This window comes from Ammodytes marinus (genome assembly GCF_949987685.1).
Source record: "Ammodytes marinus genome assembly, chromosome: 20".
NCBI classification, from domain to species: domain Eukaryota; kingdom Metazoa; phylum Chordata; class Actinopteri; order Uranoscopiformes; family Ammodytidae; genus Ammodytes; species Ammodytes marinus.
This window is the reverse complement of record NC_137224.1, coordinates 13703560-13846467: the sequence shown is the minus strand read 5'-3', so window position 1 is coordinate 13846467 and position 142908 is coordinate 13703560. Positions and strand designations below refer to the sequence as shown.

Genomic DNA, 142908 nt, shown 5'->3' with positions numbered 1-142908 from the left:
TTTCAAAATGATTATGGTTTATGAGAACACATTTCAACCTGTCCCACTTCCAAGTACAAGGTTTATAGTTTTAGTATCCATAATACAAGTTGCATTAGTTATTTCACACTCCTTCTCATCTTGCTCTATTTAAACATCATGACTCAAAATCCAATTGGCCCTCACTGAAGGGTCCTCATGTCTTTTGACATGCTGGGTAAGTGAAGAGCTGGCTTCACAGCAGATCCACTTCTGTTACATGGCATTTCCTTTGCTTATCTCTTTCACAATTTAAAGAAGGTTGGCAGTGGAGACAAACAAAGTCATCACCCACCAGATGTGTGTTTTATAAAATGCGGAGGGATGTCAGATTTCAGGTCTCCCAATAGGGAAAGCTATCACGTTAATTTCCAGCATGTCCCCATTTGTACATGCTGTGAGGATGCAAAGACTTACTCACACCTTTCCATGGTGCTCCATACAAGTACATAGTAGATTTCTCCTCTGTGCCCTGTATTACATATTCATTGCAATTACATACTGGAACCAAAGCTTACAAGAATATTACCAGATTCTCACAATTGAGAACATAAACACATACTCACAAAGCATGTGTAAAAATGTAAGTTTTGAATTAATGCGTAATAAGTCACTATAGCTTTCAAGTTATTTTTCCAGTGAGACAAAATAAAACCTAGTACTGGATGTTAAACCTTAGGGTCGATGATTTTTACCCATGGGAACTGGACTCGGGCCCTCTGGGTGCACACATCTTTTATCACCTAGCCACATTCGTTCTGTGTCTGCCTCTCTGATTTGAGCCCCAAGGACCTAAATCCCGAGTGTCCTACTGTTTGCCACACACTCAGACTAATTCCGTCCTCACTCACACTCGTTCAGGTGTAGGTTCTCCTGATCTAGTGCCAGATTTCATCATGAACTACTTTACTTAAAAATTGTCCCTTTGAGGTCTAAAGCCAAGAAAACATATTGTTGCTTAGTGTTATTTTTGTAGACATCCAAATGCTATTTTTATTTTTGAAAATATCAAACAGAGCACAGCTGTTTATATTTAAAATGTTAATTCTACCACAACTCTGAAATAAATAAACCTGTAAATATGTTTATTAATTGTACATCACTTGATTTGTAAACAGACAGTTTATATACACAGGTTGGTGCCTTATACACCCTGCTTGGTGTCTACTCACATGACCTGAGCAGCCCTACACGGTAGAAAGTCACCATATCTACTGTAGTCGTAAAGTGTCAGGTGTCTAGTGAATTGGTCAAATGAAAGTAAAACCCTCCTTGCGTCCTTAGAGTCATTAGATAAGTTCATTAGGAAAGCTCTTTCAATCACACTGTCCCTCTGAGAGGTGGTGCATGAAGGTTTGAGTGTACATGGTGCTTAAAGATTAATCAATGTCACCAGCTCTTTGACTTGGATTTGACAGTAGTCTTAACCATGCCAACAGGTTTGACAATAGATTAAACTGCTAGTGAGTAGCTATAAGTATTACATTCCTTAATTAAAATTAATTAAAAGGTAAAGAGGCAATGAGTAGTTATTTTGCTATATTAATTATGTGTATATTCACTTATTGCTACTTGATGAAAAAAATAACCTTGTTCTGCTTAAAGGAATACTTCACTTTATGTTAATATTGGTATCACAGATTGGGCCTTTTAACACTTATTTATTCTAAGAGCTCTACCATGCAAATATTATACTACAGGCAGCATGAAATGGAGAAGGACTTTAGGAATGGAATGTTGTATTTATAATGTGACCTTGTTTGCAGTTGAAACACTTTGAATTTAGAATAAATCGGTAATCAAAGAACATGCATCTTTGATTCTTAAGGCAGGACATAGAGAGTGATTTGCAATATACAGTAACTGATAACTTTGTGAATAACCTTTTATGACCTAGTCTGCTGTGTGTGTGTGTGTGTGTGTGTGTGTGTGTGTGTGTGTGTGTGTGTGTGTGTGTGTGTGTGTGTGTGTGTGTGTGTGTGTGTGTGTGTGTGTGTGTGTGTGTGTGTGTGTGTGTGTGTTCTTGGGGAGTTGAGAGGAATGCCATAGGGAGATAATAATGTTGCGATTGATTACAATGAATAGAATGAATAATTGGATGTGCAAAATAATGGAATGTACAGTATTGAGAGGAGCAATGAGGTGGAGTGGGATAGGGTACTTCATCTCAAGACAAGCCTACAAGAAACTGAGCTCAACCACTACGAGTCCTGGCCCACCTCCCAAGGCCATTGTGAAGGAAGAGCAAAGGCTCAGGTGTCATTGTATTTTCCTATAGCTCACCACACTGAACTCATCTCATCTCAAGTGACCTACAGGTATATTCCTTTACAAAGTAACACCACTTTACCAGGCAGAGATGCTGTCTGATTAATAGCAGTAAAACTAGTTCCTTTTGTTGTTTTTATCAAATGTAATGCAATGATGAGTGACACTGTCATTTTAAACGCTGATAAATATTTAAGGAATTTCACCAATATAATTTTTTTATACAATGTTTAGGTGACAACTGAGACATAGACAAAAAGAGTCACTTAAATAAAGTCATCATATGTTATTTGGTCTGCAAATCATTTCCAATCAATGACTAGTTTAGTCTAATTTGAAAGCAATATATACATATTAAGTAGTGTTTCTAAACAACTGCAAAATATATATATCATTTTATATTTATGAATTCATAAGCTTGGATGTCTGATTTCTGAATTTCAACACTGATAACAATGCTCCAAGGGCAATTTTTAAGAGTAGACATTTCCATCTTGTTCCACTTTTATAAAACTGCACACAAGTGAAATCTGCCAATTATTGATGTAACATTTACCCCACAAGTTTGAGGTGAAGTTTTCGGTCCTTCTCTCTTACCTTTATTTCTGCCTGTCCTCCCCCTAGGCTGCAGAAGCAAAAGGTAGTATCTTCTCTGCCAGTGTCCCTGTTAACCAAACGGAGGCATTCTCTGCATCTGCCAACACAGCTGCTGCTCCTTTGTGTGCTACTCTAATACTGGAGAAATCCACTCCATCATCTTCAGCACAAGGCACAGACTCCATTTGAATTTCTTCATCCTTGATTGATCTCTGGGTCTCTTGTCTTTTCAGGTGCAGTTGAGAGCGCAGATGAAACGCAGTTCTGACCAAACTGAGTCAAACCAAATCCTTGGGCCAAGCAGCTTTTAGCTCAGTCAGTGCTGGTCGCGCAAAACAGGTATGTGTGGTGAGGATTATCCCAGTGTCAATTCAGGTTTTTGTATCTCCATCTTTAGAGGCTATTTCTTCAGGTGGTCTCATGCTCATCCTTCATCTTTACTAACATGAAGTTTACCCTTCACATTTCCCGTAAAACTGCATTACTCCGTCACTGCTTATTAACTGGACAGCTCTCTCTATCAATCATTTGCAATCTGATCTAGTTGGATTGCTGCTCTCTCTCTCTCTGTCTCTGTCTCTCTCTCTCCCTCTTTGCCACTCTTACACTCTCTCTCCCTCTGACTATTTCTTCGCTTTTTCCCTCCCTCTCTCCTCTCCCCCTCCCATGGTGTCACAGAAACTGCCATGTGCAGCCTCCCTCCCTCTCTCCCTCTTTTTTTCACCCCTCCTCCCTTTCTCTCCCTTTTGTTTTCTCTCTCCGTCCCTCCCACAACATGGCACTACCAGTTGACAGCCACTTGATGCACAGACGTATCATTCAGAAAACTGCAGCAGTCAATCTACCATTGTATTTGATCAGATGTTAATCAAAAGTACATTTATGCAACATAATGAAGATGAAAGGCTTTCACAATAACTCCCCACATAGAATTAGCAGACCAGAGTTTGCTTTCTTTTTTGAGCCCATTTGCTCTGCTTTGCTTTCACTCTGAGATAAGTCTTCCTGTTTTCCGACCATTTTACCTTCATGGAAAAGAGCTGATAAATGGTTAAAGGTTATTCGATGCGACTAAAGGGAATACACCTGGCATTTGCAGCATCAGGTCAGACTATTGACCGTTGCACAGCTGGGAGATAAGCCATGCAAATTTGTATCTTCCTAAACTGCTATACTTGGTAGCAGTAATGAAAGATCCTGTGTGTACTGTGCAGTGCATAGTGTATCAATATATCATGCTGTGTCTCAGTGCAGTGATGCCTTTCACATCTGTCACCAACCACTAATCAACAGCATTTCACCCTAGGATGTATGTGTGCTACACACTAGGACTCCCGTGTCACAGGTATCAAAACTGAAGTGCCAATCACCATTAGTCAGCTGCGTTCACAATACACATTGTTGCTACATTTAAATTATTCTAGAAAAACATGTTTTACTCCCAAGAAAGAGCTTTTTTAGGACTATTGTCTTGATGCTGTCACCATGCCAGTATCTATGAAACATTATTGTGTCCCTGTTTTATTGTCTTTGTTTGTTTGTGCGAGCAAGCTGTAGCTTTTGACTACATTACCGTAACCCTTGACACCTTCAAAGTCTGAAATTATCCTCAGAGCTGCAGTGCCTGCGCCGCTTTCCTCACATTTTTTCAGAGAGCCAGTCATCAGTCAGATGCTAAAAGAGATGACAATTAGTAGAGGAGGGGTTTGAGAGAGTGAGAAGTTTCTATATATACAGCCGTACTGGCTTAGCCCCAGCTTTATCACTAATGATTCATCAGTGTAGGAACCCTCTCTCTCTTTCCTTTTTTCTCTCTGTGCTCCTTTTTCCCTCACCCTTCGCAGCCTCTGATTTCAGACTTCTGAGGGTGATTTGCAATAGACTGTGTGTGATCATCAACAGGCTATTGTGTTTGGTTGAGGACACCAACTAATGGAGCTCAAAGCATCCTTTTAAATCGCCTCTCGGTCTGTGCCGGCAACAGGTACTGTAACGGTTCCTGCATAATGTAAAGCTTCAACACTGCAAGCCTGGAGAACAGTAGATCACAAGGTTCACACATTCAGACTGTAAACCTTGTTATGTAAGTGCACCATAATCACAGGTGGCAGTTCACATATCCTGTGCATGTGTGTGTCTAAAGGAGAGGGTTTTGCCTCACAGGGAGATAACTAAGTGGGATTCATTGCCGCTTCCATGGCTACGGGAGAGACAGATAAAATGGGTATAGAGGGAAATGACATGCAGAGAACGACACAGGCAGGTTTCGAACCTGCGTCTGCTGTGCCGAGGACTGAGCCTCATTGGGGGGATGCTCTAACCCCTCAATTACCTTTAAGAAAATCCATCTAATCCTGCCATTTTACATTTGCCCCCATACATTGATAATATTACTTGACTTTACTTCTGTCAACACTCCTGCCACAACCACTCCATTGTGATTGGTTACCTTCCAGAAGACCTGCGAAGGGAGCGGGCCTGAGCGTGTAGCAGTATTACCATGAATGGAAAATCAGCTTTTTTCAATGTCACGCGATCCAGGAAATTTGAACAAATCAATTGCGACCGGCCTCCCTAGTTTTGAGCACTATACACTGCCACCCTAGATGGTTGGCAGGGAATACGTCTAAATGCATATACGTTATTATTTGACACTTTAGTATCGTTTTACATGACTATAAAACATTATAATAACATTTATTGGTCTGAAAAGATGAATAAGCATAATAGGTGCTCTTTAAATTGAAAATATATATATATATTATTTTGCTTGACATCCAGGAACAACAAGGAAATCACAAAACTTTAAGCTAATGTGTTGTGAATAAAAAAGAATAATCCCAAACAGATTTATATGAAGTGGTTGAAACATGTAAAAATGTAAAAATAAATTACACAACAGCTGAGCATAGTGAATAAAAAGGAGAGTTGGAGATAGGGAGATACGTATCTCTGCTCCTGTTATATGCAGCAAGGTGTAATTTGCATTAATCAAAGTCCCTAATAATAAACTTTTCACATTCCTTCTGGTGATAGTGATCCTACGGCAGACACTGGAGCTCCTTTGACTTATTGCTGCTGACAGCTTAGTCTCTTTCCATCATGATCAAGAAATATCGGTTTTGACACACAAAAGCAAAATACATTTAAAAGATGTGCCATGTTAATTATTATTATTTGATTCTCAAGGTTAAGGAAATGAGCATTTGTATTTTCCTCATTTAAATAACGATTAATTAAGGGTGCTATTGGAAGTGATTGATTAACCTAGAAAATATGATTTGACATTACAGAGTGTACAAAACTCCTACATATGTCTCACTCATGCGCTGAACCTTATTAAACATGGTATAATTAATTCATAATTAATTATTGAATAAATTAACACTACCCTCTGTTATTTTGATACTCAAACACCACAGCTACATATTGTCACTGAACCTTGGTCTGCTGTTTTACCTCTCATCTTGATAAATTAATTTGTTCCACACTAATGTTTCTTCATAATGCGTGGAAGCCTGGTAGAGCTCTGAACTTTTCCCCTCCCTCCCTTCCTTCCTCGTCACTAAGCACCCCAATTACATTATTCTCCGAGACTCCTGTCGGATGCAGCTAATTCAGGCTTCAAAGCCATTCCTGTTAATTTAATTTTTGCAACTTAATTTCTTGTCAGCAGGGTTTAGTAATATGATATTACTTTGTCACGCAGGCTGGAATAGCTGTTAAAATGCCTTCTTTTTCTTGGGCCAAGCCTGTTGTTTATTAGTGTGGTGGTGGTGGTGGTGGTGGTGGTGGTGGCGGCGGTGGTGGTGGTGGTGGTGGCGGTGGTGGTGAAGTGTGCATTTGTCTTGATGGAACACAAACTTAGAAATTGCCTAGGGTATGAGCATAAAGCCTTGATATGGGTTTGTTAACGTAGACCATAATGCTTATAGTGGCTAGTTACTTGTAGTATTGTCCCTAGCATACCTGTTTTTAAATAATCACAACATGTATTTTTCTGCATGTTACCAATGTACATGTTCACAAAATGCTAAAGAAATATTCCCTGGAAATCGAGACTTGTCGGAAATTCCGATTCACCAATAAAATCGTACTATCTGATATGGAGACAGGCATCACCGGATGACGACAGTGCTGCCCCTGCGCCCCCAAAGTCATGATAGTAAACAACAAGTATGGCTGCGGATACGTACTTGTGTTTGCGAAGGCTTTGAAATCGACACTTTTTCTTAAAAAAAAATTCTGAAGGCACTCAAATCTTTCATTAACAAGAAAGATGTATTTGCTGTTTTGCCAACCGGATACGGCAATAGTTTAATTTACCAGTAAGCCACACAATTGGGCCGAATATGTCACCTTGTTCATTGCATCGAATTGCGTGCAGTGATATTTTGGAATGCATGCATTGGTGCCGACCCTTGAGTTCGGAATTGGTCGTTGCCAGACCCTTCATCCTTGTAGATGGGGGTCTGGATTTCCAGGCTAAAAGAAATGTGCAAAAACCACTGAATGCTCAACTCCGTGAATATCACTTGACACTCAAAACAAGCAATTGGATTGCATCTTCCTGTCTGTTTGTCAGACCCATAGTTGTTTTCCAGACAGTTTTGTTGCTGTCAAACCTTTGTTGAAAAGGTGTCAAGAAATTATTTAAAAAATCCCCCAAAGTAGGACCAGGCACGGCCTTAATGATCTTGGGGCCCGTTTCAAGACCTAGTGTGGGGCCCCCCACTTATTTATTTATTTTCTTTCTTTATTTCTTTTTAATAAATAATGCTTGTGCATACTCCCCGCAAAAAGAAAAAAGATTGTAGAATCCAGTTGGTTCATATACGGTTTTTGAGATGATGGGGCCACATGGTGCAGACTCTCAAAGGGCCCCCCACACCTCCCTATCCAGTCAGCTACACTGACTTTTCCGCACAGATACATACAATGAATGGTAAAAACATTAAGTAAGTCAGTGTTTCCCACAGGATTTTGGGATACTGGGGAGGGACCCTGGTCATTGTTGGGGGGTCCAGGGGCACCCCCTCCCCCCCTCAGATTATTTTCCTTAAGCAGGCAGCACTCTTTACTTTGCAACTGCAAAAACTGTACAGTAGATTGGTCTGCAGACCCATGTTACATGATGGAGAGACCCATTCCAACAGATAAAGGTTGGATAGCTACTTTTTATGAAAAGTATAGCATTTACACATAGAAAGCTTATTCCTGTATGTGTATGGGGGCTTTAGGTCGCACTCACTCTAGGGACGCTGTTCCGTGCCCGAGCTCATTTGCATACTAAAGTCTAGAACGTTTGGCTAGTGTGACCACGCCATCTGTATTCCAGCACGGAAAACCCCCTTTGCCACGGCACACTTGGGAGAGGTGTGCCAGAGAGAACGGCACAGATGCTAATGAGATGACACGCGCACACGCTCGGATACGCAACCTGAGCTGGATGACGTAGTCCATGTGCGACCCTTCTTCCCACAATAATTGTAAACAATGGCAGCAAGAGGTCCACGAGTGGGTTCCGGTGCGATCGCGAAGTGGAGAGTTTGCTAGAAATTTGGGCCGGCGACAGTATTCAGTCGCAGCCATGGTCGCAGCGGGATAAGACCCACAAAAATGTGGGGTTGTTTGGGGCAATCCGCTACTACTATTGTTCTCCATTGTTGTTCTACTAATTCCGGCAGCGAGTACGCTTGGTGATGACGTATGTATAGTATTACGACGTGATGACGTTTGTATGATGGAGCAATCGTGCCCGGGCCACGGCCTTTGGGAGCATTGTGAGCACGGGCCAGCGGGGGAGTGGGGAGGCTCTTGCTGGCTCCATGGCTGGCTCTGGTCGGTGTGAAACCAACCGGTTCCTAACTGGTATTAGGCTGTAACCAGTTTTGAACTGGCCCCAGCACCAGCCCGGAGCTGGCTCTTGGTTCCTGTTGGTGTGAAAGGGGTATTAGACAGAGCTACTAATGCTGTTGTTTTTAACATGCTTTTGTATTTCTCCTCTATGATAGGGCCAAAGATGATTTCTTTCCTAATATTTAGGCTATTCCTTTTTGGATCCTGTTATTGACATGAGTGACTGAGCTCTTTGACAATGCGACATGAAAAGTTAGGGCGGGGCCCGTTTAAATTGAAACGGGTGAAACATAGCTAAGGCCGCTACTGAGTAGGACCTTCCACAACACCTTCTACACCATCATTACATTCACAGGAGCCATGACGGCATGTGAGGACAGAGACCATTTGCGCTTTTACATAATGACTCCTACAGCCGTACTTAACATTTCTTATAACATAACTTTCTCTCCGCCTCACTCTGGGTGGCTGGTGCTACTTTGAGTCCAGGAAATGGACAATGATGGAGGTTTGTTCTGATGGCCATTCAAACTACTTTTGAACAACGTCACTTTTTATTTTACACTTGCATTAACCATCCACTGCGAACACTTTTTGGATCTGTCCTAGAAATGACCTAGGTAACTAAGGAATAACAAGCAATATTTCTGACTGGCTCGCAGGTGTACATTCAAATTGTACCTCAGAACTCGCCAAATATTTATTTAAAAAATAATCAAAAGTCAATTTAACCGCTGGTTTAAATTAGTGTTCAAATTAGTGTGCACAGCAGGATCCAAAACAATATTTTTTCTAAAATATTGTTTATATATTTTTTACTTGTGGAAAACTCAAATATACCTTTTGACACATAATTCAAATATTACTTGTGTATAATCACTTCCTTGGAATGAGAGGCTCGTAGGTCATCTGTATCTTAAAACCCTTGTTCCCATGACCCATGTTTCATAGTCTGTTGTCCCAACTGCTTACCTAATATTTACCATATTGTTTATTGTGCTGATGGTAATCTGTGGGGGATAGTAGCAATCAAGTAAAAGTTGTTCATACATACAGTATCTCACAAAAGTGAGTACACCCCTCACATTTCTCCAAATATTTAGTAGTCAATGTCCATCTTGTATAACTGCAAATTTACTGTACCCTCAAAATAACTCGACACACGGCCATTAATGTCTAAACTGCTGGCAACAAAAGTGAGTGCTCCCCTAGGTGAAAATGTCCATATTGAGCCCAAAGTGTCAATATTGTGTGGCCACCATTATTTTCCAGCACTGTCTTAACCCTCTTGGGCATGGAGTTCACCAGAGCTTCACAGGTTGCCTCTGAATTCCACTCATTTATGATGACATCACAGAGCCGGTGGATATTAGAGACCTTACGCTCCTCCACCTTCCGTTTGAGGATGCCCCACAGATGTTCAATAGGGTTTAGGTCTTGAGACATGCTTGGCCAGTCCATCACATTTACCCTCAGCTTCTTTAGCAAGGCAGTGGTCGTCTTGGAGGTGTGTTTGGGGTTGTTATCATGTTGCAATACTGCCCTGCAGCCCAGTTTACGAAGGTTGAGTGCACGTGCTCAGCGTCATATCCAGAGGTTGGCTTTGGAAAGTACAGTAAATTTACACTGTTATACGAGCTGTACATTGACTACTTTATATTGTATCAAAGTGTCATTTCTTCAGTGTTGTCCCATGAAAAGATATAATGAAATATTTGAAGAAATGTGAGGGGTGTACTCACTTTTGTGAGATAATGTAGTAAAACTGTCACATGACAAATTGTTGAGCACAACCTTTATATCTCTTAAAAATAGTAGCTCTTTAAGCCTCATTATACAATAGCAATTTGATCAATTCATTGGCTATAGTTTATTAAACAGGATGACTCTGAGCTTTCTTTCTCCAATGGTGCTGGTGTGTGTCCATGGTGAGTGACAGCAACACAAGCACACTAAACTTTTGTCTGTCTCTCACTTTGATCATTTGCATTTTTAAATCACCTGATGAATGTCAGGAAGGAAGATGTTTCCATTCATGCTGAAGTCCTTTATACGGTTTTTAACTTGGCCCGAACTTGTATCCATAGCTTTTCAGGAGAGTTTCATTACCTAATGTGCTGTGCGGTGCGATGCTGGGGGTGGCAGACAGTTGTCTATGGTTCACCATGTCCTCACCTTGACAGCACGCTGAGAAAAGCTCCTGTCTGCCTTTCCACCGATACCCCGGGGCCGAAAAAATTAATCGGCTCAGGATGCAGTGTCCCCACCACCACCTCTCTCTCTCTCTCTCTCTCTGCTGACCCTGACCTCTGCCTCTGCCCAAACCACAGACCATCCCTGTAGTGATCAAACGCTCTCACCTCCCTGCAGCACTGGTGGAGGTGCATATACTCAAGTACTGCTCTTCAGTTTTGAGGCTTTAGTACCATCATATACGATAGAGAATTTCCTTTCTGCTACTTTTTAGATGGAAATAATATTTGCTGTAGTAAGAAACAAATGCGACACATGATGCTGACAACTGCTTCCATCTCCTCAGGATGTATTAAGTACCAATCCAGATTGTTTGATCATTGATACCTTTTATAATTTGAAGCATTCAGCCACTTTTGAAAAAAGGGTGAATAGAAGTTCAAAAAGGACATGTAGTCCTCATTAAAGTTCTGAAAACCAATTCTTGCAAACTAGCTCACTTCAAATGACAGAACCAGGACAGGGAGAGCAGTTAAGAGTCAGCAGGCAGTTCATGACTTCATCAGAGCTACTGTATGTGTTACCTCATTTCTCTGTTTAGCTGACCTTGATAACTGAAATGCAGTGTGATGAGACAGTTTATTTCCCATAAAGGGGAATGCTCAGGACGTTAGACAAAACCAACTGAAAGCAGGCCAAACACCAGACCAGAGCTCGTCATGTAGTACTCTTTAATTGAGTATGTGTCTCATTGTCCACTGCATAAGACAAAGGTTGATTAAAAGCTTATAGCTATGTGTTGTCTTTTTATTTTTTTATTCTGTCTGTGTGTACATCTGTGTTGGAAATTGCCTTCTTATTCAGAGCTTCTTTCATGGTCTCATGTATGTGAGGACAAGAGAGTGTGTGCACACAGAGCTATTTGTAGCTGGTCTGGCTCCCTGGGAACTCATCCTCCATCTGTCCATTCCAGACAGCCGAGCTCCAGCGAAGCCCAGATTTTTACCCCAAATTTACCAGCAGCTGACCCTTTTTTCTCAGTGGCATCGTAGACCCCATTATTTCGAAGCATGGCTATGTACTTTTGCTCTCTCACTCACACCGTCTGCTTTACTCTCACCCTTTCTCACAAAGACATATTTTTTCTCTCCGTACTCTTTTTCACACACTCAGACACAGTCACTTTCACACGTACATGCTCTCTTCTGTAATGTCACTAAAATAGACACAAGAGAGGAGCAGCACATTTATACTAATTGGCAAAGACATTTTTTGAAGAGCAGAGATGCCATCACCTTATTCAAATTTCATGCATGTTGAACAAATGTTCAGAAGTGTGTTTGTGGTATCATTGGTGTGTTGACATGCTGAAAAATAGGCCTGTTGACTTGGAAAAATCAATTAACCAGTGGGGCATATGGTGGTTTTGTGTAGACATATGGTGGGATGCCACTTTCCCATTTAGCTTGGGGGTCTTTTGGAGAGAGCTGCAAGATACCATTCATAAGACTAGGCTGATTAGCTCTCCTTTACACATGAGAGTTGGAGTAAGAGGACATGCCAGGACCATATTTCTGGACTGTATTTAGGACTATGCCAGGCTCAAGGAGCTTTGATGTTGGAGCCTTTTTCCATTTACCAACCAGAGCAATTTTCAAAATTATACATCTGCTCTGTAGTTAATGGACTAAAAACTGTATTGTTTTTGCAAATAAATGGCAATTTGACATATACATGTATTCAGTGTTCTTGATTGTAAATTAAATGAGGAAAGCTCTAAAGCACAACCTGTAGCATCTGCACGTCTATATAAAATATACCCAGTTGTCCGCAACATTGGAGTTTTCCAGGTTGAGCCCAGTGTTGGGTGCCAGGAGCTGATAGCAAGGCCATAGCCGTGCAGTTGTGTCAGCTTAATTCTCCAGCTGAGGCTTTACACTAATTCACCGCATCCGATCACGCACCAAGGCGCTCAATGGCCCAGCTGACCGGCTCCAAAGGCCAAACATTTCTCCCATTGTTCCCTCGAGAGAGGATGGATTTAAAGGGGTGGCAGTGGAAGGGGATGATGTTCAGCAATTTGTTTGGTGGGGGCCGGTACTGTTTACAAGGGTTATCAATAGTCAGTGAAATTCTCATAGCGAAGTGCATGTATTTATATGTATGTGTCTTTGTTTGGGGGTGTCATTGACCCAACGTAACCCAGCAGGACTCACTTAAACTCAGTGTGAGATTAGGCTTTTTGAGTGTCCGTCCCTCTTTAACAGCTCTCACTGTGGGCGTGTGGATGAGAAGTGAGAAATAGACTGGGGTTGTATGAAAGCATTTAATGTCATCCCTCTTTAGTAGTTGTGTGTCTCGCAACATGTTGCCGGAGATCACTTACTGTGCCTTTAATCCACATCAGCCAATCATCATTGAGCTACTGCTCTCTGTCATACTGTCCTATTTTATATCCTATTTTACTTTTTGAATATGCTTTTTAAATATGATATTAGATAAATCAGAAAAGTAATTGATAATATATGATATTTTGAATTAAGCCTGCAGTCGGCATTTTGAAGATATTGCTAAGTGCTCTCTCTGATCATACTGGAGTGGGCGATCCACAGCTTCACGGCATTTCAAAAAATGTATTTCCTTTCAGTAACAGGTTATTTTTATGCCTTTAGCTTTCTTATAGATTGTATGACCATGTGTATAACTCAGTTTTGGAACAAACAGCAAACTTTCTATATCCCCAAAAAATATGAAGAGTTGTGTATATGACCCATACATATGTACGTAGATAATAATATTAAAGCCCTGTTCGGGTGCTTCTTTAGAAACAGTATTATGAAGTACTTTCAGCAACCAAAGTAAAGAATAACATATGTAAGAAAATATAAGCTATGGCAGCTATCTGACAGACATTTAGAAAATGATTAACCATAAACCAAGTCTTTACATTCAAATGATGGATTCATGTTTGATTGATGTTGTAGTAGAATAGATATAATATAATCTGAACCTATTTTGTTACTTTTGAAAACCAATTGGTTTGAGAACTTGTTCTTGTGCTCGATGAACGGAGATTTCAGGAATGGACTCAAACTTATGTAACATTTAGCATTAGTGCATCTGGCATTAAAGCCTCAAGCTGTGCGCACATAACACTATCCAACTCATGAGACACTGGGATAGGGCGCTCTCATTACAGCAATGAGCGTCCTGGGTGAGCCCTCATGTCACCATGAGGTTCGGACCCACAGTGCAGTGAAAGGAGAGGTGCAAACTGACAGTCACCACTCTTCTCTATTACCCTGATGTGGAAAGGCTCTTATCAACGCTACAATACACACGTCAGTAAGACCAGAAACCAAAAGCACCCTCTGAGGTTTTGTCTAACCTGTAACTCCATCTCACCCCTACTGAGCTCTGTCATCGTATTGCATATCTAACAAATTGAAGGGTTTTCGTTTTTAATTTGATCAATTACTGGGCTAAGATCAGTCTTTAAGTCATGCATTATTTCTCTCCTCACAATGTCCCGGCAGAATTTAACGTAAAAGGCCCCGTCATGAGTTATTCAGTTGGATTATGCATATTTTTTTTACTGTTAATGTCACTATTTGCCTGCAACAGTATTGTTAAATGTAAGCTTTTGTGTAGGGAACTTTTTTTAAAGTCACACCTGTACAATGATTAGTTTTCACGTTTTATGAAAAATTTAGCAGGATATGTAATTTCTTATTGGGAAGGGAATCAATGATAACAAATAAATAAGTCCAAAAGTTGATTTCTGATGCAAATATCAGCTCAATTAAATCAGCCATGTGTGGTCATCATAAAATTCCACACAACATGAAATCATTAAACAATATATTTTTAAGTGACTTTTTGTTAGTTCGATCTTTTATTTGTTTGATATGACTTGTAAACTGTAAAGTGCTATTAGACAGCTGTTATGTCAACAAGACAGCATTACCAAGCATACAGTATGATAAGTGAATATTGATATATTGTAAATAGACTGATGAACATGAGCAATCAAATATGAATGTCAGAATGACTGTAGGAGCACATGTAGTCTTTGCAACAGGTCATAGTGTAAAGCAATGAGAAAAGCTATCATCGGCTGCACAGCAAAACCTCAGTTTTAGTGTACTAACCACTATACACTGTGTTTCATCAGAGCTTCACAAAGCAATAGCCGTAGAGGACAGGAAAATCCCAGGTAGAGAGGCTTCATGCTTCCATTTTGGAGGACTTATCATATTTTTGGCTCGTTCGTCACTCACAGGAGCACTAGCTGCTGTGCCAATAGCACTGTACAGTAACCTCAGTGGCCTGGCCATTAATGCATGACGGATAGCGCTTGCTCTGCCATGAAGTGTGTTATTTTGGTTAAGAAAGTAGATCACTATTTATTACAATGACGTGTTACATAAAGGGAATTAAACCAATGATTTCCCAAAAACATATTTAACTTATTTACTATTCTGAGACACAAGAGTGATTCAGCCTACAGTTAGTTTATGGAAAGGTTTTCTCAGCTACAAAGTAACGGATTCATTCGATCTTTCCAGCAGCAATGGATATCATTGGCAATTGGCAATTTTCCTCATACCCTGAAGGAAAAGTGACAAGTTAGCATAAGTAGTTATAGTAATTTTGTCTTGATGGGCAAATGAAAAAGTGCAGACTAAAATTCTCTTAGTTAAACATCTGCAATTTGTCAAGTGATCTTAGGGAATTGTCATGAAGAAACTCTTAACCAGACATTCACATAATATACAAATAGTTTTTATATATTTAATATCATAAGACAAATATGACATTGACACACTGTGGATGTTTTGTAATTGTCATAGCTTTTATAAACGGTTTCATAACGATTTCACTTTCCATGTTAATACTGCAACATGTCTACCAAGAGCTATCTGAGCAGTCAGGAAATTAAGCGTTTAATCTTTCATCAACTGGAAACGATCCTCTAATTACTGTAATTGGCCGGTGAAGAAGCGGGTGTTGTGATGGCATGGAAAAGCCACGGTGGCACCCGGATCACCGGCCACTCACTGTCCTCGAATCGTCATCACCTCGGCTGCTTTATCACCTGCGACCACTCTATCCTCCTGGATTGTGTTTCACCAGTTGGCTCTACACCTCCCCAAAGACCCCACAGAGAGAGCTCATGTATTTCTGTATGAGCACAAGATCTGCAGTTTTTATTGGAAGCTATTCCTGCAGGCATTGTTGTAATAGATTAAATATTGAACCTAGTTTTTTAAGGGGACTCTAGTCTGACCCCAATTATTTGGAAGCTAGAGTTAAAATCTCGTTGTTGATTGATTTTTTCAATGTGGGAATTGGAAGCGATCGATACCAAATCCAACCAATTAATCAATCACTTAATCAATACGAAATAATGTCCCAACGGTCTCCCCTTGGTGTCTTGTGGGCTTTGTTGTCATTTATACAGATTAATACCAGAAGGGGCTTTACAGAATGGTTTAAATAGTCAAAACAGTAGTAGTTGTAAAACACCTACAGGGTTCAACGTAAATTTGTTTCCCTACTGGCCCGCTTGGCCAATAGATACGCTTTTTACTGGCCCCATGTATATTTTTACTGGCCCGAGAGCCAAAAAATATAAAATGTTCTGAATTTTCGTGATTAATTATTAAGTCCAGATTTGAATTAGCCTTCAAATGTGGTTCTTTTGATATATATTACAAATTATATACAGTAAATCACATTGTATTTTACACAAACGCACAAAACTGAACAGCTGTCAGATGGCCTGGGCGGGCCAGTGACTGGCCAATCATCTTGCCCTGCATATCATACTGGCCCCGGGCCAGTGGGCCATCGGTTATCTTGAACCCTGACATACTTCTATCAGCTCTAATCCTCAATAATTTATTCTAATAGTCTTATAATTGTTTCATGAACTGACTGATATGCTAACGTCTATCTTACCGAAGCGATCTTCATATTAGGTTGCATTGTGTTCCAACTCTTTCCACTGTCACAAGGGAACCGAAGATGAAGAAAACAACTTCAAGGAATATGGCAAAGCTCCATGCTAAAGGTTCTAACAAGACATAGCTTAACTCAAGCCTATCTTTCAACTAAATATCTTTTTTTGTTAATTTTTAAATCTAAGACATGGCAGTTTTGGAAGTAACTGATGTCTGTAGGAATACGAAGCTGAGCCGACAGTGTACGGTGCTGTCAGTGCGGTTTAGTGTCGTAGCCTGTGCCAGCCATGCTGAGATGGTGTCATGGTGAGTCTCCAAGGCAGGGCACCTGCAGAGCAGTGACACTCCCAGGACATGCAACCTTTTCCCAAAAGTCACCCCGGACTGCTCTCTCCACTAGCCATGTACATCTTATTAACAATATTTTTTTGTACATCAGCTTCAAAATGTGTACAAGGCAATCAAGAACAGTGTCATGCTGTTGTTTAATCAAAATGAGCCATTGTGTTATTTAGCTCATCTGTTTACTTAATCATAAATTCAAATCTTAAAATTCCATGATTTATTTTAATGATCCTTCCTTGTAATTTATTTATCCTTGATGTCCCCACTTTTCCTCAACCTTGTTTACTTTATCTCCAATCACTGTTTTCCTACATTTCCCAGTGTCTCTCAGAAACCGCTGGTGACTTGATGTTAACTCACTTAATTTAGCTGATGTGTGTACAGAGGGTGGGAGGACTATTGAATGTACCAGATTTCCAGCTGAGAAAAGCTGAAAGTAGCACCTCCTTACATGTCTTAAATATATTTTCAATGTGTTGCATCATGGTCTCTTGAGGCGTCTGTCTTTAAATAGTTTGGTTGCTTTAACACTCCTGTGATGGATTTCCCTCTGCATGGGTGTTGAATTTAGCAAAACCTTCTTCACTAGAGGACAGACTCTCTCAGTTCATTCCTTCTGAGATACTCTATGGATCTGTCTGTCTGTTGGTCCACACTAAAATATCTCAATAACTATTGTACGTATAATTATAAAAGAAGGTAAACATTATACTGTCCAAATATCAGCATTGTTCCATTGTCATTGTGAGCATGCTAGCCAACTGTAGTGCTTCGTACCTTTGGGCACAATGGAAACTGGCATGTCCATAGGGAGTTGGAAACAATAATAAGATGCTGTACAGGTTCTCACTGTTTCACCTTATAACCTTTAAAATAATATAAACCTTAATAATAATGTAAAAGGTTTGTGTTCTGTCCTTTCACTTTTGAATATCTAGCTTGATATGGGAATTATCATGTAATGTATCTGAGAATACTTTTTATGGTCAAGTGTTCGCCATAATTTTCCCTATTGCATAAATAAATATAAATTAATTATATATTTTAAAAAACTGTATAATAAAACAGTATAATAAGTGCAAGTTTCATGCGGCTTATTTGTGGAGGAAAAACTGCAAACATTATCCTTCATATTACCTGGTTTGTGTCCATGTTTTGCCAAAGTCTTGGTGATCAAAAACAGTGAACAGCTTGTCACAGTCAGCTGCTGAGCTTCTTGAATTTGTTTAACATTATCCCCAAGCTGCGTGTCTTTTGAACAATTGACCAATTGCACTTTACTCTGTGTCAGAGAGATGCCATTTCCTTCCTCGTTTTTTTCTTCATTCTTTTTAAATGGGCTGTCACTTTGTGTATGTGTGTTCTCCCTGAGGAGTGATAAAGTGCTCTGTACTTTTATAGACCTCAGCATTTCTGAGTGTGCGGCTGTCCCGCAAAATATCCACAGCACTGTCAAAGAACTGAGAGTCCCAAAGTGCAACAGGACTTAGCAGGGTCAGTGTGGAGTGCCTTCTTCTCCAGCCACACTGGTGTTTAATCAAATCAGGGTCAAATTCTATCAGACTACAAGAATGAGTGTTATGCTTAACTTTAGTGTCAGGTAAACATTCACAGTTCTTTCTTGTTGTGTTTTTGGTTTCAGATTGCCCACATTTGCCATCTGCTTTCTTGGCACCTGTCTTTTTATGGACACTTGTTACCTCAGCCAACAGTTAAAAGCGGTCTCAAGCAGGCATCATCCGAATGCATGTAAAGCTGGGTACCATCGCTAATGTTTTTCCTTCTGCCAAGTTAAAAAAAAGGGACGTTTTCACTGGGACAATTTCAGCTTAGAACCTGAATTCTTATCTAAAAGATCTGTATAGCACTGAGGAAAGTCAGGACTTGCAAAGGCTGATACGTCTGCATTGTACTTGTATTGTTACCATGGTACATTTATTGAAATAGTAAAATAGTAATTATTTACAGTTGTGCAATAATATGAACTTATTCTCTTTATGAATGAGTCAAAACTCCATTAATGCTGTGTTTAGATCTATGGTTCGGCTCACAGCTGCTTAGGATTAGTCCTCCTTTATTCCACCTCCTGTCCATTTCTTTCCAGTCAAACTATCTAATCTTATTACTTCACTAATTAATTGCAGACGTCGTTATTTTTAGCCTCTAGGTCAAGCTGGCATCCCCATGACCTGTGTGGACTGGTAGGATTTGTGTGGTCAGATACTACCTCTAAGTAATAATCTGTGACATTATGTTAAAACTGCCCCAACCCTGTCTAATGATGATTGATCTATCTCACTAGTTATTCAATCTATTTTGAGTTCATAATAGCATTGCAAAGAAATCCTTTTATAGGCAGGAATGGACTGTGAGAAGTGTTCTTTTTGGGGGGATGCTGTGATGTTGTGAAAAAGCACTACAGCAAAGAGTAGTCAAATTAAGAAAAATCACCAGAAATCACATTGATTCAAACTTGGATTGTGAGGAATACTTTAGTTATTCTAAAGTCAATGTTCTAAGTCAATGTTTTACTACCTTTTAAACAAAGTACATGACCTTCAAGAGGACATGTCTTTTCAGACAGCTAGAAGGCAGTCTTAAGAGTGATGTGAAGCGACAGGAAGGATCACCACTGACCTGCCAACACACAAACATCCAGTCCAAAAACTTTCATCTGAGAAATTGTACCAGCCTATTAAAGCCACAATAAAAGGAAAATAATTCGTGTCTACTAACAAACTACAATCTATCCATCAATATGTACAATACTGGGCGTGCACTACCATAATAAGTCAGTTCATGACAGGAAGTTTTATAATTGTTGATGGTTGCATCCTGATGATTGGAATAAGTGTGTTTTCAAGAGTTCATGAGCATGGAGTGCCAATCATTCAGTAGACTTCACTGCCTTTATTTGTTGTTGTCAGCCTTACAACTTGTACAGTTACAAATATATCTTTTGGACGCTGTTTCTATTTCTGCTGTGCAGCCAGCAAATCATTTCCATGCATTTCCATTTTCGTTGCCCCTTTTTGTATTAAACATTACTCATCGCGTTAGTGGTCATTCACTTCTATTTCCTTGACAGGCGAATGAATGGAAAGGTGGCTTGAATACATAGTGCTTTTTAACACTGAGTATGAATGAATGTGTTGAGTTCTATATTTATTCTCCTGTCTATAACACGTCTTAAACTGCCCCTTTGCACTGTGTTTAAAGCCCTATTTTTGTTCCATATGTTTATCACACTGTAAAACATTGACCTTGCTTCACACCTCAAGCACTGTGATGAATTAATTATACAACTTCAACAATATGTTATAATGTTAAAGATTTCAATTCTAAATTATATTATATAAAATATATTACTTAGCTGTTCAGAACGTTTATCCACACAATACAACATGGGTACCAGGAAAACTAATCTGATTCTGGTTTAAGGGCTCAGCTGTGGACTGTTGGTCTTCCTACTCATGGTGAGTGATTTCTCAACCACGTTCACTCTGTCTACTCTCAGTGCTGTGCAATCACACTCAAAATGAATCATCGGCCACTCACAGCGTGCATTGTTTCTGACCAGGTTAACCTGCTGCACCCGTACCGGTTCAGTACAGACCCAAACCATGGCTAAACCTCATCTCTGCTCACCGTCATTCTCTAAATCTGCACACGTTGCCTCTTTATTTGTTTAAAATGGATCCCCCCCACAGGTGAAAAACTAAAAATTAGGTTTCTCTCTGAACAGACACAAATACTGCAAAAGACAAAGATGTCCAGACAAATTTAATTTTCCCTTCAGTAGTCAGTCTGGGGCCTGCGGTGTATTCATGGGTTCCTGCTCGAACAGATTTTTGCCGGTCCAATCAGCGAACAGAAGGAGTGGCTGAGAACGATGACGTCGAGGTTGTGTGCCAGTATCAGTTGTAGTCACAGGAAGACAGTGGATAAGGATACGAGAGAAGCTATTCAGTCTGTTGTGGCAAAGCTGCCGAATATCGATAAATTAAAGCTGGAGCAGGAACAAGCTTTGCTGAGTTTTGTTTGTTTCCGGCCATTCCCGGCGCAAGACATACGCCAGATCCAATCATTTTAAACCTCAACAGACACCCGCCTCCAAGTGAGTGAATGTGTGTCAATTGAGCAGTTACAGACCTTCTGTACAAATGAAATGAAGTAAGATGGTCTGGTAGAACCAGGCTAATGGAGAATGATTTTGTTGAGAAGAATGACTAATGAATATGTGCTGCTACCTCCAAACTTGGATCCAGTTTAAAGTATTGTTCATCAGGTAATACAAAGTCTTTTAAGATGTATGGCAAATGGTATCATTTAATATTTTTATATTTTCTCTCCACAAATGGGTTACCATTATCATTTGCCATCCACTCCCAACCCCCTAAAATCTAAACTCTAAGTTCAGTCAGTGGAAATGGTAATGTGACCGATGATTTACCAACAGCTGTTTAGATTTGTTCTAAAATTAGAGGAGCACTTCATTGCCTTGTCCCCCATAACAAGGCACGCACACATGTTAAAAAAGTGCAGAAGATCACACTTGAAACCTGTGATTTTTTCACTTCCATACTGTCTTCTGACACCTTTGACACTGAGGAAGCATGACTGGTTAAGAGGAACCTTTGCATGGCTGATATGACTTTGGTGTATGTGCATGTTTGTCTGTATTTAGGAATGCATGCATTCACTGGTCTAAATGTTCATGTACCTGTTTGTATGCCTGATTGTATAACAGTCTCTGCATCTGCATTTTTGCACGTCTTGCACCACTGCATGACATCTCAGACTGATCCTGATAGAGCTGAGACTCTTTGTTATCTGAAGGAGATTCCAGCTCTGGTTACCACACTGACCACAGAACACTGGTCACCTGAAACCCAGCACCTACAGCCACCTACAACAGGTCGGCTTCATTTGTCACTTTCACCACACAGCTGTGCGCGTAGCTTTCCTACATTCTATCACATATCTTCTGTCTAATATACAGTATTATGATATAAAATAGATGTAGTTATTATTTATATAGCCCATATCACAAATTGCTATTTTCCTCAGTGGGCTTTCACAGTCTGTACACAATATGACACCCTCTGCCCGAAGACCTTAAGTTTGAAAAACTCCCAGCAAAAATATAGGGAATTAGATTTTTCAGCATACACAATATCAGAATCAGAATAGAAATTATCTTTGCACATAAAAAAGCATATGCATAATCAGGCAGCCCATCACATTGCATAGAGCAATTTCCACCCACTGTTTTTTTTTTCAACAACTACAATGAGCAAGGTTTTGTTTCCTTTTTTCCATTTTTGCCTGATGAAGCTGGTGCTGGCTGGTCCTTTCAGTGAAGCCATCTAATCACTTTCACTGCGTGATGCTGAGGCCCTCTGGCTCTCTGCCCTGTCGACCTCTTCCTCCTCCTCCTGCCACCAACAGCACCAACAACCCCCGCCCCCCCCCCCCTCGAGGAGCCACAACAGCACACCATCCAGCGAAGATGTAAACTAAGCTAGCACAACACCCAACACACCCTGCTCCATTATTCATCCGTCCTCTTTAATGAATTTTCCATCCACCTTCATGCATCTACCACAATTAAAAGAGATACTCATTGTGTTGGATCACAATAGTTTGATTTCATTAAAGAATTACATTGCAGTAATGCATCATGGTGCATTAGGTGCCTCTCTTTGTGTAAGGCAGAACAATTAGGAAAGAGGAGCTAAACAATGGATCAGAAAATGAAAAATGAAGGTACATTTTTTTTTCAGATAGAATGCCCTAAAAAAACAACAGCAACGCCCAGAACACAAGGTTGAAACTGATTTCTTTCACAGTCCCATTAATCACTGAAACAAACTATTTACAGTCAACAGCTCACGGAAACCCTTAAAGTGTGCCTGCAGAAATGCAACATTCCCAGTATTGGGATCAAATCTTGCGAGAAATAAGTCGACAATTAATCCTCCTCTGTGTTTATTTGACTCTGAAGAGTTGTCTAGGCTTTCGCTGTCGTAGCAGGGCCAAAAGATTAAGTGTCAATCACACAGATAATGTTTGTTTACATACCATGATCATGAAAAGGAGGCCAGCTAAATATTTGATGGCTTCTTTGAGTTACACAGGAACAACCACCCCTTGACCCAACACTAGAGTTGGACCTCGACACATCCAGTCATTGTTAAACACCTCTACAGAGCACTGGTTCACATTTGTGGGCACATGACTCAGGTTGGCAAACAATATAAAGTGCTTGGTGTTCTATATGAGGGGTATACTACGAAGCGAGATTAAGGGCTGAGCGAGGTCTGTTGAGTCTAAAGCCTTAGTTTTCAGTATCACGAAAGGTGGCTCTCTTTCTACCTGGCTAGATCACCGAGGCTGCACGGCTAACCTGCCCAGACCAGTTTTTGTTCCAGAGTTTGAGCTTAAATTCGGCTCTTAGAGCGCTGCCCTTTAAAGGTCACATATTATGCTAAACGCACTTTTTAAATGTGTTCTAACATATCCATGGGTCCACGGTGTGCCTAGAGACTGCCAAAATATTAAAGAAAATAACAATCTCTCCTTTTCTCACTATCCCCCTTTCTGAAACCCCCACCCCTCCCCCCAATATACTCCAGTCAGAATTCTCCTCGTTTCTGACCTCACAAACTGGAAAGCCAGAAGCTTCCACTGTGCAGCCCACACCCCTATTTCTTATTGGTCCACGGCCCCGACAGACAGAGGGCGAGGCGTATCTGGCTTCGCTTCCGGACAGGGGGCGGGGGGAGCTCAAAGATTGTATATTTACGAGGGGAGCTGCAGCTCTTTTTAAAAAATAGTCCATTGTGAGATTAGCTGAACATCAGCATAGTATAATAAATTATCTGAAAGTTTTTTTCAGCAAACAATTAAAGAAAAACGTATTAGGGACCACTAAGACCATATAATATGGTGTATAATAGTACCGAAAAGTGTATAATATGGGAGCTTTAAGGAAACTACACATTTTGAAATCCCGCGGACCTGACTATAATGTCTGAGTGATACTTTTCACTGAGTAAACTAGTTAAATCAGTAAACTTATTGATCAGCAAGTTAATGAACGAAACGAAGCCGTGACATAAGGCTTACATTAGAGTGAACTGTAACATCGCGCTGCGGCTTTTTGCCACATGCATAGTTATTGATGCAGAAAATGTAAAATAGCCTAGGCCCTAGACCTACTGTATGCAGCGCCACTCTATGCTCTCACCTCAAATGATTTTACCTGGCGATCTACACACACTGGCTCTTAATGAAGCGTTCTATAAAATCACAGGTTGCAACATTATTTCACTGTGGGTTTCTTTCTTTTCATCAGTAGCGATTACAGTTGGGACGTGACAGGTGACATATTTGTCCGGAAAATACAGACTACAGGTTTTGTATCTAGGCTATTTATTTTAATGGTATTTATAAGATGCAAATAAAGGGCTATTAGCCTAAATCTAAATTGTATTAATTTTGATGTGGACAGTGGCCCAAAACTAAAGTGATTTTCCACATAGGCTATGCTATTCATTAGGGGAAGGGGACAGTGTCAGATTTAAATCAGATTCTTAAGTGTAGGATTATCAACTAGGCTAAATGGTGTACTGTTTAAATCCGAGTTCAACCTTTAATTGCTTTATAATGTCGCCTTACGCACTGCGAGAACGATCTGTAAAATAAATTAATCAATTCAGTAGCCCAATTTTCTGACAACATCCCACTCTCCTTATTTGCAGTAAGAGTTTTTTTCGGCTCTCTGTTTTCTGCTGTTCTGTGATCATTCAGACTGACAAACTCTTCCTCTTGAGTGAAGTTAGCGACGCAATCTTTTTATTTTTTACTCAGCTGCTCGCAATCAGTCCGTTTGTGTAAAGTTAGCGCCACAAGATCAGTCCAGTCTGTGCGGAAGCTGAGTCAAATGACGGGTCAAACGCCCCCTTTCATGGGGACACGCACAGAGCCTGAAGCCGAAAACCCTCGTTCAACATAAGAGGTTGATAACTTCCTTCGTGATACCGGTTAGTTCTGAGCGAGGGTATGTGTTATGTTGAACCAGATCAAAAAAAGAGAGCCGGGCTCTGTTGAGTTTGTTTCGTAGTATACCCCTCTGCTCTCTGTTTTGTTTTAACCTATTCAGTTGATATTCTGCTCTAATGAGAAGAAGTGATGATAACTAACATTAAAGGCATACTATTATGTGGGATATTCCTTAAAAAACAAACTATAGTCATACAAAAATAATTCCTTAATTATTACTTAAGCCCCACTAGGATGTGTGGTTGTGTGTTTATCTGCACAGTACCCCCCCACCCCCTTGCAGTATTTTGCATATGTAGCATTTGTTGGTTGTGTTTTCAGATTCAGAGTTAGATCCACCACATTTCCTCCCCGCGACTTCGCAATACCACGATCACAAAAAAATGAAGAATAAGTTTGATGTTTTGCATTTTCTCAGTCTTGTTCATTTTAAGTAAATCCTCATACCGTCGACCCTGACCTGTCTTTGACTCTGCCACATACTTGCATACACTTTACACATTTTCTGTGCATTGTCCCAGAGGACGTAGTTTAACCGGGCACGCATCAGGACTCGTCCGTGCTCTACATACTGCAGGCATTCAGCAATACTCGCTACACTATTCCAGTCAAACCACACTCATCTTACACCCTCAGAGTAGCTCCTCTGTGAGCTGAGACAATGTGAAACGTATAGTCCCAAACAAAAGCCGTCAGAAAGACAAAGAGTGAGTGGGAAGGGAGTGAGCAAAAGAGAGTTGAAGATGAGACAAATGTCTGCGGCTACACAAAAGGGCAATATAGCGCTAAGTCATGAAAGAAAGAATATATTGACAGTGGGAGTGCTGTAGGTGCGGTATTTTTGGATCTGAGCAAAGCATTTGATACTGTTAATCATAGCGTTCTGCTCTCAAAAGTGTCCAATTTTAATTTGTCTGTGGAAACAATTAAATGGATGGAGTCCTATCTCACTGGAAGAAAACAGGGCACCAAAGTTGGGGATAGGACTTCATCTTTCATTGGCTGCTCTGTTGGTGTCCCTCAGGGCTCAATTTTAGGACATTTGTTGTTTAGCTTATATGTAAATGATCTGCCACTTGTATGTCCAGAAGTGGACGTACAAATGTATGCAGATGACACGGATGTGAGGTGGCCGCCAAATTAACAGTAGCAATGGCCAAAATTTCTGATTGGCTCTCAAAGTCCTGCCTGACACTCAACATCAGTAAAACAGCATGCATGTACTTTTATAATAGGAAAAATGGAAATCAGCCTGATATCATTGTTAATGGAGAAAGGATCCAGACTGTTTCACATTTTAAATATTTAGGAATAACTGTGGACTCACAGCTCTCATTTAAGAAACATGTGAAGCAGGTGTGTAATAGAGTCAAATTCAATTTAAGGAATTTTAGGTACATCAGGAACCAGCTCCCTCTAGATGCAGCAACACTTTACATGCACTCCATGATCTTTTCACACATCTCATACTGTATTACAAGCTGGTCACAAACTGGAAAAACAACACTTGCTCCACTGCAAACACTTTTCAAACAAACACTCAAGGTACTGGACAAAAAGCCATTACGATATCACCACTGTAACATAATTCAAAGACATAATCTCATGACTTTTGATAGTTTTGTGTTTCTTGCGGATGTATGTTTAGTTTATAAAATAATGAATGATTTGGCCGCTCCTCCATTAAATGAGTTTGTGTCACTGCGCTCAGACAATGGAAGGAGAACTAGAACGTCTAACAGAGGGGACTGTGTAGTACAGCACAGATCCACTGAGTTTGGCACATCCGTTTTTTCAGTTAGAGCCACCAAGTCTTGGAACTTAGTACCAAGCGAGATAAGAGAGTGGAACACCTTTGCTGGTTTTAAATGTAAGATGAAGTCATGGCTGAAATCAACCCAAGCATGTACCCCTCATGCATAGATTGTTTTCTTAATGTTGTGATGTCCTGTTTTCTTGGTGTCTTACTGTTGTGATGTTGTTGTTGTTGTGGTGTCCTAAATGTTGTGATTTTATTGTTCGTATTGTGTTGTTGTGTTTTACTGTTGTGAAATTGTGTGTTATTGTTTTTATACTTCAGTGTGAGGTTTCCCATCTTGACAGAGATCTAATACTCTGTTTCCTGCCCAGGGACTACAGATGAAAATTAGTTTATAGCTAAATCTGGTACTGCTTATGTGCTGTACATTGTCCCTGTTCAATAAACAAATAAATAAACAAAAAATAAATATCATCCTTTTATGGTTTATATTTGTAAATTACTGCATACCTCCAAGGTAACATAAATAACACATTCTACATTTACTGAAAATTGTTTTGTAATAATACATCAAATTAATATGCTATGATAAACGTGACACAAGCTGTTGCTACACTTGCTAGGTATTTGTGCAGAAATCCATTCACCTCCTATGTCTTTAATGGTGGAAACTACATGCATAGCAGAAGACCAATTAGACACGTATGTTGTATTTAGGACGAGTGACTCATATTAACAGCTAAGATGTCATGAGATATAATAGACATGTTTCAATGACGAAAAATCCCACAAGCCCACAGAGATGTATTAAAATCCTTGAGGCTTCAGAAAATGCTTGATAGCCTGAATACATACCATGACTCTGATGAGGATGATTGCTCATAATCACTGGAGCACTGATCTAATCAAGAACTAAGTATTATTCAAAATTAAATGTGCAATATGAAGCTGCAATTGTCCTTTTTACATTAGAAAGAGTGAGAGGCTGTAAATGTTGTGGCTGCGGTAAGGCAATGACAGCTGAAACATTATGGCTATAGCATGAAAGTTTAAATTAATTTATTGCAGTAAAATAGAAAATATACTGACAAAGGTTAAGGTCATTAAAGTTTTTCTTCTAAACCTCACAAAAGATGACATGCTATTACGGAAGCACTATTATTGGCCTTATCCAGTGTGTTTTGACTGCATTTTAAAGTGAAAACACCCTTGATATCTATTTAATGATAGTTAAACTGTTCTCAGGACAGGCAATAATGTGATCTGCACCAAAGCATTGAGGCCAATTGACCAGGTAAGATGAGGAGATGGGTCTCCCCGTTAACAAGCATCTAATTACCTCACCGTACCTCTTTTGGTAAAACATTAGATATCTAACTCCTGCATTATTCTTTACCCTATCCTTTTACTTTTTCCTGCTCCTACTGTTTCTTGCACCATATTTCCCCCGGGGTCTCTCCAGAACCCCTAAATAATGCACAGGGAGTGAAGGGCTTAAAGGGGCTGTATGATGGATCACTCTCCCCCTTCTGGAGCTGTTGCATTCTTCCCGTAGTGAAGCTTATTTATCATGACTGTAATGACAATGCTCTCAGGTGAATCTCCAAATATCTATATTTACACCAGACTTCCTTTAAAAAAGACCCTTTTTTTTCTTCATGATCCAGTTTATACTTTGTGACATCACAGAGAAAGTGGGTCAAGTTCCTGCTGTGAGACTTTAATTTAACAAGGAAAAGTTTAAATCAGAGATACATTTACAGCATAATGTGAGAATATATTTAAAGAAAGACATCAAAACTGCGCTACTGTTTAGTTTTTAAATAATGTCAGTTTTGGGGGAGATAACATCAATCAATGATTTTAAGAATGCAAATGCAATGAGGTATAAAAATTCCACAATTCCCAACAAACTTTAAGAAGTATGTTTTTCACCCCCTTATGAGAGTTTATTGATTGTTTTAAAGAACTTTTTGTCCTAGGAAAGGAGAGAAAATGCCCCTGAGAGGAAACTCTCATAGCATGAATCATTTCTGATACAGCGTACGTCTACATAAGGTCTACTCTTAGGATAAAATAATGTGTGAATGATCCCTGTGGGAGAAATGTGTGCTTATTGCATCAGTATAGGGAACAAAATACAGTATGAACAGAACAAATAACTGGAAATTGATTATATACGGTTTAGGAAGTGAACTCCCACATGCTTGCGACTTTTCTCTGAAGCATTTGAACAAGACACAGTGTGACCATTTTGTCTTTTCACACATTTACCACAGTCCCTTGAGGTACATCCTCCTAGCTAGATTAAAACGGCCACCTTCTCACGGCGAAATATGTGCAGCAGATTGGAGGTTCGTAAGCACTTGTTGCTGTCACTTACATATGTTCCTAATGCAGCTTCAAACTTGCTTCATTCACGTTTGTATCATAATAATGAACAGTAGGATCACAGTTCACAAGCTGGCACATTTTACAATTAAATAATCAGTACAGGCTTCCACACTATTTTCAACAACGACTCCACCATCTTTGCTAGAGATTAATAAACTTGCAACAGAATTTTGTTAAAGTGTGTGGAGATAACCGAATGCTCAAAGGTGTCCGTTTCATAGAGTAAGGTTCTTGGGGAAATGATGTTAGGTATATTAATATGTACTGTATATGTAGACTCGAGTCTACAGCCACGCTGGCAGCTCTGTGAGACTGTACTTTAATACTCTTCCATGCTTATGTTTATTAAGAGACACGGTACATAGCAGGTATAGTGCTATATGACCTCAAACAGCTTCTAAATGACCCTACACTTTATTTTTCAGTAAGTAGTAAAGTAAATCGATTACAGATAGTTTTTTAGAAAAGGTTTCCAAATGCTTCTTTTAATTATGCAGTCATGTAACATCCCAGCATTCAAATGAATGAAATATCCACGCAAGAATGGCTTTGGAAAAAAAGAATAGTCATTGTTTAACATTAATGCTGAATTGTAACTCACTCCATGCGTTCATATATAAATGCATTGGAGTGAGTCACTACTCAGCATTAATGTTAAAACAGTCTGCTGCTGCTCTCCCATCAGTGGTCCACTCTAGTGAGGACAGTCACTTATCACTGGGTTAATGCTGTCTCCAATGAGAGACAGAGAAAGCAGCAACCAACCACCCCCACACTTAAACCAAGCGTGCTCACCATGCATCAGACAATTATTAAGTCTGAAGTGGTAATGATTGTAAATGTTAGGCTGTCCTGATAGAACCAAACAGAGGACCGAGATGGCTTTTTGCAGAGAGGAGGAAATGAATGGATATTATTATAGCTAAGTTATGGTTGAAATAATCAAGAGGCACCTTTTGTGTAATACTGAGCATCAGGTTTGTGACATATTTAAAAAGACCCAAAAGATTTGGTCACAGCAACGCCTGCTGTCCAGTCATAATGGTCAAGTTTGGTCATGATTCTGAAGTGGCGAACTCACTGAACTATGTAGGCTTCGTTGCTTAGTATCGTGTGACCCCTGCTGGCTGGCGTGTGTAAAGGACGAGTGAAAACATATATCTACTTGTTCTCTCCGTCCCTAGCAGTGTGAGGACAAACTGCCATATACGTTTGTAGGACATAACAATATAATTAATTTTTTTTACCAGAACACTGTTCACTTCAGTTTGGTGTGACGTCACCCAATAAAACACGTTCCTTCGCTCTGCCTGCACTGGGCTCCATCATGTGGCTGCATGCGGGCCAATGTGGTGCTGGAGGACAAAAGGAAAAACGACCTTAAGAAGTCCTAGAAGAGAGGAGACTCTGGCTGTCAAGGTGACTAGGCCCAGAGTGTGAAATGAAAAGGATCTGATAAAGTCTACATTATGGTGTGGGAGGGGCGGGGGGGATTACAGCTCAGTGATATACAAACACTACTGTATCACCACCAGAGAACACTACTGAACTGTAAAGGCGTGTGTTAACAGAATTTAATTTGCTTTATTGTATAATATTTTAATGCACAATACATGCTTTCTGGCTGTTGAACTTTGTCCCAAAGAACTCCAAAGTGTTTTGCTACAAGTTTGTTGTTTAGCCTTGAAGCCTAATAAGATTTTGGCCCATACAGAGGTATGATGCATTCATGGGCACAGTAGTTTCACTCCCCATATTCTGTTATCAGACATTATATGAAGGATAACACCAGCTGAGATGAATTTCTGGGAATATCTGCCAATTAAAAACATTTCTGCTTTCGCCAGCAAAACAAGGGCTGGACACACCAAACTTAGTATGTGTTTGCGCACACACCAACTTCTCTTGCATATAATCTCTGTACACTGTTCATTCGATGTATTCAATCATGTAAGCCCATTTGTGGTACATTGTTGTTTGACCCTTGCTGCTGTTTGCAAGTAAATTCACCTGCTTCCAAGAAGGCCTGACTCAGTTTCAATTATTCAAATACTTGGGTAGTTTGATGAAATAATTCTAGTAACAAATGGTCCTTCGAGATTGCCGGATCCAACATCTTCTTCTCTGGACAAGAAGAGCCTGCACCGTGAACGGGGGAGTCCAAGATCTCTCGACAAAAGACCTCCAGTAAACAGAGCTACAAAAGAGGCTGTCTGCAGACTCGACTTGGACGGAGAGGGGTGACGGAATCCAGAGCCTGAGCGAGTCGAGGCTTTCTTGAAATCAGGTGAATATAAACAGCTGATTTTGTTTTATATTTGTTCTTACTTAGAGACGAGTAAGGTAACTACTGGCTTACATAGAGACGAGTAAGGTAACTACTGGCTTACATAGAGACGAGTAAGGTAACTACTGGCTTACATAGAGTGGTTTGAACAGGGTTCAAGTCCCTGTTCGGGCCCCACGTTGGGGTCTCAACCTGTAGTGTTTGGGGAGATGCACTAGAGACAAACCTATCTCAGCCTTTGGTGTTTGAGAATTTACACTGTCAAAAACAAAAGTCTCACGTACGTAATTAGATGATCATTAGTGTGGGGTCGAGGGTGGTCCCTTTATTCTGACAGATATAGTTTGTTCCATTAAACTGAGAGTTCTTTGTAATTCGGGAAGGTTTTGTGGAAACAAATTGATATCTGGCTGCTTGTTGTTACTTAGCCTGGGGATATAGTACTGCTCCAGGGAGTTAGTCTATGACAGGTTGTTTATTTGTTTTGTTTTGTTATGTTTGTCAATAGTCTACATCTGCAGAGTAGACTTATTTGTTTTATTTAGAATACATCACATAGGGTGTTCTAGTTTTAAATTGGTGAATTTTGTTAATCAATTGGAGGGAATAGGGGTGTTCACCCTGTTAAATTGATTAGATTTTACATTAAAAAAAAATTAAATTACTTGTAAGCAACTGCCCCTCTTACATATGATCAAATATCTGACTTTACCAATCCAAGCCCCATAGTGAACCTTAAAGATTAAAGGTGCAGTCAATCATTTGAAGTCCCAGCATAAACTTAAAAAAAGCGTCCTTTTGTGTTCTTTTTATGAAAATGTTCACTAAAAAGAATTGTTCAATGCTTTTGATTTGAATTACAAGTTAAAGGGGATTTGTGTGCTGAACAATGTGATCATAATGTGTTATTTGAAGAACAAACTATAACACCATGTCAGATTTGGAGAAGTAGAGAGCTTCTCAGGAATGTGGTGTGTGTGTGATTCAGTCCCATGCAGAAAAGGGAGGGCCTGTCTCACTGACTGCCTGTGTGTGCTTGAATGCTGCCCAAACACAGACAACCATGTGGAAGAATGAAATCAAACCTATCCTAAAATGTTGTTGTGCGTTAATTGTGACATCTAGAGCAAGCAAAATGGATAGGATGATATTTTAGAAACAACCCTGGCAGAATGATGAGCATTTCTTTTGAGAACATGTTACTGCTCAAATTCATTCTGTTTCAGATGCAAGGAGAAGACAAAGCTGACCATTCTTCAATAAGGACAATTGGACACTGAGGAACAATCTGAATCGGTTATGGTAATATCCTACATAACCATTCCCCCAGTGACTGTGATATGAAGGACACTTTGCGTCAGAATGCCACAAAAGGACTTGTTGACCATCAAGACGATCTTGGTTCCTGTTCCCTGGCTTCTACAAAGACTGTCCTCTCTGAAACTGTACATAGACTGTTGCACCAGTACACACACTTGCATTTTCACAACTGTGATGTTGATGTACTTGATATTATTCTGCTTGACTGAAATATATTTACTCATATGCTTTGCCCTTTTGCTTTGAAGTGTTGCAGAAAGTTGCATTAAATATTATAAAAAGGGTGGAATGTTAACAGAATTTAATTTGCTTTATTGTATAATATTTTAATGCACAATACATGCTTTCTGGCTGTTGAACTTTGTCCCAAAGAACTCCAAAGTGTTTTGCTACAAGTTTGTTGTTTAGCCTTGAAGCCTAATAAGATTTTGGCCCATACAGAGGTATGATGCATTCATGGGCACAGTAGTTTCACTCCCCATATTCTGTTATCAGACATTATATGAAGGATAACACCAGCTGAGATGAATTTCTGGGAATATCTGCCAATTAAAAACATTTCTGCTTTCGCCAGCAAAACAAGGGCTGGACACACCAAACTTAGTATGTGTTTGCGCACACACCAACTTCTCTTGCATATAATCTCTGTACACTGTTCATTCGATGTATTCAATCATGTAAGCCCATTTGTGGTACATTGTTGTTTGACCCTTGCTGCTGTTTGCAAGTAAATTCACCTGCTTCCAAGAAGGCCTGACTCAGTTTCAATTATTCAAATACTTGGGTAGTTTGATGAAATAATTCTAGTAACAGCGTGCCCCACTGAGATTATCAGAAGTCATGTTTGCTGATCCACAATTATGATTTCCAACTCTTTGGAAAGTGGAGCAGAACATAAAATATACTTCAGTCCCCACAGTATGTATCAGCAGAGGGCTTTTCAAGTACATTTGTGCTGCGGCCAACTCACTGCAATGAACCACAATTTAAAGCCAAAGCGTGTAACTTTTTTTTATCAATGAATGTTTAAAATCAATGCACTATCACTGAAGGCTCACAGTTATGTAGATGTGCCGACAATATTGTTGTAATTACTCAGAATAATTCATGGGGAAGACAGAAATTGTGCACTTTAAATGGAGGACTATTATTCATGCAAGTTGGTTTAACCGTACTAGAAACATTTTAATTATTAATGCTCTTTTACAATAACGGCCATTGGTTCCCCCTAAATTAACAAAAATAAAATAAACTGAAGAAGACATAAGGAATATCAAAGCAAACTAAATATTCCATAATTTTCTTTTTTCCTTTCTCTAATGCCACACCTGTTAAACCTGATGTGCAGTATTAATTGCTAATGTTCATGGATCTACTAGGACAGAATAACTATGTGAATATTTAATCACACTACTGCGTGGCCTCCTCTCAGGTGAACGTCCACGGCTGGCGCTTTCTTACAGTAGCTGAGCTTGACAACATCATCAATATATGATGATGGCAAAACAAATATGCAAGCCCAATTTCTGTCAGAAACAAAGTCAAGGCAAACTGTGTTTCCTAGATGCTACTGGAAATATGCACAAAATGCCAATAATAGCTTTAATGACAGTCTCCTCAGAGCCTAATGAAGAGGTTTTTTTTCTTTTAAGATTTTTTTAGCATTTCACTTTATTAGACAGATTTATAGACAGAATTGAAACGGGGCAAAGAGGGGAAGACATGCAGAGAACTGAACACGAGTCGAATTATGGAAAACATAAGATATCACATCTCCTTTAGCAGAGCTGTTTTGCTTGATCAAAAAATTTATGCATTTAGAGGTAACACTTTACAATAAGGTACACAAAAGTGTAGTACCTACTACATAGATATGTGTTACCTACTACATAGGTTGTTTTTTTGTTACCTACTACATAGGGTTTTTTTTGTGCTACCTAACACATAGGGTTTTCTTTTGGTGTGTTACCTACTACACAAGTTTTTTTTTGTGCTACCTAACACATAGGGTTTTTGTGCTACTAAACACATAGGGTTTTTTTTTGTGTGTTACCTACTACATAAGTTATTTTTTGTGCTACATAGGTTTTTTTTTGGATGTGTTACCTACTACATAGGTTTTTTTTTGTGCTACCTAACACACAAGTTTTTTTTTGTGCTACCAAACACTTAGGTTTTTTTTTGTGCTACGTAACACAGGTTTTTTTTTGGTGTTACCTACTACACAAGTTTTTTTTTGTGCTACCAAACACTTAGGTTTTTTTTTGTGCTACTTAACACATAGGGTTTTTTTTGTTGTGTTACCTACTACATAAGTTTTTTTTGTGCTAACTAACAGGTTTTTTTTGTGTGCTACCTAACACATTGTTTTTTTTTTGTGTTACCTACTACACAGGTTTTTTTTTGTGTGCTACCTAACACATAGGGTTTTTTTTGTGCTACCTAACACAGGGTTTTTTTTGGTGTGTTACCTACGACACAAGTTTTTTTTCTGTGCTACCAAACACTTAGGTTTTTTTTTTGTGCTACCTAACACATAGGGGTTTTGTGCTACCAAACACATAGGTTTTTTTTTGGTGTGTTACCTACTACATAGGTTTTTTTTTGTGTGCTACCTAACATAAGATTCACCATCCTGACTTATCTTAGGCTGCAGTTTAGAGAATGAACCTATGTGTTTGGTAGCACAAAAAAAACCCTATGTGTTAGGTAGCACAAAAAAAAAACTATGTGTTAGCTCGCACAAAAAAAATCTATGTAGGGGAGAGTGGCTTAAGTTGTGCAACTTTTCACTCAAAGTGACTTTAAAGTAAGGCCTTGACAGTAAAGTCTCCAACTCAAATATGTACATATATTTCAGGGTGTTGTGCATCCCTGGCAATAAAAACTTTGGATCTGGAATAAACTGTTGAAGAAATATAGCTTTCGGAAAAAAAGTTGTCTTGTTGCACAACTTGCCCCCGGTGTGGTGTAAGTTGTGCGGTTGGAGAGAATACCATGGGGTAAATTGTGCCATTGCTATATATCTCATAAACTGTATTGCAAGACAAATCCATAAGACAATCACTTATTTAAGGTGTATTTAAAGTAAATAAAGTAAATAGTTGACAAAGATTGAAGGACAATTTTCTTAAACAAGGCCTAGCAGATATAATGGTTTTACCTGCAAAGCTCACAATGACAAAGTCACCGTCATCATCTTTCTGGCCATCTGAACTCTCATCAGTGGTGTCGTTAAGTGGAATTGAGATGCCACTCTCTTCTGAGCTACTGTAGACAATCACTTTCTTTTGGTGACCAGCGTATACAGCCATGCCACTGGCACAACTCTCAGAAATGTACTTTGCACTAGTTGCTCTGTGCTTGTGGAACCAACTGCCACCTGACAGATGTGATTCCCCCTACATTTCTGCCTTTAAATCAAGGCTCAAAACCCATATGTACACCCTGGTGTTTCCTCCCCATTAACTATCTTACCTCTGCACTACTATCTGTGTTTATGTGGATGTATGGGCTTTACGTCTTTTATTTTGGTTATTGTTATTTTACCTTCATTGTTTATCTACTGAATGCACTATGTACAGCACTTTGGACGGTGCAAACTGTCATAAAAGTGCTTTTATAAATACATTTTACTTACTTACTTACTTACTTATAACTCACCTAGGCCCTTTGGCACAAATCACCCCAATCCCAGAAATTTGGATAATAAGCATGATGCAGCAATTTAGGGCTGACATCGTGCTAACTGTATAGACTCAAAATGTGGCATACCAAAGCACTAAAACATGTCAAATGTTTTCAAACTTGTCTATAATTGTTCAGACACAATAATCAAAAAACCTTGATCATTGAAATTTTACTTTGAAAGGCAAAACACAGTTTTTTGAGCTTAAATGTGCTTATATCTTATTCCTTGTGTCTCCCTTCTTTACAGGATGAGTCAAATGGATGGCTCTTCTTAAATATGTGGTCACATTTCCAATTTCTTCCACAGTTTTCTAGAAACAAGGGGTGGCACAACTTCCAAAATGCACAACTTAGGCCACTCTCCCCTAGTAGGTAACACGTCTATGTAGTAGGTACTACAATTTTGTGTACCTTATTGTAAAGTGTTACCCATTTAGATTATCTCAAGTAATTTTCCTTAAAAACAAGAAGACTAATAGCTTGAAAAGTAGACATTTAGTATCGTATTAAAATGTAAACCAAATTACTTTTCAGACTTTTTTTGAATTTGAACAGAATTTCCCTTTTCATTTATTTGACCCAGTTTCGATGTCTTCCTGGAAAGCACTTTGATTTAATCTGCCTCATGTTGTCATTATTGCACATGATCGTCCCTCTGATGACAACTGTAAAAGGTCCTTCTACTGTGTTTTTCTCCCTGATGCTTCTCTTTAGCTTTTTCATAAACTTCATAAGGCCGTCTTCATAAGCTACAATGGTCTCCTGATATAAGATGAGGAAAAAAAAGATTTGTTTCTTGTTGTTGCTGAATGCCAATATATTAGAGGGCAGTTCTTAATAGGTAAAAGCTGGAAAAGATAGAAGGTGGTCAATTCACAAATGTATGTGTAAGAATAGAAGACTTTATAAAGACCACTTTATTTGTTTCTTAGCAGTATTATACTCATAACACTGCTATAATTAACATCTATTGTACATTGACACATTTATTTTGTATCTATATGATTCTATTTTAAATAGAAATAAGTGTTTATTACAATAATATTTTACAAAAATGAAAAAAATAAAAATACAACTCGTAACTTATATTACAGGGTCACACCACATTGAAAGGCTTCCTGAGGTGAACAGAAAGTGACACAGAAGACTGACAATGAAAAATTGCTTTTTTCCAGAATGTTCTTGCATCATTGAACGCAGCCCATGAGATCAGCTTGTGATTGCACTCTAGTTTCCTGTTGTGGGTAACTCAATCCTGTTGGCGAAGACCAAGGGATATCGAGCGTCAGGTCTCGTCATGTGACTGTAAGTAAATTGGCTTGGCCTGCTTCCTCAGGCGCTGCTGCGCTCGCAGCTTCCTGCCTTTCTGAGTTGCCAGTCCCAGTGGTGGTAGGTACGACTGCGGGAAATATACACAGGATGACACAACTGAATAACATTACAACACAACTCACTTTGACAGAAAAAAGATTATTTAATCCATTTTATATATGGTTATTTTATATGGTTATGACTTACAGCCCTAGGATATGGGTTCCTGTAATGCAGACCTGTGAAAAGAAAGGATAACATCCGTTTTAAACATGAATGTAACATTTTTAATAATTACTTCCCAAAAGGCAGATAATGTTTTACTTAGCATCCACACAGAGCATCTGATTCTCTTGACTTATAAATGATTTTTCTTGTATTTAAATGAATAATTTAATATATTTTGCTTGATTTACTCCTGTTACATGTTTTATGTACACCCATAATCTAAAAGGGAAATGTGAAAGGGCTGGACTTTGGTGTACAAATGCCTTTTTGCCCACAACTGCCAGGTGCTCCATCGTTCAACTGAACTAGATACCGTAGTTTGAGAGTCAAAGTGGAAGTATGTTAGTAGGTGGTTGATATTGTCAGCACCCGACAGATGTTCCACTGGATTAAACCCACCACACAGCATGGGATGCTTTTCATAAAACATGAGATTAAACAAGACAAAAAACATTTAAAAATTCATGGAAAACATGAACAGATGTTATGACGTAATAGTGTTACTATGGGCCTTTGCTTAGTCAACACTTATGTAAGGAAACATGAGGCATCTCTCCACTCTTACCTATTTCTATCCTTGCTTCACATTCGTCTATACATTTCTTGATCGATTCTTGATCTGTGAGCTGAGAAGTAGAGCACAGCAGAAGAGATTAGTCGTACAAACTGATATAAAACTACCACTTTTTCCATTTTCTGTGAGCAGTGCATTGTTGTTCACACCTGCTGGTTCTGCTTGAACAGAGTGCGGGCCTCCTGCACTATGTATTTCCTCTGTGTTTCTGTGTCACTCGTAACTCCGCTCTCTGTCTGCCAGGTTCTGGCTATGCGGAACACCCGCATGTACAGTGACAACACCGTCCTCCGAGTGGAGGCCGTCATGGGGGCTAAAATACAGCAGTTACCTGCACAAAAAGGGAAAAAATAAAGGCATCACAAACCAAGTTATAACTGTTTTCTCTCTGTATCATCATCAATCCCTGCTAAAAGAATGAGGGCATTTTACTAATGACTCCACCCTTCTCTCAGTTCACCTCAGTCTGTTTTTTATCTGTCTTTACTTATTGACACTGTACCACACTGTAGGTTTTGCACTTATGACCAAGTTACAGTAAAAATAATAGAAAAGCATTCTGGAGTCTCAAGGGTCGGATTAATCTGTCAGAGGGCAATCATTTGCTGCTGGGACCGTCTCGGGCTGCATTCTGTCACAGAATGCAGCCCGAGACGGTCACAGTGTGCTTTGTCAATGTTTCCTGTTGCCTCCAAGTTCTCATTAGGTTTTGAGAGCAGAACAGACTAACAATGTGCCAGCGTCATTTTATTTCCATAACCAAGAAAATTATCGGTATATTGCTAGATTAATACCAAAAGGGCCCAGATTTACAGTGTCTGTGAGTTTGTGGTGATCTGTTAAAACTAAACTTTATTTAGTCTGCAGTAAGCCTCATTAACAAGGCCCCAGGCCCACACAGACTTTCATCCCATCTCATAGACACTACACATTATATTGAAGTACACAATATCCTCAGTGTGTTTTATTAACCCATTTTCTTATCTGTCTGCACATCCTTGATGATTTGCACATCTTGGATCAGTCTGATCACTCCTGCTCAATTGTATGCTTCTTCTGTTTACAATTTCTCTTTACATATTTCATTATACATTTTCCATCAATATTCTTTAACTTGTCATTACCTGTCCTATGGTCTCTTTGTTTATTGTGTACACCATCAGATCACTGCAAATGCCTTGTATCTGCTAACGTACCTGGCAATAAAACGTAATAATAATGGATAGGATTTATATAGCGCTTTATTGCCTAGGCACTCAAAGCGCTTTACAGGGTTCCAGGTTCCATTCACACACACACACACACACACACACACACACACACACACACACACACACACACACACACACACACACACACACACACACACACACACACACACACACACACACACACACACACAGAGTCATGGTGGTAAACTACGATAGTAGCCACAGCTGCCCTGGGGCAGACTGACGGATTCTGATTTGGATTAAAATGTAGAGTGCATTACATGAGCAGAACAGACTGAAACGAAAATGACAAGTAGTCTAAAATAATAATACAAAAAGACAGAAAAGGAGTAGGCCTAGCTAATAATGTAAAAAGCTCCTTTGTTGGAAGTTTTATTTTACCTGTGCAAAAAAGCACTTAATTGAAGTACAGTTGGCATGTAGTTAACCTGAGTCAGTGTTCCAATGATTCAACACTAGAGGTCACTTAAAGCAACACACTGGCTATTTTCCAAACTCAACTGTTACAACAGTGACCGTAAGCCATTAATCGTATATTATAAAACATGTTAAGATTATAGGAAGGTTTAACGATGATGCCAATAGCGCATTCGAAATCATTCTTGTCTGCAAGACAGAAAATATGAGGCAATTCTTCACACTGTCAACATGAGGCAACATATCCTCGAGCTTTCTCCTGACAGCATTAACAGCTCCTAAACACCAGAGATTAATTTAACAGCGAGATGCCTCTCACATCAACTACTTGCTTTGTCGCTAACTGTGTTTTTCCTATTTACTCAATATAATAAAACCTTGACCTACCGACTGTCTGAAGAGAAGGCTAGTGACAGTGCGACAGTAGCTTGCAGGAACACATCTGTCGCCTGATGATGACGTTTTACAAGAAAACCCTCTAGTTCCACGAAGAAAACACATAAGACATAAACGAGCGTATTCGCTTTTTATCCCATTAAAGTTAGACATATTTTTCCTATTTTTAAAGTAGTACCGGCATTATTACAATTTACTTTTTATAATCCCAGTTTAAGACATTGTGCATCCGTTTTTAACATTGTCAGCGATTAATATTTTTTTTCTTTCTCCACGAGGCTCTCTGTTAAACTTCATCTTTAAAACCCCATGCATGCATCAGTACTTGGTTTTATAGTAACTAAGTAATCCGTGTGGGTGTAATACAAAAAATGTGCTAGCACCTTACTGTGTTAAAATCATAAATGAAAAGCTGTGTCTGGTCGTTGCCATGGCTGAGATGAGGATCAGCTGTTGGTCGCTCGTGCGGGGAGGAAGTGATGCAGTGAAAAAGCCTCAGTGTAGCTCTAGCTGCTCTCAATGACTAAAAGGGGGAAGCACAAAGAAACTGGATAATTTAGTCCGAGCTATTCTTTTTAACTCAATCCAAAGAGCGAACACACATTTTTACAAGTGGGGATTTAAAAGCACACTCGCTGCCTACAGTGTCTCTAGCTTTTTTTTCTTTTACTATTTGTTTTTAAAAAGCGGAGTAGGATTCGACACAGATGTGGAAGTTTTTTTTGTGAGCTAACTATTGAGCTAGCTATTTGAGTTAACGCGACGAGTTTGCCTCAGTTCGTTTTCTGGTCGGGTTGGCCAACTAAATAAGTACTTAATTTGTTCTGGCATTCCTGGCGTGATGAAGATTCAAGTCCACACGATGGAGTTTTCCCAAAAAGGTAAGTTTCTTCATTTGGATAACTGATATTTCTGCGGATCTGAGTCCAAAGACCTAGCTTTAGCCGACAGCTAACTTTTAGTTAACCGAGCTGATGCTAGCTAGCTATGGCGACGTCGTCAGGGCCAGACACTTTCTGGTGTAAATGGCCCGGGGACGGTGAATGGATAACTGCTTTACAACAAGCACCATCAGAATCGGTGAGTGTGTGATATGGCCATGTGTAAATGGTTAACATAACGTTGTTTACATGGCATTTCCGAGTGGTGTGTGCATGTGCTGGTAAGCTCACTTGATCCCGTTTGTGCTCGCCACTTCCCAACGAACATTCATTGGTTTTAAAAAAAGGAGACTAATGCCAACTAACGTTGGTTAAAATTAACTAACTGGTTTGAGGCTATGTATTGACGACTGTACTGTAAATATCACACGTTCGTATCTTAGCTTAACTTTGTTATTGGACAGTTCTGGGACCAGTAATCGCGCTTAGTTCAATATTAAGTGATTGGCTATCTAGCAGGCTAGTTTGTTGAGGGTGATAATTAAAACTAATCGAAATGTTGGCCTCTAGACGTCCATCGGATGTTAGTGGGATGAAGTTAGCCTGGCCAGAATGAGCCAGTGAGATATTTGCCTCGACATGCCCAGTGCTATGATCAGTACAGCTTGTTAGCACCGATGCTGATTCTGATATGCAATCGTTACTCACTTATCACAACACACAGTAAAAGTTGGTTTCAGAAGTAGCTCGAAGCTTTGTATTTTATAACAGAGTTCGTGAGAATTGAACAAAGCGTGTCTTTAAAGGTCTGTCACATATTGTAAAAGCTCTGCTTAAGTCCTCACTGCGACATTTACTTTCAGTTCAAAAGCTCTTAAACCATCTTCTCTCCAGAGTTATACACCAGTAATTGATTAATCCTGCAATGAGCCAGATTTTTTTTTGTCATGCTCAGATTACGTATTTATTGCATGTTGGCAAAAAAATAGTCCTGCACGTTTGGATATGAGGAGCTATCACTTTCTGCTTATGATGACAAGATAATGTGTCTTTTCAGCATTGCGGATGTCAAGGTCACAATGATGGAGCAGAATAGAAAGACACTTTGATCTGTGGCCAATGCTATCTGAGAGACTGTCTGTAAGTAACATCCTGACCAGCTGTTTATTTTAGTTTCTCAAACACTTGACCAACTCATGCATTTGTGTGGATGTGATCGCAGATAGATAAATAACATTAACAAATACACAGGAAGTCAGAACAATTTAAATGGAAAGGTAGGGCACACATAATGCTTTTGCACAATGCAGTGTTAGTTTGATTACCCCAAACACCAGTTAACATGCTGAATGATCAGATTTTGTATTTCCATTCGCCACAAAAACATCTTATGTCATTACTTGCTTTCTGCATCCAAGTTTTGTTCTGAATTTACCTAACTTGCCAGTCAATACCATAGTTTCCACTGTGGCATTGATTATTTGGGAAGATGTGAATTCCTACAGTAATGACATTTTTAGTTAGTATTTTAGTAAATTGATCTTCTGCTTGGTAAAAGTCCCTCTGTCAAATAGAGATGTATGAAGACTCCTTAAAATATAAACATACAGTTGTACACATGCTGTTTATGTGGAGCCAGTCAATAATTGTGAAATATATAAATGTAAATATAAAATGGACATAACGTAAAACACGATAAAGCTTTTAAGTGAAATATAAGGATCCAGTTATAACAAATGGATTAATATTATAATTGTCAATGAATGGCTGAATCTTCTGCGACACAAAGGAAAACCTAAATGAGCGCATGTTGAATTTGTGTAGAGGCTTCTCTTAACTCAAAACAAATTCTAACACATTTATGGCGCTTTTCCACCGCATGGTATCAGCTCGACTCGACTCGACTCAACTCGCATTTTTGGCTTTTCCACCGCAATTTCATGGTACCTGGTACCACGTAGCGGCTGCTTTTTGGTATCGCCTCGCTCTAGGTTCCAAGCGAGCTGAGCCGATGCTAAAAGGTGACGTCGGCAGACGGCCGGCCACTGATTGGCCAGAGACTATTGTCTGGCCAATCAGTGGCCAGAGACTACCGGCTTCATTCTGTTGTTTATTCTCCCCAACTCCCCGGGACTTTTGAGTGTATTTACGCCGCGTGCAGCCTTCTCTGGCTCTCTTTCATTTGATTTGCATCACAGATCTGAATTTATTTTCCATATATTCGCTAAGCTCACCCAGTGTTGGTTGTTGGGGAAGTTACTTATCATACGAGAGGAGACATGTAGGGCAGCTAGCAGCTAGGCTAATAGTAGTCAGCTGGGACAGACATGATAGCGAGCGATTACATTACAAGCCTCGGACTGAACTGATTACCTCAATAAAATATTGAGGCTGAGACACGGCTTGCATTTGAAAACACGTATCCTGAAACAAGCACTAAACAGTCAACTTTATCATGCCCGTGTTTACTTGCATAGGGATGTACGTGACGCATCCCTACAGCTGACTGTGTGGCAGAGTCACACATCGGGACAACAACCATCCCTTTTAATGGCCCGTAGCAATATTCTTCTACTTCTTTTAGCAAACAGATACAAGGGGGGTATTTCTTAAACATTTTTCATCCGTGTTTTTGGCGGTTGGTTCAGTTAATAGTGCAACAACTGCTCGCAATTTCTGCTCTGCTACTTTGCTCCGGAGTAGCCTTTCGGCCCCTTACGACGACGACCCCGCCCACGTTCAGCAGGTACTATTTGCGGTGGAAAACGACCCGTGCTGCTACCAAACCGAGTCGAGTTGAGTCGAGTCGAGCTACATTTGCGGTGGAAAAGCGCCATTAGGGTTTGTTGGTTACTAGTGATGTTTTTTCTTTTATTTTGTAGAAGTTTTTTATGGTAATAATCTCTGTATTGTGTGTTTGTGTATTAATATATACACATGTATACCTGAATCGTGGCAGATTTAGCACAGGTAGCTTGACTCTTTGACCTTTGACATTCAAAAGTCTATCCTTTAATTTCCTTATACTAATAGCCACAGCAATGTGGATCTTGATCTCTTCAGTGTAAGCAAGACTAGCTCAGTTTTTTTAGCAGTGCTCTATGACAATTAACATTTAACTCTTGTTGTTCATCTCAGGCCTGAGGGTATGTTGAGACGTCTCGTCAGGCCAGAGCAGAGGCGTCTAGGTGGTTCGGACGGGGACTGACGGTGAGGAGGAAAGACAGACTAGGGACCAGGGAAGACATGGGCCAGTGTGTCACCAAGTGTAAGAATCCTACGTCCTCGCTCGGCAGTAAGAGTGGAGACAAGGAGAGCGGCTCAAAGTCCCACCACAAGAAAGGAGGCGGTGCTGGCAGCAGCCACAAAGAAGAGACTAGTGGGCCTTGTGGCAAAGCTACCAGCGAGCTGTCGAATGGCACCAAGGCCATGGAGGTTACCGTGGAGACCCCCGTCATCCCTGCACTGATGGGAGAACTGCACAGGGACGATGGTCTGGATGGAGACGGGCTGTCCATTCTGCGCATTGAGGAGCTGTTCTGCTGCTACAAGGATGAACATGAAGATGCCATCTTGGAGGAAGGCATGGAGATGTTTTGTAATGACCTGTGTGTGGACCCGGCAGAGTTTCGTGTGCTTGTTCTTGCCTGGAAGTTTCAAGCGGCCACCATGTGCAAATTTACGAGGTAAGGTGGCGTTTCAGGGGAATGGGGCGTGTTGTTTTCATTGGTGTCATACAGGCATAACTACTACATAGTAGTTATGCTAGTATAACTACATAGTAATCATGTTTCTTGACCTCAAAGAGGAACCTGCTGTATCTAGAATCTTTTCTGCCAAATGTTTGAAAAACCTAAAGAGAGCATGTTTAATGTTCAGTAGTGCAACATAAAACCAATTTTACTGCATGTAGGGTTCTGTGGTTATCAGTGTTATGTCAAGTTTTTTTCTTTGGTGGCCAATCGGCTATAGATGGCACACCATAGCTAGCAACATGCACATACAGAGCCTAGGCTGTTTATTTACACCAGAGTTTTTTCAGTACACACAGAGTACTAACAGGTAGCGGCGCATGAGGAGAAATTCACTGATTTTGACAACAAACATACTACGGAATCGACTCCACCTTTCAAGTGATGTAGGAAAAATAAAAACTTTCAAATCCTGTGTGTTGTTAGCATCAGTGCTTCTAGTGAAAAAGATTATTTAGAGCCCTCATTTTGTTCATTCCTAAAATAAATGGGCTTTACTGGTTTTGATGAAGCCAATGTCAAGTCAACCCCTGTCTGTTTATAGGGACATACTATTGGCATACCTCCACATTACCAGAGCTCTGTCCAGGTTTCTGATATTGATAATATGTTTTCATGCAGTAATTGCGTCATAGTGCAAACCAAAGATACTCTGTGGCTCTAATAACTAGCTTGATGCCTTAAAGCAACATCTCTACCCACAGAAGCAACTTCCCCTCCTTTTGCAATGTGACCTTCTAGGCTTCAGTCTTTCCCTGTGCTGCTGTCCATCCATTACACCTCAAATACTCAGTTTACAGCAGCTCAACTAAACAAACACATCCACAGAACGGTTCCCCGCCACTGTCAGGTAGCGGGCACACAGGAAATGGATCCTGCTCTGCAATTAGTGTGGGAGATGAATAGGGCTGCCTGCTAGCCGGGGCACTCGTCACTGCTCCCCCTCTCTGATTTTTAACTCGGCACTTTTCTATCTTTGGACTAGGCTTTGGACAACACTGTACTCTGGTTACCAACATGTTTCATTGTCAACCGATGATCACTGAAGCTGTTTCAATTACATTTTACTTTGAATACCTATATTGTTGTTTGGCTGATGTAACATTATTATCTGTGTGTGTGTGTGTTGAGTCCCACAACACTGAAGGGTCAGAACTGTATGTCATATTTACATCAAATACATTAAGAGTCCTTAAAAGTCACCTATTGTGCAAAATGTCAACATTAATATGGGTCCCAGGTGTGACTAGAGACTCCCAAAGTATGAGAAAGAACAACCCTCTCTCTTTTACTTAATTTCCATCTTCATCAAAAACCTGTGTTCGTAAACCCCATTCAGTTTTCTCTCCCATAATGACATCATGGTCCAGTATCCTTCTGATTTTCAGTCCTGTTTACTTTGTGTCACCAGGAAGGAGTTTATTGATGGGTGCAAGGCCATCCAGGCAGATAGCCTGGAGGGTATCTGCTCGCGCTTCCCGTGCATGCTGATGGACGCCCAGGGTGAGGAGAACTTCAAGGACCTGTACCGCTTTACCTTTCAGTTTGGCCTGGACGCCGACGAGGGCCAACGCTCGCTGCAGCGCGAAATCGCCATAGCACTGTGGCGCCTAGTTTTCACCCAGGACATGCCCGACATCCTGGAACACTGGCTGGACTTCCTGGGGGAGAACCCCTCAAGTATTCGGGGCATCTCAAGGGACACGTGGAACATGTTCCTCAACTTCACCCAGGCCATCGGGCCTGACCTGAGCAACTACAGCGAGGACGAGGCCTGGCCCAGCCTCTTCGACACCTTCGTGGAGTGGGAGATGGAGCGCAGGAGAAAGGAGCTGGAACAGGCACTGCTGGCTAAGGAGGAAGAGGGTAGTTGTACTGAGACAGAGTGTTCTCCTACCACAGATAGACTAGAAACAGAGGGAAGCCGCGGCTCACAGACATGGGGGGGCCACTGACAGGGAAGCACAAAATAATTTGTAAGGGAGGAAAGGATATGTCCTACACGTGAACTGTACATCTGTGAATCATTGGATGAATATTAGTATTACCATTACGCTCTCCTTTTCTGTTGGGGTGGGACGCTTTGCAACCTTATTTTTTTGGTTTTTGAAAGGGCTCTAAGAACTTTTATGTTTTAAGCACTTCTATTTAAGTTATTGTTTTACTTTTTTTCTTCTCCCATTGAGTGTTTTTAGTAATTGGACATGTGGTCCATTTTAACATACACCTACCTACCATAACCCAGCAGAGTTAGCTCAATCAAGGCTTGGATATAAAAAACAGGCAACAGAAAGCCTTAACCTTTTCCCACCATTATCATATAGACAGTTAATTTTGACCTAATAACACTGCTGATATGTTTTGTACAAGAAATTGGTCAATAATAAAGAAGGGAAATATGGGCAATCTGTCTACAAATAATTTATTCCTACAAAACCATGAGATTAACTACAAGAGTGCGGGTTGTTGGAATCTTCTCGGTTGGACTAATCATTGTATGCTTTTAAATCTTGCAGTGCTGTGAGGATGAATTGGTTGCACTTGTATTGCCTTCACAACTGTTGTCCTGCAATTACATGTTAAAACGGTAATGGATTATACTTTTTTCACAAGGGCATTTAATTTTTAGAATAACACAAAGTTGTAATATCCATTTTAAAATTCAATGTGGTTTCCATGGTAACAGACCCGCCCGTTATGTTGAGTGTTTTGGAGTGCTACAAGTGCAGCTTGTAGCTTAGCTTGTTTAAGCAGCTGGCTGTGCTCCCCTTTGACCTCTAGCCTGAACCATCTTTTGTCCACTTATTTTCAAGAAGCGGTTAAGTGTATACAACGCAGATACTGGTTTTTCTTAGATTCCTTGTTGACCTTGTCTTAAGGAAGTATGTGACTCGACAAATTGGCTGAAACTAGGTCTTGATCATTTCTCCAAAACCTAAATATGCATTATATTCATGATCCCTGCACTGGGCGCCACACAAATCATATACTGTTTACCTTCAATATTCTGAGAGTCTGCTATTGGAGAAAAAAATGTGCACACTTCAAAAATAATGTTGACTGCTGCTGGTGATGGTTTTAATGAATTGCACAAAAAACAATGGCATGCTTAGCTGCTATACTTGCAATGCTTTGTGGAGAGATTGATGTCAACTACATTATTTCCATTCTGAACCTTTACCTAAACTGTAGATTGATCTTAAATATAGCCTACAGGGGTGTTTTGGGATGAGTGAATGAGTATTATCTTGACATGCTGGCTAATCGAGACTATGTGATATTGATCCAGTGTGGTATGAGGGTGGCTATAACCTGATCTGTTTGGTTAACATCTACAGTGCTTTTATTTCTGACCCCATTTGTCTTTTTTATATAAAATGTATTGATTTATAATAAATAAAAACAGTGTTGAACTTTTGACTATTGAGCATGAAAATTTGTGTGACATTACTTAAAAGATCTCCTTATTTCTTGGTAGCCTAAGTTTGTGCTATGACATGCTGAATGTCCCACTTGCCACACTGCTGACTTTTAGTGTTATCAAAGCGTGCTTTTGCAGCAGGGGGTTTGGTGAAGGTTTGTGTGGATGGAGCTTTGTTTTTATGTCCGTGGGATGGAGTCAGGGACAGCAGGCTGTGGGCGTGTCTGACAGCGATGCGGGTCTTTCCATTGGTGGACCGCTATCCTGGTTACCAACCAACACTATACACTGGGCACATGAAAAACAGAGAAAAACTCGTTAATTTTCAGGCTTATGGCTAATAAAGCACCATTTCACAGGACAAGTAAGTCTTTTTCTAAGATTTATTTTAACTTAAGCAAACGGTGTACTAGAATAAAGTAGCAAAAGACAGTTTTTGTTTATTTTAATGTTGACCACAGATGCATGCTAACGCTAACTAGTTAGCTTTTCAGTTTGTTATTAGCGTCCATGCTAACTGAACTGTTAGTCTGCCTGGTAACGTCTCTGCCTTGAGTTTATTTATGCGATAAACGGGTAACAAACAATGGCACTGGATATTTGGCATAAAGCGTTAGCTTGCCGTGTAACGTTAAGATAGTCAAAAAAGGGCTAGCGTGTTAGCGTTTCATGTCATACGATACAAAATCAATACAGCAAACGTTAACCACTCATCTGTCAGGTCGTAAGGTGAAGATTTTTCAAATTGTTTCAGACGGAAACTTGGTTTAATTAAGACGAGGCTTAAATTGGATATCATGTATTTGATGTGCGCAGTCGTCCAGCGGGTAGGCTGACATTAAAAAAAGAATAAAGATAATGTAGGTTTGATGTCAAAGGTAACCTTTGGGTTCGGGTTCTCATCAGTTTCCCCCTCTGCAGTGGTCATCAAACACAACGCATATTTCAATGGTTATTTTGAAGGCTCATCGGCTATCCTCTTTAACATTTGGTGTGGGGTTATGTGAGCAGCAGCATCATCTGCAGCCAGAAAATGGACATCAAGGTAAGCTCGTTTTATGTAACGTCTGCTCGTCAGTTTTATAGTCTATGCTGTTATACTTGAGACACCGTCAAGAAAAGGCTCTTTGATTTTCCTGCACATTTATCCCATCAATGCATGCCATATTTTACAACGAACAATGTCTCATCTTTCTCTCTGTTTTCTCTTTACTCTGGCACTAACAAGTACTCTCTGTTCTTACTCCCTTTCAAATTTCTTTGCTTCTCCTCTGCTCCTGACATTGACAGAGATGACATAGCCAATAGTTGACTTGTAGAATCTAAGTAAGGGGCTTTGTGATTTCTCTTTCTTTGCTTGTCTCAGCATGATTTTTGTTATCAATAAATAAATAAAATAGTGGCATGAGCTGTAGGTGACTGTGTGATGCAGACAAACTGGTTCTCCTTCCAAGACACACTATCCCTGTTCAATGTATCACTGGCTTGGGGTCAAGGCCAACATCTTTAACGATGAAGAAAGCAGGCATCTGTCATTTTAATGAGGACGATTTAATATTAGCTGTGTGTGGCGATGTCAGCTAAATCCATACAGTGTGGATTGTTTACGCTTTTGGGATTTTAGCTGATGTGAAGATGTATTTTTACACCAAAAAAACCTAATGATCTGTTATTCATCAGCATTGCTCTCAAGTTATGTGCGAAACTGCTTTATGTATTATGTAAGATCACTCTTAAGTTGTAGCTCTTGTTCCAGTCACCCTGTAATCACTGTTGCGGTCACACCTAATGAGTACACACAGGGTAGGACAGCCTTGCAAAGAAGAGTGTGAATTTGACATGGCATGGTTTCATGAAATTGTTTTATCCACTACTTCACCACCTCACCTTTAAAATGAAAAATGTGCAGTTAAAAGATTGCTTAATATGGTCATGATCCCCAAAATCATCACCAGACAAATGGTGTGTTATTCAGCATTCAAAAATAGACGGATGAATGCATCTGGATTCCATCAGTGTTGAGGTTTGCAAGTCATAACCAGTTCTTATTAAAGGCCCATATGTGTAGGCAAAAAAAACCTTCCCACTCACTTTTATTATACTTTATCACATTTTTAACCTCACGACTGAAGCTGACTAAATCTTAACTTTTTTACATTACCTGTGCTCCACTGATGCTTTATTTACTCAAAACTGGAGGAGCAAGTTGTTTGCATAAGTTTTGTGTTTTATAGTGGATGTTAAATGTATCTGTAAATGTAAATACCTGTGTGTATTGTGACAGTTTGTGTTTACCATCTAACAGCTGATGTAGGCTTTTTCTGACTCTGCATTGTGTGCGTTTGTACTTAACGCTCGCACTCCTGAAGGAGGGTAAGACGTGCCAAGAAGAGAAGCCTGCCTCTGCTGTGGATGACACACTGGATGAATATTTAATCGCCCTCCAGCACAAAAACAGGTAAAGTGTGAGCACAGTGTGCCGGGGAGAGGCGGATTAGATTTCACAAAGGAGATGCAGTTAACCCCTCCATGACTTTTGAGTGCTGCCCTAAGAAAAGCACTGATTGGTTCCTTGCTCATATTTACACATTATTTGAGTGGAATAAAAAAAATATATATATATTATTATTTATTTTTTTGCATTTTTCATGCTTTATTGACTGTGTAGAGAGTAAGACAGAGGTGAAATGGGGAAGACACGCACAGAACTGACCCGGGAGGGATTCGAACCCGGGTCTGCTGCAGGGCCTGGGCCCGTTGCCCCCCCCCCCCCCCCCCCCCGCCCTGAGTGGAATTTGTGGGAGAACAGATGTTGGAAATAGCTTTAGAATGTGTGATGTTCTGTGACTCCTGGATCTTTGTTGTCTTGAGATCTGTACTTTTTTTCATAATCAAGAGGTAGTGACCAGTTGTCTCTGCTCCTCAGGATCCTAAAACGCATTAAAGTCAAAGAGCCCAGGGAGATTGAGTTGGAACAGCTTGAGCAAGGTTTTTCCATTTATCTTAACGGAGCCAATGCTGCAGCCAGTAGAAAGCAGCCCAAGAGCTCCAACCTCAAGCCTGTCACTTCTCCACCTGCTTGGAGGTCCGCGCGTACAGCAGGTATGATGCTACTGGACCAAAATAACCCTAAATACTCTTATGTAAGACCTAATACTTGATTTTTAGTAGGGAATATTGTTATTGAGTACTTTTTTACACTGAAGTTGAAGGCACCACCAGCATACTTTATTCTTGTCGCACCATATGGGACACCAGCAAAACAGCCACCACTCCTCAGCTTGTTCTTTGCGTGGTGTGATCCCGTGCCCAGTCCCAGTGAATAAATGATAGTGACAGTTGTAGCTGGCAGCCATTCTGCCTCTATTTGCTGTGGACCATCTGCGTATGTGACTGCGTGTTCCTTTCTCCTCTGAGGCCATATTCTGCTGCGAGCTGCTCATGTTCCCTTTTCTGCTCCATTGCTCGTCTCTAGATGTCTGTAGAAGCGCCCACCAGCTAACCGAAGATAGCCCAAATCTGGAGCAGAGCCACAGGAAGAGGAGCCACACTGCCCCAGGAAAGGTCCAGAGGAAAGAATGGGTCCAGGTAGAGGCTTCTTATCACCTTATATTGTCATTTTGAATTTGTGTATGTTTTCCCATGAACGTATGTATAATAAATGGTTCCTTTTGTGCAGGATTCTGTCCAAATTCGGACAGAGGAGGGACCGAGTTTGAAAATCTCCCCGGAAAAGCGCTACTCTGAGGATTTTGAGAACTATGAAAGCGTAGACATGGAGGTAGAGTGAAGACATAACAATGCCTACTAAGTCTGTGTGTGTGTGTGTGTGTGTGGGTGGGTGTTTTTCTAGAGGAGGGGCTGTGTGTCAGATACAGCTGTCTGTACTACTTAGCATCTCTCCAGCTCTCCCATTTTCCTTCCTTTACCCCATCATTTTGTTTCATACAGAGCTCCAGCCCGCGCTCGCCTCGTAGTCCCCGCTCCTTGAGGGACGACTCCAAGGCGTCGCGCTCATTCAGCTCCAGGCCAGAGAACCACGGGGGCCAGGCCAACCAGGAACACAGTGAGAAGGTTCTCCTCAACCTCGAGGAAGTGAAGGTGAGTGGATGAAGAAATATGTGCACTATAATTTAGTCTCTTGTCTTGGGCTGTAGTGAATCGTCTTCATTATTATTATTTTTTTTGGGTGGTAGTACTCACACAAATCAAGGGAATGCCTACACTGTCAGCGTGCATGTGAATGTCTGTGAGCGCTCACACTGAAGATGACTGTGTGCATGGATGCATATGTAAACGTTGACATTTTTTCTAAATGAGGTTCTGCGTCGGAGCCTGGCGGTTAGCATGCGGCGGAGCAGCCGTGGCTCGGCGGGGGAGGAGTCTGAAGAGGAGTGGGTGGAGGAGCAGATAGAGAGGGAGGAGAGCACAGAGAGTCTGGATGAGCTGGGCCTGCCTCTCTCCTCCTCCAAGTCCTCCTCCAACCCCCGGACAAGCAACGACAACAATAATAGCCATCTGGACTCAGGCAACCTCATTGTCCTGGACTTTGGACCCTCGCTTAAAGGTATAGGCTCTAACCTCCACTTTCATATGCAAATTAGATATTGATTTTTAAGGGGGAGTCCTAATTGTCCAGAGTGTTTACATCTACTCTTCATCTGCTTAATCAGCAATCACCTGGGGTTCTCTTGGACAACAAGCAAGGACATTAGCTGTCTTCATGCAGTTATAGTGTTATGTTAGCTATCCCACGGGATGCAGAACCTTGGCCATTTTATGCCTACAAACAACACAACAATGTATTACTAATCTGAAAGTGTTCTTTTCCTTTTTCTCTATTCTTCCAGGTCATAAGATTGAGCGCTCTCTGTCGGCGAAAAGGAAAGAAAACATTGACAACTTTATACCCACCAAGCCTATGTTTGTGAAGAGCAAAACATTAGACAGGCCACCTTCTACAGAGAGCTGGGATGCTCCGAGTAAGTCCTCAAACATACTGCTGCTAAATACATCATTAACAAGCTGTATATGCATACAGACATATGGCAAATGTTCAATTTAATTAAACTCTTAATAACAGTAGTGTAATTAAGGTAAGCAGATCCGTTGAATAGAATGGTGTAGGATTTTTATTTAAAAGACATATGCTCTTGCTTAAGGGCCAAGGAGTCGGGTGGAAAGGCCCCTGTCAGCAGCTAGAAAGACTTCTGTTGAGGAGCTGGACCCAGAGGAGACAGCGTTCCGGGTTCGCCAGGCCATCCAGAGAGAAAACAACCCTGTGCAGAGTCCTGACCTCAACCACAACGCAGTCAGCCTGACACACACTGTACATATACCACTGCTATTGGACTTATTAAAACCTTAACTGTGAATAGTTGTTTTTTATGCTGATCCAGAGTCCATATCTGTTTTTAACTGCCTTGCCTTAATGCTACACATGTATGTCTGCTTCTGTTTTTAAAGCAGTGTTATGAAGCTTACATATTTTTGACTCTTCTATTTTCCTCCTTCTTTTTATCCAGGGCAGGGGACACCAGGTAATGAATGGCTTAATGCACAATCACGACAAAGATGACAGCAGTGTCACTGTGGCCATGCAGAGAATCACGCTTATGGGCCCCAGGTAAACTCTGAGAATATTACTTTTAGATTGGGCTGGGTGATATGGCAAAAAAAAATGATGACTATCATTTTTTCCATATTGATCGATATCAATATTTAACACGATATGTCATTTGATAATGCTGAAGCCACAAGAAATCAGAGTCACAAATAATCTTTTTCATTATCTGAAAAGATACCATCCCAGCCACCATACAGATAGTGAGAAAATGCGTGCAACAACAAGTTTGGTCCAACATCCTGCTGGTGCTGTTAGCAGTTTAGCACTATCAAGATACTTTTTTTGCCCAGCTCTTCCTATACACACAGATGCTTTTTACAAATCTGAGGAACAGAAGGTATAGGACAATCCTGTACATCCTGCAGTGTCAGAATAAACGTAATAGTGTTTTATAGAAACTAATTCAAACAGTAATGTATGGTGTGTGTGTGTGCACACCCTCTGACCTTGAAGAATGAATTCTGGGTGTAGCGGGGCTTAGCCATCCATCACCACAAATATGAAGGTCAGATGCAATATAAAAAGAGCAGCAGAGCTCAGGGTGTCATCCTTGTGTTCAGGCAACAACAGAAGCTGCTGAAAGCCTTGGAGAAACTGGAAGCAGGACCAAGCTCCAACAAGGTTCAGAGTGTCAAAACAGACCATAGCAAGCAGCCGGTGAGTCAGTTACACTGTCTCGCAGTCCACAATGAATCATCCTTGGGTGTGATGGAGACACACAGTGCACAGAAAGCATTCGTCAATGTTGTGTGTCTGTGTCATTTGCAGAGAAGGCAGGCCTCAGCCGAGGTCACCCCTGCATTGTATGTTACCATGGAGATCCTGTCCAACTGGGGGAACGCTTTGCAAGTCGGGCTGACTGAGTTGCAATTCTTCTGCCCCGGGAACAAGAAGCTGTACGTGTCGCCTCACGACTTAGACATCAGGAACGCTGACTACCCGGGGAACCTGGGGGCGCTTGTTAACGGAAAGGTGAAGGTGAGCCTCTGATGCCTGCCTCCGCAACCTGGATCCAAGGATTTCTGCTACAGTAATTCAACCCTGAAATTATGCATAGAAAACTAGCTATGTATGGATTTTCCCATCTTAGTTACAGCCAGAAAACACAAGAGGACAAAATGAATCAAGACTAAAAGCGCTTTGAGTGCGAGAAAAGCGCTATATAAATAAAATAAATTATTATTATTATTGTTTTTAAAAGGAAGAAAAAGCAATTCACATGACGCATTATCGAATCTCAAGTACGCCAGTTCTGCAACCAGGGAAACTAAAAACATTTACATCTTAATGAATCCACCTCCATTTCTTTTATTTTGAACTTAAAAGCATGTAACAAGATTAATTAATTAATTTTCATCGACAAAATGTATTATTATTTTTTCTGATTTTGTCTCTTCTCTTGGGTTGACAGACCACCAAAGAACGTCACATGTGGACATGTCCGTTCCACCCTCCCGTCCAGCTCTACTTTATTATCAGGAATACCGAGCGCTCCACAGACTTTGGAATATCCAACATCAAAATATGGAACTACAACCGAAGCCTCAATGTATGTGTTACTTATTTTTATTATTTTTTTTATTTGTGTCATCGCAGTTTTATAAGAGGTTGAATTGTAGAGTTCCGCACTTGATTTATATCTCCCTCTGGAGTTCAGGGATTATTCCTGTTGTCTGCAGCACTACAGCTCGTAAATCCGACATTGCTTGTGTGTTGTCACTATATAACATGGGTGGGTGAGTGTAGTGGTGCGGTCGCATCAGGGGTGTGGTTCTCTTTAAGCAGTGGCTGGCTGAGCTGCCAGTCAGACTGTTCAAATGTGGAACAGCGAGGGATTAGTCCCAAAGGATTAGTGTTAGGGGAAGCGTGGGCTTCTGCCTCTAGATCTCACTGTTGTTCGTAGAGGGGTACAAAGATCCCATTGTTTCTCTTTTTATCATTACTACAGCTCTCTAGAATGACTTGATGTTTTGAACCTGAAAGGTAAGCAGCTGTTGGTTGGAAATAGGCTGTTGGTTTATTGTGGTTCACCGCCTAAAGGATTGAGCAGATTCCCAAATTGGGCTTCAGCCATGAATTCATGGCAGCCATGACTTGGGGTCTGTGAGAGGGCTAATTTCTAGCTAGCTTGGAGAACTCATACTCTCAATGTTAAAAAATACAGATAAATGAATGAATGAATGAATGAATAATAATTGTATGAAATGTACCAACTGATACTTTTTGTAGACTTGATTTGCTTGAATTAGAATCATTATGTTCCCAAAATATTGTTCAGTATACGAAGACAAACTGTAAAACATTTTCCTGTGATACCATTTAACCTGAAATCCTTTATTTTTGAATCATTTACATCTTAAATCTGTACTAATCTGTACTTAATTGTATGTGTAGATTTCAGATCGTAAATATCATGTATTTTTTTTCCACTCATCGCAAAGGTAAAATGGTTTGCAAACTGAACGACAAGATTGTTTGTTCAGGTAAATTGAAGCTCTGTTTTTTTTTTGTTTTTTTTAAGGATCTTGACATTGGTGCGCGGCATATAAAGCTCTATCTCAACAGCACGTTGGTGTTTGAAGGGGAGCTGGAGAAGGGCTGCGGCAACCAGATCTTTGACTACAGCAGCACCATTGACCTCCAGGATTTCCAAGTCTTGGACTCCTTGTTTTCCAGCCCTGGGTCTTCAGGACACAACCTACGGGGGGCCAGCCCTCAGCGCCATGATGACAGGAAGGGTGAGGAGGGCAGCAGCATCCAGCGACACCCCAGTTTGAACCCGCAGCCTGCAGAAGCAGCAGGCCAGACTATGATGGACATGCAGGAGAGATCACATACTCTGCTACCCCCCATCTCTCCTTCATCCACTCGTCATTCCTCCACACAAAGAAACTCCTTCGAACTGTCCGGCTCCGAAGAGCCCCTCTCTCCCATGCAGCCAGTGGAGCAGCCTGCACCCATGGAGCAGACGGTCACCACCCAGCCGTCCTCATCGCGGGTGGTGGCCCCTCAGTGGCTGCAGCCCCTGAACAGAGGAGCTCCAGAGGGCTGCGAGGCCAGCAGGGAGAGGCCCCGCTGGCTGGTACCTCAGCACTCCGCAGCAGAGCCCAAGTCTCCATCTCCATCGGCCTCTTCCTCCTCTTCTATGCTCCCTGAGCTGCCGTGTAACCCGGGCCGGGTGTGTAGGGGCACGGAGAGGACGGTGGTGAACGGGGGTCCATGGAAGGCCAACTCTCTGGACCTGAGCTGTGACCTGCTGGAGGAGCTCCCCGAGCAGAAGCCAGACCGGCCCATCAGCGGACGTAGGAGCTCATTCCGAAACAGTGCAGCCAGTGCAAGGCAGACAGAGGAGGAGCACTTTGGAGCAACTGTGCTGTCAAACACAGGTAGGAAATGGGATTATTACTTTGTTTTGTGCTTTATTTGACCTATTTTTAACCAATAAGGTTACTATAATCATCTCTTGTAGTAATAATACATTTATTATAAACTGTATTAGAAAATCCAAAACAACGCAGCAGAAAAAATACTTGTCAAACATCATATTGGGAATATTCAACCATCACTCGCTAAAGCAGGGGTGTCAAACTCATTTTGGTTCGAGGGCCACATACAGCCTCTCTGATCTCAAGTGGGCCGGACCAGTAAAATAATGGCAAAATAACGTACATATGTCAAATCCAAATCTTTAGCTTTGTTTTTCAGTTATATGCTTTATGACTCAGCCTACATATGTAACCTACATTATCACAGATCACAAGGGATCTCTGTAGCCCCCAGGAAATGTCTTAGTAAAGGTTCCTGCTGGCCATGGGAACAGGAGCAAAAATGTTGGGGGTATTTTGCTCAAAGATGCCAATACGCACTAATGAAATAAACAACTGTTTATTTGAATACACAAATACAACAGGCACTGACCTTACAGTTGTCCAATTTTGTTTACTATATGTACAGGGACACATTTTGTGCAAACATGCAGACAGTACAACATACAATTAAATAAAAGTGCAACTTCTACTGTTTTGATTTATTTTTAAATACAGAGGTTATTTGTTGTTTTGGAATACGTTTTTCCCAATTTAATTTAATTTTAATTTAACTTACTTTTTTTTTTTAAATGCTCAGAAATGTGTGCTCTACAAGTCGCGGGCCGGATGTTTGACACCACTGCCTTAGACACTTGACACAATCAATCATCAATATTAGCATGCTATTTGGCCACATATATTGGCCTATTTACAGCCCTCAGAAAACTGACAGCTCTTCTTAGATGCAAGTTCATCAATTCATGGCTTAAAATCCTGAGCTGTAGAACTTTCAGGAGACATTCCTAGCTGTAAGCCACGTAAGTTTCCTAACAGTTGGGAGCATATGCGACGTGCGGATATGGCACAGGCTCCATGAAGATTTTTTTTTTTTTTTTTTTTTTTTTTTTTTTATCAGAATTGATTCAAATCGGCCGAATTGATTCGCGGGCCAGATCAAAACGTGTCGCGGGCCACATCTGGCCCGCGGGCCTTGAGTTTGACACATGTGCGCTAAAGGCTTTGCATTTTTTCATTCCTTGTTTATGTAACTTCAATTGGGTCCTATCTTAGTCATAGAATATTATACACCTCCTCACTTGGCTCCCTACATGAAGAGCTGCAACTGTACTTTAAGCCATTTTTAGATGTTAATTTTTAATTTTTAATCAGTCGTCAAATAAAGCATGTGTTTTGGGTTAAGGGTGCAGTATTATGTGATTCCTGTCATATAGTTTAGTTTACTAGAGTCTTGTTCAGCACTGTGGTGTAGTGACTACACCATACAAAGCAGCCACACTTGTTTTGCTGGCCTTTGTGCTGTTTAATGAATCATTCTTTCTGCTGCCTGCGAATTAACTTTTGTCATCTTGTTGTTCTTTTAACTGTTCGATTAAACACTTATTCATTGACATTTGAATGGAACTCTCATCTCTACAGAGGTCATTCTGAACTAAAATAAGATTAGAGAAAGGGGTAGATTTTCGGGTTACTAAACTGACTGCTTCCCATTATAATCCTTTCATCTCCCATACTATAAATAAACAATATAATTTAAGAGGCTGTATGTTTTATGTGTTCCTTTTGCCTCAGAACATTTAAAAATAAGGGTAAATAAACCATTTTATTTGTAATGGGTTATTTATGAAATGTATAACTTTTTGTGAGACGCTACAAAATTTCTTCTTTCTTGTTTGATGATAAACGTAAAGGCTAAAAGGGATTATCTTTTAATGTGAATAGCTCCTCTTTGTGCATTCCCCAGAGGAGCCGATGTCACTGGTGATCAGCAGCAGGAGGCAGTGCTCCCCTCGGGCCAAGCTGCACAGCCAACAAGAAAACACCCTAATGGAATCCTGGGACTCTCTCACCAAGTTCAACCAATGCCAGCGCGGACGCATCTCCAACATGGGCTTTGAAGGGGACATCTTTGACGAGTTCCTCCAGCGCCAGGGCCTTGGTCCACCCACAGTCCCAGTCACCCCACACTCCATAGCCCCCAGGAGCCCGCTGTCCAACCTGACCACTCAGACTCTGTGTGAAGGTCCCGATGACGATCTAGCCATGGAGCGGGAGGACGAGTTTGAGATACCGGTTTTACCCCAGGGCCAAAGGCTGGTCATCAACATCCTGTCCACTTGGGGCGATCGCCACTACGTGGGCCTCAATGGCCTGGAGGTGTTCAGTTCCAGCGGAGAGCCCCTACAACCCGCTCACATCCGCGCCGACCCTCCAGACATCAACATCCTCCCCGCTTACGGGAAGGACCCGCGCGTGGTCGCTAACTTGATCGACGGCGTTAATCGCACACAGGACGACATGCACCTTTGGCTGGCACCGTTCACTGCCGGCCTTAGCCACACCGTCTTCCTGGACTTTGGAGCTCCCTGCCAGGTGGCCATGATCCGAGTGTGGAACTACAACAAGTCACGCATTCACTCCTTCAGAGGGGTCAAGGAGGTGGAGATGCTGCTGGACGGAAGATGCATCTTCAGGGGCGAGATTGCCAAGGCCTCTGGGAACCTGTCTGGAGGTAGCTGAAAAGAACAGCCTCACCTTTTGTGTGTTGCTTTTGATCAACTTTTCCCATTTACTCACACTGCTTTCACTTCAGAGCTGGACCAATTTGGTGACACCATCCTGTTCACCACTGACGATGAGATCCTGGAGGCTATGTCTCGGTATGATGAAACCTTCCTCGGTGAAGAGGAGGAGCAGGACGGACTGGTGTGTGAAGAGGAGCTGCAGAGACCGCGCACCGCTGACGGAGAGGGAGAGGAGAGACCCTTCACACAGGCTGGTTTCAGAGAGGAAGAACTCAAAGTAAGTGCAGGCTTTATTAGTAGTGGGCACCGGTTTTAAAAGAAGATTTAAAGGTGGAGTCAGTGATTCTGGAGAACACTCGTTGTCAAAATCACTTTTTCTCAAAATCAGTGATTATCTCCTCACCAAATGCTACCTGTCCGTACTGTGTGTGCGCTGAAATAAATATCTGGTGTTAATGCACAGCCTAGGCTCTGTAAGCTGGTATGTAAACGAAGGGGATCCACTGTAGCTGGCAACATGCCCGTTTACAGAGCCTAGGCTAAGTACTAACACTGGATTTTTTTTCAGCGAACACACTGTACGGACAGGTCACTCTCTCTCTCTCTAGGTCGTCCTCAGACGAGCCCTCCATTGTTGCTTCCAGTCACCCTGATTCTCCATACATCTGGCCAGTTCATTGGAACTTTGCACTCCTGCATCATTCTTGAGTACATCCACGTAGGTTGGTGTAGGACGTCCTCGCGACCGATGACCATGGTTTGGTTCCCATAGTACCAGTTTGCTGGCTGGCAGCTCTTGGTGTCTTTGGCAGTGTCTTGCCAGTCTCATTCTCCTGGAAGCTACTTACTCGCTAACCCTTGGTAATCCTACATACAGGTTACTGTTAGTAACATGTGTGCTCCTGCTGATGTTTAGTACTGCACGCAGCATTCTGGTGTAGCACCCGTCTAGGGATTTCTGCAAGGTTGGCTTCAGGGACCAGCATTCGCTGCCGTAGAGGAGAACAGACTCTACCGTTGCAAAGAAAAAGCTGAGTTTGATTTGACGGGGGAGGTTGGAGTTCCACACACAGATCATTCCGTTCAGGGCCCTCCATGCGAGTGCCTTCCTCACCTTTAGGTCCTGCTCGGTTGAGTTGACCCATGAGCCCAGATACTTAAAGTCCACGACTTCCTTCAGCACAGAGCCACCAGTTGTTGTCAGTGGTTGATGCTCCGGTGAGATGTTGTAGGTGATGACCTCTGTTTTCTTGGCGTTTAGCCAACCTTGGCGCACTCCAGCTCCACTCTGTTCAGGAGTTCCTGTGCTTGCTACACATTGTTGGAGAGCAGGCTGATGTCATCCGCGTAGTCCAGGTCTGTCAGGACAACTGCAGGGTGTCGCTTTGACCTCCTTGGGGTTAGGGTGAAGCCGAGGTCCTGCTCCCGCCCACTGATGGCTTTTCTGAGCGCGTAATCCAGGACTATGATGAAGAGGAAGGGGGCTAGTGTGTCCCCTTGCATCACTCCAGCCAGGATATCAAACTCTTCAGTGTTGCCATCTGGGGTAACCACCTTGGACCTTGTTCCTGCGTGCATGGTCTCAATAGCCCGGAGTAGGTTGGGAGGAACACCGTAGGCCTTAAGGATCTTCACCATCGTGCCTCTGTGGATCGAATCAAATGCCTTTTTGAAGTCGATAAAGCACAGTACAGCTGTCAGGTTATCCTTCTTCACCTCCTCGATCATTCTCCTTAGTGCCAGAATCTGGGCTGTGGTGGTTCTCCCTTTGCGAAAGCCATTTTGGTTCTCCCTCAGGTGAGGGTCGATGGCGCTCCTGATCCTGTTTAGTATCATGCGTTGTATACCTTTGCCGTGATACATGTCAGGCTGATGCCCCAGTAGTTGTCTGGCTTTGAGAGGTCTCCTGATTTAGGCACTGGGATGATGTTGGAGAGACCATACTTCAGGCAGTTTGTTTTGCAGTAGCGCTAGGTTGGAAAACTCCAGCATGATGTCATCGAGGTCACAGTTCTTTAAAACCTCTGGGGGTATGCTATCTGGCCCAGCACTTTTTCCAGCTCTCACTGATCTTCACAAAGAGTGATAAGCATTCTCCAGAATCGCTAAATCCACCTTTAAGTGTGTTTGATCAACTTCTGAAGTGTTAAATAATATATCCTATAATTATCTGTTCCCGACTGTTATGCATCTAAAATGTTCAACATTCCCACCAAGAGAGTATAAAACAATTGATTTGAATGTGATCACATGTCTTAGTTTAAACTCCACCTCAACCCCCCTGTGAGCCAGTCTGAGGAGGACATAGAGCATAATCCTGGAATGTACACGGGAAAGTGTGAGTACATAATCAGCGACCTGTTCTCACATGTTCACTTCTTTTCTATGTTGTGCTCATACCTCCCATTAACCCATCTCCCTCCTCCACCCCAGGCCTTAGATTAGAATTGGTGTTGACTTGGGGGGACTCCCACTACATGGGCCTGACAGGACTGGAAGTGGTGGGGAAGGATGGAGAGAGTTTACCATTAGACCTCAGCATGATGGCCGCCTCTCCAAGGGACCTCAACGACCTGCCCGAATATGGACACGACCTGCGCACACTTGATAAGTACGTCTGACATTATGTGCTCTCGGAGCACTAAGATGTAGAAGTAGTAGAATAGCCTCAATGTTAGTAAATTATCTTTCTCCTTTTAATCTCTTTCTTCACTCTTTTTCATATCATTCGTACTTTATCACCTCCCCTCCCCTGATCTCATGAAAAATCGAATACCAGAATCAAAGTCCAGACTAGGATCACATCATTAGTGTATGTTTGTCATTACCCCAGGCTTATAGATGGCCACAACATCACCACTGATGACCAGCACATGTGGATGATCCCTTTCGCCCATGGACAGCCCCACACCTTGAACATCACGTTCACCAAGGCCCTGACTATTGCCGGACTCCGTATCTGGAACTACAACAAGTCCCCAGAGGATTCTTACAGAGGGGTGAGACACTGACTGTGTTTACTATGAAGGTGCAGTGGTTACAAGAGACCAATGATTAGCATGAGATGTTTTAAGATTAGTTAGTACCTTGTTATATTTAATTTAATTTGTGTCTTTGGCTCAGGTGAAGGTGATCCATATGTTCATGGATGATGTGGCCATCTCCCCGAGGGAGGGATTCCTCATCAGGAAAGGGCCAGGCAACTGTCACTTTGACTTTGCTCAGGAGCTCCTCTTCATAGACTTCCTCCAGACGCCCACTGACAACAAGAGTGCCGAGGACTTCCACAAGTAGGAGGCAGAAATTAAATTTGCATGCTCTGTTTCACGAGAGGGTTTGGAAACTTCCATTTCCTAATTCCTAATTTTGTTGTATCTTTATTAAGAGGGAGCTCTAAGAAACAAGAACAGGCCAGCATGGACTATGAAGCTCCCATCATGCCTTGTGGGTGTATCCTTTTGACATGGTTTGGACATGTATGTATTTTTTGTGTAGTTGTTCTGCTAAGTGCTGGTAAATCTGCCTGTCTAGAAAAATGCACATCACAATTTCTTAGAGAGCCCAAGTTTAATCCACAAACTGTTGCTCTGACCAACTTTTTAAAGCAGCCAAAATCAATAACAGATGTGGTTGAAAATAGCACTGTATATGCAGAAATGTTTCATGTAACAGATGGCTAGCAGCCCAGAGGTGCCCTGGTTGTAACACTGTTTTGTGGTGGATTGCAAGTGACAAATGGCAGTCAACATCTCCAGAAATGCTATTTTTCTACTATGAAAAATGTAGATTGGTGGCAGCCAGCCTGTGTGTCATCAAGAATTCATGGCAAAGGATCTGTTCTGATGTTTTTGGCAAGGGCTGTGTCAGAGATCACTCACACTTTCCCTTCCCCCTTGTTAAATAAATACTCAGCAGTTCACTCACACACACACAGTGAGCACAGTACATTTTTATTTTATGAAGCGGGGAGCATTGCATGTAGGATTGTTAGCAGACTCAAATAAAAGGTTGGTAGGTTAATATAGTGCATCACATAGTAAATAGGTAGTGGCTTTGGACACAGCCCAGGCCTGATGTGTGTTATATGTGTACATTCCTTAACCTTCACCCGCCAGTCATCTTTCAGCTACAGCTGTTAACATCGTGGGGAGACCCGTACTACATCGGCCTCAACGGCCTCGAATTTTATGACCAGAATCACGAGAAGATCAATCTCAGTGACAACAGTATCCTTTTCTTGAATTAACATCAAACTCCTTGCATCTTTCTTCACAAACCTAAACTCTCTCTACCAGTCTTAAATAAATGTGATCCCAAAAAGGGAGTAATATTAATAGGTGTATTAGTGTCTCTTCCTCAACCTTATGTATACCAGACATCGCCGCTTTTCCAGACAGTGTGAACGTCCTGGACAACGTGAGCGGTGATGTGAGGACTCCAGATAAATTAGTAGACGCTGTCAACAGTACCCATGATGGAAGACACATGTGGTTAGCCCCGGTGCTCCCTGGACTGGTGAGGATTTAAGAGGGAGAGAATAAATGGCTATAGTGAATTCAGTTAACACTCAGAAGAGAGGGTTTTGTGTAAGTGTATTGATTCTTCCACATAGGTGAACCGTGTGTACGTCATCTTTGATCAGCCGGTCACGGTGTCAATGATCAAATTGTGGAACTACTCAAAGACACCACAGAGAGGAGTCAAGGAGTTTGGGGTAAGCCCTCTAGTTTCTGCTGAGAGCATGTTTTTATTTTTTTTCTGAAAAAATCTCAAGCAGCAATATGCATTGTTCATCTGTTTATGCAGCTGCTGGTGGACGACCTCCTGGTGTATAACGGCGTATTGGACATTGTGGGTCACATGGTACGAGGCATTCTGCCTACCTGTGAGCCAGTGGTGCCCTACCACACCATCCTGTTCACAGTCAATGCCTACATTGCACAGCGTGAGAGGAACACTGTCATCAGGTACAGTGTTTTTTTCTTGCATGCATGTTTGACTGTTCTAATGGCTGAATGGTTGTACAATGGCTCTTTCTTAAGAAAAAATAAATACAATTTCTCGTCAGCACTGTTTCATCCCCAAAACGTGTCATGCTTGCTTCACATTGTAAACCTAAGTGGTGCTTTGTCCAGCAGTGTGCAAATTGTATGTAAAGTTCAATTGCAGAACCATTTATTTTACAATTCAACGTCTAAAACAGAGAAACGAATGGGTTAGTTTCAACGTCATTGTCCCAAAGTGGTGACTTGTCTTGAATTGAGATGTGATATTTTCCACTTCAGCCCCCGTGGCAGCAGACACCACCAACAGTGAGTAACAGACCCTCTGAAACCCCCGTGTCAGCACCTCCCTGTGGTCAATCCCTGTTTTGAAGATTCCTCAAATGAACCCCCAGCCATCTCTCACCCTCCTTACCACACGCTTGACTTTTGATGCCTCAGTCCTCCTTTTTCCCCTTCGGTACCTCTAGCCCCATCTTCAATGACAAAAGCTTGAAGCTAGCGGGTCCATTGCTTGAGACCAGTCAGCCCTATGTTTTGTTTTGGTCCTCTACTCATGTCTTCCCATATGTCCTATCCTATAAATTTTCTTGAATATATCTGCTCTGTCTTTATTCTCTTGCTGTGTTGCAGTAACTATGTGGAGGATCAGGATGTGAAGATGACCAATGAGAATCAGATTGTCCATTACAACAAGAAGCAGCAGACAGCAGATCCAGGTGAGTCAGGGAAACGGATACAGAGTGTTGTAGTCTTTTTCTACATCTAATTAGTTTTTTTTCAATCTGTAATCTAGTTTCAATCTGTAAAATAACTGCTGGGTCAAACTTTAAAGCCCCTGTAAACCCAAATCCACAAGTTCCTTTTAACTACCGTACTTTTTCGGACTATAATTCGCGACTTTTTCCCCTTTTTCGACCCTGTTATTACACAGCACAGTATATGTTCTGTAGCTACTAGGGATGGGCGTTAGTATCGAGTACTCGAGTACTCCTCGCTTCAAATGAACTCGATTGGTGGATGAGGAAAATAGTTTTTTTTTTTTGTGTGTGTCTGTAGCCTTTAGGCCGGCCGGCGGGCCACCCCTACTTTAAAATGTTATATACGTGTACAAAACGGCACAAACGGATAAAATAAAGTTTAACAATATTAAATATTTTGATGCAAGTGCAATACACTGAGCGTTGTGTCAAACAGCAACTGCAAATAACTGCCACCTCCGTGCCACCACAGCGCAGCCTGTGTTCTTCACGGCACCGCAGAGCTGAACACGGTCTCTCCTTCCTCCAGAACATTTTCAGGAATATAACTGTCCAATTATTTCAAAGCAGATGATAAAATTACGTTTATAAAAAGGGGAGATGACACCTGTTACTCTCAGTTAGTAGTGAGTAGACTCCAGGACAGGTGAGCATGCAAGGTGCTCTCCGCTTGGAAAGAAGAGTAAAGAAGAAGCAAGGCTTACTTCAGGCACATTCACTCCAAGCCAACAACAGTTAAGAAGCCTTCAGTAGGGAATATGGGGATAAGATTCAAAAACCGACCGGTGTAACGTTCCGTTAATGAGGAATTAGTCGCGGTAATTATTCATGGACACGGAGTGAGCATTACGGTTGGATATACAACTAACTGCTTTGGTGAGTTATTTATATGTATTTAAATTGTAGGACAATCATTTTATATTATCTGCTGCCCTTCTTATTTTAAATGGTGACTTAGGCTATTATTTTTTTGTTACAACTACAGCCCATGCTTTTTTTCTCTTTTTTTCCTCCCAACCTCCCAATTTAAACCTACTCGATCGGTTTAAATTGTGGCCCGTCTATTTAATTACTTTCAGTGAGGAAAATGTGTTTTAAACTTGTGGAAAAAAATCCTTAATATCATATGGCAACTGTGACTGTTTGACAATAAGCATTGAGCGCTTTATTGCGGTGAACCGTTGTTTTGCAGACAGATGCGTTGCGTTCTGAAAATAGAAAAAAGTTTAACGAGGAATCGATTGATCCTCAAGGAATGCAAGCGATCACACGAGTAGTAAACACTCGTGCCCAACCCTAGTAGCTACTATTGCACTAAATGGTAACACTTGAATACGTTATGCAAATATGCAACTTGTTTGTTGAAATGTTAATAAATGGAGCTTCCTCAAGCAGCCATCTCTTTCCCGACAATCCCCTCTGTGCACGAACTCTTACATATGGTAATTAAACATTATAACACCTGCGGCTTATAGTCCAGTGCGCCTTATAGTGTGGAAAATACGGTATGTATTTTGTGGAGTTAGTATTATGAAAGTAAGAATCTGAAAACAGTTCAGAATACTTATCAATCCAAATTAAAGACATTATCATTTGAGTTTGATAAACTTTACCGAAATCCGGTTTAGATGAGGCGGGCTATGTTCCTGTTCTTATTACACAATAAGTATTTTGAACCAATCGTGACAGTTCTATGCCCAAATAAATTAATTAAAAATAAAAACAAACTATGACTTTTGCTATGGAGACCATTTGATACGGCAAAGCCCACACATTCTTGTCGAACAGTCTAAATACTAAAAAAGCAGTTTTTTAAACTTAGTTGTTATTTTTATGAACATAAATTCAGATATTTGTAAAAGCTTATTTATACGCCCAAATTTGATATATTGATTTTTACTATTTTAGACCAGGTTTTCAGAGGCTTTAACTAAAGCTTATTTGTTCTGCCTCAACACAGCTCTTCGGCCTAAGACCTGCATGACTGATGGTGGGAAGCACGGCAAGAGGAGGTACTGACAGAGACATGGATTCAGTGCCCATATAAAGTGACAAGAATGGAAATGGTGGCGTTATGGCTGGCTTTTTAAGCCCACTTTTTGGTGGGTGACTTTTGAAAACCTCACTTACATTAAGGAACCAAAAGCAGCTGTGGTTTCTAATGGTGGCATGACAGCGGCTCACCCTCCTTATCCCACCCTGAAAAGGGTCAGGCCTCACACACAGATAACACACACACATAGGATTCCACTTTATGGTTGGATTTACTCCCTTTTCCCTCGCTGTGACACACCCATCCAGATAAACGTTATCCCAAACACGTACTGTACGGCCGCCCCTCCCACAGTGCCAGGATAAACCTGCGAGGCTGCATTTTATCAGCCCTATTATTGTGCCTAGTTATTACACTATTATCTGTGGCTGCTACTTGTGAATTTTGTGCTGCATATTTAAACGCTGCTTGTGGCGAGTAAATACTGAAAAAAAGAAAAAACTCCCAAGGCCACACAAATAAACTCTCGCATCAGGATGTGCCCAGTGCTATATGATGTTTATCCTGTGATGAGTCCAGACCATCAGCTCTTTACCTAATGGATATGATAAATGACTAACACTCCCACCAGTGCTCCAACCAATTGTTATGCTATGCAGATACTAATTTATATCTAATATTTATCTATAAATGTTGGCTAAAACATTTCAAAGCCTATAGTAGATTTACTTGGAAGTGCTTCCCAAAGGGATTTTCACCTTTTGGAAGATTTATATGGATGGCTTAAAGTGTTGCAATTTGTAGTTGAAAAACAGTGCGGTGGTCAGATTTTTCTACATTTCCATCAGATCTACAGTCCCCTCCAATAGTATTGGAACGGTGAGGCCAATTCCTTTATTTTTGCTGTAGACTGGAAACATTTGGGTTTGACACCAAACGATGAATATGAGACAATAGCTCAACATTTCAGCTTTCATTTCCAGGTATTAACATCTGGATCCGATACACAACTTAGAAGATTGCATTTTTTGAAAAGGAACCCCAAATTTTTAGGCAAGCAAAAGTATTGGAACAGATAGACTTTAAATAAATTAAAGTGAATAAACCGTAATATTTTGTCGCAAATACTTTGCTTGCAATAACCGCATCAAGCCTGTGACCCATTGACATCACCAAACATTTGCATTCTTCTTTTGTGATGCTTTTCCAGGCTTTCACCGCAGCCTCATTCAGTTGCTGTTTGTTTTGGGGGGTTACTCCCTTCGGTCTCCTCTTTAGCAAGTAAAATGCATGTTCTATAGGGTTTAAGTCTGGAGATTGACTTGGCCAGTCTAAAACCTTCCACTTCTTGCCCCTGATGAACTCCTTTGTTGTTTTTGCAGTTTTTTGGGATCATTATCTTGCTGCATGATGAAGGATCTTCCAATCAGTTTGGTTGCATCTTTCTTTAAATTGGCAGACAAAATGTTTCTGTAGACTTCTGAGTTAATTTTGCTGCTGCCATCATGTGTTACTGTGTTGTTGTCAAGATGCACCTTTACCAAAGTGATGGAAAGGCTAAAGTTTAGAGAAAGAAAGAATCTGCTCATGATCCCAAACATACAAGATCATCTGTGAAACACGGTGGAGGCAATGTCATGGCTTGGGCTTGCATGGCTTCTTCTGGGATGGGCTCATTAATCTTCATTGATGATGTAACACATGATGGCAACAGCTAAATGAACTCTAAGTCTACAGAAACATTTTGTCTGCCAATTTAAGGAAAGATGCAACCAAACTGATTGGAATATCCTCCATCATGCAGCAAGATAATGACCCAAAACACAACAAAGGAGTTAATCAGGGGCAAGAAGTGGAAGGTTATAGACTGGCCAAGTCAATCTCCAGACTTAAACCCTATAGAGCATGCATTTTACCTGCCAAAGAGGAGACTTAAGAGAGTAACCCCCTAACACAAACAGCAACTGAATGAGGCTGCGTTGAAAGCCTGGAAAAGCATCATAAAAGAAGAATGCAAAAGTTTGGTGATGTCAATGGGTCACAGGCTTGATGCGGTTATTGCAAGCAAAGGATTTGCGACAAAATATTACGTTGTATTCACTTTAATTTATTTAAAGTCTATCTGTTCCAATACTTTTGCTCGCCTAAAAATGTGGTTTTCCTTATCAAAAAATGCTATCTTCTAAGTTGTGTATCGGATCCAGATGTTAATACCTGGAAATGAAAGCTGAAATGTTGATCTATTGTCTCATATTCATCTTTTGGTGTCAAACCCAAATGTTTCCAGTCTACAGCAAAAATAAAGGAATTGGCCTCACCGTTCCAATACTATTGGAGGGGACTGTAAATGAAGCCACACTTGAACCTTCTGACATATTTGGCGTATTGAAATTAGGTCGGTCTATTTTTCTGCCTAGCATTAGGTAGAATAAGAAAATTATTGTTTGCAATCCAAGTGACCTTTAATGAAAGTTGCTATATAAAGTAGATAGATTGATTTGGATGCAAACATTTCTTGAGAAAAGTAGAGCAGGTTATTGGGTTGGAAATAGCTAAAAAGAATAAAATTTAAAAGAAAATCCACATTTGCCTGCTTAGATTTTGAGTTTATTTACTAACGGGCAACTTCTAATATGCAAATACTATAACCTTACCTCAAATTGAGAAGAATGATCTTCAAACAAAGATATTTGTCTGATTTTACCTTCACTATAATACTTGGTAGTCAGTGTTGTACTATTCCTTCATTCAATATTTACAGTACTGTCTTGTTGCATGGGAAAGTCTGTTGAGCATTAGCCTTTACATGTTAGACACTTTTTTTGGAGGAGGCGTTTTTACTGCTGCTTCATTGAGCCCAAATAGAAAGTGTTTTTACACTCGCTACTCACGATGGGAGTAAATTGTATATGATGGAAATGCAGTTTTATGTATTTAATTTGAGTGTCTCCCACTGCAACAATAGTTATTAATCTGTATCTCAGTGCTGCTTGTATGGAGGTGGCTGTTATTGTATGTGTGACATTTAGTGTTTTGAAATATTTAATTATTTTTCTAATCTCGATTAAATGTGTATATTTGATGTAGGTTTATTTGAATGAATAAAATTTCGAAATATATTTGTGTACATTTGTAGTTCCTTTTTTTTTTGACAATCTCAATTGACAAACGTGAAATCAATAGAGAAAAAAAACATATAAATAAAAGGGGACAACTGAAATATGTAAATATATCCTGATATACTTTAATTTAGAATCTGCAAGACATTTCTTGGTATTTATAAGGAATGACTCATTAAGTTACATGGCAGAGCATCAGCAATGGACAGGCGGTGATGGAGGTACGCAGCCTCCCCCACCATACAAACATTCAGCTGTACAGGTTACATTCTTGCAGTCCAACAGCTTTGGAGATGGCAGTATTAGATTTTTCCTGGAAAGATCCCTTCTGCTCTTTGGTCATCCCATTTCTGGATCTAAAGGGACAACATTGGAGAAAGAAAATTTCACAAAAGGTTCAAATATATGACAATTTGGGGTGGGGGGGGTTGCTCTAAATTTGGAATGTCCAATCTTTTTCTACAAAATTTGGTATTGAAACTCCTTGTGTTGTTTTGATTCTCAGGAAAGAGGAGAGACTCACTGGAATGTGGGGGAACTTTAAAGTTGCTTGACCCCTGGGAAAAAAAGCTCAGCCCAAATAGGGGAAAGTACAGAAAATATTCTAAAGAAAATAAAAAAAACTTTTTTTAGAAAGGTATCTATATTTTAAAAACAAAGGGTTGAGATGTGACAGACATACTGACCCAGGACATGGGGCAGAGGGATTTGTAGACCCTTTTGTACCAGTCACATGGGGTGTTGTCCACTCCTTTAGCGTCAAGAGATTTCTGGCAGCGGTGGAAGTCTATAAATAGAGAAAAAAATAAAAAATAAACATGAAAGAAGAAGAAAAAATGGAGGTCATATCAGTTGTGCTTAGGGAACATCAAACTGTATCACGAACAACTCAGAGGGCAGGGGTCAAGAAAAGTGTTAACATTTTAAGAGATTTTTGTCTTCAGAGTTTAATCAGTATATTTCATCTTCATCTGCAAAAGGTGAGAGATGTCAGCTGACTGATTTGACCTTGACCTCGACCTTGCAGTCTTACCCACGTAGTTGGACCAGCAGTTTCTGGTCTGGTTCGAGTTGGGGAATCTTGCGTCGAAGGGAGCCGTGCGATATTTCTCAAGCCTGGCTTGCATTTCCTCAGCCATTTTCACTTTCTGTTATAGAATATCTCCTTAATGTACTGTCGGATGCGATAGGGGAAACAAATGTTATTGTTTATTTCTGTCACCAAGCAAAAGCTCATTTAAACCATGCAGACGTGTCAGATAGAGCCGGACCGACGTGCTCAGCAGAGGACTATTTTGGGGGAGACTGCATGCGACACCTCAATGAAGACTGCTTAATGATGTTTCTAGAAATTCTAGGAAATTCTATCAAATAGGCTATTCCTTTCACAGAGCAAAATATACACAAACCATTTTACGGTCGACCATCACAAACGCGCATAATGATGAGGAATAAAACCTTAAAATGTGTAATAACATAGGCATACGTGTTAAACTAGATTAGCAGGAAGCGTATCAAAAGCTTTGTTCATCATAGCTCAAATAGCACTTCCTCTTAACATAACCCGGTTTCTCTATCTTTTTCATACGAACAGTTTATAAGACACTCTTTTCAACAAGCTTTTTTTCTATAACTATTAAAAAAGTCATCCACTATTTATGGTAAATGATTAATAAACTTAATTAATTTTAAATTAGTGTTATTGGAAGCCGAGCCCGTTTTAAATAATTCAATTATAATGTGTACACAACCTGTTCTTTAAAATACGCGTTTCAAAAAAACTGTTTTTAAAAAGATGAAATAAATAAATAAGCAATGCAAGTGAACGTACCTTTTGTAGCAGTTACTGGCCCAAGCTCAAAGTGACTTTTATACCGGTCGGTGACAGTGTGTCGTTCCTCCTCCTCGCGCGCTCAGCTCTGGAGACATCGCATCCGTGCAGTCCCATCACACCGGTATGGCGGACGCAGGTCACATTGAGATGACGAGAAGACGCACACGGTCCCGCGGCTCAACAGGTGTTTTGTCAATAAGTGATGAGAGACAGTTTAACGTGAGACTCCGGAGCACCCGTTTTTATTGTGTTTAATAGCACATTGCGCACATCTGGGAATTTCTTTCTCCTCAACGCGGAAGTATTCAGGCATTCGCAGAGTTCCTCTCAATCATTAACAGATCTTTATATGTCCATGGTTTGCACTGAGTAGCCTACCTAAGGCATAGTCATTTTGTTGGAATTGTTGCCTATTGTACAGGAAGGCAGCGGTGCGCATACTAGGCCTATGTAGGCTACTTTTATCCTTAGGCTTTTAGGCTACAGCTAGAGAAATAACATGTGGAAAGTGCTCAGTTCTCAGTTGGTCCATGACTATCCAGGAATTACAGCTGACCGCCGGGTCATGTGAGCATCTGCGATACTGTTAATGAGTCTTATCAAAAGTGTTGCTGCAGGGCGATATAAGAGCGCGTTAAAGTGGCAGACAGGCTATGTTTGCAGCAGACTGATAGGGCACTAGTTGCACTTTCACCATAACTTCAGGGGCACCGATATTTGATATCCCTAATTTGAAAACGGTAGAAAGTTGTCTATCGACCCACAGTTATCTCACTTTACTTATGGAATATGACTTCATCAAGTAGGCTATTCACCACATCATGACCCAGTAGTGTGCCTTTCTGCGCTACACACACACACAGCCTCTTCCCTGCCTTGGACGGTTATCTAAAGAAAACTGTCAGGTAGCTTACGGGTTTATCAGGTTGTTTCCCTAGAATTAACGACTTTTCCATTCCCCCTAAAGTAATTCACGAAGGCACGAGGCTGTCAGCAGCATGCGTGCGTCATTGACATGGTGGCTAATCGACAAGCTGCAAATATTTGGGGAGTAAACGGCACGGTACGCCCCAGTGATACGTGACTGACTTCCATACATTCATGGACCGCTTGTCTGATAGGCGGCACTGTCTGCGCTTCATTGCGCATGGCTGGCTGCTGCTGTTAGCTGCTGCTGCTGCCGCAGACGCGTTTGACAAGTCGTGTCCAGGCTACAACACCAGATGGCAGAAAAGCTTGACTTCATATCATTGATCAGGGCGCAAACTAGTTTGTGTTCTGGATATAGGCCTATAGAGGATACTGTGCATTTTTTTAAATGTTAAATAGTTTATAACTTTTTTGATCATTTATTTTTTTGGAGATTGTAAATTAAATTAATGTTAAAGCAACGAGTAGCCTAATGAAGTGTGTGCTTGTTTCTATCAGGTTTATGATACTATACTTTATAAAATGACAATGGACGAAAGTCGATGTTCAGTGTTGGAAAAAGGTGAAATAAATTCTCTTGAGCCGACGTACTGTTCATAATTGATATGTAGATACAGTGCCTTGAAAAAGTATTCATACCCCTTGAACTTTTCCACATTTTGTCACGTAACAATAACACATTTATTTTATTGGGATTGTATGTGATTTTTATTATATACAGTGGCTTGCAAAAGTATTCATACCCCTTGAAATTTTCCACATTTTGTCACATTAAAACCACACACGGACATTTATTTTATTGGGATTTTTCGTGATAGACCAACAAAAAGTGGTGTATCATTGTGGAGTGGAATGAAAATGAAACATGGTTTTAATTTTTTTTAGAAATAAAAAACTGAAAAATGTGGCGTGCAAAAGTATTCTGCCCCCTGAGTCAATGCTTTGTGGAACTACCTATCGCTGCAATTACAGCTCCAAGTCTATTGGGGTATGTCTCTACCACCTTTGCACATACAGACTGATATATTTTGTCTATTCTTCTTTGCAAAATAGCTCAAGCTTCAGATTCAGCATCAGATTGGATGGAGAGCATCTGTCAACAGCAATTTTCAAGTCTTTCTAGATATTCTCAATTGTATTGAGGTCTGGACTTTGACTGGGCCATTCTAACACATGACTATGCTTTGATTTGAACCATTCCATAGTAGATCTGGCTGTATGTTTAGGGTATTTAACCTTCTGGAAGGTGAACCTCCACCCCAGTCTCAAGTCTTTGCCAGACTCTAACAGGTTTTTCTGCCCTGTATTTGGCTCCATCCTTCTTCCCATCAACTCTGACCAGCTTCCCTATCCCTGCTGAAGAACAGAACCCCCAAAGCATGATGCTGCCACCACCATGTTTCACTGTGTGGAAGGTGTGTATAGGGTGATGTGCAGTGTTAGTTTTCTGCCACACATTGTATTTTGCGTTAAGGCCAAAAACTTCAATTTTGGTCTCATCTGACCAGAGCACCTTCCTCCAACCCTTGCCACAAGCCATGCGGGGGACACAGCATATTCAGATGAGACCTAACTTGAAGTTTTTGGCCTGAATGCAAAATGCAATGTGTGGCTGAAACTAACACTGCACATCACCCTGAAAACACCATCCCTACCGTGAAACATGGTGGTGGCAGCATCATGCTATGGGGATGCTTTTCTTCAGCAGGGAAGAGGGAAGCTGTTTAGAGTTGATGGGAAGATGGATGGAGCCAAATACAGGGCAGAAAACCTGTTAGACTCTGCAAAAGACTTGAGACTGGGGCAGAGGTTCACCTTCCAGAGGGACAACTAGCCTAAAAATACAGCCAGATCTACTATGGAATGGTTTAAATCAAAGCATAGTCATGTGTTAGAATGGTCCAGTCAAAGTCCAGACCTCAATACAATTGAGAATCTCTGGAAAGACTTGAAAATTGCTGTTCACAGACGCTCTCCATCCAATCTGATGCTAAATCTGAAGCTCACGCTATTTTTTAAAGAAGAATGGGCAAAAATGTCAGTCTGTAGATGGGCAAAGCTGGTGGAGACATACCCCAAATAGATTTGCAGCTGTAATTGCAGTGATAAGTGGTTCTACAAAGCATTGACTCAGGGGGCTGAATACTTTTGCACGCCACACTTTTCAGTTTTTTATTTGTAAAAAAAATTTAAAACCATGTATCATTTTCATTCCACTTCACAATTAATTATGCACCACTTTGTGTTGGTCTATCACATAAAATCACAATAAAATAGATGTATGTGTGTGGTTATAACGTGACAAAATGTGGAACATTTCAAGGGGTATGAATGCTTTTGCAAGGCACTGTAAATAAAATACGGAAAAGAGTGGCGTGCAAAAGTATTCAGCCCCCCCGAGTCAATATTTTGTTGAACCACCTTTCGCTGCAATTACAGCTGCAAGTCTGGGGCATGTTTCTACCAGCTTATATTTAAACTATAATGTTGGTCTCATCTGACCAGATCACCTTCCTCCAACCCTGGCCACAAGCCAGATGAGACCAAACTTGACGTTTTTGTCCTGAATGCAAAATGCAATGTGTGGCTAACACTAAACTAACACTGCACATTACCCTGAACACACCATCCCCACCTTGAAACATGGTGGTGGCAGCAGCATCATGCTGTGGAGATGCTTTTCTTCAGCAGGGACAGGGAAGGTGGTTATAGTTGATGGGAAGATAGATGGAGCCAAATACAGGGCAGAAAACCTGTTAAGAGTCTGCAAATGGCTTGAGACTGGGCCAGAGGTTCACCTTCCAGCAGGACAACTACCCTTAACATACACCCAGATCTACTATGGAATGGTTTAAATCAAAGCATATGATGTTTTAGAATGGCCCAGTCCAGACCTAAATCCAATTGAGAATCTCTGAAATTTTTTAGAAATTGCTGTTCAGACACTCTCCATCCAACCCGACGCTGAATCTGAAGGCAGAGCTATTTTGCAAAGAAGAATGGGCAAAAATGTCAGTCTCTAGATGTGCAAAGCTGGTAGAGACATACCCCAATAGACTTGCAGCTGTAATTTCAGTCAGTGATAGGTGGTTCTACAAAGTATTGATTAAGGGGGGCTGAATACTTTTGCACACCACACTTCAGTTTTTTATTTATAAAAGAAATTGAAAACAATGTATCATTTTCATTACACTTCACATTTATGCACCACTTTGTGTTGGTCTATCACAAAAAAAATCCTAATAAAATAAATGTACATTTGTGGTTGTTATGTGACAAAATTTGGAAAAGTTCAAAGGGTATGCATACTTTTGCAAGGCACTGTACAATGAAACTTCAATAATTGTGTCGCTTTCAGATAACTGAGTTTGTTTGGAGCACAACTTAAGTTAAAAAGAAGCACCAGGTATTTGTACTTTGACTGGATTTGATCCTGTAATAAGATACATTTGAAAGTAAACAAATGCCATTATTCAGTTGTTTATAATGGTTTAATATTTCTCAAATCCCCCCCCAAAAAAACAAGTCAGAAAGAAAGCCAGCTCCCTAAGGTTCAACAGCAAAAACCTAATTTTCACTTACTCAACTAATATAAACAGAGAAAAGGCATTATAAAGAGCCATAAACCCACAGCAATAATTCAGTATTATGGAGAACCTGAGAGCCTCGGTGGGGAGCGCTTTAAAGGTCTTGTCTGTGGGCGTGAAAGGGATACCTGCAATGATAATCAACATACTACAGTACCATTGACTAAGGACTTCCTCACCAATAACTATCAATAAAGAGAATATTTTTTTTAAATGTAACCGTGCATAATGTATAGGCCTACCTCAACGGTTGGTGAGGATCTCATTTTATACCACTTTCCAGCATATATCTGGTCTATTTTAGTGCTACAGTTTGAGAAAACTTACCATAAGAAAAAAGAAGCCCTATCATTGTGTTACTGTTGCTTTAAGGCTAGTGTAGTGCATCCACTACCTTTAAAGCCAAGTGCGACATACAGTTGCATAGATACATATAATATTCCAGCATCTGCAATTTATACAGAAAAAAATGGATATGTCAGCAGGATAACATCAGTCTGTTCTATGCGATTGTCAGAGAATAGCAGCTCTTTGGAAATTATGTAAATTCAAATCCATGATAGTATGATATGTTGGTATGTATCATATGCGGAGTCAAGTATGAAAACAGATACTAGGGGAGGACGGGGTAAGTAGGCACACTTTTTACTCTAGTGAGAATTGCTCATCACCTAAACATCTTTCAATAGTCATTCCTACATTAAATTTAAGCTTAAGGTGTTGGCTCGAAATGTGTACCCCTCACTTTTTCTATTTTATTGTAATAAAGAAGAAATTAATCATCAAAGACACCCTTACACATTGTGACAACCAACCCCATCAAGGGGTTGGTTGTCACACACTATGGGGTTGTTTGTCACCCCATGTTATCTTAAAGGGAATAATCTTAAAAAGAAGGCAAGAAAGCAGAACTAAATTTGAAAGTTTAATTGCATTGTCAAGTTGAAGAATAGGCCTACATAACTTACTGTAGCCTTGGCAGCTGGTCTAGTTTGGGATGCACTAGGTTGTTTTGATTTTGTTGCCCTTTTTCCTTTTGCATGCTAGCTGCCTTTTCCTGCTCTATTCTCTCCTTCTCTGGGATGTCAGTGAGGATACAGCTTGACAATTTCTTTCGTTATTGGGTTCCTTTTCTGGCTGCAGCCTTTGGATAACGTGACAACCAACCCCCAACATTTTTTACAACCAACCCCAACTTGAATTTCTTGCTAGCATCAAGGCCAACAACCATCTGACAACTAATTAGCTTGCTAACCACAATCTAAACTATAGTTTACCCTTCACACTTTTTATGGGTAACAAGTGTTTCGTTATAAACCCATTGTGTAAAAGCCTAGAAGAAAAATACTGAGGATCTAAATATTTTCAATTTGACATGAAAAACACAAACAGTCCTCTCACCTCAAATTCAGCAGTCTAACTCCAAGGAAGACTGTGTAGGTGACCCCTGATCCCAATTCTGGATATTTACATACCAAAATTTCACAGACAGCGCCTTCTCGTTCCGAGATATAACTATTGTGACAACCAACCCGTGTGACATATAACCCCGGTCTCCCCTACTTTGTCCAATGGAGATTAATGGCATTTGGAAAGTAATAACTAGCAAACACACTTCAGTTTCTAGAGTCAAGATAAGCTCCCCTAAAGTCAGCTGTGCCACAGTGGTTCCAACACTGAGGACTATACAGTACATGTTACAGTAAGTCTTTTCACCAATCGCTAAAGCGGAGACGGTTGAAGACCTCTTTGATTTCCTCGTTGGTCTCGGAACTTCCGCTGGTGCCAATTCTCAGGACTGTGCTGTAAGAAACGTCCTGCTTCAGCTTTCGTTTGCTGAGGACCACCGTGCCTTGAGCTTCCTCCGTCCCCGGCCCAGTCAGCATGATGTAGGCAGCATGGCGTCCGCGCTCCAACAGCGTGGCTAAGATACAAAAAAATCACATATAAAGTCACACAAAGAGCTGGCCCCTGTGTGAAATGACACATCCAAAGTTACATAGTACACCTTGAATCACACATTGTTGTACTTAAAAGATAATATGATTTGAGTGAGAGCTAAAAAAGCACCTTTAAAAGTTATGATGTGGTCCATGGAGGTGGTTGACTCGAGGAGAACTTTAGAATAGAGAGGATGGAGCAAGTAAGACCGTCGCTCACCAGTTAGTGGTACCTGGAAGTAAACGTCGGAGTCCGATTAGCACTTTGGGGATAATCAATTCCTGGGCATCTTTTAAAAAAGGCAGTGTACTCACAGAGGAGTTGGTCTCCGAGGGCATCATGCCCCAAAACATGAAGATGGAGAAGGAGTTGATGGTGTGTATTGAGGCGGGTTTCGGTGAGTTGGGAGTGGCCAAGAGGCTGACTTCCCACAGCACACCACCGGACTTCCCATCAAGAATTACAACCTACAAACAAGACAAGACAGTGTGTGTTTCAAACACTGTTGGAGAGACGTGGGACAAAGAAGATGAAATGTAGTTTCATGTCTGCATTTTAATTTTTTGGGACACAGCTTACCCTCTTTGTGTTGTTGCCAATATCCTCCTCAACCACAACATCAAGTAAATCGTCTTGGTTATAGTGACCGAAGGAGGGCTCACTGGATTAATGGGAACACAGAGGAGAAGACTATTTGACACAACCAGCCTGGTCATAATTACAGGTTATATGGTTTACTTTGATATTTAAAGTTCTCTCCTAAAACAAACATATTACCTTCATGTATCCACAGGCGTTTAACTAGCATGTGGTTTACCGGCATGCATCTCATTCATGTCTTAAACTCCTAGACTCTGTTTTTCACTCTGCTTTAAGGTTCATCACAGGAGATGCTTATGACACACACCGTTGTCTTTTATATGAAAAGGTTGGGTGGTACTCCCTTAAAGAGAGACGTGATGCACATTGGCATATTTTTATTTACAAAGCCTTGACCGGGAAGCTTCCTCGTTATTTAACAGAAATGTTGCAAATTTCAGATGGGCTTTATCAGACCCGCTCCACTGACATGCTCATGCTTTATGTCCCACAAGCCCGGTCTGAGCTGGGAAAGACAGCTTTTAGCTTCAGTGCCCCCGACTCCTGGAACACCTTACAGCAACAAATTAAACTAAATACCTTCATATCCTTTAATCAATTTAAACAAACTATCTTAAATCTGCCAAACTCTACCTGTAACTGTTTTAATTAGGCTATATTGTACTTTCACCCATTTAATTTCATTTTAATTGCTGCCACTCTTCACCACTATGTAAATGTTTCAATTGTTTTTTTGTTTTTTCTTCTCTTCACCTGTTGTTGTGTATTTGATGTATTTGCATTGAATATTGTGTATGCATTGTTGTTTTTCCTTGGAATTTGTTTGAACTCGACACCATTGAAAATGAGGGTCACCCCTCAATTGGTCTCTCGAGGATAAATAAAAGTTAAATTAAATGAAATGAAAAATTATGATTATTCCAAATTGTAACTGGAAAAAAACATGTGTTGGCCATAAAATAACTTAAAGAGGACCTATGATGCTTTTTGACTTTTATGACCTATAAACGTTGTTATGATGATTCATAGTCCTGCTTAACCATACTAAATTATCAAATAATGACTTACATGCATTTCGACGTATTCCCTGCTGACCGTCTGGGGTGTCTGTGCAGAGCACTAAACACTATTCTAGCCAGTCGAGAAGTCACGTGTTCAGAGCGGTTCAGAGCGGTCTAACCCTTCCGTAACTTCGTGACGTCGCATGTAACTTCGTGACGTCACCACGCGGATGTTTCCATGTATGGTAATGCTGTCACTTCCCTGTTCGCGTCTGCCTCGCGCCCTTATAGGTCCATGCTCGCGCTTCCCGCCACTGAAAGTGTTCCGGAAGGAAGGTAACCAATCACAACGGAGTGGGGTTTGCAGGAGGGGGGAGGGGAGCGGAGATCCCCGAAGCACAGGCGGAGTGAGCGGAGATTGCCGAAGCACACACACTCAAGTGTTGACAGGACGTGCTGGATCGCCAAAATAAGAGAAAGAGCTTCCCGAAAATCTACATAGTTTTTTGTGATGTGATTCATGTCAGGTTGCTCTATAGCAGTGTAAAACAAGAAATTAAGACCAGAAAAGTAGTATAATAGGTCCTCTTTAATAAACAATCAATAATAATGTGTGCGCACTATTCATTTTAGTTTTCTACTATGGAGTCAATTTATGTCTATAAATTATTAGAAAATAGTAGAACTGGATCTTTACAGATGCGATCAATCAAGTATCTATGATCGTTTCCAATTGATTTTCTGTTGATAGATCAATCTACTCATCATCATTTCAGATCTAAATGAACAGAAGTGTTACCTGAGGACTGAGCTGGTATTGAATATCCACAGCAGCTGCAAGTTCTTTCCATTGACCAAAGCCACCTCCTTTCCAGTCACAAGCAGCAAGTTGGGTGGATCCTTGGTTTCTCCTGTTCGGAGCACTTGTCTCAGGGAGTCGGACCTTTAAAGTAGAAATAAATATGAGCAAAAGTATAAGGCTATGGAAAATGACAAGTAGTTAAGTTGTTGAAATGATGAGCGATTGGTCAATGTGGGCTGCCTCTTACTCATAGATGGGAACAAGTCCAGATGTTGGACTGGCATTAATCTCCCAGTGTTTGTCCTTCTTGAGGCCCACTTCCATTCCTGCTTTAGCCTGGGCAGCGATCCTCCACAGTGCCAGTCCATACAAGCCAGTGTCTGCGAGCAAGCATAAGAATCCTCACTCACTACTGCCACCAAGTGTCTATATGATACATCCAAGTGTTTACATCTGTGTGCAGTTGCACTAGAACTTTGAAAAGATGAATGTGAGGTTTTTAAAGAAATGGTCAAACACTCCAGTAAGGAGAGAAAAAAGAAATTGCGTTATATACAAAAGTAGCACACACCCTAAGGACAGTTTCAAGTCAATTCCCATTGGTTTCCAGATTTAAAAAAATATATATTTTTAACTTCTAGTTATTTTCAGAGCAGCTGACCTGCTTCTATTGTCTCTCACTTCTTAACTTGTTTAGTGCAGTTCAGCACTGCAATACAAACCTTTTTGTAGTAGTACATAGTGAGAACGTTCTGTAGTGTGATGGAGAAGATGATTGGCTGTTGATGTGGAGTCCAGAGTCACCGCAGAACCAATCTGGACACCTGTCTTCCCCGAGAGGAAGACCAGCTGAGTCTGCAGGCATGCAATAGAAAATGGCAGAGTTTTTAAACAGACAATATTTCCCCTAACAGTGCTTATTATTTCCATAGTTGTGTCCTGTTACAGCTGATTATCTTTGAAGAACATTCCCAAATACCATGTGACTCAATCCTTATAACCATAAACAAAATAAATACAGAAGTAAAAAAAAATGTAACTTAGATTTTACCTGTGTGTTTTCGGATGCCACAAGAGCCACATCGCTGACCTTGTCTCCGTCCAGATCTGGGACACTGAGAACAGGCACAGTGCTGTGCAGACCAGGAGGCTGAGGCTGCTGCCACTGTAATACACCTGTACACGTGCACACATACACACACAGGGACTGAGCTCATAATCTGAAAGAGTTTATCTGATTTTATAACAAAAGCTTCTGTGAACTTTTATCTGAGCTTTAACCTGCAATTCAGGGATCATCAGGAGATGGATTTACAACTTTCTTATTACAACAACGTTCTTCTAACCACTACACCACATGTATTTGTAGTTATGAGGCCATGACTGCATAGGTTCATAAAAGCTGTGTAGCAATAAACAATGTGAATGTAATGTAAATGAGTCACTAACCAGTGTATTTGTCAAGGGCTGTGAGTTTGTCAGAATGTGACAGCAGACAGTCCCAGGTTCTGCTGGTTTCTTTATCCAGACCACATTGAGCCCAGTGGAACTCGGGATCCAGCGCACGCTCCCACAGCATTTCTCCATCCGTCCCATCCACTGCTATCACAAACACACACGGCGAGGGCAGACCTAGGAAAAAACACAGAGCAAGTCAGAATCACACAGAATAAACGGAATACAGAACAATCCAACTTTTGTGATAAATGAAATTCAAATTGAGAAACACTTTGTACCAGCATCGGCACACGTATTGTTCGGACTGCCTTCTGTGTTTTTCAGGACAAACAGGACATCCATGACCTTGTCCTTGCTCATATCTTCAATCGCTAGGAAGTTATAGGAAGCTGTGGCGGAGAAAGGAAAGGATTGCACTTAGTCCCAAGTTTAAAAAACACTTCTTATCTGTGGAAAGCACATAACTGGACACACACCCGCTTCAGAGAAGGTCCTGTTCCATGTGACGCGATACTGCGGTCTGACGGGACAGGGGATGATGAAGGAGAAGGCAAACACTATGGTGAGGCACAGGAACAAGGACAAGAAGAAGACTGCCGTACGCCAATGGGTCAGTTTGGAAAACCCAATGGCGTCCTTACAACTCTTCTTCTTCAGCTCTGTTGATGATGGTGGCGTCCCTGCCCCTGCTCCGTCCTCTACCCTCTTCAGAGGGTCACCCTCAGTGGCACTGTCTGTCGTCTCCATTGTGACCACTCAATGCATTACAGGCCCACAGATCTATTTAAAAGGGGGGGGGGAAAGAGCTTACAGTAAAACTTTAGCTCGATGTAATGCTGGTTTAGAGATTTTAAACACTTCAATTACAAATTCCTGTTTAGTTTATTCACTACACAGTAAACACTCCCATTATGCATTATGGCATAGCCTAGGCCTACATCTTACTTCTGTTTATGTGTCCAAATAACCAGCAAGGAATAATAACAGACAAACCTCGCTGGCAATAACAGATATATTATTACATGAAAAAATCCTAAAGGCAGCAGCTGCCTGTCAGTTCAGCTATTTCTACTGCATCAACCTTTGTGGACCTGAGCCTATTCAGACGTGCCAGCACTGACTCCAGAGATTTCTCATCACAAAAACAACAGACCCAGAATGAACAATCGTCAACACCCAACCGAGCACACCCTGGCTTCTGCCCCATAGCCAAAGGCTTATTACTTTTAACGGTGTTTGTGAGTTAGCGTGCACATCTATCTCCTGTCAGAATTATCTATAGCCTAAATATGACAATTTACAAACCAACAGTGATAGCTAAACAGCACTGGAATAATGTTTACCGTAGTGTTAAATGTCGGATAGTTATCAGTATTAGCGAGCTTTGGTTTGGAAGGTTTAATAAAGGTTAGGTTAACAGCAGGTTAGTTTACTGACTTGTTGAACAAAGGCCAGGCATGCGGAAGCAGGAGTTAGCAATAATACTGAGTAACGTTTACGTTAATGTCTCGCCACATGAAATTCATTTAATAATTTACACTGACTTCAGAAAAGTTTTTATTTTCTTACTTTAATCTCTACTGTCGTCGTTGGTGGTTACAGCTATGCGGCTGACTTCATGTAGTAGGCCTGACACACAGCTAGAGAGCTGTCTGTCAGGCTCTGCTGCTGCGTAAACAAACCATAAGGCAAACCCACTACTGAACTAAAGGTGTCACACAGCCTTGAGTATGTCCCTCAGGTAACGCTTTGTCACTGCCTTTGTCGAAAATGTATTGACCAAAGCTATGCCAAAAACCAATGAACCTATAAAGAAACCCTCAGCTACGACACTTATCTTAACAATAACCTTCTCTAACCTAAACCTAAATATAGCGTGGAACTACGGACGGTCAAGAGCTATAAGTGGGTGCTGCCTGTGAGGCAATTCACAGGGCACAATAAGATCTCACCATCATTGGGTTCAAACTGCTCTGATTGGTTAAGCCACTTATTCTCAAATGTTACGATTGGTGAATTTCATAACAATACCCCTCCCCCAAATCTTAGTGTTTACTCGTCACTTCCTCAATGTGAAACGGAAACTGGCAGCTCCAAGAAATACAGTAAAGCTGCAAGAGGTGATGCTCGGACGACTAAATAATCGAATAACCTAACCAAAATAACAAGGAACTATTTTCGGTTGCTGAATTTTTTATAGAGCCATCGACGGACGGTCAGCAACGATGTCCGCCCAAGCTCAAATGAGAGCTTTGCTCGACCAGCTGATGGGAACAGCGAGGGATGGTGAGTCGCCGTAGTATGCTAGCTGAGCTAGCCAAGATGGAGCCGCCGCTGAGGCAGGCTTGTGTTGGTGTGAGATGGACAGAGCTGCATGATTGGATAGACTGCAGATGGCTGTGTAAAATACACTAACGTCACATTGAAGTAGGCTGTACGGATCAACGCTAGGATTTAATGTCTGTATCCATGTGGAGGTCACTTTTTTCACAGTTTTAACGACTTTAGTTTCGATATTTCCACTTTCAGCGCAAACTGCATTCTTAGCCAGTTGCTAAAATAGCTAATGCTAACCTCACTGTCTATTGTGAAGTCAAGGACCCGTCCGCCCTTATTACCCAGTATGCAACGTTCTTTTAATTATTGGCATTAATATTTAAAAATAAGCCAATGGTATAACATTAACACTTTGGTATTACGCAGACTGTTCTCAGAGTTGATGCACTTATACAAGCTGGTCGTTACATTAGGCCTACCAGTTAGTATTAGGTTCTGTGGACCGCGTTATTCCATCGATGTATTAGGCCTACCCAATGGATTGCAATTAATTTAATTTACACATACTTTGTTTACTGTTGGCAATTTTTTCACAACAGGGCATCCAGTTTTATAATTAAATTGATCATATGTTTTGTTTGGCGAAGTAACCGGAAACTGCAGCTGTCGTATAAATGTAGGCAGTATACATCCCAATATAATACGAGTGTAAAATTGACAAATGGATGAACTCCAGTAAGCTAAAAGTACTTAAAAAAATATAATGGTACGTAACAATCTGATGTATAATTTGGATTATGATTTTGGCTGTTCCTGTGTGAGCATTGACGTGCTAAAAATACACCTGTATATTGATCCTTCCAGCCGTTTGGATACAGACATTAAAAGGTAGACCAACTGTCAAGTCTGATTGTCACAGACAGGTAATATCAGCGTATTGCTGCCCTGCCGTTTTACAGATCAGAGCTTCATGCTGACAGTTGATTGAATATATCCACAGCCCCGTGGACTATCTTTTGAACAAGTTCATAATTCGACCTGTACAGCTAGAGTGAATTTGTGCTGTGAGTTTGTGGGTGTATGTGTGATGAGATTGATATCAAATTCTTCCCATACATTTGTTGCATACAAACTGAACAATTGTGGCCCCTTTATTTTATTCATTAAGGTTCAGTGTATCTTTGCCAGCCTACATCAATCTGCAAAGGAGTTGCAGAAAAGCCTCATGTTCATCGAGCCGTGAGTCACACATAATTTTTAAAGCTGTTATAATGAATATCCAAACAATTTGTTTGCCTTCCGGAAGTCATTGTAGCTTTTTTTTTATTTTATTTTTTTTAATAAAAAAAAATGGCTATGTCTTCAGTGACCGTGAGTGATTTTGGAGTAGTTTTATCGCAGCTTGAGCTAAGACGTCTGGTCGCGCTGAATCCAAACGAGCAGTTTTCCATAAGACGTCTGTTTTCAGAAGGCAATTTTAGCAATCATCAAAACAAAAAAACTTTGCACACATCATCTACAATCTGACTTTTGTATGACTCCCAACTTCTTACTACAGGTATGGGCAAGAAAACTGTTCCCATTTATACTTTTCTACAGCGGGTTTAAAATTCTGCAGCTGAGGTCTTGAAGATGCAGAAGGGTACAGTATGTGGTGCGGATCGCAGTGTGTATAAACTAAATTTTCTTCCTTGGATTTCTTTGATATTTTCTGTTTTGAATTTCTTTTCAATGTTTCATATTTGTAAAAGGCTTGGCTGGAACTTGTCTGAAATGTTTACATTTCTTATCGGCAGTCTTTCCTGCATAGTCAAATATTTAAAGGTGATGCTAAATCACCAATATACATAATGTTGGTAGTTTGATATTATCATTACATATCAGTGGTGTGCCCCTGTCAACCTAATCTCATAATGCTCCACATTTACATGGACATGGACATTTAGACTTATCACAAGTCAAATTGAGTTGATGGTCACACATCGCCACATTTTTTATTGAGACTTGGGTAAGGTAAGCACCAAGAATATCAGGAAGTACTGTATACATGCACACACATGTAACTTGAACTTCTTCAATCTTGACACGTAAATGGATAATAAACATAGTCTAGCAGAGGCACGGTTACTTGATTACTGGTCAATATAAAGAAAGGCTAATGAAGTTTATGTACAATTGTGATAATCAGAAATGTGAGACTTGGTTTTCACTCATTTATGTGCGCACACAATCCTGCAGTTATAGTGACATGTATCTGCCAGATGAATGTAGTGCAATTACTATAATGCGTATTAATGTACTGGATACCTCGCCCCTGCTGAAAAGTATGTGAAGTCTTTTTTCACGGGTTATTGTTTTGGACTGTTTCAGGGGACGAGACACGACAGCGGGTCAAGTTCGCCGACGAGCGAGTCTGCAAAAGTCATCTTCTAAACTGCTGTCCACATGACATTCTGTCTGGAACTGTAAGTAGCCTACAATTTATGTATGACCATGCAAGAGTGATTCCAGTATGTATTTAGTAAAATGCAGAAAATCAGAAAGTTGTGTTCTAAAAATAATCTTAAAACCATTTGATATAATTGTATTCTTATTTGAGTTTTTGCCTGTGTTTTACCTGTTTTTGTTAAAGCGTATGGACCTGGGAGAGTGCACGAAGATCCATGACCTTGCACTTCGAGCAGATTACGAAATTGCATCCAAGGACAGAGATCTGTTCTTTGAGCTTGATGTAAGTAATGTCCTAGTTTAAAAAATGAATGTGTGCAGTTCACCATAATAAAAACAAAGATTCACTGTTGCTGTGAGGTTAGGGGGTGGCTGGCTTTGAAAGCCGTATTTTGCATTTAGTATTAAAAAAAACAAAAAAAAACACATGACAGTTTCCACATCCAGAATCCAGCTGTTAGCTTAAATGGCTGTTTTTAACCGCTTTGTTGCGTTATTGGAAAGTAGTCAGTGGTTCATATACATCCGATACCACTGAGTTGCAGCCATGAAACACCCTCAGTTTTAGACCAACTGCTTTTATACAACAGGTGCACTGTGTAAAAAGTGTCTGTTTCTGCAGAGGATATAAATGCAAAGTTGACTGTAAAATACAGGACATGGTGTATCCCTGTGACTGTTTGGGAGCAGTCGGGTGATTGTTGAAAAATCAGCATAGCTCCATTGCTGACTAATGCTCTCACCCCCAAAGGCGGTGGAACACCTGGAGTCATTCATTGCCGACTGTGACCGGAGGACAGAACTAGCTAAGAAGCGCCTGGCTGAGACCCAAGAAGAGATCAGTGCTGAGGTGGCAGCAAAGGTGAGTGACAGAAGACTTTCAAACTCGGGCCATTTTTCTTACCTGTATATTAAATTCACAAATTTTACTGATGTGACCGTTTTCATGCAGCATCCAGTTTGCTATAGCAGTGTGTTCAGGTGTAAGCTGTGTATGTGCTGTGTTTCAGGCAGAGACGGTTCATGAGCTGAATGAGGACATTGGAAAGCTATTGGCCAAGGCTGAGCAGCTGGGTGCCGAGGGCAACGTGGACGAAGCACAGAAGGTCCTGCAGGAAGTGGAGATGGTCCGCGGTAAAAAGAAGGATGCAGAGGTGAGGAAGGAGGAACTGGGAAATGGTTTCAGCTGAAGGGGGGGGCGGGGCGTAGGGCTTTTACTTTTATTAATAGTTCCTTATCTTCTGGTCCGTTTTAACAACTCTTTTTTTTCCCTGTTCTCCCAACAGGAAGAATACAGAAACTCTATGCCGGCCTCAAGCTTCCAACAGCAGAAGCTTCGGGTGTGCGAGGTGTGCTCTGCTTACCTGGGTCTCCATGACAATGACCGTCGTTTGGCCGACCATTTCGGTGGGAAACTTCATCTGGGCTTCATCCAGATCAGAGAGAAATTGGACGCACTAAAGGTATTTTCCAGTACAAAGATCCTTGATGAATCACATTACATGTATTGTTGTTTTTTTTAACAATCCTGAGAATTGGATAAGAGGTTTTCACCTCTACTTGTGTAACTTTGTTTTTCTTTCCATCAGAAAACTGTGGTCGAAAAGCAGGAGATAAGAAACCAGGAGCGTTTAAAGAGACGAGAAGAAAGGGAGAAAGAGGAAAAGATGAAGAAGAGGTCAGTGTAGACATTTAAAATGAGGAAAGTAAACTTGTTGTATGTTTCTGTATTTAAACATTTGGTTTTCGCGTCCGCTTACTTCATAGGACCAGATCACGGAGCAAAGAGCAAAAACGGTCCCGTTCTGGTGAGCGCAGAAAGAAGCGCTCGCGCTCCGCATCACGAGAAAGGCGCCGTTCGCGCTCACGCTCCAGAGAGAGGAGGAGGAGGCATCGCAGCCGATCCCGCTCTCGCAGCCGAGGACACCGTCACAGCCACGAGCAGAGCTCCAGACACAAGTAAATACACAACGAGAACACAAGAAATTGCTCCGACTCATTTGTCATGGGACACACTAGTTGGTTTTTCCTCATTGCAGATTTTTCAGACTTGACTTTTGGAATCTGCAGACAGTTAAGACAGGTTCTGTCGAGATTTTATTACAGGCCAAGCAGCACTTTGGGATCTAGAAGTAATAAATCCCTGACTCATCCAATAACCTTTAGATCGTGACACACCTCATGTTTCGTTTATGTTTTTTAGGAAAAGCTTGGACGCTTTGCAGTTGTATAATCTCTCTGGTTTTAAGCAGATTAATGAACAGGATATGATATCTTTCTATTTGGCTCTCTACAAATAAACTTTTTTTTCTCATTTCTTTCTTCTTTATGCTTGTACTTGTTCTATGTTTCCTGAATGTCTGCTATGGTCTTGTTACCCAGGTCCTCAAGGGACAGAGAGCGTTCATCCAAAGACCGCTCACGGGAGCGAGACAGGAGGGACGGCATGAACGGCAGGTCAGACTCCCGCCGGGCAGAGGACAGGGACATGGGCGACCTCTGAAGACCAAACCATCAATCACCACACACAACCCTCCTCCCGTCTCTCTCACCCGTCTGTCCATTTCTATTAACCTAACGTTACACACAGCCCCTGCCTTGACATGTCTGTTCTCCCGCCTGCCTCCTTTCTTTGCTTTAACAGTTGATGCAGCCGACCCAGAGTGTATAAATAATACCTTGAGATATTGTATGGATAAAATTTGCTAGCATCCAGATGCAACAGAAGATTGCATTTAGATGGGGGGAGGTTAGTTATTGATCAATAGTGGATTGTATTGTAATACTCACATCTGTAATTGTGTGGCTGTCTGTATCCAATACATCCCATGTCTTCTTATGAACTACCCTACAATGATTCCAATAGAGAAATCAAACATAAAGTGATGGTCTGCTGGACTGAAGTGTAAAATGTAACCGATCCATATTCTTTCATTATTTACTAGTCTTTTGATACAGAATCTGTCTGTAAATCTGTTTTGGGCCTACTGATTGTCCTGGTCGAAAAAGCCTCAGTTTTTTCCCCCCTTTTCACCAGCTCCTGGTTAACGGCGGTTGCCGTTCAGACAGAGTGCAGTTCTTGAATGTCTGTCGACATATGCTCAGTTTGCTAAAAGCCCAATTAAAGTTTTAGGAACCCAATTCAAAACCAAAAGGTTTTAAAGTTGCGAATATTAGTATCAATCAGCCTTATTTCCCCCCCAATGTCCACTTTTCTATTCTTACTCGTATCAAGTTTGATTTAAGTCAGTAGTTAAGGGAATTAACCTCGAGATTTTGGCCAGTATAAGTTAAGCTTGTTTTGAATTACATTGGTGACAAGTCTCTTGTCTTATAATTTGTCTCTGTCTTGATTTCTTTCATTTACAATAATGAAATTAAATGGTAAATTCCGCACTAGTGTCGCCATGTGAAGCAGTCGGTTCAAAGAGGACACATTGGAAAATCAATGCTATAACTGTACATAATTTTATTAGTCAAGTCAATGAACATTCATCACTTTGGCCCAATTAGGACAAATTCCTTTGTGAATAGATTTATAACTGCATTGCTTTACCTATTGTGTGAAGTCATATCTGTTTATGTTCTGCTGGAAGTCTTTCTTTAAAGTTTCAATAAAAAAAATAAAAAACATTTTAATTTGTATTGGCTTTTGTCATTGTCTCTTAATTGTGCCCCTTAATCATGGTTAAATTATTACACAAGTATTATACAAACAAAGATAAATACATTCATTTTAAGTTAGTTCAAACCTACTGGGCAGGAACCAGACAGAGGCAAACTGTACAGTCAGATCAACAACAATTATCACAAATAAGTGTACTTTATCGATAACATTTTAAATTTGAACAGTGCCTGATTGCAATCGGGGCTTACATTTCTGATATGCTCCACAATACTTTGGCTTTAAGATGAAATAATTTTGTCAAGAGGGCATGGTGGTCCTCAAGAGGCGTCATTGTGGCATATTTGTTCTCTGGTGATATAATAAATAAATCATGAGTTCACTCATAAATGACAACACAGGCGCAAGAACTTGATCCTTCATCTGAAAGTCTTCACGCTTGCCGCTCACAATGTGCTGCTCTCCAGTTTCAGATCAACCTTTTGTTTCTGTTTCTCCATGACCGTCTCCAGCTCTGTGGCTCTTCGGGCATCCTGCACAATGCAGAGGCAAATAAGGACAAATGAGGGCAAGAACGCGTCATGGTAAAACAAAGATCTGTAAAGTTTTAGCGACTGATAATTACAAATCTTAAAAGGCTTTAAGGTGGCCTACGAGGCTGAGTAGAGACATTTTCCTGTATGACTTCTACTTTGACATGCAGGTTGAAGCCCCAAACAAACATTTAAATTATCAATTTATATTTTGACAAGTATGTTCTTTTTCTCAGTCACCAGGTTCCATTTACAGATAGAAATATTTAAATGAAATGAATGTAGAATCATATTTTCCAGTGAGTATAACTTTCCAGATATGATGACGTGCCAAAATTAGGTATTTGAGTTTGACATTTGTCAATTGCTGTTTTTTGTTTTGTTTTTGTAAGTCAATGTGATATGAAAATAACACTCTCAATTTCGACTTTTGAATTTGCTTTTGCAAACATTGTCCTACAATCTTGTCCTGAGCTCTCCACACACTCAATAGTTTTGTCACTAATAATAACCTTGGATAGAAACACAGAAAGCTACAGAAAGTCATGTTAATTTCCCTTTGACTTACCTCCAGCAGTGTTTTCTGCACAGTGAGCTGGCTGTACACTCTGGCGCCCTCGTCTGGAATCACAGCTCGTAGCTCCTCCTTGTTGAGGGAGAAGAGCTGAGCGCCCGTCAGCACTCCCAAACATGACACAGTCCTGAGGAAATTAAAAACACAAATGACTCCTCACTCACAATCTACATTAAGAAAACTCCATGAGCTGTTCTACTGGAAGCTTTTCAACTCCTAAAAGATTTGCACTATAATAATATATCTATCCAACCGTAACCAGAAAGTGTAAAATAATACAAGAAACCAATCCTCTAACTCCTTTTATTTTAAGCTAACAGAGTTAAAGAAGGGAAGTGATTTATGTTGCACCCTTAAAAGTGCACTATGTAACTTTGGGTGTGTCAGAGAAGGGAACATTTTCCAAGGGATATTCTCATAAATGAATAAACAAACTTTCCTCACAAGAAATAATTGGATCCCTGGAACACTGTTTGAAGTGAGAAAGCTACCTGAAAAACGACTGTTTCACTGTTGTAGTTGTTTATAGCAGCAAGGCAAGGCCCACAGTTTTTGTTTACAAACATATTCTAGCCATTTGGTTCCAGGTTCCTCAAAATATTTTAGTTTTGATTTATGATGACATAATTATTCAATACTAAAAATTACATGTAGAGAAAATATGTTAAGAAACTCACTGCAGGCTCTGTGAATGTAAACAAATCCCCCTCCCCTGAAACTGCATAGTGCACCTTTAAAGAATAAATAACTTTGTACATGAAGTACTCCCAGTGTGTAAACAGGTTGTTACTCACGGCTCACTGAAGCCCTTCCCTTGGAGCCATTCGGCCACTTCGTCTGGAGGAGAGTGGTAGTCCAGGGGCACAGAGGTCTCAGAGGAGCGAGGGATCACCAGAGGTTTGTTCAGACCGGCCTTCCCATTGGTCAGCCTCTGGAGCAGCTCGTCATTCATCATCATGACTGAAATAGATTAAAGGTGATAGAAATGATGGGGATAAAGACAAAGCCTTTCAAATGCCCAAATGAGAACTCCTGTTCTTTTTAACATAATGAGAACTTGGTGTACTTTTTATGCATATTCTGCTTTCTTCTTAAAACAACAGTTGTTTATTATTTTGAAAGTAAGGGACAACTGGGAAAACTCCATTTGCTGAAGAAGAGTTTGATGAATAGATCCAGTTTGAGCCCTTTATTTGGTGATTTTTACTTCTAAAAAAACAAATAAAAGCTATAATCTTATAATGTCTAAGACTGTCTCTGTCCTAATGCATGTGTTCAAATGCAACATGCTGAAAAATACCCAGATGCCCTACAACATCCAGTCATCAGCATGCTTTTTGGCGATTCTGACCCACAAGATATGTCAAATAGACTGAGCCTCTTAGCGAAAAACAACCAGTACTACAGTATAAGCAAGAGGCAAGTTTGAGGCGCAATGTTAGTATGACATAATAAAAAAGGAAAAGTATATCCCAACTCCCAATTGTGTTGACAACTCTTAACTCAACTAAATACTTTTTATGGTCAGCTTTGGTATGTATTATAGCAACAACAAAAAAAAAGAAAGAAAGACCATGCGATTTCGAATGCAGGGACAGTTTGCTGACTTAATTACCTGTGTCGTCAGCTGGTACGTGTTGGTTGTAGGGTTGTAAGCTGCGTGGGCGCTGGGGGGAGTGGAGTGGGGCATGTTGTAGTGCAGGAGGGCTGGGCGGGACCAGGGACAGAGACGTGGCAAGGGGCGGTGGAGCTGGAACCTGCAGGGGGGAAAAACAATGGCCATGTACAGGTGAGCGGGTGCCTCTGTGCTTGTGTGTGCAAGTGTGTGTGTGTGTGTGTGTGTGTGTGTGCTGGGGCGTGCGTGTGTGTGTTTGTGTCTTACACTGGGGGGATTACTGGCGACAGGGCTTTCTATGTGAGTCAGGGGCTCCAGGATGTTGAAAGGCACAAAGCCGACCTGGTTGAACCGATTGCGACACTTCCACCAGCGCTTGGAAGATTCAATCACCTGTTGGACAGAAGAGGAGTTGCTATTAGGTGACAAAATTCCATCTAATACAAATACCACTTCTGCGGTATCATCAACTATTATTTATGTAACGTCAAACCCAGTGCCCCGTTCACAGCATGTACACCTTTCTACAAGCTTTCCGATGGGATCCGAAATGCACCATGATCAAGCCTTAGGCTACTGGGTGTATTTATTTGACTTGGTTTACCTCAAGCGTCTCCCCCTGTTGCACCGAAAGCTCAGTGTTGTTCCTGGCGATGAAGTCGTAGGTGCAGCTGTATTGTCTCTCAGACTCTGGTGGGAGTGTGCTGCCGTCTCTGAGAGGAGAGGTAGCGGAGACAGACAACTGTTACCATCACTCGCTAAGGGATCTTTAAAGTGCATCAGCCAAACATGTTGCTTGTTAAAAGGTGACCTACGTTTCATTGCCGATGCCGTCTGGAGAACCGGCTGACTGCTGAGAAAGACATCCATAATTGTTACAGAGACAGAGACACAAAGACAGTAGAGAGGTCATCACGGGGAAGGGACTTGGGTGGTTGACAAAAAGAAGAAACACCTCTTTTGACAGTAATTTCATGTAGCAATAGGAGCAATGTTAATATTTAAAACTTATGTCGGAAATAAACTTATCACCTGCTTAAGGCAAAGTTCAAAATGTACATTTAGGTTTCTATTTTACTATACCATGTCTGTTTTGCATCTGTATGTTTCTCCTATATAATTTCTTCTCTCAACAATAGCTTTTTTTCAATACTGTAAAGTTTTCATAATCATTCTTTGTACTTTACTAAAGGTAATTACAGAAGGATATATGATTCATGCCAATAATGTTTTTTTAAGACCTGTATATAGTATTTTTGAATTTATAAAATGAAAAAAGGCTGTATCCAAAATCTGTGTTGTAAAGATTATAACTCTGGCTTTATCAAACATCTATATATATATATATATATATATATATATATATATATATATATATATATATATATAGCTATATATATTTTTTTTCTAAAGAGATGCACATTTACAAATAATTAGTTAGATAATGCCATAATCACATTTTTATACAAACATTTCTGATTAAAAATGTAATACAAAAAAATTTAATGTAAGAAATCAACTGACAAAGGTTCATAAAGATATCACAAGTTGGTTTTATCCTAGTCACCTGCATTGTCTGTCCATAAATAAGCACATAGGCTGGAGCCCTGAGCAATGGAGAGAAAGTGAGATCATGTACTTTACGTTTATGTACTATTGTGCGTCTTTCATAACGTTTAAGCCCTGTCTGTGCACATATTTTCAAGGCTCTTGTCCTTTTATGACACACAATGGAGTCAGCCAAATATCACGCGCAGGTATTCCATACCTCTTGTTTCGCTTGGAGATCCTCATATTTGTGCTGTGACTCAATCGGATCCTCCCAAACCTGCCCGTCTGCCCTCAGGGCTTCCGGCTTCCAACCGTCCAAGAACACAGGGGTGTACGGAGCCACAGGCCCTCTGAGCTGAGAGCTGAGAGAGAAAAAAACAGTCACTACACTGCACTTGTTTTATTTTTTATTCTATTTTACTCTACAGTATGATCAAGACTATGATTTACACTCACCGGCCACTTTATTAGGTACACCAGATCAATTTCTTGTTTTCACATATAACTTATCAGCCAATCACATGGCAGTGGACAGTACAACTTATTGAAGTTAAAACCGAGCAACAGAATGGGGAAGAAAGGGGGTTTAAGTGACTTTGAACATGGCAATGTTGATGGTGCCAGACGGGCAGGTCTGAGTACTTCAGAAACTGCTGATCCACTGGGATTTTCACAGACAACCATCTCTAGGGTTTACAGGGAATGGCCCGAAAAAAGGAAAAATATCCAGTGAGCGGCAGTTGTGTGGACGAAAATGCCTTGTTGAAGTCAGAGGTCAGTGGAGGATGGGCAGACTGGTTCAAGATGATAGAAAGGCAACAGTACCTCAAATAACCACTCGTTACAACCAAAGTATGCAGAATACCATCTCTGAACACAAAACAAGATCAACCATGAAGCAGATGGGCTACAGCAGCAGAAGACCCCACCGGGTGCCACTCCTGTCAGCTAAGAACAGGAAACTAAGGCTACAATATGCACAGGCTCACCAAAATTGGACATTAGAAGATTGGAGAAATCTTGCCTGGTCTGATAAGTCTCAATTTCAGTTCCGAAGTTCAGGTAGTAGGGTCAGAATTTGGTGTAAACAACATGAAAGCATGGATCCATCCTGCCGTGCACCATCATCCATGCCACGTTCAAAGTCACCTAAACGCCCTTTCTTCCCCATTCTGATGTTGGTTTAAACTTCAGCACGTTGTCTTGACCACGTATACATGCCTAAATGCATTGAGTTGCTGCCATGTGATTGGCTGATTAGCTATTCATTTTTATAAGCAATTGAACAAGTGTACCTAATAAAGTGGCCGGTGAGTAGTTGTATCCGGGTTCTGGACGTTTAAACCAAAGCATACAGGTCACATATTATGCTCATTTTCAGGTTCAAAATTGTAATTTGGGTTTCTAATAGGAACTGTTTTTATGGTGTAGTGTCTAAAAATGAATCTCCTCGTTGCAGCCTCTGTCTGAAACGCTCCGTTGAGCTTGTTTCTTTAAGCCCTGCCTTCCAAAAATCCCAGTCTGCCCTAAATTGGCCCTGATTCTAACTGCCGGTTTTAATAAAACTGCCAGTTAGATTCAGGGGTATCTGGGGGTGTGGTTACTTAGGTTGACCTGACTGGGGTTTTTGAACACAGGCTTTTAGAAAGGAGGTGGAGAAAAAGAGAGAGGACTGTCTTTTCCTATTCTTTGGGAGTTTCTAGTCACACCGGGGACACATGTTAAAATAAGTATATCATATTATATAAATAAAATATTAAGATTGAAAACACGTGAAAAGGTGCATTTTGCATAATAGATGACCTTTAAATTTAGTTCTAATGCTACCCGTAACCACTATTTCCTGGCAATGCTAAATCCCCTCATATTGGACTATTGACAGTTTTTGAGAAATCTTTTTGGCCCATGTTTAACGGGGCCGACATTATTATATTTTTAGCTGGGTGGGTTAAAAGTTTTAAACAGACCTTCAAAAAAGAATAAATAAACTGAAATGTAATGTGAAATAGGTTTTATGCTCTCTTGCAGCTGTGGGCGAGTGAATGAGCCAACCAACCAATGGTTGATTGGTATGACATTTGGTATTATTCACATATCAGCTTGATTTATTGAACTAAATGCACTTCATTTTTCTTTAGACCCAGTGACGGTTGGTACTGACCGTGGGTGTGTCCAGTTTGGACCTAGAGACGTCCACAGCTGCCTCTCCTGCTCATTCAGGTTGTCTTGCAGCAGGGAAACCGCAGAGCTGGTCAGGGCTGGGCTGGACACTGACCCTCCAAGGGCTGGTCCACTTGTGGTTCTCACCATCTGCACACAAAAACAAAAGACAAAAAGCAGAGCTCAAGCTCCCAGTCTGCAAAAACAGGCCTGATATGAAAAGCCTAAGAGGGGTTGACAATATTGTCTGTAATGTAATGTTGTCCTGACATTAGATAAATTCAACCATTCCTGATAGAGTGTTGACAATTAAAGCACAGTGACACTGACACACACACAAGAGCCTAATGGCTGACCCCAGAATGGACATACAAAGCCCCAGAAATATGAGACAGTTCCCATTCAGGCGTGCCAGTATACACTAATCAAACACACCCATTCCACCTTGATTCTCTTGATGGAGGACTGATTCATACCTACTGAGACACACCTGAAATTCCATATGTAATCAGTTAAATGTTATGCATATATTTGAAGGAAACTCTCCCAGTTTCAGCTGACCTGTTGTCTGCAGTACTGCAGTGTGAAATGTCAGTTACCGTATGCTACATTTTAGCTCAAAATGTTATTTGAAGTAATATTTTGTCATATTCTTCTAATCTGAAGTCACAAAGGAAATTGGGTTATGACAGCAGTGAATGAAACAAAAAAACAAAAGCAAAACGGAGATTGAAAGCAGCAGTCAGGAGACAGCGACGTGCCAGTTCATGGCAACAGGAGAGACCAGCTCAAATCTTGACCAAACGTTTTTTTTAAGTCTGCACCGCACGTCTGCATACAAACACTGCCCAGTAAAGCAGTTCAAACAAACGCTGCTTTTATCAAGTGTTTGGAGCCGCAAATAGGCTAACTCTCAGGGAACTGCCTTGAGTAAATACTACATGGAACTTGTAGTCTTCTGGCAACATTACTTTGACTTTCCATTATTTTGACATGACACACGCTTACAATTTTTGCTTTTTGCAAAGCTTAGGGACAAACATGCCGTCTTTGTCCTGGTTCTGCACCATTACCATCGGTTAAATAATCTTAACAATATGTATTATATAACTGAATGATTACGTCTCCAAATGTTATCTACTCCTTTATCCTCTATCCTCTAACTGGTCACCATGTTTATTTAAAGATATTCGTCATGTCCTACCCAGGCTTTTTATCTGCGCTGCCTGCTTTAAAAGAATGGGACAACACCTGTTGTTGCGATAGCAACAACAGGTGTTGTCCCCACAAGCATTGCTGGCTGCTGGAGATGTGGACGCTCACTCACCATATCCAAAGGTCTGAATACATGGTGAACAAGCTCCTCTGACGAAGGGTTGGAGATGGTCGATTTCAGACGGGCCTGTAGAGAAATAATAACAGTGATTAACTATGTAGAAAAGGAAGACAGAGAGAAAATCCGCAGATTAAATGCTCACCAACAGGCTGAAGCAATATTTGAATTTCTGGAAGATATTGATGAATTCCTCCGTGTGTGGGGGTTGGGCCTTAGCTGTGAGTATATCTTCTGTTGTTCAGAAATGGTGACAAAACACAAAAAAGAATGGTCAATCGCAGTATTGTGTAGGAGCCAAAAACTGTGTTATTGCAACATTATAGAAGATTATTGTTGTGAATATCATCTGCAACGAAAAAAACTAAAAAACTTTAATCTCTTTTTACCTTCAGCACTTTGCTTTTTACTTTTCTTCTTTTTCTTTTTCCTCTGGTTCAGAATAGTGGCGGCCTCTGCAGTCTGCTGCAGCTTGGCCATGAAGCTCTCGATGTCGTCGAAGCAGTGATTGAGGATCCCCTGAGGAAAAGAGAACCAGTTTCTTACTACGTTCAGATATGAATGACAGCTAGAGGCGACTGGAGAGGCCTATAGCATGGTGACGAAGGGGTGGGGGGGCTTACCACTTCTCTCTCTGCCCGCAGGAAGGAGATGTCGGGCCCGCCGTTGACGCCGTTTGCTGTCGTGGGAAAGTGGAGAGGAGTCAGTTCATCCATTTTCATTCATGTGAACTGGTGTTTGCTGCCTCTGGAATCCCTGCCCCCCTTTTTTACCCCCTTGAAAACACACCCACCTTACACACACACACACACACACACACACACACACACACACACACACACACACACACACACACACACACACACACACACACACACACACACACACACACACACACACACACTACACAAACACACACACACACACACACACACACACAAACACACACACACACACACACACACTACACAAACACACACACACACACGCACACACACACTACACGCACACAAACACACAAAGCAATCTCTGTGCTCCTGAGAGCCTTTTCACCTTAAATACCTCACTCTTTCTCACTTCTCTCCTTTCCTTCTTCTCCCTCTTATTCTTATCATGTCAAATGCTCGACTTCTTACTGCCACACTAGGGCTGTCACTTTTTCGAATGGAGGAATAAAATTCGAATTCAAACTTTTCACCCCAACTTCGAACGAATATTCGAACTTCGAATAAAAAGTGACAGCCCTATGCCACACACATACACTTTCACTTGAAAATCAGTCCTTTTTTCTCTTACCTCTGAGTCCTGGGTAAGGTGGAGGGTTGACCATTGGTCTATTCGGTGCTTGTGCGATGGGGGGACTTGGGATATCATAGGGGTCCATCATGTCTCCCTCACTCTCAGGAAACCTATAGGAGGGGAGGAGAGTTTCAAGCCCTGCTGCGCTCTCACAACATTGTAACACAGGTATTGCTGTAGTATATGTGCCTTCATATTGATGATGGCAGCGATGTGAAGCAACATCATCGTGGGAAACTCCCTTAAAGAAGTCAAGCAAAGGCTATAGTTAGAAAAGGATGACATCGTTGATCATCAGACCCAGCCGGAAAATGCAGTCCACCATCAACAGAATGACATGAGGCCTCTGAAATATAATACTGCAGCCCCTATTCCACTATAAACGCATGGTCAACAGTCAGTGCTTAGTCATGGCCATCGCCTACATTGCAGACATCACTGTGCTTCAATCTACATTCTCGTCCAAAAAGGTTCATGTAGTCTAATTTAATAAATTAACATACAGTAAATGTTTTTCTATCCAGACTAGTATTGTCAAAGCAAAAACAGGTGACACAAGTTTAGCAGTCGAAACATGTCAAGGTAGTAGTGTGTATACAAGTGCCTTCCAGTTAATCAACAATCTCTTTTTCAACAAATAACTTGAGCAAACATGGCCGTTTGGAATGCCAAAGACAAGGACGTCGATCAATGCAGCTGAATAGCTTTTGTATAGTTGCACACACATATGCCACATATCTCAGAGTGCAGGCTCAAAGTTTTACATGGTTTTAAGGAATCGGCATCTAAAAAGTAAAAAACCCAGCCGCTTGTCCTTTTGTCTTACCACATATATCCGTCCTTTATACGTCCTTTAAAGAAGACTATCTTTCAAAGCAGGATAATCCGTTCAGGGGCCAGAGCTAGCACACAGTCACGGTCATCCCTCCTCTGCTCTCTGCGCTTTCTGTCACAATGGCCTAGTTATCTCTGTCACACCTTCTAAAGTTATGTTGAAACCGGTAAAACAAGTCTTTACGCTCCCTCAGCTGTTTACACTGTCCTCTCCGTCTCTCTCTGTTCTCTCTCTCTCTCTCTCTCTCTCTCTCTCTCTCTCTGGCAGGTGCAGGCTGCTATGATAGAGTTGAAACTAAGACATAATGGCAGTACAAGAGGAGAAAGAGCAAACTGTTTGATGGAACAGTCAGCTTTTGTCTCTGTCTGTCTTTTGTTTTTGACTGCGTCTGTTATTGTTTGACCATTCATCAACCTCCCATTCAATATGAATGCAAACATGAACACACGCACAGATAAAAACACACTTTCCCCTATTAAAAACCAAGATAAGCTCTTAAATTGAATTGCATAAGGAACAATCATGGAAAGGACGGTTTCTGTTGTAAAGTATTCATAATTGTCATTTGGATGTTTGTTTTTTTCTCCATAGTTTTCCTTTGGGGACTTGAGTGACAATGTCATTCACTGTACCTGAGGGCATCCTGGAGCTTCTGACTCCTGCTGGAACCCGAAACCGCGCGAGTGATGTCGTCACAGATTTCCTCTGCCTGTGAGAATGAGAATTTGTTTGAGAGTGGCACCACTTGTAAAACCTGAACCAGGCGGTCGATTAAAAAAAAACACACGCGCTGAGTCAGAGAGAGCTGCCTGCTTGTTTACTCACCGTCACGCGCTCGCAGTTGAAGAAGAGAATGTCGGGCTTCGTCTGCTCTGCGTTCTGGTAGACCAGCTGAAGGAGGGATGGGAATTGTTTCTCCGTGTTGATGGCGTCGCAGCGGTAGATGGATTTGAAATAGCACCTCTCCAGCTCGTCCTGCACAACCACATGAGAAAAAGGAGGGCGGTTAAGCATGCAAATTTAGAAAGGCATACCTCACACAATAGCACGCCCACTTGCAGCACATCACCGGGCCTGTGTTCAAGCATTGTCACTCACCTGGCTCTGTGTGTCTCGGAGGTGAATGGCCTCCGCTCCGACGTCTAGGAACATCTGTTGACTCCACATCTTCTTGCTCTGAGCCAACATGGAGAGCCGGGCCTGGGCTTCCTCCACACTCTGCACATCCCTGTTCTGGAGCGAGAACGTCAGCAGGTGCTGCAAGCCAGGAAAGAGAAATGAAAGGATGAGAACGTGAGGAAAAAGGGATCTCAAATATCATGTATGAAAATAGTTGAGTTAAAGGTGGGGTAAGCGGTTCTGGAGAACATCTGTGGACAATATCACTTTTTGTTAAATCAGTGAATATCTCACAATCTGCCCCATGCCCGTACTGTATGTGAACTGAAAAGGGTATGTAAACAAAAGGGGCCCACTTTGTTTGCGTTCCCTTTGTTTACATACCACTTTACAGAGCCTAAGCTGTGTATTAACACTTGATTTTCTTGCAGCACACACACAAACAGTACGGACTGGTTACAGATTGTGAGGAGATATTCACTGATTTGACAAAAAGTGATTTTGACTACAAACATTGTCCAGAACCGCTTACCCCACCTTTAAGGTGTAGCAGAGAGGACTCACGTTAACAAGATATCGTGAGATGTCCGTCATACTTTGTCCACTGCGTCACTTTTCCACCTTTCTATGAATATACACTGGAAAAAGCACATCAGAAAACATGTTAGGTGGAGTTTCAAAGGACAATTCGATCCACTCACAGGTGTAGACAACACAATAAGTACAGTACAAGCAGAACTTCATCTACCAATGTTGCTTTAAGGCATGCAGCAATTTAGTCTTCGCTAGCTTTTCTCTAAACTAACAAGCCACTACCTGTGAAAGCAACACCCTCATTCAATGTGTTCCCTTCTCCTGTTTGAGACTACGTCAGCCTCTCTGTGCTGTAGCAACCTGGGATTACGCTGTACAAGCCGTCCAACCAGTCTGACGACAGTATCTCACCATTCAATCTCTATGCCTCTCGCTGACCATCATGGATCACTGGTATCAAGAGGGCAAACATTTGGTATCACTCACACTTGAGATTTGTTTCATATAAAGAACTTGATCAAAGTGCTGGTTTCACATTCTGGTCAAGTTATTGCTCACATAGTTAAGTCCCAAACTGATGTAGTTGGCTTTTCAAAATAAAATTCTCGGACAGAGCAGTGACGGATTTTGGCATGGCAATTTCTCAAGGGTTATTGAGTGGAATGAGTTGAGATCATAGATAGTTGAGATGCAATTTTAGATCTTGACTGAATTCCTACATCAGCAATACCAAATATGAATGTCTGACATCAGTGAGAAATCAACCTCACCTCAGCACCCTGTTAACCATTACTCAACACCAGCCATTCAGACTTCTGCTTTAACCTACTGTAGGTATACTGCATAGGTAATACGTATGTTAGAAGACAATTTGGGAGATAATAGTAATTATTTGATCGTAATTAAGCTTCATAGTAAATATGTGTTTAATTAGGAATTTGACACACTCAGTTAAGTGTACAGGATGTTTTTGATTTGAGTAAATCCCCATTAGAAGTTTCAAATGCAATCAAACAGTCACAAAATATTAAATTAGGAGAGGATACAGGTTTTCTAAGTGTAGCTTGACAGATTTCAACACATCACCAGTGCTCAAAAAAATTAAACATGTGACAAAATGTCCTATGTATGCGTATGATTTGTGGTTTCTGTATGTCAAGATTAACTTAATTGTTAAATGTTGTAGTATAACGGAATGTATGATAAGAAAATAAAGTTTAATCAACTTACCAAAAGGCTGATAGGCTTCCCAAAACTGTATTCCAGGTGTGAACAGCTGTGTAGGCTTTATATGTTTTAACACGGACTGTGAAACCTGTCCTATGTCTCTGTGTACCTGCAGGTATCTCCCTCCCTGCACTCCTTTATTTTAGCTTTGAAAGCTTTCACAGTGCAGAAGAGGTGTGTCACCTCTGGCAGTCACGCCCAGTCTCCCACCCCACCTTAGAGATAAACAATATGTACAGGTCCTCACACCTGTACGCCCACATACTCACAAGTGCTATTACGTTTCACATGGGAAAACATTTGGGAAAATTTGCGGAGTAGCTACAGTACAACTGGGGTCATGCCCTCTGTATTTTCTCTTTGAATTTGAGATGTTGTAGCAACACATAACATGTTAAGACTTGGTGGGTAATTTATAAGATGATTCTGTTTTGAATTAGTCTTTAATTGTTTTTTCTAAGTTGGACTGAATTGAAAATAAAGATTAATCATTTACTCACCATCACAGCACATTATTCCAGGAGTGTGGAACAGGTTTAGATCACCATTTAAACCTTAATGTAGGGAAATAAAACTTAGAGGACATACAGGTCCTTCTCATATAATTAGCATATTGTGATAAAGTTCAATATTTTCTGTAATGTACTGATAAACATTAGACTTTCATATATTTTAGATTCATTACACACAACTGAAGTAGTTCAAGCCTTTTATTGTTTTAATATTGATGATTTTGGCAAAAAAGTAAAGAAAAACCAAAAATCCCTATTTCAAAAAATTAGCATATTTCATCCGACCAATAAAAGAAAAGTGTTTTTAATACAAAAAAGTCAACCTTCAAATAATTATGTTCAGTTATGCACTCAATACTTGGTCGGGAATCCTTTCGCAGAAATGACTGCTTCAATGCGGCGTGGCATGGAGGCTATCAGCCTGTGGCACTGCTGAGGTGTTATGGAGGCCCAGGATGCTTTGATATCGGCCTTAAGCTCATCCACAGTGTTGGGTCTGGTGTCTCTCAACTTCCTCTTCACAATATCCCACAGATTCTCTATAGGGTTCAGGTCAGGAGAGTTGGCAGGCCAATTGAGCACAGTAATACCATGGTCAGTAAACCATTTACCAGTGGTTTTGGCACTGTGAGCAGGTGCCAGGTCTTGTTGAAAAATGAAATCTTCATCTCCATAAAGCTTTTCAGCAGATGGAAGCATGAAGTGCTCCAAAATCTCCTGATAGCTAGCTGCATTGACCCTGCCTTTGATAAAACACAGTGGACCAACACCAGCAGCTGACATGGCACCCCAGACCATCACTGACTGTGGGTACTTGACACTGGACTTCAGGCATTTTGGCATTTCCTTCTCCCCAGTCTTCCTCCAGACTCTGGCACCTTGATTTCCGAATGACATGCAAAATTTGCTTTCATCCGAAAAAAGTACTTTGGACCACTGAGCAACAGTCCAGTGCTGCTTCTCTGTAGCCCAGGTCAGGCGCTTCTGCCGCTGTTTCTGGTTCAAAAGTGGCTTGACATGGGGAATGTGGCACCTGTAGCCCATTTCCTGCACACGCCTGTGCACGGTGGCTCTGGATGTTTCTACTCCAGACTCAGTCCACTGCTTCCGCAGGTCCCCCAAGGTCTGGAATCGGCCCTTCTCCACAATCCTCCTCAGGGTCCGGTCACCTCTTCTGGTTGTGCAGTGTTTTCTGCCACACTTTTCCTTCCCACAGACTTCCCACTGAGGTGCCTTGATACAGCACTCTGGGAACAGCCTATTCACTCAGAAATTTCTTTCTGTCTTACCCTCTTGCTTGAGGGTGTCAATGATGGCTTTCTGGACAGCAGTCAGGTCGGCAGTCTTACCCATGATTGCGGTTTTGAGTAATGAACCAGGCTGGGAGTTTTTAAAAGCCTCAGGAATCTTTTGCAGGTGTTTAGAGTTAATTAGTTGATTCAGATGATTAGGTTAAGAGCTCGTTTAGAGTACCTTTTCATGATATGCTAATTTTTTGAGATAGGAATTTGGGGTTTTCATGAGCTGTATGCCAAAATCATCAGTATTAAAACAACAAAAGACCTGAAATATTTCAGTTGGTGTGCAATGAATCTAAAATATATGAAAGTTCAATTATTATCATTACATTATGGAAAATAATCAACTTTATCACAATATGCTAATTATATGAGACCTGTTATGGCACGGTAACGGCTGCCTTTTGTCTGCAGGCACACAGGTAGTATTTAAAAAGTTACTGATAGTTGCAACTTGATAGCAAATAAAAGTAAACAACTGTAGGCTATTCACACTAGGTTCGGGGGCGTGGGGTGGGAAAGTGGGGTGTCACATTTCACAACAGTACCCTACTGGAGGTGGAAAAGGCACCGTTGTGTCCGCCAATAGAGGAGATAGGCGGAGTCCGGTGAAGTGGCAGCAAGCGGGATTACCACTTGACTTTGGTTTGAGGACATTTGGATAACTTTTCCAAGGATCTCTTCTATTTGATACCACAAGGTATTTATCAGTTATTAATAAATACACGCCATTATTTGAAAAGCGCATGGACGTTGCTGGTGTCTGTGAGTAGTTTGAACTTGTAGCGGTAGACTTGTGTGTTTTATTTGCCTCCACAGAAAGCATACGTGGCACACAGCACTCGTGTGTAGCTATGCAGTGTGCGGTCCAGGGTAATGTCACTGTGCCAGGTCAGGTCAAGTCGATTAGAAAGAGATCGGCAATGAAGCCATGTAGGACTGATCACGTTAATGGAAAAAAAAGTGTTATAACTGCAGAATCTGAATGGTGTTACATACACTGCCAATTTCTTCCAGACTCCCAGAAAAGCATGCCAACTGACAGGAGAAGACTATTGCATCAGCAATTTAATGCCTTCTTCAACTGAAATTAACTACTACAGGGAGGGAATATCTGATGCTAATCAACTTTTATCTTGCCATAGGTTATTACAAGTGAACACATTTTCTCATAGGTTACGAATAAAGAAAAAAAACTCAACAGGCGGCAATTGCCACTTCCACTTTTAAACGACATGTTTAACCTGGAAACATATGGGCTACAGTCACACGTGGTTTGGAAAAGAAAAACAATCCTCACAGGATGGACCCGTCCCGCAGGCTTGTGCATCGTTAAGCCATTCTTGTGTGTGTGTGTGTGTGTGTGTGTGTGTGTGTGTGTGTGTGTTTATATGCGAGCTTATTGGACTCAATCACGCGAACCATTTAAATTGGGCTGTAAATAGATGCTTGTCAACACAGCAACCCTTTCAATATCAAAGTAATGAGGTTGCAAGGTAACTGAGTAGTACACAATTTTGAGGTAGGCCTACTTGTACTTTAGCATTTTTTTTGTACGACTCCTTGAAGGCGACTTCAACTCGTCTGAATTTCAATGTACTTTCAATTTAATTTTTCTTATGCAATGGACCTGAATTGTCACATCAAATTAGTCATTTGATCCATTATCAAAACAGAATTTAGCACTCATTGCAGCAAATGGGCTGCAATGAGTGCCACTAAGCACTCCAATGCTTTAACGATTAGTTGAATAATTTGCAGAAAATTAATTGTCAACCATTTTAATAATTGGTTAGGCTAATTACTTTGATCATTAATACGATGGGGGACATTGGCTACATTCACTGGTTGTCAGCTTTTCAAATGTGAAAATGCTGTTATTCTTGGTTTCCTATTATTGTAAATATAATTGATAAGGTTTTGGATCGTTGGTGGAACCAAAACAAGCAATTTATAGACATCAAATTGGGCTAATAACTTGTTTTTGTAGGCTAGACGATTAACCTATTAGGCCAACAAAAAAGAAACATTTAAAACAAAACATAAATATGAAATAAAAGGACTAGCGTGCAGCCCCCTTTTATTTCGGGTACTTCTATCCTCGCTGACACTAGTAGGCTACTCAAATTTCGTACGGACCCTGAAATCAGCAGTGTAGTAGGGTGTGGCCACTGTAGTCTTCCTGAAGAAACAAGCCTACTGCTGAACCAATAAACCGCCAGAAAGCGCGTGGAGGAAGAACACTAGCGAATTGAACTACTTTGTATCGGAGTTTCAATATTTTTGTATGAAAAAATATCGGCTTCACAGTATCTGGTGTGCCACATCGTTTAGTTACTACATGCCATTTAATTTGAAAAAGAAAAACTGAAGAGTAAGTGAGCTCGCGACGTGTTTGATTTCATTGTAGTGACAGCAGCCACATGTGCTCGTTTCCTCCTTTTGTATGGACCGCAGAATAAAATATTATCGCATTCGCAGACATTGTCCGTTTTTCTGCCATCTTCAGCGTTTCTTCTGCCTCTTCGTTGACGACGGTAGCCTGTGACTAGGTCAGTTTGGTTTTATCCTCTGTGTGTGTGTGTGTGTGTGTGTGTGTGTGTGTGTTCACATAGCCTATATTCCAAACAAAGGCACACGGTCTGCTGATGCTCTTGGCCATGCTGTCGATCGGTTTCACTTCTGATATCCCTACGCAGGTTACAAATGTCTTTATAGTGAAGAGGATAAGAGCACGCGTAGGAACCTAGTTTAATCAGGGATTATGTTGCACCTGTGTTGCAAGTGGTGGGGTGGATCACCACAGTGTAGAAATACTATAACAAGTAAAAAGCCATGCACTAACATATAATTGTCGCCATTTCAGTATTATGTTATATCATTTTATTATAGCCTAATTATTGATGCGTTAATGTTGCAGCTGGTGAAGTTGGGGCGAATGAGTCTACAATTAGGCTACCTAATGTTTTGCCAGTAATAATAGGCTACATATTTGTTGATTATATTCTCTATTATAAATCTGAATTTTCAGAGTAAATATAGTTATAAGATGTATGCAGGGGAGTATTTTTAGTTTAAAGCAGAAATACTCTGTGATGTACAAGTAGGCCTAGCTGAATAGTACTTGAGTAATATTATTTACGTTTCCACCAATGGTCACTCACACTAACTTAAGTTTAATGAATTGCCCCTTGCATCAAGTCCTACCCTCACTGTCAACGAAACTTTGTTTCATTATATATATTATAACATTTTGATGAAGATACATTACAATACTGTCTTGCTATGAACTTTGCCCTACTAAACTTATGGCTACTACACGTAAGAGAAGATAAATGTGTCTTCCAATGGTTAAAAGTTCAAGAAGAACTTTTTGGATCTCCTGGAGCATTTACTGTACCCTTGGGAGAAAGAGGGGTGCACATAATATAAAGAAAAACATGCCTTTCTTGGAAATTGTAAGACCCCCTCTTCTTGGAAAGAATAATATCTGCTGATGGGAGTGAACTTTGGACACACACACAGACTTGATGTTTTCGCACACACCATGTTCATGCTTAAAACCTGTACAACTGTTCAGTTCCTTGTCTCAATCATGTAAGCTACACTTGTGATGCATGTTGATTCCCTTGCATTTGCTGTTGCAAGTAAAAACATCACCTGCTTTCAAGAAGCCCTGACTCAGATTCTCTTTATTGAAAACACTTGGGTTGTTTAATAAAATAATTCCTTTAACACTCACTTAAACAGGGTGGACAACAAATAAGAAACACCTTCATATTATAGTATATTTCAATCCAACAGCCCCACCCTACAGCTTCCAAAATGATCAGGTCTATGTAAACTGAAATATGTTGCTAGCTACATTGGGCCTCCTTTGTTTACATACCAGTGTACAGAGATTATAGGCTGTTTATTAACAAGCATTTTCCAGAATCACTTGACTCCACTTGAAGCACTTCGCCAAGATCATTTTGATCAAAAGCGTAGCATGAAGATATTTAAGAAGGTAGTATGTATTGCAGCGATGTTGTATAAGACTTCATCAGTTTTATCTAGGTGCACATAACAAATTGTCAAACAGTATACACCAGATCACTAGAATAAATCAGTGAAACAAAAAGTATCCTTCTGGAGTCAGAGTTGAAAATCTGTCAGTGGTTCACCATAAATCAAGGCCGTGGACGACTGCGCAGCGGCAGAAAATTTAAAAATCAAAGGGTGCGCTGTGTTGACCATCATGGAGGATCATCCGCAGTGTTATCAGTGCAGTGGTTAATGCACTGCTTCCCATTTTGACCAACTCTTTCTTTTGTTGTGTTTTCTTCTACTGTCTTAGATGGAGAAGCAGCCTTTACCAACTGACAATGACAAGACGGGAAGCACAGAGCCAGAGGTGAACGGCCATGCCTTTGAGGAGAGCCAGCAGGGCTCCACTGAGCCGCCCGCTCGTGCAGGATGGAACAGCAAAGTAGAGTATTTTCTGGCCCAGGTGGGATTCAGCGTAGGGCTTGGCAACGTCTGGAGGTTTCCATATTTGTGCCACCAAAATGGAGGAGGTAAGTGCCTTTCTTATTATTGTTATCCATGTTATATGGGTGCCACAAGTGTGGGCCCTGTTTGACCATGTGCCAATGTTGTGGGTGCAGGCTATTCAGTATTTACTCAAATGAGGAGGAGGGGGGTGGGTACTACCGGGTAGTCCGTGTCAAAGCATGTCATGAAAAAGAGTCTTACTATTATTGGGCTTATCCATGCATGCACGCCATGCCTTTAGGACTACAAAATAAATCTTTCTTCAAATCTGAGCATTAGACTATTTAACACATTGTTTATAGGTCACATATAAACAACTCCAAGCAAGCAAAACTAAACACCTCGGTCGGATGTTCCATCATCTGGTTTCTATCTGTTGCCAGGGGAAACAATATAAACTCTACAGGAAAATACAGACTCAGTCCATGTGATTGCTTGAAGCTGTTTTTTTACTTTTAATAAGGCTTCGTGATGTCAGTTGAGGTTATGGCGGCTTATGAAACAGTTGAGTCACTGTTCGAAATGATGGATTAGAAATATGTTTTAAATGAATGCTGTTTCACAGGTGGTGGTAATTTTTTTTTTAAAGGACAAAAATCTGCTTCCTTTTTACATGATTTTTTCAGGTTGAAATTGTGTTGCTGGTTTTTGCTAAATGAGTGCTGGCCACCTCTGTTCCGCAGGAGCTTTCCTCCTGCTGTACGTGCTGCTGATGCTGCTGGTGGGTATTCCCCTGTTCTTCCTGGAGCTGGCAGCTGGTCAGGCCATCCGACAAGGCAGCATCGGAGTCTGGAAGTACATCTCCCCCAGGCTCGCAGGGATCGGCTACTCTAGCTGTGTGGTAAGAAACGGCAGTTGTTAAATGATACAATAAAACAATTAGATTGTTTAGTATATGACCTTGAATTCATTCTGGGTGTGCTTTTGGTGACATTTCTGCTTTATTCAGTTATTTTCACCTTTTGCCTCAGTCTAAAAAAAAGCAGAATCTTCGTGCTTTATGTGTAGGAGCAATGGTGTATTTATCCGATCTACAAAAAAGTGTTTAGACGGAGAGCTTTGATGAGATACAGTGCAACAGTCATTCTAATTACCGAATCGTAACAGTGAAGTACAGAGGTAAACTGTTGCTTTTCTGTGCATTACATATACAATGAAGTGTCTTTCTCTTTTATTTCTTGAATACCAACATTCAGCTGTTTTACTCGCGACCGACAGCCATATACACAGTTTTTGTTAAACTATTTTGGCATATGGTAAAAGGTATTTGCAAAGTTTGTTAGTTTGAAATTTAATAAAATGTTGTTCTTTAATGTCCTTAGGTGTGTTTCTTTGTGGCTCTTTACTACAATGTGATCCTTGCCTGGAGTCTTTTCTATCTCGGGAACTCGTTCACGTCCTCATTACCTTGGAAACAGTGTCCAAAACAGGGAAACGTAACAGGTAAACGTACAGCATTAAGGTTCATAACAGCCAAGATATGAGCAGTTATTAACTTTTAAATGTATTAGCAAATATGTCACATTAAATAACCAATTCTGTTCTCTTTACTCCAGTGAAGGAATGTGAAATGAGCTCCCCCACGTCGTATTTCTGGTACCGCAAAGCTTTGGATATCACAGACTCAATTGACGAGACGGGCTCTTTCAACCCGTACATCGTCTGCTGTCTGCTGGCGGCCTGGACCCTTGTGTGCCTGGGAATGTTCAAGGGCATCAAGACCTCTGTCAAGGTAACTGTGTGTCGGTCGTGGCTTTTGGCTTTCAAAAGTGTTGATTTGACTATCATGGGAGTGGTTGTGTTAAGAAAAACACTTATCTGCTGCCAGAGGTTTAGTGGAGGTGTGATAATACAGCGCTTAATACACTGCAACTACTGGACTGAAGCATTTTGTCAGTCAACTTCATGAGTTACTACTACTTAGCAAGCTTTTGAAATGGCGATGGGAAAGGTTGGTGTGATATTTCTAAGAACATTTCTTGGTAACTCAAAACAATACTTATTTTGAAATATACTGTGGTAATGAGTGAGTTTTCATTCCCATTACAGTGTTTACTTTAGGACAAGCTGAGCCTTTAACAACAAAATGCTGAAAAGCTCTGACTTAATGACAAAATTGCTTCCTGTACTACATTGTTTGGGCATTCTCAGTTTGGTCAAATCCCAGTCATGTGTTTGGCTCAGATTGCAGTGTTTACTGTGTGTTGTGGACTCTCTGGAATGTCTGGCTTAGGTGTTGACCCACTTCAAACCCACTGTGTTCTTACACATATCAGCCCATTATAATGAACCACAAAGCTTTTCACACTGACATTTTACAACAAGTAGTTCCGACCATGCAATCTGATTGGTCAACAGGACATTAAGAATGTGCACAAATAAGCATAGTAATCCTCTCTAAAAATGTTACTCTGCCATTTCCACGGCAACACTGTAGCGTAAATGCCATAGCTGAAGACCTAAGTGGTTCATGTTTACTTAACATGACCTAATGCAGAAATGTAGTCCTGCCTGGAACAAACGTGTTATATTGGATGGGGAAATGATCATGTACTGTATTTTAAGTTGACACAATTACCAGTACTGACTAAAGCACCTGTTATCTTGATAGCTGTATGTTCAGTATGTAAGAAGCTGCAGGCTTTACACTTAATATTATGAAACCTCATTGATCTCTGTTGGAAAAATGGGAAGCGATGAAATTAGGATTCAGCATGGAAGTAACTAAAAGACAGTTTACACAAGCCCATGGAATAAGCAAGTTATAGAAAAGAGTCAGTTGGAGCACAGCTTACTAGCAAAAAAATTAAATAATTGGAAATAAGTGCATTACACCTGTATATAATGTTGTGACTGTTAACACAGCAATCTTGCACACAGGCAAAACCAAATAACTGACTTCTACTGTTAACTGATTAGATTGTCTTGTTAACGTGATTATTCTTTCACACTTCCTAGGTTATGTATTTCTCCTCCATCTTCCCCTACGTGGTCCTGTTCTGCTTCCTCATCAAGGGGCTCATGCTGGATGGGGCCTTAGATGGGATCAGCTACATGTTCTATCCCAAGGTATCAGTAGATCAAATGTCTGGTTTAGTGTTTAGGATGAGGAAGGCAGATATGAATGTGTCCCTAACTTAACCTGGTGTTCCGATCCATATCTGTCTAGCTGGAAATTTGGGCAGACGTACAGGTGTGGCGGCAGGCAGCCACACAGGTTTTCTTTGCCTTGGGCCTTGGCTTCGGGTCCATTATAGCCTACTCCTCCTACAATCCCAAGAACAACAACTGCCACCGAGATGCCTTCACTGTCTCTGCTATCAACTTTCTCACTTCTGTGCTGGCGACTCTCGTGGTGTTCGCTGTGCTCGGCTTCCGTGCCAAAGGAAAGGTCACGGAATGTGTAATCAGGTATGTTTTAGAGTTATGCACCAAAAGACCCACAATGCACTATGACTTAATGTACTGTAAGTCATTAGTATAAAAATATTTCTGACACTAATACACACTATATATTTTATCATTCCTCTTTATACGTCTTTTTGAGTGTACTCTATGTTTACAGTTAGGGATGAATCCGAATATGTATTCGTATAAGCACGGATAATGAGTTAGATACGGATACGGATCATTTCCGAATAGTCCCGTTATTATTTGGGGATTTTTTTTCTTTATATTATGCGCTTAATTGACGCAGCGAGTTCCGCCTCAATGACACAACAGGTAGAATGACACTAACAGCTGATCTGCGGTGGACACGAGAAGGACCGGGCGCGTCCCGTGGTCTCTCTCTTTTTATCCACTGATAAACGCAGAGCGTTCGCCCTTGAATAGAGGGTTCTACCGGTCGCATTAGCTGCCGTTTTTATTTGAGTTTCCTCGTAAACCGCTGCCGTGGCGGAGAAGAGACGAACCGATGGAATATGTTGCACCCCGAGTCACCGTCAGCCCTTCCCCGATGTATTTACATTCACTAGGCCTACTGCTTAAACTCTTTCAAACAGCACAACGTTTCCATCAAACTGGTGCTTAGGACCTGTACTTTTTCAGCTGTCAATCAATGTGTAGAAGCCTAGGCATTCTTCAGGACCCATACAATAAAATTGGAAACTGCAAACTTGACACATTAAAATCACATATGGCTTTGTGGAAAGGCTAAGATATTATTTAGGGTTTATGAGATTGGCACACGTTGATACAGATTGTTCTTAAATCTTAGTTTAGTAAAACAAATGTGAAAAAAGAGGGAGGGGGAGAGATAGAGATAAAAAAAAATCATGAATTACAGCTGTAGCCTACATGTTCTTTCCAGTTTCAGATTGTTCAATTTCCCCCAGTTAAAGGGGGATCTTAGTTAAGTTAAAAGTAAAACACTGGCCCTCATTTACTAACAGTGAGTAGCCTATGCACAGATTTGGGCTGTTATTTATCAATATTTTCGTCCCCTGAATGTCTTCGTATTCTGAGAACAAAGAAGAGAGAGATGAAAAGGTAAAAATATATCTGACTTTTTGACTTATATGTCAATATTAGATCAATATGGTGCTTTAAAGGGACAACAATTGCATTGACAATGAATATTAGTTTAGAAAATCAATTTAGGGGTGACTTCTTTTAATGTAGGCTCAGTGATGCCAGGCATCGGACCTCTTTTTTCAGTAACGAGTAATCTAACGCGTTACTATCTCCAAACCAGTTATCAGATTAAAGTTACTCATCAAAGTCAGTGTGCGTTACTTTTTATGTCATTTTCCTTAGTAACATTTTTACATAACTGCATAAAACTGCGATTGCGATTTAATGTAAATAAATGTGCACGCATGTGTCTCTAAATGCTCCAACTGCTCCAACCGCTCCTCTCGTCTTTTTGGTTGCGCCCCTCGTCTCTGACATGCAGTGTGTGTGTGCGTGTGTGTGTGTGTGTGTGCGTGTGTGTGTGTGTGCAGCAGCATTACGGCCGATTCTAAGCTGAACTGTGGCGCAAAACAAACGTTTTCCCCCCCCATGAAATATAGCGTCTGCTATGGGGATATTTAGAATTTGGGTACGGTGACGTTGAAGAGATAGAAGTGTTTAAAACTTGGAACCTTATAGTCACGTGGCGACCGGTGGCCGCACACACCCAGTCTATCAACACATGAGACATCGCAGAGAAAAGTCAAATTAATGCATGAGAGTGAAGGGCCAAGCACGTTAAGTTTAAAGACACTGCTACTGTCTTTGCACTTTGGAGGAATGCATTTATTTTCATGGGGGGGGAAATGTTTTTTTATTACATTTTTTAAACCATAATTTTTATTATTTTGAAAACAGTATGCCTATAGGCTACTAGCCTACAAGCTTTATTTTATATATTTTCAATGATTCTTAATATGTGCATGTTTTAAATTGAGATATATGGGTTTCAAAACCTGTAAAGTAACATTTAAAGTAACTTGTAATCTAACTTAGTTACTTTTAAGATCAAGTAATCAGCAGAGTAACTAGATTACTATTTTAAGGAGTAACAAGTAATCAGTAATCTGATTACTTTTTCAAAGTAACTGTGGCAACACTGTGTAGAGCGGCTAATGTAAAAGAAACTTCCGGTATAAGCCACGCCCACTTCTTGTTGTGTATCCGGATCCGGATACAGATGCAGATAATTTTGTTGGTTATACAGATACAGATATCGACGTCTCCGCACACCCCTATTTACAGTACATTTTCTTTTGCCCCTTTCTTTTCTTAGTAATGTGAATGAGTTAAAAGAACTGATTGGCAGTGGTAATGTGGTCCCGAATGCAGCTTTCAACTATTCTGATCCCAGCTCTGTGACAGTAAAGGAATACGGAGCCTGGTTTGAAGTGTTTGGGAAATCACACAACTTCACTGAGTGTGACCTGGAGAAAGAGATGCAGAAGGTAAATATGTTTAGGGAGTTTTTGGACTAACATGCAGGTTTCTGCAGTTCTCTTTTTTGTGGTGTTGTGTTGTGTACATATAAACTAAAGCTGGCTCTCTTGTTTGTATTCAGGGTGTGGAGGGCACGGGTTTAGCTTTTATTGCCTTCACAGAAGCCATTTCCCTCCTGCCCGGCAGCCCCTTCTGGTCAGGGCTCTTCTTCCTCATGCTGCTCAACTTGGGACTTAGCACCATGTTTGGCACTATGGAGGGTATCCTCGCCCCACTCACCGACCGCTTCAAAACTCTGGCCAACAACAAGACTAAATTCACAAGTAAGACGACTGTTTTTACCTACCCATTCAAGCCTCAACGGCATGTTACTGACATGAGTCAAGATGGTTAGCTAGCTAAGTGACTAGAGCACTGTTTGTAACAAGATGGTAGATGTACTGACGCTATTAAAATCTTGATTCTGCAATTCAGTTTTTTGAAATATCCCCCCGAAAAATTTTAGTTAACTGTACATTTGCTTTCATTACTCTTGAAAAATGTCTCTCCTAACAATGTCTCTCCTAACATGACTCTTCTGGTTTTTATGTTGTTGCAGTTTTCAGCTGCATCATTGGCTTTTTAATTGGCCTTCTCTTCACCCAGCGCTGTGGGAACTACTTTGTGATGATGTTCGATGATTACTCTGCCACTTTGCCCCTCATCATAGTGGTGTGTTTTGAGACCTTCAGTGTGTCTTGGCTGTATGGAGCAGATAGGTGAGGTTTATTTATTTTTTTAGACTGTCTAGAATCTTGAAATACTAAATTCGATCATGTAAATGTCAACTTTATCTGAGTTAACCCCTGTGTTTCTGAAGGTTCCTTGACGACATTGAGGGGATGCTGGGCTGGCGTCCCAGTGTGATTTATAAGTACCTGTGGAAATACATCTGCCTGATTGCTATGCTGGGGCTGCTGGGAGCCACTGTTGTTCGCATGTTCCTGAAACGCCCAACCTATATGTCATGGAATGAAGAGAAGGTACGGGCAAATATAATAAAGAGAATAAAATACACCCATAACGTGTTCACACTGATGGAATAAACAGCTTACTGAGATGGGCCTGTACAATACTGTTTTAGTGTGTTGAATTTGTTCATCTTGACTAAAGTAAATAGTTGTTTTTGTGTGTGCGGTTAAAAAAAGACACTAGCAAATGATAAAGCAAAATGTATCTTGCTCTCTCCACACACACACACACACACACACACACACACACACACACACACACACACACACACACACACACACACACACACACACTTACACACTTCCTTGCTTGCTTGCTTGAACAAACTTTGATGGTGTATTGCTCTGCTCACATTGAATTTGTATTGCATAGATCCTATAAGCTCCAGCTGTTTAATTTGAGTCTTCCCCCCCCCTCCAGGCTTCTGAGGAGATCCTTGGTTACCCTGACTGGGCTCTGGCTGTTCTGGCTGCTCTGATCATTTTTGCCATGATGCCCGTCCCTGTGGCCTTTATCCACGCTCTTCTGCAGGAAAGAAATCAAAGAACACCCGTAAACACAGAGATCGGTCAGTACAGCATTGTCAACACAGATGACAACTGTGATACCCCGATGACTGACATGTCAGAGCTGGAGCAAAGGAATGGCACAGCTGCCTCCTCCTCCTAAACACTGGACTGTTGTTACACAGTGGGAAATGACTTGAGGTACACAGTGAGAATTTCGGTAAGCTATTTTGAAGCACAAAACTACTTTCAGTGCGACTTTGGCACAGGGAGCTGCAATGTGTGACAAAGATTCCATATTTTAATATTTAAAAGATTTAAAAACACTTTTTCTTTTTAAGACTTAGAGTTGAACTATTATGCTTTTCCATCTTTTCTGACCTATAGCTACATGTTGTAACAATATCAGATAGTCGTGTTGAACGATGCCAAAACATCAAATAACAAGATACGTGCATTTAGACGTGAGCCGTGCAGGCTGTTTCCAATGGCTCTTCATGGCTCTGCATGTGCTGTTTCATCAGGTTTTTTCTCACTCTGCCTCACAGTGACATCACTGTGTGCCAGACTTCTCTATATGGTCATGCCGCTGCTAGCTCAATGCTGTGCATTTTTAAACGGCACTTCACACAGGACTGTTTTCTCAACACTGGCCGTTACCATTCCGGATTAGCACGGCGCTTTATTTTTTCTCTTCCAAACTTTAATCACAAAGACATGGATATACAGTACGTACAAAAATTGGACAAGAAAGCAGGATCAAGGTGGGTTTAGGTGGGTTATTTGGCCAGTGGGAAAGGGGTTTTATATACAAGGTTGGCGCTATTCCAACAATACTTGGTTGTATTGAAGTGTCAGAAGCGCAAGCTGTAAGTAACATTCAATCAGTGTCACTGGCAAAAGGAGGGGGTAGTGCTCTGCAGCCCATCAGAAGTCTTCCTAAAGCATCTCTACGGATTGGTCAAGGGGGAAGGGGGACCTGCACAGACCATTTTGAGAGAAAGCTGAAAATACACACAAGACAGGGTGAGATGCAGTTTCCCCAAGATCTAGTGTTCACTGTGCAGCCAATTGTTTGTAGCTGCTCTTTATGAGTCAAACATCAGAACAAATACCTAAAAATGTGTATATATGTCCTCTTTAAATGATGTTCAGACAAATCCAGGGGTATTAAACAAAAACATCACTGTTCCAACAAGTTTATTTATTTTCTATTATGTAACATGGAATATGTTTGAATACAGAACAACTATCTTATTGCTGTGTGGCTGATTGTTCTAGACTTTTTCTCCAAATGAACAAAAAAACAATGTTTTAGTTTTCAGTATAAGCCATAAAACATCACATCATGCATCTCATCATTTCAAGAAACCATACATGCCACTTTGACAGTGAATGTCCCAAAAATGTTTATCATTGTTCTGCGTCTCTGCTGCATGTACTTAAAGCTCTTGTTTCTTATTTTTTTAACTTAATTATGATGAACTCTTAACTTAATTTTTACAGCGCAGTGAATAAGCCAAAATAGTTTTTAGGCTTAAGGGCTTTACATGATTTGGGTTTGAAAAAAATATCTGAGACTGAATTAAAACTGGAACATGATGGCATTATGAGACTGTTTCATTAGAGTTTATTCAGCTATGTTGAAATGATGCACAGCGTACAGTTTAGTATTCACTATGCAGAGCCATCTAATAATATTTGCAGCTCAAAAAACAGTTTGAGTGTTTTTTCAGTTTATTTATGTATTATATGCTGTATGTATTATATGCATGTATGCTGTATGTTTACAGGTATATTGTGTTGTTACAGTTAATACAGTTACTTACATACTACACATGTATGTCAACCTCTATTCAAACCAGAGATAGTATATAAAAAAAAAACCCGATATCACAGCTGATATATTAAGTTTCATTTCTTTATTAGTCAATTTACACAAGGCACATTGAAATTTGTCTTTTTCGCAAATTTGTCCCCTCTCAAATTACCACACTTTGGAGGGGCCCCTGGGGCAGTTTGGGGTCAGGGACACAATGGTCGAGATGGTGGGCACTGTACATGTAATACCAGCCACCACTAGTTTTACAAATACTCCCCCCCCCCCAGTATCTGAACAGTCAGCTTTTTGCTTGCTTTAAAGTGATAACGTCACTGTTTTATTTGTATTCGTTAAAAAAATCTAAATCAAGTTACACTCCGAGTTTAAGTTTCCATCTGTTACCTGTTGATTTGTGTGATGTTGAATCATCATCCCTACCGTGTTGTTGCCTGATTTGTCCAGTGACAGCATGGAGCAAATACTAAGGTAAACGTTTGTCATGTAAATATGTGTATAGTGCAAGCAACAACTCTTCAAGGACAAATGTAATTGAAAATGTGTTGGATTTTCTAAAATGTCTTTTTAATTTTGACATGACATAGTAAAAGCTTGGGTTTGGGTGGAACCTAGTCTGTTTAAACAGACCAAGTACTCCTTCACTTCGTTTTTAAATAGATGTAATTAAAGTGTTTAATTAAAAAAAAAATGCTGAATATGTAACTAAGTGCCTTCAGATTTAATCAGGCAACAAATTTTAAGTTTATAGATCAACTTTTAAATTGTGTATTTTTGGTCTGTGAGGCTGTAAACAATAGATTTTTGTGAAAATGTAATATAATACCATTGCAATGTAATATATTTTTGCTATTTTATTAAATATTCCTTTTCAGCACTTCAGTTTATTTATTCACTGTTTGAAATGTAGTTTGTTTGCAATTTAACACAGATTGGACTTCTACCTGAAAAACTCTTGACTTTTTTTCTTTTTTTTTTAGTTTTCTATTTTTATGCTTTTAGGTAGTGATTTTAAGGATGTGTCAATTTCATCTCGATAAAAGGCACTAAATTAACATTTTCATCCATCCTGCCTTTTGATATAAACATTTAATGTTTTGTTGTATCTCATCTGTCGTACAGTATAGCTGGCTGGTTATTTGTTGGTTCACTTCTGTTTTTCGAGCACATGAAAGTTTCGCAAAAAGTGTCAGTATTTGCTCACAAAGGCTGGCTCCAAAGCAGAAAATAATTTAAAATATTGTTCAGTTGAAGGTGTAAGTAACAACTAGGATGAGATGCAGGAATTTGATGCGCATGTTCCATAAAATAAGATGAATGAGACCGATTCTGACCCTGTCTCTAGTAACATAGGCTGCTGACTGACAGTTGGATGTCGTTTTTCAAACTACTCCCTTAGTCACGTTTATTTTCTTTCCATTATCTACATTTGAAAACAACGGCAGACACAGTTCTCCAGTATTTCTCACGGGGCTTCTTCACTGAAGCACATGCCGGCTATATCGCTGACCTAAAGGCCAAGAGATGCTGGCACTTTTTTTAAGGGGGAAAAAAAAACACTTCCCCTGCGGTGCCCTGCTGCCCATCTTACCACTATCTGCCTGGGAAAAGTTAAATAATATCAAAACTGCTGAAAGGGTATACATGTGATGGGCTTCAGGCCATACCAAGGTAAACATGTAGAGGCAGAGTGAAGACTTGCTCTGTCTCCTTGTAATGAAATGTAGATTCATAGTTGCGTATGTTAAAGTCTGGCAGCTCATATTTTGCAGAATACATGCAGGTGGCCTGAAACGGGACATTTCAAGGATATCAGAACCTGTGCTAAGGCAGCAGATATTTTACAACTTTAGCTTTTGAAACAATGTTTTGACTGTTAGACTAAATGACCAGTTGGCATGTTTCTTTGTTATTCTTTCTAATCTTTTTGTCCTTGAGCACTTTGAGTGTTCTAGCAAGGCCGTGCAGGCTATGGGAATGGAACACACAGCGCCAAGGGTTTCATTATATCAGACTGTGAAGGCAACTTAACATAATCTCTCGGGTTCCTCTTATTTTTATTATTTAAATAACAAAATTAAATGTTTGCAATAAAGTTTGTCTATCTTCTTTTTTCCTCCCCAGTAGCTGGAGATTGAAGCAGTACATTGTATTGTCAGTAGGGAGCTCTGTTGCACTCATGTTAGAGCAGTTCCCTTCTTAACGACATTGTGTTTCAGAGGGTTTGCCTGACCTCTGCAAAATAATATTGGTTCATCACTTTTCATGTTTCACGTTACAACTTTTACTGTATAAAACCAAAAATAGGTAATTAACAAATATTGGAAACACTGGAGAGCACTTCCAATGGCATCACTCCATTTGTTTTAATACATACAGTCCCCTCCATAAGTATCGGAACAGTGAGGCCAATTCCTTTATTTTTGCTGTAGACTGGAAACATTTGGGTTTGACACCAAAAGATGAATATGAGACAAAATATCAACATTTCAGCTTTTATTTCCAGGCATTTACATCTGGATCCGATAAATAACTTAGAAGATATCATTATATGTAAAGGAACACCACATTTTTATGTGAGCAAAAGTATTGGAACAGATAGACTTAAAATAAATTAAAGTGAATAAAACTTAATATTTTGTTGCAAATCCTTTGCTTGCAATAACTGCATCAAGCCTGTGACCCATTGACGTCACCAAACTTGTGCATTCTTCTTTTGTGATGCTTTTCCAGGCTTTCACCGCAGCCTCTTTCAGTTGTTGTTTGTTTTGGGGGGTTACTCCCTTCAGTCTCCTCTTTAGCAGGTAAAATGCTTGCTCTATAGGGTTTAAGTCTGGAGATTGACTTGGCCAGTCAAACACCTTCCACTTCTTGCCCCTGATGAACTCCTTAGTTGTTTTTGCAGTGTGTTTTGGATCATTATCTTGTTGCATGATGAATGATCTTCCAATCAGTTTGGTTGCATTTTTCTTTAAATTGGCAGACGAAATGTTCCTGTAGACTTCTGAGTTCATTTTGCTGTTGCCATCCTGTGTTACATCATCAATGAAGAATAATGAGCCCGTCCCAGAAGAAGCCATGCAAGCCCAAGCCATGACTCCACCGTGTTTCACAGATGAGCTTGTATGTTTGGGATCATGAGCAGATCCTTTTTCTCCAAACTTTAACCTTTCCATAATTTTGGTAAAGGTTAATCTTTGTCTCATCAGTCCATGAAACGTTGTCCCAGAATTTTTGAGGCTTGTCTCTGTACTTTTTGGCAAAATCCAGCCTGGCCTTCTTATTCTTTTTGCTAATGAGTGGTTTGCATCTTCTGGTGTAGCCTCTGTACTTTTGTTCATGAAGTCTTCTGCAAACATTAGTTGATGATACCTTCACTCCTGCCCTCTGGAGGTTGTTGCTGATGTCAACAACAGTTGTTTTAGGGTATTTCTTTACAGCTCTCACAATGTTTCTGTCGTCAACTGCTGTTGTTTTCCTTGGTCTACCCGTTCGACGTCTGTTACCTAGTACACCAGTGGTTTCTTTCTTCTTCAGGACATTCCAAATGGTTGTACTGGCTATGGCCAATATTTGTGCAATGGCTCTGATGGATTTTCCATCTTCTCTCAGCTTCACAATTGCCTCTTTTTCACCCATAGACAGCTCTCTGGTTTTCATGTTGGTTACAGCTCTAACTATAATAATTGCAGTCTGCACAGGCAAAACCCAAATCTGAAACTAAGCATAGACATTCAGCGCTATTTATTGTTTGAATTATCAATGTAATAGGACACACCTGGGCAACAAAACACACCTGTCAGTCACATGTGCCAATACTTTTGCTCCCCTAAAAATGTGGTGTTCCTTTACAAATAATGATATCCTCTAAGTTATTTATCAGATCCAGATGTAAATACCTGGAAATGAAAGCTGAAATGTTGATCTATTGTCTCATATTCATATTTTGGTGCCAAACCCAAATGTTTCCAGTCTACAGCAAAAATAAAGGAATTGGCCTCACTGTTCCGATACTTATGGAGGGGACTGTATGTCAGAACTACAAATTCAAGGTCAGGTTTCTGAAGAAAAAAAAAGAGCGTACAAAACATTGTACCAGGGAAGTTACTAAAGAAAGCCTTTCAGCACACACATAAGAATTTCCTATCACGTTCATTTATTTTTTCCTTTTGTCTGTTTCAACGTAGAACACTTGTGTAGGGCCATTTTGTGTGTGCTTGTGTAGAGGAGAACTCACAGGTGTCCTCTGTGGAAATAGTAGTCGTCTGGGGAGTCTAGTTGTCTTGGATGCAGTCTCACTTGAGTCAGCAGAGAGGAGAGGACAAACACCCAGGCAGAGAGAAACACGACATCCTCGCTTCCAACTCAGGTAAACACAGAAATTGACTTAATCGATTGAAAATGTTGCCTTTCCATAATACGTGTTGTGTGTGTGTAGGATAAAGAGTTCATCAAGTAGTTTCAGAGGCCTCTGTTTAAGAGCAGGTCTTTGTTTTGTTTGCTACATGCAAATGGGAAATTATTACTATGCACAACAATCAGTAGAGCATTATTGTTTTGACTTTTTAGCGAAATAGCTGCTTATGGTGAGGCTTTGTAAGCAGTTAGGAGAATGCGTGTGGGAGGCACTAAACTTTTTAGAATAGGTCAACCCTAATAAAAATATTCACAAAGATTCAATTTCTAGGAGTACCAGTGGTTGAGCCACACATGGCGGGCCTAGCAGCTCTGTGTCTGTTGCTGGTGTTTCCACTGAGCAGCTCCCAGAGCACACTGCAGTCTGAGCAGGAGATCCACCACAGCCATCAGGCCCCGGCCGCGCCTCTTCCACCTCCTCGGCCTTCACCACACATACGGGACCTACTCAGAAAAGAGGAAACCGCTCATTTGAATGTAAAGCACACATGTAAGTGTATAGCTCGGAGAAAGTAAATATTCATATCCAACCTGCACAATGTTAACATCCTTATAATCGGCATTACCCTTAACCGCATAGATGTGCTGTTGGTTTACTCTACGTGTTTGTATTGTCCTCAACAGTTGCCGGTGAAGACAAAGACGATGCCAAAATGGGTCTGTTCATTGCTGCGGCCATGGGAACCTTCGCCCTGATGGCTGCAGTGTATTGTATCTACAACAAATTCTACACCCAGAACCAGTACCTGCACACCCAGCTCACAGATGACTCAGGTAGAGTAATATATTTGATATTTGATAGTTTTTTAGTCATGGCCTCATTTCAACCTACACTTGAGAAAACTGCAGACATAAAGTACAGAAACCCGTACAGGTCTGACTTGTGTTTTCCCATGTATAGTTTTCATCTAATCTCCAATATTACAGAGAAAACTGTCAACTTTTAAGCATGGAACCGTCTGTCACAGAGTGACAAAATGAGGCTAAAGGTAGAAATGAGACAGAGATAAACTTCCATCGAGAGAAAAAACTGGACTCATCAACGGCTGGTATTTTTTTTCTCTCGTCTCCTGGGTGTAATTTTTTGGAAAATACAACAGGCCAACTGGGTTATTAACCATGAGCCTGGGCTATATCTTGTTTATGGGCGCAACTTGACTTCTTGGCATTGAAGCACTTTCTGCTGTCTGCCATTTGGAGGCACTAGTAAATGATGTTACCCAGTGCAGCTTTTATTGAAGAAGAAATAAAACATGAAATGTGTACACACACAGAGCAGAGGTTAAATATAGATACAGAAATGTGACGTTCACAATGTTTTTTCCAAGTAAAGTATCTTATGTTGTAAATATCTACAAAAATTCAAGGTTGGGTTTCGTATATCTCTGTTGGCAGATTTAACCACAGACCCCATGGACCCTCCCTCAGTGTTTTTCCATGCCTCCGCTGACTCCAGTGCAGTGGATGTGCGGAGAGCTGACTACGGCTCGATCTCAGACACTCCATCCGTCATCTCCGTGCCACCCTGCCTGTCCCCTCCTCCCTCTGCCATGCCCTTCCCTCCCCTCTTCCTCTCCTCTCACTCTCTGAGAACTATATCGGCGAAGGACCTTCAGAAGAGCTGCATCTGATATTGAATGCATAAGTTAGAGGTAGTTGTAATGTGATTGTGCATTTTCTACACGGATTATTTATGTAGCTGAAAATGTTTCTATTACCAAGCTTAGCCATGAATCTTCTCCCGTTAGTTTTCAGATCTAATAATATCATCCATCTTTTAAGTAGTCATCCGGTATGGGACCAGAAGAAAATAAACTGTCCAGAGATGAAAGAAATGCTGTCTTTTATAATATTTTCTTCAGTACAATCCCATATTCAAGCGAAACTGGGCCTTAGTCATGACCTTTGATGCGAACTACACCATGGCAAGCGTCTTTGATCTCTCTTTGTGCCTCTTTAGATGCCCAAAAATAATGTTCCTGACAAGAGTTAATACACTGAATTACAATTTCACAAATTACACCAATGTACAGTATGTGCAAAACATTTCTTTTTATTTCGGGCTTTGCCTTCCCTCTCACTGTTTTGGAGGTGACAAAAAGAAATACCTGTTTTATTGAAAGGCAAAATCAACATTTTCATCAAATAAGCACATCAGTGGCAATAACCCTTTTTTAACTGAATACATTGTGGCTTATCATACAGTAGTAGAAAAAGCCCTTTAAAGATGGCTCCGTACTGTTCAAGTCTCCCAATAAGTCCTGCCAGTGAGCAAGTGTTTTCATTACTAGGACGCTGAAGTTGAAATTAAGTTAGCCATCCTTCATTTAATTTTATTATTTACATCCAAGCTTTTTCTACGGTGATATTTCAAAATGTCTTCTGTGAAGAAGGCCTGTTGTTGTTGTTTCATGAATTGACTTCATTCCAGACTCAGCTACTCCTCAGGACTTCAGTTATAAATAAGTAAATTGAATTACCTTGAGCCATTCAAATAATCTGTCTACATGTTAGTAGATGGCAAATTGTCAGATGAGTTCTTAAACTCTTGATAGTTAGCACATCACTTATATAAGCCTTCAGTAAGTTTTAGTTATCTCGCATGAGTTCCACTCAAAATTCTGCAAAAAATAACAAAAGAAATCAACTCTCCATTTGTACAAATGTTTATTAAGCTTCATAAATCACTAAATCATCCTATAAATGTAAGGTATTTAGCAGATTTTACACATATGAAAGTGGTTGCAGTGATGCGTTATGGCCATATTTCTAATAGTACGTATGTATATCTTTGTATCTTGTCTATTTTTTTTACTAATATTTTGTTATTTTACTTACCTGCCCACGGGTGCAAAATAGAAATTTGCTGAAACCTGGTACTCTAAATCTCTCCTTGCCTTAAAGATGAATGTTTTTTGTACATAGTCCCTGTTCAAATAACACTAGGCTACATTACACACAGAGCGCACAGAAAATTCTAAACACAAAATATGCAATTTAGCCCATCGTTTATAGATAGTTTTTTATTCTTTTATCTGTTTTGTTTTTTGTGTTGTGTTAAAATGTTTGGAGCTACATTCCTAAAAAGAGGAAAAGAAAAAGAATCTCGGCAGTCCAATCCAGAATCATTACAGCGTCCTGGGAGCAGACTGCCCCTCCCCTGTTAACTCCACCTGGGAACTCTGTTAACATGCTTCAATCGGACACTGTTTACTCCATTTTCTTCATTCAAGGCTTGTGGAGTCCAAGAATAGACACCAGTGCTTAAAACGCTGGGCTGCGGGGAAGGAAGTGACACGCCACCTTCCACTCACTACACACTTTGGGAGATTAGCGCGCAGCCAGCGGTAATCTGGTTTCAGGACCACGGCCAGAGACACCATTTATTTAGCCTCGAATCGTGTGCGAAAGTTGCCCCCGGCCCGCTGGGAACCTTTACGGACCAAAGAGTGTCAAGAAGTTCGTTTGGACGTTGAGGAAAGTGTGACTGACAATGTTTGCTCGGTTGGTTTTAATTGCAGGCAGTTGACGCAAATTAAGTCTCTGGACAATTAGTGACGCAGACTACAGATTCCACCGCACAGGAAACAGCGGGAGTCTGGAGATAAAGTAAAATCTTTTTATTTAACTTTTTTATTAATTTCATGTTTGAGTGAGAAACACGGGGCGGAGGGAGAAGAGGAGAAGGCTGTGCGCGCTATCGGGAGCGCGCAAGGACTGCACATTGGTCGGATCCTGGAGTCGTGAAGATGGATATCCGGCCGGACAGGTTTAAGGTCGTGGCAGCCAAGACTCTCGGGAAAATATACGGGTATGTAAAATCTATCTGGGATACGTTAATACCAGCAAATGTTAAAACGTATCAGGTGTAATTGCCTGTTAAAAAAAGTAAATCTTCTTCAATTAAACTAAGAGACTGAAGGGCTGTTTAGGCTATATATCGTTGGTGAAACATCATTCTGATATGAGTATTCGTGTTAAAAGAGCAACTAATTGCTCCTTTGAAGTTCAATCCCTCCAGAGGCCTGGGATAGTGTGGGGTGGATGACCTGGCACAACATCTGTCCCTCTATAGGCTACTGAACTTGTCACATAAGAAATTGGCTTACTTAATTGATCACTTATTACAAAACTAAAACCGTGAAATGGCTGATAAGAAACAAATATCCAAATATAGATTTGGATTTCCAAATATAGATTTTTACTGAGCACAAAAAAACAGCTCTGAAACCTACAATGAGTCAGTTTCACTGATATGTGAATGTCTTCCTTTGCATCCGAGGAACAAATAAACCGATTAAGGTTACATTGTAAGCTAGAACTGTAAGATGAAGCGCTGAATCAATAGCTGGATTCATGCTTGTAGAGGCTTTTTTTCTGCTGTCACATGGTCAAAGTACAGAAGCCTTTGTCACACTTTCATGTGGAGGTTTAAAAGAGGATTTGTGAGCAATGTGTTTCAGTTTCAACCATACACAAAGTGGGTTTTGATAAGTTTAATCTTCCAAACTAACTGGGGGTCTCTGTGAGTTGAATGTAAAATCAGGCTTCTGAGGACGCACCCTGCGGCCTGTTATTATGTCACACCTTGTCATTGTGGGACAGTAAGCTCCGAAAGACATTGCTGTGGAAATAAAAAGGCTTCAACAACTTTTATCCAAAATGGGAAATGTCTGTTGGAACAAGGGTTACATATTAGGGGATCCGCAAAACATATGATGATGGACCGGACGGAAATCTTGTTTTGTTTGACATGAGGTGTTTAAGACCCACAAGACACATGCAGAAGGAATTGAACTTCCATAGATCTACATTCATTCTTATTGGCAATACAAAAAAAAAAAAATGCTTGACACACTTCCCTCACTGGATAAAAATTGTGTGAGGTGGTCAGGTATCTGGCCATTGATTGATATCTGAACGTAAGAAGAAGGTATTGATGGTCTCCTCTTTCTTTCTCTTGGGATTTCATGCAGTGTCTAAACACTTAAATCCTCTCCACAAATAGCCTCTCCCTGTCCAAGCTGTCGGCCCACGTAAATCCCTGCTGGCCATACACCTTGGCCACTTGTCTCTTTCCCTAACCCTAAGTAGCCCAGTAGCTCATCATCGTGCCGCCCCCCCCCACCCCCCTCCCCCCCCCTCCCTCCTCAGGGCATCTCACAGCCAGGATTAGGCTATTCGACCTATACGGACCATAGCAGCCTATAAGCTTTCATTTCCGTGAAGCCACGTGTTCCTGGTGCTTCATTGAGTACACCTTGCTGTCGTGAGTATGGGAGCACCGCCCCGGTCCCTGGCTCCTGTAATCTGCACGCAACATGTGCAGAGATGAGAGAGAAAACGCAGACATATAAACATAATTTTATGGTTGGCTATTTGTTTTTGAGGTATAGACCTGTATCCATTCATCAACTGTATTCGTTATAGTTCATTTCATCTCTTTTTTTTTCGTTCTGTTTATTCAATGGTTCCCTATTCTTGACTTTGGTCTATTCTAGCCCATAACGCTCTATGGACAAAATGTATTTTATTTCACCTGAAGTTATGCCTCAAGATAATCGTGCTAAAACAAACATGATTTCATTAAAAGCCCAATCACAGTCCTCGAAATGGCCTGAATCCCAAAATGAGGTGACAAAATGTCTTGTTTTGTCCAAGACCTCAAAATATTCAATAAGCTTTAATATTGACACAATTTGTGTTATTTTTTACTTAAAAGATCACTTAAAATATTAATCGATTGACTAAAATATGTAAACACATTAAAATACTTTTGATGCACAGTTTAATTTGTCACAGAACAGTGTCCGTTCAATTCAACATATTAAACTAATGCAAACAATCTCCCAAATATAGTTCATTTGTGTGACTGCAGTGCTTGAAACTTTCTTACAGTTGATATTCCAATATGTTGTGTTACAAGAGAAAGTTCAGTAGGTCCCCCGTAGTAGTATCTTGAGTAGCTTTTAAATCTCACAAACAATCTGCACCAGTTATTTGGCTCTTGATTATCCGATCAGTGATTCCAAGCTGTTGAGTGAAGTGTGAACCAAGTGGCTGACCTTTGTCCTTGAAGTATGAATTAAGAGATTAACTCGGGAGAGAGAGAGAACTGGCAACACTCTCTCTTTAGCAGAACAGGTCGCGTGAATTCAACGTTTGTACGCGTGTTCAAGAATCAAAACCCACTTTGGGTTAAATTGGTTCACAGAAGCGATCAGACCTTTCCTCATTGTGGGACAAGCGCGACAGAGACAAGGTCAGGTAGCTTGTAAGGATTATAAGGGTTTCAATTGACCCTGGGTTCAGTCATGAAAAGTCATTGCAGCTATAGGTATATGTGAGTGAAGAATATGGAAAAGCAGGCATTTAAATGTTATGCTTTGCGTTGCACGGGGTAAAAACCCTGTGCGGACATCCTCTTGACACTTTGAAAATAAATTGATGTTTGAAAGGTTGCAAATGGTGTGCCAGACTGTGCCCGAGTCGGGGGAGTTGACGGTTAAAAAAGGCAGGGTTTAAAGATGAAGGATGAAGAGGAGACAGGAGGAATGAGGAGAGAGAGAGACTCGCGCAGACAAAAATAGTCCAAGAGAGCCAGAGATATTAATAATTCAAAAGAGAAAATCATTAATACTTGATCAGTGTCAGAGACTGTTAGAGCCCCCTGCTTACAGTAACTAATAGAGCATTTATGTTTAGAAATTGTATCACTGTTATTTCACAGTTTTCTTACTGTTGGAGTTTTTAGCTGATTCTGCTTTGACAAAGGTTTGTTGGCAGGAACACCCAGTCCAGTCCTTTTGACACCCGATATGTCAGTGTCAGTGTTATCTCTCTTTTTTTGAAAACCCCACAGGAAGTATATCTTATGAAGCTGCAGCACTGGTCGTGTATAGAGATATGAAGTGATGATCTGCTGCTTTTCTTTCCCTGGTATTTCAGAAATGTCATTGTCTTCCTCCCGGGAGACTTTCTAGAGCAGTAACATTCTGGCTCATGCCAAGGTTGAAGGATGACACCAAGTTTTATGTACAAACAAGGGATTTCGTGGGTACAGTATGTTGACCCATTGGTCCACTCTGCACTCTATCCGCACTATCTACTGAGGGTAATAAACAAACCAATATATATGATGTTTCACTAATAAGGAATATATGATATTCCAGTTCTGATGTGTTACAAAATGTTTAAAGGTGGCAGAGTTTGCTAGTGAACTTTAAGCTACACTGCAGATTTGACCTATGTCCTTGGTTAGACTAGAGCATCTTCTAGGGGGAACTGGAAACCGCAGTTCAGAAATTCAGCATTCTTTTGGTCAATCAGCTTTATCTATTGCAGTAGTTAGAAAGTGGAAATCAATCCCTAAAGGTATGCGAATCTAATTAAGTTTTACAATATCTAATATCAGCCTCAAATCTTGGCTGAAGTCAACACAAACGTGCCAACACCAATGATTAATGGAGCTGATGTTGGAAAAAGTAGATCAGATGTAGATTAAAGGGGAGTATAGTGTGTTGTAGGATTATTTGCAGTGCAGTATACTATTTATACTAGACATGTTTTTATTGGCATATGCATTGATTCATATTATTTTATGGTGAAATGCATTTTTCTGTATTGTTATATCTGCCTACCCAGAGATTACAGATTCCAATTAGCTACTTGCTAACTATGGTGCCATTGCTTTTAAATGGTGCGCTATTCCTTTAAAAATAAAATAAATAAAAATAAAATAAATGCTTTAAATCAGTTTGACAAAGATCTTGAGGTGAGTACTTTTCAAATTATCATCTGATAACTCTCAAGATTAATTAACGACTTTTCTGCATTTTCTGTTTAGTTAATGTAAAGTTTCAACAGGTCTGTGGGAGGGGCTGACCCACGGCTCCCGTCTCCTATCAATACAATGATCTGGTTACAGTGTTGTTAAGAAGTAGTGTTGTGAAGCATGAGATTCACTGTGTTCACAGCGACCACTTTTACCGCAAATATCATCTATTCAAACATGGTGGCAAAATAATCCAATAGAAACTGCTCACCCATAACGTCTCTCAAAGAACTTATCTTTCACTTCCTACTTTTATGCCTTTGACAAGTTGTCTCTGACTGGTAGACACACATTATACACAAGGAAACAAAATCTAGAAATGTCTTATACATATATTGGCCATCAGCGTTAAAACTGTGGTTAGTTGTGTTTTTGCTGTTTTCACTTTAATTTTACAGCTATTTTGTTGTTGTTGTCTATTTTTGCACTGTACACTTAATAATGGGGCGACAGTCGGCAAAGAATCATACACACTTAAATGTGGTTTATTTCTAGCCCAGGATCCCTGGATTCTCTACTTCTGTCCTGTAAAACCAGCTGTTAAATAAATCAGTGTATCCCCATCCCCCATTTCCCTTAGCTTTATTCATGCTCTGCACTGTTGGTTGTTGTGTTTGGCTCTGTCTGAGTCGACTGATGTGTTTTGCTATAAACACGACCGACTCTTGTGTTCTGTACGTATCACTAGACAGTGGTTGTAAATTACATTTGCCAAAGGCCAGTTGGGTATTTGCTTTAAACTTTGACCATATGAAAAGCTAAGCATGTATAATAAATTAAGCTGTAATATTAAAAAAGGACCTCTGTGCTCCATCTTCTAGACCTCTGCAGTGGTTGAGTCAGATCTGAGAACTCAGCATTGCACATGCCATGTTTAATAGATGATATGCTGCCTTTAGATACATATTTGATGCCTGTAAGAATGGAGGCTGGCTGGTAGAGGTCACGGTTTCTCAGGGTTTCTTTGCAAGACTGGAGAATCAGAAAAACAGTTGGTAACCTTGTTTGGAAGGAGAAGACGAGCGTCGATGGAGGAGGGAGTTTCAGTTTCGCTTCACTGTATTCTTGCCTGTGAGCCAGTTCTGTCAGGGGGTGAACATCTGCAAGACATACAATACCCAATATACTGTATTAACACCTTGAGAAGACAGGATAAGTCAAAGGTATGTCAGCAAGCTCCAGCGCTGCTAGGGTGACAGACAACTGTGCTGACGGTTTCTTGCTAAGATGCTGGAGTTCCCAGTCAAATTGACAGCGAGAAAGACTGTCTGAACATCTACATACATGCAGAATCTGTCTTCACTGTAGCAACCAGAGGTTGGAAAACCTGGCTGATTGCTCTTGAATAACACCAAGAATATTAAACTGTAAACTAAAACTAGAGTAATTTCTAAAGGCTCAGTCACTGCCAGAGGTGATGAGCTATTTCCATTCATTTGAATAGCTGTTAAAGCTGGGGTATATGATTTCGGTAACACTTTATAATAACTATCCGTTGTAACTCGTTAATAGATCATTAGTAAACTCTTAATTAATGATTATTAATGATTTGTTAAGTGTTTGTTAGCAGTTTGTTAAGGATTTATAACAATGGTAGATAGTTAATAGCGTAATAATTGAATCAGTTCATCTGGGAGGTAATCCGAGATTAACTGATCACGTCACGTTCAAGTCCATGGCATGCACAGTGTGTATTGTGTTTAGTTTTAGTTTAGTTTATTTAAAAATATTTGAAAATGGGGCTGCCCTCAATTGCCCATGCACTGTGTATAGTCTATAGCCTATTTCAGCCTCGTCCCAGATGAACTGATTCAATTATTAAGCTATTAACTATCTACTATTGTTATAAATCCTTAACAAACTGCTAACAAACACTTAACAAATCATTAATAATCATTAATTAAGAGTTTACTAATGATCTATTAACGAGTTACAACGGATAGTTATTATAAAGTGTTACCATGATTTCTGATTGGTCAAAGTTAACATGAGCTGGCACTTTGACCGATCAGAGCGAGGCTCCGATTCTCTGTTCTTATTGGCTGTTGGGACTGTCCATTCACTTTGGCACGACTTTGTTGGTGTAGAGTGTGTCAGGGAGGGACCATAGGGGAGGGACCAAAGAGAACAAGTGGAGCGGTTGAGGTATTTGGATTCGAATCTCTATCCCACCTGCCATTTTCTCCCCAAATCCTCCACCCCAGCTTTAAGTTAGAATGAATTGGCAAACACTAAACTAATTATTATAATGTTTTCCGAACTGTTTCTATTTTAGATGTTTTTTTTGTGTGTGGCCAAGGTTGTTTTTGTGGCAAGCTGTCTTGATAGGACAGTGGTTGCTATACAACATCGCAAAGAGATGCTTCAACTGATTCGTAGCTCAGAACATCCTGTCAAACCATTGCACTTCCTAAGAAAACACTAGGTCTTCCTTTAAAGACAGTTTAGTGTTTGTATATTCCTGATGCAGGACCAACCAAGCGACTAGTCCAAACCACAATAACTTACATTGTATACATTTCTCATTCACTCCCTTCTTCACAGAGCTCTTGAGAAGAAACAGGAAAATGGCGAGACCATTGAGCTGTCGGCGGAGGGCCGGCCAGAGATGGTGGAGGAGAAGGAGTTGCCCGTGGTGGACTGCACATGCTTCGGCTTGCCCAGGCGCTACATAATCGCCATCCTTTCCGGCATTGGTTTCTGCATCTCCTTTGGTATCCGATGTAACTTGGGCGTGGCCATCGTCAGCATGGTCAACAGCCACACCGTCTACAGGGACAACAAGGAGATTATAGTGGTGAGTGGGGGTGGATGAGGTGGGGGCCGTGGTCTTAGCTTGGGGGTATATGAAAAGTAAAAGCAAAATAAATGTCATTGTATCTGTAGATTGTTTCTGTTTGTAATTATGTACCAAAATGTATGTATCTATTGGCGCTTTTCCACTGCGTGGTATCAGCTCAACTCGACTCAACTCCCATTTTTGGCGTTTCCACTGCAAAAAAATGGTAGCTACCTTTTTTTGGTATCGCCTCGCTCTAGGTTCCAAGCGAGCTGAGCCCATGCTAAAAGGTGATGTCGACAGACTGCCGGCAACTGATTGGCCAGACGCTACCGGCTTCATTCTGTTGTATTTACTCCCAAACTCTGCTGGACTTTTCGAGTGTATTAAACATTTTCCATCCGTACTTTTGGCGTTTGGTTCAGTTAATAGTCTACAACAACGCTCGTAATTTCTGCTTTTCTACTTGGCTCCAGAGTCGGCTTTCTGCCCCTTTGTATGAGAACTCCGCCCACTTCCAGGAGGTAGCCCACAATTTGCCGTGGAAAACGACCCGTGCTGCTACCAAACCAAGTTGAGTTAAGTCGAGTTGAGTCGAGTAGAGCTAAATGTGCGGTGGAAAAGCACCATATGAGTGTTGGGTGAACACACAAGATAAGGTATGGCCAAAAGTATGTGGACCCCTAGGGCCACAAACTTTGTGTTGGCTGCTGTTGTATTGTTTGAGCTATGCCCCTCGTTTCCAATTAAATACAATTTAGAAAACAGTGTGCTTCAAACTTTACATGAGTTTGGGAAGGGCTCTTATCTGTTTGAAGCCAGATCCATGAAGAAAGGGTTTTCCAAGCGCCAAAACTTTTTTAATGGTGAAAAAAAGAAAGGGCCCGCTCTTAAAGTATGTTACAATCAGTAGGGTCATTATAGTTTGAGGTCTGACCCAGGGAAGTGATGTGAAGGATGTGAAGTATTGCTGGACAGGAAATCAATGACATCAGTACTCTTGTATAGTTCATCCTTCAGTTCCAGTAGCTTGTTATCTCACTTGATCTGAAGTTAATCGCCTCGGTGCAATGTAGGGATCAAACTGTATTTCATGAACGTGTGCAGATTGCAAATGTTTTCTCATTTATTGTCTTCCCGTGTGACCCAACAGAATGCTCAGTTTGACTGGGATCCAGAAACGGTGGGAATGATCCACGGGTCCTTCTTCTGGGGATACATTGTAACCCAAATCCCGGGAGGGTTCATATGTCAAAAGTTTGCAGCAAACAGGTCTGTTAATCCACAATTAACATTACGCTATGAGAAACATTGCAGGTTCTTTTACACATATTGAATGTATTTTATGCTCTCTTTTCTCTCCCCTTCCAGAGTGTTTGGCTTTGCTATAGTGGCCACATCTTGCCTGAATATGCTCATACCTACAGCAGCGCGGTGGCATTTCGGTTGTGTTATACTTGTCAGGATTTGTCAAGGACTTGTGGAGGTGCTTTACTTTTGTCTGTAGCTTTCTCTTAAACAAAACAAAGGAAAACAAAAACATTTCTATTAAAATCTTAGTGAGAAAGTGAATCATTGTGTAATTTCCTCACTTTGTCCCACAGGGGGTTTCATATCCAGCCTGTCATGGTATTTGGGCAAAATGGGCACCACCTCTTGAGAGAAGTCGCCTAGCCACAACAGCCTTTTGTGGTGAGTCCACATCATCACTGTGCATGTTTCTCTCTGTGCTGTTTGTTTGATGTTATATATAGCCAGAGCTGAATCAATTACCTTTTTTGAAGAAAATCAATCTGCAACTATTTTGATGACACATTAAACTCTTCAGTTATTTTTCAATGCAAAAATTACAAAAATGCAAACAACCAAAGCAATCTGAAGACACAAACTATTAATGCCTTTACAGTTTAGATGTCAACTTATGAGAATAATTGTTCACTACTGAGGATTGTTAGCTAATTGTGGCTCACAAAGGATCACACATCATCTACTCTTGCTTGAGACCAATGCTTATATCGCATGCTTACATGCTAAACTATTATTGCTAACTTAAGGTTAGCACAGTACATTTGACTAATTTTAAATGACTGGTAATTATTTATTCTAATTTACTGATTTTTATCATGACTTATACTTCCTTCTGTCCCAAGTCCTTAATATGTTTCCTTTGATGTAATTATTGGTTTGTTGTTTTATGAAGAATGTATGGCTGGAAACGCTACAAATGAATCGCCCCTTTGAGGATAAATAAAGTTGTCTGAATATGAATGTCTTTTGCTAGGTTCTTACGCTGGTGCTGTGATTGCCATGCCATTAGCTGGAATCCTAGTCCAGTACACAGGATGGTCATCGGTCTTCTACGTCTACGGTAAGAGAAACTTGACCTTTAGGTTGGAGTTCAAAGAAAAAAGAAAATAAAGACATTCCTACCATACTTACTACTTACATACTTACTACTGCTACTTTGCTAAATAAAATCCAAACCGAACTTGAACTTTGGAAACTCGATTACACATCAATCGAAATACGATATAATGTGATTGTTGCCATAACTCACATGACGACAGAGTCCTTGAGTAATGAGTTGGTTTGTGACATTAAATACATCATAAACTGCAGATTTCAATGGCTGTAGTGTCTGCACACTCGTTATGTTGGACAAGATAGTACTAAACACATACTGAAACTGAAAGTACAGTAACATAGATTTGTGAAAAAAACAAAAAAACATCCCCCATTATGTATGAATTCAACATTTAACCCCAGTGTACCGATGTAGCAGCTACAGTCAAGGTGCGTCAATTGCAGCTTGTTCTATTTTACCTTACTTTCCAGTTTCAACACTGACATTACTCATTCTCTTTTCTCCCTCCCTGCTTGCCTGGCATTCCTGTCTTTTTTCTTCCTCCCAGGGACTTTTGGGATCATGTGGTATTGCTTCTGGTTCCTGGTGTCTTATGAAAGTCCAGCAGCCCATCCCACCATCACTGAGGAGGAGAGAACATACATAGAGGAAAGCATTGGCCAGTCGTCCCAACAAGCCATAACGGTTAGTACAAGGAGTAGATTTCTCAGTGTTTAACATGAGTCAAACACTGGCACATTATATAGGCTGACATTAACAGTACTTGCCTGTCCTTTCATGTTCATTACCTTTAAAGGATGAGTCAGCGATTCTGGAGAATGCTGGAGTCAAATCAGTTTTTGTCATAATCAGTGAATATCTCCTCACAATCCACTATCGTTTTTGTATTGTATGTGCGCTGAAAAAAAAAATCATGTGTTAATACACCGCCTAGGCTCTGTAAATAGGCATGTTGCTAGCTACGCGGAGCCCCTTTTGCTTACATACCCTTGGTTTTTACAGAACCAATGTTTTTTTCACACGTATGGACAGGTAACTTATTGTGAGGAGATATTCACTGATGTTGACAAGATCTTGACAGGGCATTCTCAAGAATCACTGACTCCACCTTTAAGTAAATGTTAAGAAGTTGCAATATCACTATGCTGGTATTTTTTTTTTGAAGATGGCAAAGAAGCGAAGCAAAGTAAGATTAAGAAGGATTTCAAACTAATAGTCAAGATGAAAGCAACACAGATACTCCATATGGGTGGTATCTTATGCTTCTTTTTAGACTGCATTCATTATCAGTTTTCTCATCCCCTTATTGATCACAATGCCCTAGTTTCTGATGCTTAATTGTTTCAAAAAGACAAATCTCAAGCAACATTTAAGTATGTGAAAGAAGACAGAGGCTTCAGTATTTCATCACTAAATCAACGAAATAAGCAACGCTTTTTCCTATGAAACAGAAATTCAACACACCGTGGAGGGCCTTCTTTACCTCCATGCCGGTATACGCCATCATCGTGGCTAATTTCTGCAGAAGCTGGACCTTCTACTTGCTTCTCATCAGCCAGCCTGCATACTTCGAGGAGGTGTTTGGGTTTGAGATTAGCAAGGTAACAGAAACCTGGTGTGGGCAGTGGGTTGTGTGTGGTGTGCTGAGGAAAGTCAAAGCTACAGAATGTATGCTTTTAAAGTTTATTCTTGTGATTGTAGGATATCCCCAGAGGTCTCAAATCTATTTCATAACACTCTTTTTCTCCCTCTCATCTAGGTGGGCATGGTTTCCGCACTTCCCCACCTGGTCATGACCATTATCGTACCCATAGGTGGCCAGCTCGCTGACTATTTGCGCACCAACCATATCATGACCACAACTAACGTCAGGAAACTTATGAACTGTGGAGGTAAGAAGTGGCCAAAATGAAGGAAAGGCAAAGTATGAATTGCATAAAGAGGAACGCATAGATGTAGTATACAAGAAGAAGATGACTTGCTTTGTCTGCATAATAGCAGGTCTGTCGTCATAGTATGCACTCAAAATCTGATATCTAAGTAACATTTTACAGCCTTTTTTTGGATACTAAAAGAAGTGTTTCTAAGCACTCTATTTTTAGTCAGACAGCCATTTCACTTATTTGAAGCTCGCTGGTTAATTATATGGTTAAATGCTGTATTTGCTTAGCAGAGGTGATATATTTTGCTGCATAAGGGAACTGATGAGTCACTATAAAGCAGTAGCTCTCGCCCTGTAGGCTATTTTTGAACTACATAGAAAAATCAATAGCGAAGTGAAATGGAGAAGCATACCGTGTACATCACTTTGAGGAAAGATGTCAGTACTAAGGCAACAATCGCTCAGTCAATACACTTTTATGAAAAGGGCGCAGAGAAAGACGTAAAGAATAAATGGCCTTCGGTTGACCTAAATAAGAAAACTGCATTGAAAGTTGTAGTCGATGAAAACATCAAAGTCATTCTTTGTTTGTTTCTGTGTCATTTCCTTTATCAGGGTTTGGGATGGAGGCGACTCTACTGCTGGTGGTGGGCTTCTCACATACAAAAGTTGTTGCCATTTCATTTCTGGTCATGGCTGTGGGTTTCTCTGGCTTCGCAATTTCAGGTGAAACCCTAATCGTTTCTTAAAACAATAACAATTCAGCAGACATCAACAATCCCCTTATAAAAGTAAACTTAAAGGATTGTGAATATATTTCCTGTGTGTGGTAATATTGTATTTTTGTCTTTTCTCATAAGGTTTCAATGTCAACCACCTGGACATAGCACCACGATATGCTAGTATCCTAATGGGTATCTCCAACGGTGTGGGCACTTTGTCAGGCATGGTTTGCCCACTTATAGTTGGCGCCATGACAAAGCATAAGGTGAGAAACTGTTATGTTGTACAAAACACCCTAATCCATGGATTATTGCGCAAGTCGCAGGTTCTCGTTGTGAATATAAACACTACACTTCCAGTTGAGTTTGATTATAGAACATGTGAATGTTGGACATGTCATACAGGGAGACATTTACCATTTATAGGTGTGTGCAGTCAGCAATTTATCAGAGCGGTTGATGTCAAAACCACTTTTTTTCAAAATCAGTGAATATCCCCTCAAATTCTGCTACATGTTTGGTTTTGTGTGTGCACTGGAAATAAATCTGGTCTTAATACACAGACACAGCCCAGGCTCTGTAAACTGATATGTAAACAAAGGGGATGTAAACAAAGGGGGCCCACCATAGCTAACAACATGCCCATTTACAGAGCCTAGGATGTGTATTAACACTGTATTTGTTTCCAAAACACACACACAGTACGGACAGGAAGCGGATCGTGAGGAGATGTTCACAGATTGTGAGAAAAAGTGATTTAGACAACAAGCGTTCTCCAGAAACGCTGACTAGGAGTAAAGACATCCATCTAATTTTGAACTGAGGGTAGCTCAGTAGACCAGAAGTTAGCGCACGTAGCCACAAGAAATGGTGAATCTTAAGTGGCATGCTTTATTGACCACACACCACATTTATAGAACACAATACGTGCATGCCTCACTTTGATTGGTTTGATTTGATGTTTGAATACATATATAATTCAAAACTTGATTACAAAGCCCTAATGTAAGCTTAAACACACACTTTTGTATGCTTATAACCTTTCTTCTTCTTTTTCACATCTCCCTCTCCTTTGATAGACGCGGGAGGAGTGGCAGGGTGTGTTTCTTATCGCCTCCCTTGTTCATTATGGAGGTGTTATATTCTATGGTGTGTATTTTCCCCTCTTAATTTCAATTTCCACTCATTATTCCTTAACGCAAACATCAGTGTGTTCCAAGTGTGCATTGTTCTACATGCAATCTTTCTCCTACACTGCTACTCTGTATCATTCGGACTGATTTATTCTGTCTCTGTGGTTGCAGGCCTCTTTGCATCAGGAGAGAAGCAAGCTTGGGCGGAACCGGAGCAGCTGAGTGATGAGAAATGTGGCATCCTGGACGAGGATGAGCTTGCAAACGAGACAGAGGAGCTGTATCGCACGAGTGGCGGAGGGGGCTACGGAGCCACGACCCAGGGAGCGGACCCCAACGGAGGTCAGGGAGGTGCCTGGGTCTCAGACTGGGAAAAAACTGAGGAGTACGTCCAACCAGCCGCAGACCAATAGCTTCCTTTACGTAGGAGAGGGTAGCCCAGAGTTGGCATAAAAACCAGCAGATCCTCTCTGCACATAGCCTTCTGGCAAGGCAGAAACAGAACATCAGCAGTGTGGAGTTTCACCCGAGGGCATGAAGAACTTTGAAACGTGCGGATTTAAAATGGAAAGCGGGAGGGGACAATTTCCAGCAAGCCTGGCTGTTTTATCATAACCGAACTGAATTCAAAGAGACTCCACATTCGAGGTGAACACAATAGTAAATGTAAAACGTGTGTTTTTCGTGTGATTGCAATTGTGTACCTTGTGTGAGAGACAATCGACGTAAGAGTGTTTTAGGACTCATCAGCCTCCCTGTAATATCTCTTGGAGCGGGTCTTTGTTTTAGGCCTGGTGTGGCTTTCTTTTATGTTTATTCATTGATTGTAGACATTTCTATATTATCTAACAGTATTTAATTTGAATTTGTAAGCCTCTCACTAATATTTGAAACATTGAAGATTAAAAACTGCGCACATTATTCACAAGCGCATTTCTCTTGTGAGTTTGTGTCACTCGATTTGATGGTTGTAGAATCTCACTTCTCACAGAAGAGTATGCATCTAAATTGCTAATACTAGAGTTACAAGGTTTTTTTTCCATGATGAAAAACTTTTTTCCAAAAAAAACAGTGTTACCTTTTTATCCTTAATGAGCACACTTTTAAGAGAAAGCATGTTACTTGTGCCAATACAACAAATGCTCTGTAGTATTGGTTAACTCCTCCTCTGACAAAGTTGTTGAACACCTGCACTATCCATCACTATACACAGCTTCCTTGGCCCATGCTGACATTTGGATTTTTCACATAAAAAAATGTTTCATGTGCTAGGCCTCGAACGTGTCTGCCTGCTGACAACCTGGCGAATAAAATGCCAAGTGTAGGACTAGAAAGAAAGACATTAACAAGGG

General features: G+C 40.7%; 9 protein-coding genes across 14 annotated transcripts; 5 read left to right on the top strand and 4 right to left on the bottom strand.

The window, feature by feature from the left end:
• Positions 1-37720: 37720 nt before the first annotated feature.
• lyrm1 (LYR motif containing 1) lies at positions 37721-40960 on the bottom strand. 2 transcript variants are annotated; one of them, XM_080049274.1, is made up of 5 exons: positions 40913-40960; positions 39026-39207; positions 38868-38928; positions 38282-38313; positions 37721-38162 (listed from the first exon to the last, which is right to left on the bottom strand). In XM_080049274.1, exons 2-5 carry the CDS (start codon positions 39182-39184, stop codon positions 38049-38051), a joined length of 366 nt encoding a protein of 121 aa, XP_079905400.1. In that variant the 5' UTR covers positions 39185-39207; positions 40913-40960; the 3' UTR covers positions 37721-38048. The 2 variants fall into 2 exon arrangements, with proteins under 2 accessions (XP_079905400.1, XP_079905401.1); XM_080049275.1 differs by lacking the exon at positions 40913-40960 and adding an exon at positions 40001-40063.
• A 493-nt stretch (positions 40961-41453) lies between these two features.
• Positions 41454-48974, top strand: dcun1d3 (defective in cullin neddylation 1 domain containing 3). The gene is made up of 4 exons (XM_080048691.1): positions 41454-41802; positions 42860-42942; positions 44941-45488; positions 46966-48974. The coding sequence occupies exons 3-4, from the start codon at positions 45049-45051 to the stop codon at positions 47507-47509; spliced, it is 984 nt and encodes a 327-aa protein (XP_079904817.1). The 5' UTR covers positions 41454-41802; positions 42860-42942; positions 44941-45048; the 3' UTR covers positions 47510-48974.
• Positions 48975-49247: 273 nt separating this feature from the next.
• Positions 49248-69362, top strand: katnip (katanin interacting protein). Its single transcript, XM_080049686.1, has 28 exons — positions 49248-49339; positions 49897-50020; positions 51345-51433; positions 51902-52077; positions 52451-52563; positions 52655-52756; positions 52927-53076; positions 53296-53542; positions 53826-53957; positions 54138-54304; positions 54501-54601; positions 55162-55258; positions 55370-55579; positions 56013-56150; positions 57123-57987; positions 59891-60658; positions 60740-60948; positions 62931-63009; positions 63105-63282; positions 63505-63670; positions 63795-63961; positions 64057-64121; positions 64787-64897; positions 65047-65186; positions 65284-65385; positions 65478-65638; positions 66308-66393; positions 68396-69362. The coding sequence occupies exons 2-28, from the start codon at positions 50009-50011 to the stop codon at positions 68452-68454; spliced, it is 4890 nt and encodes a 1629-aa protein (XP_079905812.1). The 5' UTR covers positions 49248-49339; positions 49897-50008; the 3' UTR covers positions 68455-69362.
• Positions 69363-71657: 2295 nt separating this feature from the next.
• On the bottom strand, positions 71658-73570 carry cox6b1 (cytochrome c oxidase subunit 6B1). Its single transcript, XM_080048868.1, has 4 exons — positions 73379-73570; positions 72581-72721; positions 72234-72334; positions 71658-71903 (listed from the first exon to the last, which is right to left on the bottom strand). Exons 2-4 carry the CDS (start codon positions 72684-72686, stop codon positions 71850-71852), a joined length of 261 nt encoding a protein of 86 aa, XP_079904994.1. The 5' UTR covers positions 72687-72721; positions 73379-73570; the 3' UTR covers positions 71658-71849.
• Positions 73571-76520: 2950 nt separating this feature from the next.
• On the bottom strand, positions 76521-85592 carry fam234a (family with sequence similarity 234 member A). Of its 3 annotated transcripts, none has more exons than XM_080048796.1 (12): positions 85270-85592; positions 84177-84480; positions 83979-84089; positions 83692-83874; positions 83294-83418; positions 82965-83097; positions 82490-82622; positions 82240-82383; positions 80419-80500; positions 80154-80306; positions 79969-80071; positions 76521-79822 (listed from the first exon to the last, which is right to left on the bottom strand). In XM_080048796.1, exons 2-12 carry the CDS (start codon positions 84445-84447, stop codon positions 79611-79613), a joined length of 1650 nt encoding a protein of 549 aa, XP_079904922.1. In that variant the 5' UTR covers positions 84448-84480; positions 85270-85592; the 3' UTR covers positions 76521-79610. The 3 variants fall into 3 exon arrangements, with proteins under 3 accessions (XP_079904922.1, XP_079904923.1, XP_079904924.1); XM_080048797.1 differs by having other exon boundaries at positions 83979-84071; XM_080048798.1 differs by lacking the exon at positions 83979-84089.
• Positions 85593-85792: 200 nt separating this feature from the next.
• On the top strand, positions 85793-92058 carry luc7l (LUC7-like). 2 transcript variants are annotated; one of them, XM_080049223.1, is made up of 10 exons: positions 85851-85986; positions 87146-87216; positions 88348-88442; positions 88610-88708; positions 89177-89287; positions 89436-89579; positions 89712-89888; positions 90015-90103; positions 90193-90384; positions 90808-92058. In XM_080049223.1, exons 4-10 carry the CDS (start codon positions 88613-88615, stop codon positions 90926-90928), a joined length of 930 nt encoding a protein of 309 aa, XP_079905349.1. In that variant the 5' UTR covers positions 85851-85986; positions 87146-87216; positions 88348-88442; positions 88610-88612; the 3' UTR covers positions 90929-92058. The 2 variants fall into 2 exon arrangements, with proteins under 2 accessions (XP_079905348.1, XP_079905349.1); XM_080049222.1 differs by lacking the exon at positions 87146-87216 and having other exon boundaries at positions 85793-85986.
• eps8l1b (EPS8 signaling adaptor L1b) lies at positions 91875-104972 on the bottom strand. 2 transcript variants are annotated; one of them, XM_080049218.1, is made up of 19 exons: positions 104834-104972; positions 103634-103707; positions 103049-103207; positions 102776-102925; positions 102583-102659; positions 101113-101225; positions 100440-100495; positions 100206-100335; positions 99962-100050; positions 99811-99885; positions 98485-98633; positions 96541-96685; positions 95588-95625; positions 95377-95485; positions 95040-95165; positions 94773-94914; positions 93952-94117; positions 93152-93284; positions 91875-92583 (listed from the first exon to the last, which is right to left on the bottom strand). In XM_080049218.1, exons 2-19 carry the CDS (start codon positions 103661-103663, stop codon positions 92497-92499), a joined length of 1974 nt encoding a protein of 657 aa, XP_079905344.1. In that variant the 5' UTR covers positions 103664-103707; positions 104834-104972; the 3' UTR covers positions 91875-92496. The 2 variants fall into 2 exon arrangements, with proteins under 2 accessions (XP_079905344.1, XP_079905345.1); XM_080049219.1 differs by having other exon boundaries at positions 95588-95622.
• A 3895-nt stretch (positions 104973-108867) lies between these two features.
• LOC307267036 (sodium-dependent neutral amino acid transporter B(0)AT2-like) lies at positions 108868-119775 on the top strand. Its single transcript, XM_080049220.1, has 12 exons — positions 108868-109192; positions 110980-111199; positions 111860-112017; positions 112499-112619; positions 112733-112908; positions 114135-114245; positions 114346-114587; positions 116908-117079; positions 117193-117394; positions 117670-117829; positions 117931-118093; positions 118503-119775. Exons 2-12 carry the CDS (start codon positions 110980-110982, stop codon positions 118749-118751), a joined length of 1974 nt encoding a protein of 657 aa, XP_079905346.1. The 5' UTR covers positions 108868-109192; the 3' UTR covers positions 118752-119775.
• An 8815-nt stretch (positions 119776-128590) lies between these two features.
• On the top strand, positions 128591-141969 carry LOC307267037 (vesicular glutamate transporter 1-like; the record flags this gene model as incomplete). The annotated part of the gene is made up of 13 exons (XM_080049221.1): positions 128591-128652; positions 135220-135472; positions 136608-136726; positions 136826-136940; positions 137059-137146; positions 137736-137822; positions 138367-138503; positions 139271-139420; positions 139579-139711; positions 140317-140427; positions 140562-140689; positions 141503-141572; positions 141728-141969. The coding sequence occupies 13 exons, from the start codon at positions 128591-128593 to the stop codon at positions 141967-141969; spliced, it is 1695 nt and encodes a 564-aa protein (XP_079905347.1).
• Positions 141970-142908: the final 939 nt, after the last annotated feature.

Bases quoted from the DNA above. Each gene is read 5' to 3' on its own strand.
- lyrm1 (XM_080049274.1), bottom strand. From the start codon at position 39,184: ATGACGGCCTCCACTCGGAGGACGGTGTTGTCACTGTACATGCGGGTG. The intron at 38,929-39,025 runs GTGTGAACAACA...TCTACTTCTCAG, and splicing joins TGTTCAAGCAGAACCAGCAG to CTCACAGATCAAGAATCGAT. The intron at 38,314-38,867 runs GTAAGAGTGGAG...TTCTTTTCACAG, and splicing joins TGAAGCAAGGATAGAAATAG to GTCTGCATTACAGGAACCCA.
- dcun1d3 (XM_080048691.1), top strand. From the start codon at position 45,049: ATGGGCCAGTGTGTCACCAAGTGTAAGAATCCTACGTCCTCGCTCGGC. The intron at 45,489-46,965 runs GTAAGGTGGCGT...TTGTGTCACCAG, and splicing joins ACCATGTGCAAATTTACGAG to GAAGGAGTTTATTGATGGGT.
- katnip (XM_080049686.1), top strand. The intron at 64,898-65,046 runs GTATCCTTTTCT...TATGTATACCAG, and splicing joins GATCAATCTCAGTGACAACA to ACATCGCCGCTTTTCCAGAC. The intron at 65,187-65,283 runs GTGAGGATTTAA...TCTTCCACATAG, and splicing joins CCCCGGTGCTCCCTGGACTG to GTGAACCGTGTGTACGTCAT.
- cox6b1 (XM_080048868.1), bottom strand. From the start codon at position 72,686: ATGGCTGAGGAAATGCAAGCCAGGCTTGAGAAATATCGCACGGCTCCC. The intron at 72,335-72,580 runs GTAAGACTGCAA...CTCTATTTATAG, and splicing joins CTGCTGGTCCAACTACGTGG to ACTTCCACCGCTGCCAGAAA. The intron at 71,904-72,233 runs GTCAGTATGTCT...TTGTCCCTTTAG, and splicing joins CCCTCTGCCCCATGTCCTGG to ATCCAGAAATGGGATGACCA.
- fam234a (XM_080048796.1), bottom strand. From the start codon at position 84,447: ATGGAGACGACAGACAGTGCCACTGAGGGTGACCCTCTGAAGAGGGTA. The intron at 80,501-82,239 runs GTAACACTTCTG...CCATTAATCCAG, and splicing joins AATACCAGCTCAGTCCTCAG to TGAGCCCTCCTTCGGTCACT. The intron at 80,307-80,418 runs GTAAGCTGTGTC...TCTTGTTTGTAG, and splicing joins TTGGCAACAACACAAAGAGG to GTTGTAATTCTTGATGGGAA.
- luc7l (XM_080049222.1), top strand. From the start codon at position 85,926: ATGTCCGCCCAAGCTCAAATGAGAGCTTTGCTCGACCAGCTGATGGGA. The intron at 85,987-88,347 runs GTGAGTCGCCGT...GGACTGTTTCAG, and splicing joins GATGGGAACAGCGAGGGATG to GGGACGAGACACGACAGCGG. The intron at 88,443-88,609 runs GTAAGTAGCCTA...TTTTTGTTAAAG, and splicing joins ATGACATTCTGTCTGGAACT to CGTATGGACCTGGGAGAGTG.
- eps8l1b (XM_080049218.1), bottom strand. From the start codon at position 103,663: ATGACGGACATCTCACGATATCTTGTTAAC. The intron at 103,208-103,633 runs GTGAGTCCTCTC...CCTGGCTTGCAG, and splicing joins TCTCACGATATCTTGTTAAC to CACCTGCTGACGTTCTCGCT. The intron at 95,166-95,376 runs GTAAACCAAGTC...TCTGTCCAACAG, and splicing joins AACAGGGGGAGACGCTTGAG to GTGATTGAATCTTCCAAGCG.
- LOC307267036 (XM_080049220.1), top strand. From the start codon at position 110,980: ATGGAGAAGCAGCCTTTACCAACTGACAATGACAAGACGGGAAGCACA. The intron at 112,909-114,134 runs GTAACTGTGTGT...CACACTTCCTAG, and splicing joins GCATCAAGACCTCTGTCAAG to GTTATGTATTTCTCCTCCAT. The intron at 118,094-118,502 runs GTACGGGCAAAT...CCCCCCCTCCAG, and splicing joins TGTCATGGAATGAAGAGAAG to GCTTCTGAGGAGATCCTTGG.